Genomic DNA, 144,179 nt, shown 5'->3' on the forward strand with positions numbered 1-144,179 from the left:
TCTCACACCCTGACCATGGTCAGTCCTATCCCATGATTGTTCTACCTGACACTGCTCTTGGGGTGTGACTGCCTGCAACCCGAGGGTCAGGCCAGACCAAACCAGCTCCTCCCCACCCATGGTGTAATAATTATAGTTATTACCACATAGTCGCTTAGTGGGAGAGCCTGGAAATAATCCCAGTTCCCTGACCTGGCTCTGAAGGCCCCGTTGCCACCTCCTACAGCCCAGTATCCAGGCTCGACTAAATCCTCAGAGTCACTGTAACCCCAGCCTATACAGAGCCTAGAAACTGATTTGCTGAATAACCAAAGAAGAGGTCTCCATATGTATGAAGTAGCATTCCCTGGATTGGAGGGGAATCAGCCACTCCCTATCCAAAAACCATGCATTTCTCAGCATCTGAGCTTGTTTCACCATATTCCCCTGGCCACAAACTCTATCAATCCCCAGGGCCAGCTGTCCTTCCAGGATTTAATCCTACTCCCTCATACTTAGACTTTGAGCCCCATGTAGGACAGGGACTATGTCCAACCTGATAAACTTGTATCTGCTCTAGTACTTAGAATAGTGCTTGGAACATAGCAAGCACTTAACAAATACCATAAAAAAAGATGAGTCAAGGTTAATGCCAAGGTTATGAGTTCATAAAACAGGGAGGATGGTGGTGGTGCTTACAATAATGGGAAAGTAATGAGGGGGACAGGATTTGTGGGCAAGATGAATTCTGTTTCAGATAGGCTAAATTGGAGGTGTCAGCAGTACATCCAAGTAGAGATATCCTGAAGGCAGAAGGAAATTCGTTCAATTGTGTTTACTGAGCACTTACTGGGTGCAAAGCACTGTACTAAGCCCTTAGGAGAGTACCATACAACAATCAACAGACAGATTCCCTGTCCCCAATGAGCTTACAGTCCAGAGGAGGAGACAGTCATTAATATAAATAAATTACAGATAAAGACATAAGTGCCATGGGGCTGAGAGGGAGTGAAAAAAGGGAGCAAGTCAGGGCAATGAAGAAGAGAGTGGGAGAAGAGGAAAGGAGGGCTTCATCAGGGAAGATGTGTCTTCAATAAGGCTTTGAAAGAGGGGGAAAGTAATTGTTCGATTTGAGGAGGGAGAGTGTTCCAGGCTCTGCACACAGTAAGCATGGAATGGAGTGGGGAGAGACAGGAGGCTGGGAGGTCAACAAGGAGGCCCATATGGTAATCAAGGCGGAAGAGTGAGACTGCAGATGAGGACAGAAGTCGGGGCTGGAGAGGTAGACTTGAAAATCAACCAGAAATATGATTGAAGCTGTGGGAGTGAAATGAATGATCTAATCAATCATTCACTTGTAGTCACTGAGGCTTATTATGTGCAGAGTACTGCATTAGAGAAGCAGCGTGGCTCAGTGGAAAGAGCACGGGCTTTGGAGTCAGAGGTCATGAGTTCGAATCCCAGCTCTACCACTTGTCAGCTGTGTGACTGTGGGCAAATGGGGATTAAGACTGTGAGCCCCACGTGGGACAACCTGATTCCCCTGTGTCTACCCCAGTGCTTAGAACAGTGCTCTGCATATAGTAAGCGCTTAACAAATACCAACATTATTATTATTATTAAATGCTTGGGAGAGTACAACACTACAACATAAGAGATACATTCCCTGCCCACAATAAGCTTACAGTCTAGAAGGGAAGACTAAATCTAAGGGAGTAGGTGTAGATAGGGAGGCAGAAGAGGAGCCTGCGAAAGAGACTGGAAGGACTGCCCAGAGAGATGGGGGAGAACCAGGAGAGTAGTGTCAGTGAAGCCAAGTTCAGATGTTTCCAGGAGAAAGGGGTGGTTCTCAGTGTCAAAGACAGCTGAGAGGTTGAGGAGGATTAGGATGGAGTAGAGGCCACTTAATCTGGCAAAATGGAGGTCTTTGGAAACCTTAGAGGGGGCAGTTTTCATGGAATGGAGGGGTCAACAAGAGAATTGGAGGAGAGGAAGAGGAAAGAGCAGGTGTAAACAATTTGTTTGAGTCATTTGGAAAGGAATGGTAGGAAGGAGATGGGGTGATAACTAAACTAGATAGTTCCATGGGATCAAGGGAGAATTTTTTCCGGATAAATGGGCATTTTTGAAAGCCGTGGGAAAGACCTTTGGAGAATGAGCAGTTTGTCATTGTACAGTGAGGGCCCCAAGAGTTGTGGTGCGGTCTCTGCCCTTTGTGCCCACAGCCACTTTGGGACCTTTCAGTGGTACTCAAGCTGGACAGGGTATCAAAAGGTCACGGAGTCTAATCCCCTGCTTCTGGCCAGGCCTGCCCTAAAACCACCATGGAAAGAAAACAGATCCACGTCTTCTGAACAGTTGGTTATGGGTTAGGCCAGGAGCAAGGTGGGGCCAGACTCACTTCCAACATTTCACATAAAGGGAAACTGAAGCCCATTGACAGTCAGGATCTTGAACCTGGGACCAAAACCCAGACTTTCTGGCTCCCAGTCTAGCATACCCCCCAGTGCTTTTTTAAGATGACCAGAGCAGGCATACCCAACCCCTGGACATGGGAGCTGGGTTTCCCAGATCCATTCCCTGATTCTCACTCTTTCTCCCATTCTGGCCAATTATCCAAGAGATCAACCCAAAGGGAATGGGGAGGAGGTAAGGAGGGATGAAAGCAACTTTTTTGATGCACTCTAGGGTCAAAAACTGCTGCCCCACCCCCAACAACCCACACTTCAATGGGTTCCACACACCCAGGCTTCTCCTTGGGAAAGGTCACCTTTTGAACCCCAGTTTTCTCCTCCTTCCTCCACACCCCTCTTTGTGACACCCCAGATCCTAGCAGGGAAGCTGCTGTCTGAGAAACGTTCCCATCATGGTTGGTCATTTCCACTAGTCTAACAAGATTCTTTAGGCCAAAGCTAATATTTATGTTTCATAACCAAATAAAAAAAAAAGGCTTAATTTGGCCACTTTGTTCTGACCTCATCCCCGCCTTCCTCTTTGCATTAAACAACATTCTTCTTGGAAATCCATTAAGTGTTCATTGGTGGGCTGGGAAAGGAAAATTATAAATGTGTAAATGGTTAACTGGAAGGCATATATTACCATTAATACACTACAGTTAACATTTCAAGCCAGCCGCCACCTGCTCTGTTACTCTTTGTTGGAAGCAGGAAGCAGAATCACCCTGTCCAGTCCTCAACATGCCACTCCACTCCCACCTCTGACATCTCAATGGGCCAACCAGGTACCCCACAGGGTGATTTTGCTTCCTGCTTCCAACAAACAATAAAGGAGGTGGAAAGAGGTTATTTGTGAACTTAACAGCTAAACATTACCCAATATTTTAGGAGTTTAAATGGGGTCTTTCAAAGGCTATTTACAGCACCAGTCCTGATCTGGAATCCATATCACTTCCTCCAGTCACCCTACCATTCCTCTTCCAAAATTGTTTTTCCCACCATCTTTTGCTGTACCTCATTTCTGCTGCTGCATTTATAGTTTAGATCCAGGAGGGTTCATGCAACTTCTACCCACATTGCAGATAAATAAAAACCAAGATATGGAGCCTGAAATATGTGTATTCTTTATTCATTCCCCATTTTTCCTCTGAACCTTCAAGCTCAGTAGGCCTGGGCCCAGGAAACCACCTTGATAAGAAAGGAAATGGGACAGGTGATCCCATGAATGATTATTGGCTATTCCTACTGCTGACTTGGTGTTCAGCCTCCACAAGTTCCAGAGAGGTTTGCGCTGTCCAGGCAACCACCAGGTAACTGATCCTTAATGGGCTGAGAAGAGAGCAGTCAAGTAAGGGTCAGCAAGGGGATTTTGTGATCAATGAGCCAGGACCTCAATGGGGCCCTCACCCAGAGGGCAGAAGTTACACCAGACTCTTCCTTTTGCATGAGCCAGTCTCATCAAAGTTTCTATATCAGTACCATCCAAAAGGCTGTGGGGATATGAAAAATAATCTACCGTGTTGATGGGAAGTTGACTGTTGATTCCTCTACCAATGTGCCATTCAGTATCTGCCACAAACCCACAGCTTTTTAATAATCAAGCATCTATGTCTATACATATCTAAAGGCCCAATCATCTACATGGTCTGTGTCTGTAAGGGCCAAGCCTACCAGCAGGTTGAAAAACCCACCTGCATCTTAGTGTCAGAAAGGCTGAATAGCAGTAGCTGAGGTCATGCATCCTTGCATCCTTGAGAACTTCCTTTATTTGGCCAGGGAATCAACCTAATGGGCAGCTCCTGCCTGGGCTTACTTTAACTCTAAATTAGCCATCCATCGGGTCTCTGGAGACAGACCTGCGATGAAAGTGAAGGGGGCTGGATAAACCTCTAATACTCTTTCAATTAGGGAGATCCACCCAAGAGTTCTTGGAGTAGGCATAGTAGCTCTAGAAACAGTGCTCTCACCCACTAACAATAGGGTGAGACAATAGTTTTGCCGTGGGCAGATTCGGGCCCCAAAGTGTCTAACAGTGCAGATATGGCCCATTCTGGAAACCAATTTAGGATACAATGGTGGGGAAGTGGAGTTACAGTAGGAGTGGGGCTGTAAGAAAAAAATCAAAACTGACAAGATATTTAGCACATTGACAAGGCTGATTGACATTATTACATTCTTAGAGATCATCAGAATGGAGAGAGATCCATTTTTCTGGGTGGGGTTTCACTGCCAACCCCAAAGCAAAACCATATAATCCTAGCTAGGGATTCTGTAGCCAAGGAGAAACCTCTGGGCCAAGAACACATGGAGAAAAACACATAGGCATAGACTTCCACACCTTTTTATTTAAAAAAATTACAAAAAAAGTAACAGATTAGAATACTTATGTACAATCAAAAATCCCACCTTTGCTTGATAATTTTTTTTATGTTTCAAAAGTGTTTCAGTGTTTCATTGCATTTCAGAGTTCAGAACTTTACCTCTAAGGCCCTAAACCCCAGCTCTGGTTACCCTGTATCAACCAGAGAGCCTTACAGGTGAGAAAAAGATGTACTAACATCAATGGTTACATGTTGGCTTAGCCAACTCACAGCTACACTTGGCATCCACTTACCTAACTGGAGCTATAAGATCCCAATTGAATAATGAAGACAAGAGGAAGGTAAGAGGTCATGGTTTCTTAAATTGATGTAAATACCATCATTATTATAAGGAGAAAAGACTATACATTAATTAGCCCACCTGCTTTGCCCCTGCACAGCACTTTGATCCAGCCACTTCTGAGACAGCTGCTGGTTCCCAGTGCTTCAGATCGGTTTAGAAAATGGAAAAATTAGGAAACTGGGGGAGAAACATAATTTTTTTTAAATCTTTCTTGACCATCCCCCTCCCAACACCCCCAGCCATTTCTCCTTCCAAAAGGAACCTCAGACTTTACTCCTAAACATATTAGGTGTCTGTATTCCCTGGGGGGAGTGGTGATGTTGGAATAAGGAACACACCAGAGGTCCAATGGCTGACAAGCTGCCACTATCTGGATTTTCCACGCACCTTCTGATTGGCATAAGCCAATTTCTGAGGTGTACAAATTACCAGTTTCCATACCTTGAACTTAAGTCAAAGAGACAGCTGCCCTTCCAATGCTACTGCTTGGAAAAGGAGTCGGTGGTTATTTCTTGCTGCTTTAGTCTGAGCTCTTACTGAGCGGAAGCCAGAGGATCAAGGATGCAATGTGACATGGAACACTGAAAATCGTTTCACTGCCTATTCTTTTGACCTACTGATTTCTAATCAAGAACATCTCTATGAAAACTGAAATCTATACCTTTTTTAAAAGTTTCTTTCAGGAGAGTTGCCAGGAAGAAAACCGGGCAGCAGAAGTGAAAGGTCCCTTGGCTGTAACCATATCTCTAGTCAATTCACTGAAAATTTGTTTTAAATGTGTATGCTTTGTTGTCTACTTTAATTCTATTCAACTTGGCTAGATACCAAATGGGGGGTTGGGGGGAGGAGGGACAAGAAAGAAAGAGAGAGAGAGAGAGACAGGGAGGGACAAAGAGAGGGAAGAAGAGAGAAAGGGAAGGGGGAGAGCGGAGGGAGATAATGCGTGCACACCAGAGCCACTATCCAATTCCAGCTGGAGAGTGATGTTTAGCTATAGGCCCAGCACCCTCCATTCTGGAAGCTGGGCTCAGTCACAGTTGTGGGTGAAAAAATGGCAGGACCAGCAGTCAGTGATGCTGTGGCAAGCTTCTAGAGAGTAAGACTGCCTTATCAGTGGTAGCACTGACTACAACAGGTTTCAGTCCCACAGCTCTCAGCCACACTACAAAGTACCAGAGCAAACCACTGAACATTTATTAAATCCCCTCAGTTTTTCATACCACATTCCACCCATTTTAAACAGATGCACAAGAAGCCTTCTCTGTACTCAGAACCAAGACTACTTGAAGGGCAGAGAGAGCATGATTATTAGAAAAGCTTGATCAAGAGTTACAAACCCACCAGTGTAGGGTCAGAGACTTCCTTGTCAATCCCCTGACATTAGCAAGGGCAGAGCTGCAAAGCCCTTTGTGGAAGAACAGGCAACGGTTTCCCTGATGTCCCAGGCATGTAAGACACTGTCGGTTCCTTCAATTTTTGCTGCTGCAACCTCTCCCCACTCTGACAGCAGGGTTCTCAAAAGACTCCAAGACCCCATAGGAATCTCCTGGAACTGTGGGTCCAGTGGCCCCCATGATACCAGGCTAAGGAACAGGCAGTCTGGCAGCACCTCTCTAACTCCTGTCCCATATCATCTGTGGCTAAGAAGTCATTGCAATTTTAGGGATCAAAAGGTCATCCATTCCTCTGGAAAAATTTCATGAGGCTTAGCTCTTGTTTATGCTCTGGGATGCTGGAAGTCAACCTCTTACAATTTGCCTTGGGCCAAAATGTACTCCAATTATTTCCCAGTCCTTAGGCAAGGTGGCAGAGGATGCTTTCCAGAAAGCAGGTGCTGTGCAATTTTTCAAGTTTAAATTTAAAAAATTATTAAAAAATTAAAAAACAAAACAAAACAACACACCTCAACCAATCAGTCACATCAAAAGGATTGATACTTTGGGAACTACTCAAAGTGCCTCTTGGGCTCCTCATAGACAACAAAAAACTGATTGTGCCACTCAAAACCACTTTGCCAGAAATGCAGGTACCAGGACTGGACATCTGACTGGACAAGAGGCTTTTGAGTGCTACAATCTTCTCGCTGAGCCAACTGAATTCCATCAATATCTGGAAAGTGCATAGGAAACCTGGGGTATGCATGCTGCTTTGCTAGGTTTATTTTTTGCAAGTTTCAGAACAGTGTTAAATCTCAGTATTTATTGCACTGTTTTTAGGAAGATGAGGGAAGGGGGAGAGGGAAAGGAACGGGAGGCCCAAGTCATCGCTTGACTTTTGCATCTTCTTTGATCTTCCAGATCATCAGTTCCATGCAGGCGCTGGCGTCTTCACTGGAGTCATGTCCTTCCACTGGTGAGAAAGAGATGGGGGGGGGGGGGAATCCAGTTAGATTCTATGAGCTGCAAATTAACTGGCCTAAGAATTCTTCCCTTACAGTAACAAGGCCCTTGTTTCCCAGTGATTCAAAGGGCAAGCATTTTGACCCTCACTATTCCACTAGGGGAAAGTAAACCATAAGAATGTTTAAAAACTTGCTCAAGATTATGGCAAAATAAGCAGCTTGAGGCAAAATCAAAACTCATCAATTCACCTTTTTTTTTTTTTTTTAACCCAGTCCAAACTGCTCCCTTTGGCAGCCTCTTACCATTATCTTGGATGATGCGTTTGAGGTAGTCTGCCATCAGCGTCCGTAATGCCCGCTTATAGGGAAAACCCAGTCGGTGTGGAAAGACAACTGAAGTGTCCACCACGGTGGTATGGATAAGCTGGTGAAGGGAGAAAAACAGAGTCATGGTCTGTTTCCCCATTCCTTCATTTGCCTTGAAAAAATCAGTGAAGTAGACTAGGTCTTAAAAAGGTGCAGCCCATGACACCTAGTGGAATAACAAGTCACCCAAAATTTCCTCCCCTACCAGTCCCCAAAGGAGTCTCTGTCTGGCAGAGGACAAAGGCCCAAATCAGGACACGGATACCTGATAAATTGCCACCATGCCTGAAAGTGGACTGTTTAATTCTCTGAACATTCAGAACGCCTTAACTTTGACATCTAGATCTAATCAACCAAACTTCAACAACGGGAGGGGATAATCTCTTTAATGAGGACTGAGAACCCAAGAAAACCACACCTCAGTTCTTTCCAAGGGGGCAGATTAAACTAAAGCAAACTGGACAACATGCCAAGTTCCACTAGAGTTAACTGGAGCTTCGAGAAGATCTATTGTTCCCCAATTTGCATGCTTCGCTCCTCTCATTCCAATCTAATCACTGTGCCTCTCTTCCTCATCTCTCTCACAACCAACCTCCTGCTCACCCATTCCCCCAGTCCTGCCTGGAACTCACTCCCCCTTCACATCTGGCAGACCGCTACCTCGCCATTTTTAAAGCACTTCAGAAATCATGTCTCCTCCAGAAGGCCTTCTCCGATTAATCTCTCATCTCTTTCTCTAACCCTAGTTCCCCACCTATTGCCATTTAGTCACTTTTACATCACCTAAGCAGTTGGAGCTCCTCCTCTAGACTGTCAGCTACCTTTTTCAAAAATTATTTATGGTATTTGTTATGTGCTTACTATATGCCAGGCACTGTACTAAGTGCTTGGGTAGATACAATCAGGTTGGTCACAGTCCATGTCCCACATGGGGCTCATAGTCTTAGTCCCCATTTTACAGATGAGGTAACTGAGGCACAGAGAGGTTAGGCCACATAGCAGACAAGTGAAGGAGCTGGGATTAGCTCCTTGTGAGCAGGAAATGTGTCCACCAATTCAGTTATATCCACCAACTCTGTTATATTGTACTCTCCCAAATGCTTAGTACAGTGCTCTGCACACAGTAGGTGTCTGATAAATACAACTGATTGATTAGCCCCTTAGATGTTCAACCTCTATGTAGGTGGAGAGATGGGGACTTTCAGAACAGTGCTAGGCACATAGTAAGTGCTTAACAAATACCATTTAAAAAAAAAGAAAAAAAAAAAAGAAATAGGCATCTGATCCCCCTCTAGACAGAAAGCTCCTTGAGTGCAGGGAACATGTCTACCAACTCTGTCATACTGTACTCTCCCAAGTATTTAGTACAGTGCTCTACACACAGTAAGCACTGAATATATACCATTAATTGACTGATCTGGCTTTCCACAGCCTGGCTGGGGCATCCTGCAGGAGAGATGGGTCAATGGCAGCAGAAGAGTGGGGACAGAAACTATGAACTACACATAACCTGAGTGGAAGAGATAGTCTAGGATGGAATTATTCAGCCACATTCATGCACACAAGGAAGGAGCATGTTAAAATTTAAGGACATAAATACAAACACAGTGTGCAACACATGAAAATTTCTATTTCATATTTATCTGCACTTAACCATGTCACACCCACCCTCTACACTTGTTCCAAAAAACCCTTTAACTTGTATGAACTATACAATGAATATAATGAATACAATGAGAAGCAGCGTGGCTCAGTGGAAAGAGCATGGGCTTTGGAGTCAGGGCTCATGAGTTCGAATCCCAGCTCTGCCACTTGTCGGCTGTGTGACTGTGGGCAAGTCACTTAACTTCTCTGTGCCTCAGTTCCCTCATCTGTAAAATGGGGATTAAGACTGTGAGCCCCACGTGGGACAACCTGATTCCCCTGTGTCTACCCCAGCGCTTAGAACAGTGCTCGGCACACAGTAAGCGCTTAACAAATACCAACATTATTAACATTATTAGTCCTGTTTACAGACACAGAACTCCAAATCTGCTTTTCCTCAAATAAAGTGTACAAAATTAGGATAAATAGAAGGACCCCAGATCCCATCCAGGCTTGGTCTGAAGGAAAAGATGAAAGGCCAGATCCCTTTGTGATAACAGAGTTCTTGCAACTGACCACTTGTTGTGGAAATACCCTTTTTACAAAATGTATTAATTTTCTTATATTTAAGTGCTTACTATGTGTCACACACTGTTCTAAGCATTCTGTAGATACAGGATAATCAGGTTGGACACAGTACCTGTCCCACACAGGACTCACAGTCTAAGTTGTAGGGAGGAAGATTTAGTCTCCATTTTACAGATGAGTTAACAGGCACAGAGAAGTTAATAATAATAATAATAACAATGTTGGTATTTGTTAAGCGCTTACTGTGTGCAGAGCACTGTTCTAAGCGCTGGGGTAGATACAGGGGAATCAGGTTGTCCCACGTGGGGCTCACAGCCTTAATCCCCATTTTACAGATGAGGGAACTGAGGCACAGAGAAGTTAAGTGACTTGCCCAAAGTCACACAGCAAACTGGAAGGGTTTGGATTAATTCAATTATGAAAGGTCTATTATGGGTTGGAGTCCTTCCCTAAACACTGCAGATAAGGCCCAGAAGGGCAACCATTATAAGGCCCCCACCAAGCAACTTGGTGCCAGTGCTGAAGAAGACTGAAGTGGCCTGATAATGGCAAGTGGTCTTAAGAATCTAATATGGAAAAGCAGAGTTAAAAGCTGACAGAATTCTGTTACCTAGGCAGGACACTAATTAACAATGCAATTACAGACAAGGAGATAGAGAAATGAATCAAGACTCAATCACTCAATGGTATTTATTGAGCACTTACTCTGTGCAGAACACTGTACTAAGCGTTTGGGAGAGTACAAAACAACCAAAGTAGCAGACACTTTCCCTGCCCATAATGAAATGAAGCACAGAGAAGTCAAGAGACTTGCCCAAGGTCACACAGCGAGTAAGCAGCAGAGGAACCATTAGAATCCAGGTCCTCTGACTCCCGGGCCCAGTCTCTTTCCACTAGGCCACACTGCTTCTGTAATGGCTCAGTTATTCTTTTGGCACTAACAGATATGTGTGCAGGTGGAGTGAAGTAAGGGAGGTGATCTGGGTAACTGTCTTCAAACATTTCCATCATCAGGCCCCCTAGTATAACCCCCCCCAAAAAGCAAGACTGCCTAGAAAGAATTGCCAAGGTCACAGGACCTCCTTACTACGTCTACTTGGGGTCTCTGAAAGGCAGGAGAAAAAAAGGGAAGTCTTTATGCACAAAATGAAGTGGAGGGACCCGTTTGATAGACGTCAATTTACAGCACATCCTTTGGGAGATTGTTGAACAGAGTGTAGCAACAGCATAGTATCAGGTGCCAGGCCAAACTAAGGGTCTACAAAGCTGTGAAGTTTTTTTGTTTTATTGGTTGTTGTTTTTTAAATAGTACTTTTTAAGCATTTGCCTGGCACTTCTGAAAACGTTTCCTCCAGAAGGCCTTTCCTGACTAATCTCTCCCACCCTTTATCCCCACCTCCTGCCATTTAGTCACTTTCACATCACCTAAACAGTTGGAGCGCCTCCTCTAAACTGCTAGTTCGCTTTTTTTTTTAATGATTTATGGTATTTGTTAAGCACTTACTATATGCCAGGCACTGCACTAAGCCCTGGGGTAGATTCAAGATAATCAGGTTGGACCAAGTCCCTGTCCCACATAGGGCTCACATTAATCCCCATTTTACATATCAGGTAACTGAGGTACAGAGAAGTTAAGTGAGTTGCTCAAGGTCACAGAGCAGACAAGTGGCAGAGTCAGGATTAGAACCCAGGTCCTCTGACTCTCAGGCCCAAGCTCTTTCCATTAGACCACACTGCTTCTCCAACCTCCTTGTGCTTTCCAACAGCTGGGAGTTCTGGACCCCAAAACACATACATGCAAGCATGCATCACCTACTCAAGCAGTTCCATCAGTGTCATTTATGGGCCAAACTCAAAATCAAATGACAAGATCAGATCACAAACAACGAAGTTGTAGAACATAGCCAGTCTCCTAAGCATAGAGGCCAGGTTCACCATAACCCAGCTACCCTGGATGGGACATGTGAGGAGAATGAGCAACAGCATGATAACCAAACAAGCTGCTGTTAGGGAGAGCTGAAGGTGGGACACCAAATGCAAGGAAGCCAGAAGAAACATTTTAAGGATCTGGTAAAACAAAGTCTTGGGAAAATGCTGCAACCCAGCTGAAAACTGGGAATAAACTGCTGAGGATCAACCAGCACGGCACACTATCAAAAGAGAAGTGGCTCAATTTGAGCAGAACCTTCATAAGAAACACGAGGCAAGGAGGCAAAACAGAAAACTACACCAGGTTATTGCAAACACAAGAGACTGCCTTTTTCCTTTTTGTGTGCAAAATATAATAATGATGGTATATGTTAAGCACTTATTTGCCAGGCACTGTACTAAGCACTGGCTAAAATATGTAGCCAAGACTATGGGCTCTGCATGGGCCTTTTTGGCCCCATACTCACTCAGGGGTGAACCTCACTGTTAGTGGTGTCTTCTTTGAACAAGGACAATTATATAGAGAAGCAGCATGGCTCAGTGGAAAGAGCACGGGCTTTGGAGTCAGAGGTCATGAGTTCGAATCCCAGCTCTGTCACTTGTCAGCTGTGTGACTGTGGGCAAGTCACTTCACATCTCTGTGCCTCAGTTCCCTCATCTGTAAAATGGGGATTAAGACTGTGAGCCCCACGTGGGACAACCTGATTCCCCTGTGTCTACCCCAGCGCTTAGAACAGTGCTCTGCACATAGTAAGCGCTTAACAAATACTAACATTATTAATTATATGCATAATGGTCTTATTAAACTTACTTTCTTCCTATTTAACCTACAAGCTACAAATAGCCAAACCTGAAAAAATTTTCAAACAACTGAAATTTAATATAAACAGCCAGTGGGTCGTTGGGAGAGTCAAGAGTCAGGAATGTCGTCCCCGTACCATATTCTCAAAATTTCCATCCCCTTTAGAAGATAGCGAAACCATCATCTTCCTGCTCCCTGCTTTGGCTCCGTACATGTGCTCTGAATATAGTTCCAAAACAAGGTCCACTCTAAGATGACCTGAAAAGATGGGTCCTGGCTACCACATTCCCCTTTTCTGGGCTCAAAGTGAGGTATGCAAGGAAGTATTTTATAGGGAACTTTACAGGGAAGGTGCCTCCTTCAGGCAAACATCCAACTGACAAAGACCCAGATTTTTACATATCGACAGAGGTTTTATAAGGAATGAGACATATGGAGGCACAAGAGAAAACTGCCATCCTTCACATCAACCCTGCCTCTGGGTTTACTCCTAAACTCTCATCTCTTCACTCTTAAGGACCTGCATACAATTCAACAATTTACTAAGGAAACCACCAGGTTAAGCAGTCACTGCTGTTGATAACCTCACCAATTTACTAAGGAAACCACCAGGTTAAGCAGTCACTGCTGTTGACAACCTCACCCAGAACCCTTAAATTTCCCTAAAACTCACGATGATCCCTCAAACCCCACCCTCCAATCAACCCATCCCAGCTCCCCCTTCCCAGCATACCGTCTCCACCCAGTCCCTCCCCATCCCTTGCACTGTCCCCTCCTCCCTTGCCCCACCTTAGAATCCCACTTTACCAGCACCACTCCTCCCCCCAGATGCTCTTCCTCACCAATCCCCCTCCTCCCACCCCCTTCTCTTCCCTGCCCACGCCCCATCCCAGTCCTCCTGTCCCATCGCCACCCCTCATTCCCCTCTCTCCACCCAAGTCCCCACCATCTCATTCCCATCCAAACCCTCCCCTCCCCCTGCTCACTCCCCCCTCCTCCCCCACAGCTGCTGCCAAGCTTGGCCTTTGGAATCCCCGCTCCATTATAGGTAAACCACCTTTCATCCTTGACCTTTTCCTTTCCTGCTCTCTCCTCCTCCTCACCCTTATGGAAACCTGGCTCACCCCTGAAGACACGGTCTCTTCTGCTGCTCTCTCCAGCGGAGACCTCTCCTTCTCCCACTTCCCCAGACTCACCGGGAAAGGAGGGTCCTTCCTTCTCACACCCCAATGCTGCTTCCGCACTATCCCTCCCCCCCTTTCTCCTCCTTTGAAGTCCATATTATTTGCCTCTACCACCCCCTCCAGATTCTTGTAGCTGTCATCTACCGTCCCCCTGGTCCCACCTCCAACTTCTTTAACCACCTTGACCCCTTTCTCACCTTCCTTCTCTCCTTCTCTGCCCACTCTGATCGTCAGAGACTTCAACATCCACATGGATATACACAATGACCCCTCTACCGCCCGCCTGCTATCACTCCTTGACTCTGCCAACCTCCTGCTCCATCACACCTCGCCCACTCAGAAACGAGATCAGGGGTGTGACCAAATCATCTCTCACTGCTGCACTATCTCCACCCTCACCAATTCTGAAATCCCTCTCTGACTATAACCTTCTTACCTGCCTCCTCTCTCACACTCCCTCCCCCTGCAAACCTGTATTACTCCCTCACAGAGACCTCCGCTCTCTTGACTCCATCCATCTCTCCCAAAGCATCTCACCCCACCTTGCCTCCCTATCCTCTCTTCCCACTCTTGATGATCAGGTTACCGCTCTCAACTCCACCCTCTCTACTCATCTCAACTAGCTTGCTCCCCTTTCCCTCCGCCGCTCTCGCTCCATTAACCCGCAGCCCTGGATTTCTGCCTCTCTGCCTCCTTCGCTCTTATGCTCGAGCTGCTGAGCGCTACTGGTGAAGGTCTAAGCACCAAGCCAACCTCATTCACTTCAAATTTATCCTTTCCTGACTTAACTCTGCCTTCACCTCTGCCAGGCAAAACTACTTTTCTTCCCTCATTGATGCCCATGCCCGTCACCCCCGCCAATTGTCCTGGACTTTTAACTCCCTCCTCAGGTCCGCTGTTCCTCCCCCTCCCCCATCCCTCACCCCAACGATCTGGCCATCTACTTCATTACGAAAATTAACACTATCAGGTCTAAACTCCTCAAAGTCACCCCTCCCCCTTCTCCATCCCCCCCGCTTCCAACCCTCTCCCCTACTTTCCCATCCTTCCCTGCAGTATCCTCAGAGGAGATCTCCCTCTTCACAAGTGCCACCCTTTCCACCTGTGCTTCAGACCCCATTCCCTCTCGCCTTATAAAAACTATCGCCCCTTCCCTCCTTAACTTCCATCTTTAAGCACTCGCTCTCCAATGGCTTCTTCCCCTCTGCCTTCAAACATGCCCATGTCTCCCCCATCTAAAAAAACCCTCTCTCGACCCCACTTCCCTATCCTTCCTTTCCAAACTCCTAGAACGAGTCATCTACTACACTCGCTGCCTTGAATTCCTCAACTCCAACTTTCTCTTCGACCCCCTCCAACCTGGCTTCCGACCCCTCCACTCCACCACATTAGCTTCTTACTGCTGCTCCTCGTAGATGTCATTCTTGCATTTCATTTCTTCAAAGTCAAACTCTGACCTCATCATCCTTTTATAGATGTCCTTAATGTCATCACAGGTTGTCTCAAAGTGAGTTGTCTCAAAGTGAGTTGCCCTCCTTCTTGCCAAATCCAAAGGCTCCTACTCTATCCTAAACCTTCTCGACCTCTCAGCTGCCTTTGACATTCTTGACCATCCCCTTTTCCTCCACACTTTATCTCACCCTGGCTTCAGGGACTCTATCCTCTCCTGGTTCTCCTATCTTTCTGGCCATTCATACTCTGTCTCCTTCATAGGCTCCCCCTCCCCCTCCCATCCACTAACTGTAGGGGTTCCTCAAGGGTTAGTTCCTGGCCCTCTTCTGTTCTCCATCTATACTCACTCCCTTGGTGAACTCATTCGCTCCCATAGCTTCAACTATCATCTCTATGCAGATGACGCACAAATCTACATCTCCTCCCCTATTATCTCCCTCTCCCTTCAGGCTCATACCTTCTCCTGCCTCCAGGATGTCTCCACCTGGATGTCTGCCCTCCACCTAAAACTCAACATGTCCAAAACTGAACTCCTTATCATCCCTCCCAAACCCTGTCCTCTCTCTGTCACTGTGGACAGCACAACCATCCTTCCCGTCTCACAGGCCTGCAAACTTAGTGTCATCCATGACTCAGCTCTCTCTTTCACCCCACACATCCAATCTGTCACCAATGCCTGCCAGTCTCACCTTCACAATATCGCCAAGATCCGCCATTTCCTCTCCATCCAAATGGCTATCATGCCGGTACAAGTTCTCACAATATCCCGACTGGATTATTGTGTCAGCCTTCTCTCTCATCTCCCTTCCCCCTGTCTCTCCCCACTCCAGTCTATTCTTCATTCCGCTGCCCAGATCATCTTCCTACAGAAATGCTCTGGGCATGTCACTCTCCTCCTTAAAAAACCTCCAGTGGTTGCCTATCAACCTCCGCACGAAACAAAAACTCACTCTTGGCTTCAAAGCTCTCCATCACCTTGCCCCCTCCGACCTCACCTCCCTTCTCTCTTTCTACTGCCCACCCCGTACACTCCGCTCCTCTGCCGCTCACCTCCTCACTGTCTCCCATTCATGCCTATCCCACCATCGACCCATGGCCCACATCCTACCGCGGTCCTGGAATGCCCTCTCTCCTCACATCCCCCAAACTAACTCTCTTCCCCTTTTCAAAGCCCTACAACTCACCTCCTCCAAGAGGCCTTTCCAGACTGAGCCCCCCTTTCCCTATGCTCCCCCTCCCCTCCCCCCTGCTTCTCCCCCTTCCCCTCCTCTCAGCACTATGCTCATTTGTATATATTACCTTATTTATTTTGTTAATGAGGTGTACACCCCCTTGATTCTATTTATCTTGATGATGTTGTCTTGTTTTTGTTTTGTTCTGTTTTGCTTTGCTGTGTCTCCCCGGTTTAGACTGTGAGCCCGTCACTGGGCAGGGATTGTCTCTATCTGTTGCTGAATTGTACATTCCAAGTACTTAGTTCAGTGCTCTGTACATAGTAAGCGGTCAATAAATAATACTGAATGAATGAACCCACCCTCAGCCAAGTGCAGCCTGTAGACCCCTGCTCCATCATTGGAAAGCTTCCTTTCGTCCTTGACCTGTTCCTGACCCAATCATTCCTCCTCCTCCTCACCATTGCTGAAGCCTGGTTCTCCTCATGCTACACGGTCTCCCCCGCTCATCTCTCCAGAGGGGGTCTGGAGATCTTCACCCACTCAGCAAGACTCACTGGGAAAGGAGGAGGAGTTGGGTTCCTTCTGTCTCCAATGCCGTTTTTTACTCATTCATTCAATTGTCTTTACTGAGCGCTTACTGTGTGCAAAGCACTATTACAAAGTGCTTAAGAGAGTACCATACAACCATAAAACAGACATGTTCACATTCCCTGCACCCAGGGAGCTTACAGTCAGGGGGCAGGGGGACTGACACTAATATAAACTACAGGTGTGTACATAAGTGCTGCATTTGCAACATTCAACTGCCCCTATCCCTCTCTTTCCCTTCCTGCCATCCACTCCAGATACTAGTCACGATCACCTACCAACTCCCAGGCCCCACCTCCAACTCTGTGAACCATTCTGATCCCTTTCTCATATTCCTTCTCTCACTCTCAATGCCTACATTGATCCTTGGGGACTTCAATATCCACATAGATGCTCCTGACAACCCTTTTACTACCTGCTTTCTATCAATCCTCAACTCCACTGATCTCCTGCTCCACCTCAGCTCTCCCACTCACCAACTTGGATACACGCTTGATCTCACCACCTCCAGTCACTGTACAATCTCTACCCTCACCAACTCTGGAATCCCTCTACCCGACTGTACCTTCCTCCCCTGCCTTCTCTCCCACACACCTCTTCTCCACAAATCTGTCCTGTTCCTCAAGACCTCCAATCTTTTGATGCTATCCAATTTTCTCAAGTCATCATGCCCCATTTAGCCTCCATACCCAAAGTACCTTCCCTTGTTTACCAAATTGATGCCCTCATCACCACCGTCTCTAATGAACTCAATGCACACGCTCCCCTATCCTTTCACTCTTGTACCACTAACCCACAGTCCTGGATAAACTCCACAATCTGCTTCCTTCTCTCCTGTGCACGAGTTGCAGAGAGCTGCTCATGGAAAACCAGATATCAGGCCGTGTCCATCTCCAGTTCATCCTTGTGTGCTTTAACTCCGCCCACAATTATTTCTCCATCCTTACTGACCCTCGTGCCCATTGTTCTCACCAGTTGTTCCAGATGTTCAACTCCCTCCTCAAGCCCCCTACCGCCTGCCTTCCCATCCCTCACCCCTAATGACCTGGCTACCTACTTTATTGAGAAAACTGAAATTAAAGGCATCATCTCCCTAAAATCCCCTCTGCCTTTCCAGTCCCTCCCTCCTTCTTCAACTCTCCCATCCTTCCCAGCATAATCTCAAGAGGATATCTTCTGCCATCTCTCAAAATCCACCCCCTCTACCTGCACATCTGACCCCATCCCCTTGCACCTTATCAAAACACTTGACTGACCATTGGCTCAATTACTTTGTCCCCTCTTTCCTCACTTTGCTACTCTCCTACTGCAACCCAGACCACACACTTCACTCCTCTAATGCTAATCTTCTCACTGTACCTCCATCTTGGATAGCTCGCTGCCGACCTATCACCCACATTCTGCCTCTGCCCTGGAATATGACAATTACTCTTCCCATCTCCAAAGCCTTATTGAAGGCACATCTCCTCCAAGAGGTCTTCCCTGACTAAATCCTCCTTTGCTGTCCTCCCACTCCCTTCTGCATCACCCTGACTTGATTGCTTTATTCATCCTCCCTCCCAGCTCCGCAGACTTATGTATATATCTGTAATTTATTTATATTAACGTCTCTTTTCCCCCCAGCCTGTAAGCTCACTGTGGGCAGGGAATGTGTTTACTGTACTCTCCCAAGAATTTAGTAGAGTGCTCTGCACACAGTGAGTGCTCAATAAATATGACTGATTGACTGACTGACCCCTTTCTTCTTCCCTCCCTAACCATCTTCAACTGTTCACTCTCCGATGACTTCTTCACCACTGCTTTCAAACATGCTCATGTCACCCCATCCTAAAAAAAACCCCTCCTTTTGGATCCCACAGCTCCCTCCAGCTATCACCCTATCTCCCTCCTTATCTTCCCTCCCAAACCCTGTCCTCTTCCTGACTTCCCTGTCACTGTGGATGGTACAACCATCCTTCCCATCTCTCAAGCCCACAACCTTGGTGTCATCCTTGACTCCGCTCTCTCATTCACCTCACACATCCAATCCGTCATCAATGCCTGCCGGTCTCACCCTCACAATATCGCCAAGATCCGCCCTTTCTCTCCATCCAAACTGCTATTGTGCTGGTACAAGCTCTCATAATATCCTGACTAGATTATTGTGTCAGCCTTCTCTCTGACCTCCCTTCCTCCTGTCTCTCCCCACTCCAGTCTATTCTTCATTCCGCTGCCTGGATCATCTTCCTGCAGAAACACTCTGAGCATGTCACTCCCCTCCTTAAAAACCTCCAGTGGTTGCCTATCAACCTCTGCACAAAACAAAAACTTCTCACTCTGGGCTTCAAGGCTCTCCATCACCTTGCCCCCTCCTACCTCACCTCCCTTCTCTCTTTCTACTGCCCACCCCACACACTCCACTCCTCTGCCACTCACTTCCTCAATGTCCCCCATTCACGCCTAAAGTCGACCCCTGGCCTACGTCCTACCGCTGTCCTGGAATGCCCTCCCTCCTCACATCCCCCAAACTCTCTTCCCCTCTTCAAAGCCCTACTGAGAGCTCACCTCCTCCAAGAGGCCTTCCCAGACTGAGCTTCCCCTTTTCCCTCTGCTCCCTCCCCTTTCCCCCTTTTCCTCCCCTCATCTAAGCCCTTTCCCTCTGCTCCTCCCCCTCTCCCTTCCCCTCCCCTCAGCACTGTGCTCATTTGTATATATTTTTATTACCCTATTTATTTTGTTAATGAGGTGTACATCTCCATCCTATTTATCATGATTAGGTTGTCTTGGTTTTGTCCGTCTGTTTCCCCCGACTAGACTGTAAGCCTGTCACTGGGCAGGGACTGTCTCTATCTGTTGCTGAATTGTATATTCCAAGTGCTTAGTACAGTGCTCGGCACATAGTAGGCACTCAATAAATACTACTGAATGAATGAATCCCTCTCCAAACTCCTTAAGTTGCCTATACCTACTGTCTCAAGTTCCTCTCCTCCAATTCTCTCCTTGATCCCCTCCAATCTGGTTTCTGTCCTGTTCACTCCACAGGAACTGCCCTCTCAAAGGTCACAAATGATCTCCTTCTCACCAAACCCAATGGCCTCTACCCCATCTTAATCCTCCTCCACCTCTCAGCTGCCTCCAACACTATCGACCACCCCCTTCTCCTAGAAACATTACCTGATCTTTGTTTCGCTGATTCTGTCCTCTCTGGTCATCCTCTTATCTCTCTGACCACTCATCCTCAATCTGCTTTGCAGATTCCTCCTCTGTCTCCTACCCCCAACTGTAGGTGTCCCTCAAGGTTCAGTTCAGGGTCCCCTTCTATTCTTCTCTGGAGCACTCATTTGCTCACATGGCTTCAACTACCATCTCGATGCAGATGATTCCCAACTATATATCTCCAGCACTGATCTCTCTCGCTCTCTGCAGTCTCACATTTCCTCCTACCTTCAAGACATCTCTACTTGGATGTCCTACCATTGCCTCCAACTTAACATGTCCGAAATAGAACTCTTTTATCTTCCCACCTAAACCCTGTACTCCCCCTGAATTTTCCATCTCTGTAGACAGCACCACCATCCTTCCTGTCTCACAAGCCTGTAACCTTGGTGTTATTCTTAACTCCTCTCTCTCATTCAACTCACATTTAATCCATCACTAAAGCCTGTCAGTTCACCCTTAACTTTATCACTAAAATCCATCCTTTCCTCTCCATCCAAACTGCTACCATGTTAATCCAAGCACTTATCCTATCGCAGCTTGATTATTTTATCGGCCTCCTTGCTGATCTCCCTTCCTCCTGTCTCTTCCCACTCTTGTCTCTGCTTTCCAGATCGTATTTCTACAAAAACGTTCAGTCCATGTTTCCCCACTCCTCAAGAACTTCCAGTGGTTGCCCATCCAACTCCACATCCAACAGAAACTCCTTACCATTGGCTTTAAAGCACTCAATTACCTTGTCCCCTCCTACGTCACCTTGCTACTCTCCTACTACAACCCAGCCCGCACACTTCACTCCTCTAATTCCAACCTACTAAATCTGGTCTATCTCGTTGCCAACCTCTTGCCCACATCCTACCTCTGGCCTAGAACGCTCTTCCTTTTCATATCCGACAGACAATTACTCTCCTCACCTCCAAAGCCTTACTGAAGGTACAACTCCTCCAAGAAGCCTTCCCTGACTAAGCCCTCATTTCCTCTTTTCCTACCTCCTCTGTGTCACCCTGACTTGCTCCCTTTATTCACCAGCCACCCTTCCCCAGCCCCACAGCACTTAGAATAATTATGGTACTTGTTCAGTGCTTACAATGTGCCAAGCACCATTCTAAGTGCTGGGTTAAATTCATGTTAGGCTAGACATAGTCCCCGTCCTAACACTCTTAATCTCACATTCTTAATCTCCATTTTACAGAGGAAGTAACTGAGGCCCAGAGAAGTGAAGTGACTTGCCCAAGGCCACATAGCAGACATGAGCTGGAACTGTGATTAGAACCTATGACCTTCTGACTCCCAGGCCTCTGGTCTATCCACTACGCCACGCTGCTTTTCCTTATGAATTTATGTAAATAAGTACATATAAGTACATAGGTAAATTTATGTGCATATCCATAATTTATGTATATTACTGTGTGTCTCCCATCTTGACTATAAACTTGGTGTGGGCAGGGAATGTGTCTGTTATATTGTTGTGTTGTACTCTCCCAAGCAGTTAGTACAGTGCTTTGCACACAGTAACTGCTCAATAAATATAACTGAATGAATGAATGCAGTGCCTTGGTCACAAGAAAGGCCAGTTAGGAGACAGGCCACAAATGTAATACTGAAGGAAAGGATTAAACCACCGAACAAAGAATAAGAGTACCTTTAGTGCAAATAAGTCACTTTCCAAACTGTGTCCAATCAAGATGGTGTCAGCACTGAACATATTTAATAAAACTGCTTGGACATCCCGAAGAGTTATACAAGTGTTCCTCAGATCTTCTTCTGTCACACCAGAAAACCTGTGGAATGGGAGAAGGACCAAAATCCTGAAATAAGTTGGATCTACTCCTTCAGACAATAAGCAACCTAGAGGTAGGTAAGTTTCTGATTTGCATAAGCACTCCATCCTCAATCCACAAGCAATTAATCCCGGATCTGAGTACTGTAACAGCTATACTTTGAAAGATCCCAAAGTGGTAAACTTTTTTTTTTTAGCTACTTCAACTTTGTGTCTCTTAATGAGTTTTGTTCTAAGTGTTGTCCTAGGAGCACTATGATTTACCAAGAGTATCAATAAACAGGTAGGGTGAATGAATCAAAAGTTGAAACTCTGGGATTGAGTTTTTAGTTGAATGGTATTAAAGTTGTTCAGCTTTAATAGCTCAAGGATGGATGTGGGTGGAATGAGTGGCATACCTAGTGCAATTAATGCGAGCACAGAGCTGTGACATCTTCAAAAGGAGAGATTACGATAGCTATGAAACAAGCCAGAAACTGGTGAGAAGAAAAGGAGAAAAAGCCCCAAGCCTCCAAGAAAAAGAATGAGCCTCAAATGGAAATTCCAGTAGTGAATTAAGCCAATACAACATTCTCTAAGTGCAAAAGCCATTGGCATGGCCTCAGAGGGCTACACACCATTAATAATAAAGGACCTTGTCCTTTGGGGAAAAGATTGTTCTTACCTGGTGTTGTAATCCACCACTTTGTTGTCAGGTTTGACAAAGGTGTCATAGACTACTTTCAGGTCTGAGTTTATCACGGTTATACGTGTCAACTCTAACCCTTGTTTGGTGTAACACTGAAAAGAGCACCCAAAAAAAAAAAAGTTTTAAACTTGACCACATGACAGACTGCATTTATTCGTCTTGATACCACTGTTAGATGCACACAACTTCAGATTTGGATTCTCACCACATTAACTCTTCCAAGAAGAAAAAAGCTGCATTACAAAAAGTTTCAAATCAAGTCTTTGACTCTCGGTTTCTTTCCCCCATTGGAACCCCTTTTCTATCTTCAGAAGTGCCACTGAAACAGGTGCTTAAAATTAGAATTTCAACACAAAACTTCACAAAAATAAATCTGACCCTGTGTAATTGGTTTTTTTTTGTTAGTTAATAAACCACGTTTTGCAGTTTGCAGTTTTGAGAATTTATATGCAGGTGAACAGATGAGCTTCTCCGCGTAGGCAGGGGTGAGGAGTTCTTAATGTAAAAAGGAAACCAAAATTGTCTATGGTCTGTGTAGTTTGGGGAAAATAAGGAAAATGGAGAGAACTGCAGACAGTGTGCTTAGAAATAACCTGCTATTTTGCATTTTCTCCTGTAAATCAAATGGCCTTCCTAAAGACCTACCATTTCACAATCCAGAGCATATATTCCTGGATACCCAGCAGTGGAAGGTAATTTCTCAAAAGTCTTCACAAAACCTCCAAGGTTCTCTTTCCGACCATCCTGGACGTGTTGCTGCAGAGGGGAGAGAAGGAAGCCAAAGCACATTTACGAAGAAAAAACCCACCAGGAATGAGAACAATTTCTGGGAGGTTAGGGGGTTTCCTGCTCCATCCAATCTCTATTCAGAAGCAGTCACTAAAATATCCCATTCCTGCAAGCTCAAAGGAGGAACAATTTTTGCTAATAAGCATTTTTGCCAACCAGGTGTCCTGCAGAAGTGGCCAGTGCAAATTGCTTTATTCACTGGAGATTGTAACAATCACTAATTCCTTTCAAATGGAGAAGAAGTCCTAGGGCCTGGATTTTCAGGCTGCAGAGGAAACCTGGCCTTCAGACACCTCCTACCCAAATATATTCCAAATAACGTAGGTAACACTGTAACCAAACACTCAGCTGCTTACCTATAATTCTTTCTTAGGGATGAACGAACAATGGGAGTCCTTGTTAGAAATAAACACAATTTGATATCCCTGTTTAACTCCTATTCTCACAAACATAAACAATGTTATATATAGAGGTGTTCCACCTGAGTGATATGTATTCAGCTGGAAAAAGAAAGCTTTTTAAACAAACAAAAAACATTCTTCCCTCTCCCCCAAAAAACTACACAAATATAAAGGAAGATAATTGCAGGTTCAATCAGCATTTCCCCCTTCTTTTAAAGTTCTGCCCAGCATCTGGGAGTTCATCATGGCGGCGTCAACCTGCCTGATTCACTTGCCTAAGGAATATCCTTCTCAGAACACTTTGGGATAAATGCAGTTTACCAAGGCCCCCTTAAGACAGAAGCGAAGGGTTTTCTTTGATGCTTTTGAAGATAAGGAAGGGCTTCTCCTTTGTGCCATTTGGTTGTGAATAAAGTATACCCCACTGAGCTCCAACCTGATAGTTGAAGGGAGAGATCAAGATGTAGAGTTGCAGGTGCTCAGCCACGGCAGAACCCGTCACTGGATTCCAGTTTGCCAACCTTGAGATCTGGAGAGGAGCTAGGAAATAGCTGTAAGTAGTTTTCTGCCTCAAGCGCTGTTTCAAATGGTGCCTAAAGCGCTGTTTCAAATGGCCTCAGAGGCTTTAAAGCACTCAATCACCTTGTCCCCTCCTAACTCATCTCGCTAGTCCACTAGAACCCAGACTGCACACTTTGTTCCTCTAATGCCAACCTTCTCACTGTACCTTCATTTTATCTATCACACCACCAAACTCTCGCCCATGTCTGGCCTTTGGCCTGGAAGGCCCTCCCGCCTCTTAACCAGCAAATAATTACTCTCCCCATGCCTTCAAAGCCTTATTGAAGGCACATCTCCTCCAAGAGGCAGTCCCTGACTAAGCCTTCTTTTCCTTTTCTTCAACTCCCTTCTGCAACGCCTTGGCTAGCTCCCTTTATTCACCCCTCCTCCCGGCCCCACAGCACTTATGTACTGTACACAAGTCTGTCTCTCTAGAATCTAAGATCGTTATGGGCAGGGAATGTGTTTTCTGCTATACTGTACTCTCCCAAAGGCTAAGTATAGTGCTCTGCACACAGTAAGTGCTCAATAAATATGATTGACTGATTGACTCTACCTCAGCAAAGAGAAAAATGAAAGAAACATGCAAATCCCACAGTCTGAATTGCAAAGTTCAGGTTTCCAAAGGAGTCAAAGCACCAAGCTAAACAATAATTATCTTTACAGTTTTATGGCTGGCCTTTGAGCGCAAAAGAGGAGGAAAGCTTCACAATACAGAAACCACACAAAAGCAATTGTGATGGAAACTAAAGCTCACTGCATCTTGCCCAGAAGGTGCCGCAGACATGTCATCAGATCTCACTCCATTATTTTCAAAAACTACAGAGTGGAAGCAAGAAGTTTCTTGGGTCCAAAAGAAAAAAACAACAAAAAAAAAACCACCGATGGGAAACACAAAATTTCTAGGGACTAAAGGAGTTACAGCAACTATATTACCTGGCACCACTAAATATGCTGATTTCAGGTTCCCCTTTCATCACTCCACTGCCTCTTGCCTATGGCTGGACTATTTTAAGGCCCAGCTGTGAATAGTTCAGGTGAGAACAACATTTCCGACATGCCTGAGAAGCAGCATGGCCTGGTAGAAACAGCACGGGAGTCAGAAGGACCTGGGTTTTAATCCCGGCTCCGTCATTTGTCTGCTGTGTGGCCTTGACTTCTCTGTGCTTAAGTTACCTCATCTGTAAAATGGGGATAAGACTGTCAGCCCCATGTGGGTCAGGGACTGAGTCCAATCTGATTCTCTTGTATCTACCCCAGCACTTAGTAGAGAAGCAGCGTGGCTTAGCGGAAAGAGATAATAATAATAATAATAATGTTGGTATTTGTTAAGGGCTTACTATGTGCAGAGCACTGTTCTAAGCGCTGGGGTAGACACAGGGGAATCAGGTTGTCCCACGGGAGGCTCACAGTTAATCCCCATTTGACAGATGAGGGAACTGAGGCACAGAGAAGTGAAGTGACTTGCCCACAGTCACACAGCTGACAAGTGGCAGAGCCGGGAGTCGAACTCATGACCTCTGACTCCGAAGCCCAAGCTCTTTTCCACCGAGCCACAATGAAAGAGCCCAGACTTGAGAGTCAGAGGTGGGTTCTAATCCCGACTCTACCGCTTGTCAGCTGTGTGACCATGGGCAAGTCATTTAACTTCTCTGTGCCTCAGTTACCTCATCTGGAAAATGGGGATTAAGACTGTGAGCCCCATGTGGGACAACCTGATTACCTTGTACCTACCCCAGTGCTTAGAACATTCATTCAAAAGTATTTATTGAGCGCTTACTATGTGCAGAGCACTGTACTAAGCGCTTGGAATGTACAAATCGGTAACAGATAGAGACAGTCCTTGTCCTTTGACGGGCTTACAGTCTAATCGGGGGAGACAGACTGACAAGAACAATGGCAGTAAATAGAATCAAGGGGAAGAACATCTCATTAAAACAGTAGCAAATAAATAGAATCAGGGTGATGTACATCTCATTAACAAAATAAATAGGGTAATGAAGATATATACAATTGAGCGGACGAGTACAGTGCTGAGGGTATGCAACGGGAGAGGGGGAGGAGCAGAGGGAAAGGGGGGAGAAGAGGGTTTAGCTGCAGAGAGGTGAAGGGGGGGGGGCGGGTAGAGGGAGCAGGTGGAAAAGGGGAGCTCAGTCTGGAAAGGCCTCTTGGAGGAGGTGAGCTTTAAGTAGGGTTTTGAAGAGGGGAAGAGAATTAGTTTGGCGGAGGTGAGGAGGGAGGGCATTCCAGGACCGTGGGAGGACGTGGTGCAGGGGACGACAGCGGGATAGGCGAGAACAGGGGACGGTGAGGAAGTAGGCAGCAGAGGAGCGGAGCGTGCAGGGTGGGCAGTAGAAAGAGAGAAGGGAGGAGAGGTAGGAAGGGGCAAGGTGATGGAAAGCCTTGAAGCCTAGAGTGAGAAGGTTTTGTTTTGTGCTGAGGTTGATAGGCAACCACTGGAGGTTTTTAAAAAGGGGAGTGACATGCCCAGGGTGTTTCTGCAGGAAGATGAGCCGGGCAGCGGAGTGAAGAATAGACTGAAGCAGGGAGAGAGAGGAGGAAGGGAGATCAGAGAGAAGGCTGACACAGTAGTCTAGCCGGGATATTACTAGAGCCTGTAGCAGTAAGGTAGCCGTTTGGGTGGAGAGGAAAGGGCGGATCTTGGCGATATTATAAAGGTGAGACCGGCAGGTTTTGGTGACGGATTGGATGTGTGGGGTGAATGAGAGAGCCGAGTCAAAGATGACACCGAGGTTGCGGGCCTGAGAGACGGGAAGGATGGTCGTACCATCCACGGTGATAGGGAAGCCAGGGAGAGGATCGGGCTTGGGAGGGAAGATGAGGAGCTCAGTTTTGGTCATGTTGAGTTTTAGGTGGCGGACAGACATCCAGGTAGAGACTTCTTGGAGGCAGGAAGAGATGTGAGCCTGAAGGGAGGGGGAAAGGACAGGGGCAGAGATGTAGATCTGTGTGTCATCTTCATAGAGATGATAGTTGAAGCCGTGAGAGCGGATGAGTTCACCGAGGGAGTAAGTGTATATGGAAAACAGAAGAGGACCAAGAACAGATCCTTGTGGAACTCCAACAGTTAGAGGATGGGGTGGGGGGAGGAGGAGCCTGCGAAGGAGACCGAGAATGACCGGCCAGAGAGATAAGAGGAGAACCAGGAGAGGACGGAGTCCGTGAAGCCAAGGTGAGATAAGGTGTGGAGGAGAAGGGGATGATCGACAGTGTCAAAGGCAGCTGAGAGGTCAAGGAGGATTAGAATAGAGTAGGAGCATTGGAACAGTACTTGGCACATAGCGCTTAACAAATACCAACATTATTATTATTATTACAGCGCATGGCACAGAGTAAGTGCTTAACAAGTATCATAAAAAAAGGCTCACAAGTCACAAGGCTCACTCTGCCCTCTGCTGCTAAACTTAGAAACTACAATTCAGGTTTCAGCACTTGAAAACACAAGATGAATTCGCCACTCAGGCTTGGGTTGTTAATCCATCTGGAGGAGAACTAGCAGACCCAGATTTCACCCCTCCACTTCCTGCCCTGCAGCTGAGCAAAGCATCTGCTGTAACTGCCACCTTCCCTCCCACTCCCAAGGGTCCCTGCTCTGGACATGCTCCTTGAGCACCAAGCCACAGGGATAAAAGTGGCCGCCACACTCCCTCAGTGTCCCCCTCCCCGACCAGGCAGCCAGCCCCACTGCCACCTCAGGAACCGGCATCGTTTCTCCTCTGAGACACCAAGGAGACTCCATCCCTTCCTGCTTCCATCACACTGGGGGTAAAGGGAAAAATCACCCACAGCACAAGGCCTTCACAAAACCTCAGACTGGTGACTGCTGTAGCAAATTCTGTGGCTACAGATATGCCTGTGACACTTAAGCCAGGGGGAGCCTGAAATTCTGCTCTCCTAGCCACAGCACTCTACTAATTTTATTTTTATTTTGTATATTTGTCTGTGTTGTGTTTTACTCCTTCATAGTTCCTGATGTGCCTGTCACCAGTTCCCTCTCCCACTGATATTTTTAGATCGTTAGCCTGCTGACGGACAGGGACCATGTTTAATTCCTACCTGGGTATTTTCTCCCAGTGCTCAGTATAATGCTCTGCACACAGCCAAGTGCCTAATAAATACTATTACTATCTAGTCAAAAGTGCCTGGGAAAACTCATCCTTTCCTCCAAAACATCCCTAGGTCTAGCTGACCCTTCAGAGAAAGGCTCTTTAAAGTTCTAACCACATATTTCTCTTCCTATTTCCCTCAGAATGAATTCAACAGTTAATAGACTCCAAAAATGGAGAGGGGGGAAAAGTCAAAAGAACGAGGTTAACCTGTAAGAGTGGGGAAAGACATTACTTGTATGAAGGGTTGAATCCTGGGATGGAAAAACTTGAGAACTTACTTTAGCAACTTGGCAACCAGTTGATCCAACAGCTCCAGAGCAGCAGGAGTATTGGGTTTCCCATCCACCAGCAACTAAAATCCCAAAACATGAAAAATATAATCAGTCATCCATGATTATGGGATAATCTATTTACAGGGAGATAATTCTACAGCTTCTCCACAATCTTCATTACAATATCTGCATTCATTCTCCAAGAATGAGAGTGGTGATATGGAAGTAAAGACTTACAACTTAGGATGTTTCCTTAACAAGGAAGGTTGTTAATCAGCAACCACGCACTGGAAGCAGGTGGGAAAAAACAACAACACAAGCTTCTGATAAAAAGCTTTGTTTTTTGTTCAACTTTCTGCCTCATTAGTAAAGCCTCCCTAAAATCATTATCCTCCAAGGCCCTTAAGTGAACAGGGCACCTGGCTAATGCTCCAGCTTTTAAAAGCAAACGGCTACTCCACAACATATCCAACTACAGCTTCACGTTTCAGCTTCAAGAACCAACAATACAGCTACAGTGTTTTCCTTTTGGGATGTATTGACACCATCTTGTGGTCAATTCGCGCACCTGTTACGAGGTTATTTTCCTGCACAAGCTGAATCAGCCCGGTGAAGGAAAGGGGAAAGAATAACTGACTCCTAAGAAGTCACAGTGGTGAGAAGAGAGGAAGAAGTATCCTTCCCACCCCTCCACCCTCAATTTCTTGGGGGGCAGGGTCACAACCTCGCTGTCTGCGGAGCCTTCCCCAATGATAAATACATTCTTCACTCCGAATGCAATTGCCTGTCGCAGAGACGAAGTATTCTGTACCGCAACGACAGCATATCCGGCAGGAAGCTGCAAATCAATAACAGACAGGGCAATGATAACCTGTACCTCAGCCATTTCAAATATCACCACTTAAAACTCAACTTTTAATTTATAACACCGGGGAAAATCCCCTATATCCCTCTTGCCACATAATTATATCTCAAATTAAGTTGAAAAATTGCCATGGCAAAGACTCTGCTGCCATGAGGGAGAAAAATAATAATAATAAGGATGGTATTTGTTAAGCGCTTACTATGTGCCAAGCACTGTTCTAAACACTGGGGTAAATACAAGGTCATCACGTTGTCCCATGTGGGGCTCACAGTCTTAATCCCCATTTTACAGATGAGGTAACTGAGGGACACAAAGTTAAGTGACTTGCCCAAGGTCACACAGCTGACAAGTGGCAGAGCCAGGATTAGAACCCATGACCTCTGACTTCCAAGCCTGTGCTCTTTCCACCAGGCCATGCTGGGTCTCAAAATGAGAAGGGAAAGTGGAAGATGCTGAAAGGAAAGAAGCAAACCAGTCTGTTGGGTGCCCAATTTGTACAAAGCACTGAGCTAGGTATGGAGTTTCAAAGTAAGAACAAAGGAGTCCTTGGTTCATAGATTTTACAAATCTAACAGCCAAATAAACAAGGAAGTAAAAGTTAGAGAGGCACAGAACAAAAAAGATTCAAGTCCCAAAGATAGACACCTATACAATAACGTAGAACATATAAACTAAAAGGGACCTGAAGTGCTTGGAATGACCAAAAAACTGCAATGACCTGGGAAAGCATTCATTCATTCATTCAATAGTATTTATTGAGCGCTTACTATGTGCAGAGCACTGTACTAAGCGCTTGGAATGAACAAGTCGGCAACAGATAGAGACAGTCCCTGCCGTTTGACGGGCTTACAGTCTAATCGGGGGAGATGGACAGACGAGAACAATGGCAATAAATAGAGTCAAGGGGAAGAACATCTCATAAAAACAATGGCAACTAAATAGAATCAAGGCAATGTACAATTCATTAACAAAATAAATAGGGTAATGGAAATATATACAGTTGAGCGGACGAGTACGGTGCTGTGGGGATGGAAAGGGAGAGGTGGAGGAGTAGAGGGAAAGGGGGAAAAGAGGGTTTAGCTGCGGAGAGGTAAAGGGGGGGTGGTAGAGGCAGTAGAGGGAGAAGAGGAGCTCAGTCTGGGAAGGCCTCTTGGAGGAGGTGAGTTTTAAGTAGGGTTTTGAAGAGGGGAAGAGAATCAGTTTGGCGGAGGTGAGGAGGGAGGGTGTTCCAGGACCGCGGGAGGACGTGGCCCAGGGGTCGACGGCGGGATAGGCGAGACCGAGGGACGGTGAGGAGGTGGGCAGCAGAGGAGCGGAGCGTGCGGGGTGGGTGGTAGAAAGAGAGAAGGGAGGAGAGGTAGGAAGGGGCCAGGTGATGTAGAGCCTTGAAACCTAGAGTGAGGAGTTTTTGTTTGGAGCGGAGGTTGATAGGCAACCACTGGAGTTGTTTAAGAAGGGGAGTGACATGCCCAGATCGTTTCTGCAGGAAGATGAGCCGGGCAGCGGAGTGAAGAATAGACTGGAGCGGGGCGAGAGAGGAGGAAGGGAGGTCAGAGAGAAGGCTGACACAGTAGTCTAGCCGGGCTATAATGAGAGCCTGTAGCAGTAAGGTAGCCGTTTGGGTGGAGAGGAAAGGGCGGATCTTGGCGATATTGTAAAGGTGAAACCGGCAGGTCTCGGTAACGGATAGGATGTGTGGGGTGAACGAGAGAGACAAGTCAAGGATGACACCGAGATTGCGGGCCTGAGAGACGGGAAGGATGGTCGTGCCATCCACGGTGATAGAGAAGTCTGGGAGAGGACCGGGTTTGGGAGGGAAGATGAGGAGTTCAGTCTTGCTCATGTTGAGTTTTAGGTGGCAGGCCGACATCCAGGTGGAGACATCCTGGAGGCAGGAGGAGATGCGAGCTTGAAGGGAGGGGGAGAGGACGGGGCGGAGATGTAGATCTGCGTGTCATCTGTGTAGAGATGGTAGTCAAAGCCGTGAGAGCGAATGAGTTCACCGAGGGAGTGAGTGTAAATGGAGAACAGAAGAGGGCCAAGAACTGACCCTTGAGGAACTCCAACAGTTAAAGGATGGGAGGGGGAGGAGGCACCAGCGAAGGAGACCGAGAATGACCGGCCAGAGAGGTAAGAGGAGAACCAGGAAAGGACGGAGTCCGTGAAGCCAAGGTGAGATGAGGTATGGAGGAGGAGGGGATGGTCGACAGTGTCAAAGGCAGCAGAGAGGTCAAGGAGGATTAGAATGGAGTAGGAGCCATTGGATTTGGCAAGAAGGAGGTCATGGGTGACATTAGAGAGAGCAGTCTTGGTAGAGTGGAGGGGACGGAAACCAGATTAGCATTGAAGAGGTGGAGTTTTTAGTTAAGGAGGGTAGAGCTTATTTAATGAGAACAGGGAGACAGAGAAGGCCTGAAAATTAAGGGCAAAAAGAAAAAATAATCAGGGAGAATTTTTTTTTCCAGGAAAGAATGAGAAGGGGGCAAGTGAAATAAGTCTGATGTTCAGCAGAGTGACCACTTTAATTCCAGACCCAAAGAGTTCTTGGATCTAGAGTGACAAGATGTAAACAGCCATCCACTCTCCCTGCCTAAACTAGAGTTTTGGGTCTCAAAGGAAATCACCTTTTCAACACTGCCCCTCGATGCGAAAAACAAGGCAATGCTTTTGAATAGTTTCATAATCAATATGACTAACATCATTAGGGTTTGCTCGCTACACATCAAAGGCATTTGAAACAGAAAAGACTCTAGAAGTTAATATTGGATCAATTCCACATAGTGTAGTGTAGTGTTGGATAAGGGCTCTACATAACATCCAGGTTACCTTGATGTTCTAAATTCAACTGTTCCTTAAAATTGATTATCTATTTAATTTTTAAATCTGTTCCTTTGTGCACACAATCTAAGAGAAAGAATAAGTATAAAGTGGTTATGGATATTTAGCACAAGCCCAAATCTAGAAGGAAGCTAGGCCAAAGCATCAAAAGTAAACTATGTGAAGGAAAATCAAGCTTTGGGCAAATAAGAACCAAAAAGCCAACCCACATTATTAATGCTGTACTTCTTCAAGCTACTAGGACACCTTGCAGTCATCACTAGAAGATCAGAATGCATAAAATTTTGCATATCAGGAAAACCGGTGGGGTTTCTGATAATTAATTTGAAGTCATATCTATAAATATGGTTTAAAATATTAATAAAACAATTGCAGCCAAGGACCAAAGGCCAAACTAACCATGAAGGGGGCCAGACCTCAGGCACGGCCAGGTTCTGAAAGCTACAAGACCTTTCACACAACGAAAACTTTCCAGGAAACTCAAAAATCTCCACGACACTGTAAAGGCAAAAAGGGGCTACCTCAGTTTGCCTCTATTTTTGAAGTGGGGAGCCTGAAGAGAAAGAGCCCGTGATTTAGTCAAATTCATAAGAGAGGTCGGTAGTGAAGCTTAGAAAACAATTTGGACTGCACGCTAGCTTATAGGTATGGGTGCAACTTGGGTTAGGGTCAACCCATAATATGCACAACCTGGAGATATGCATGAACGGCTGACAGTCCCCACGATCCCTAAGCCGGCCCTCAAAACTGCATCTAATAAGTACTAGCAAATAATTCCTTCCCCACCCACTCCTCCCTGCACCCCATTCTCCCATATTCCGAGCAATTTCCACCCAATCCTGAACTCAGAGCCCACCTCCCTGGTTCACTGTAGATATTTTATTAAAGCAGTGATGCACACATTGCCTTACTGAAGTCATGCACTGCCTTCACCAGCAGGAGGGTGACAGGAAAAAGTTACCAGGGACCCGACCCCTCTTTGCCGCCCATATGAGGGCTCCACATTTCCTGCAGCTGGAGTCCCACCCAAGCTGCTGTGCCTGCCCCAGATCCCCATGGAGCTCCAACCCTGGGGCATCGGGATCAACATCCCTGTGCCCTTCCCTTTCCCCTGGCCACCTCACTCCCTACTGCCTCGTGGAGGAGCTCCATCGGTGGAGGTGAATGGCTCTCTGCTTGTTGGCTCCTTGTGATAGGGGCTGCTGCCATTCTCCAGAGTGATGGGGCTGACTGCTCTGCTAGAACAAAGAAAGGAGGAGCATGAAGGGAAAGAGAAGGAGAGAGCGTGCCAAAGAGTGGTCCAGGAAACCAAAAAGCCCGGAGCCCTAACAGAGCCCAGAGGGGTAGGTCTGAGACAGACACAGAGCAGTGAGAGAAAGGTAGCTGTGTCAAGTTAAGCTGGCTCCCAGCTGCCTGGGGCAAGAAGCAGGAGGGCCTAGGGCACTGGCCTGGGAATCAGAAGGACCTGGGTTCTACTCCCTGCTCTGCAACTTGTCTGCTGTGTGACCTTGGGCTTAACTTCTCTAGGCTTTGGTTACCTCATCTGTAAAATGGGGACTAAGACTGTGGGCCCCATATGGGACATGGACTGTGTCCAACCTGATTAGCGTGTATCTTACCCAGTGCTGCTTAGTATTAAAAAAAAAAGGAGGCAGGGCTAGGATCTAGATAACCAGTGATTAGGAGGGCCCCAGCTGGGACCCTGGTACTAATTTCCACCCCTCTCTTGCTGGCAGCAGCATGCGGCTTGAAAGGGGCATCCCATGCATCACTGATTTAAAATTTACAAAAATCAGAAGTGGGGTGGTTTGGGGAAGCAGAGGAAGAGGGACTGAGCCTGGATGCTGGGAGGTCAGGATAATCTCTAGAAATAGGAAAGGGTCAAAAGGGATGGGGGTGGGGAGAACTTTATACTGTAATTTTTTACTTATCTTAAAGCTCAGCCAACAAATCAGGCCTGTCCCTGAACAGAACCTACTTAATTGTTTATAAGTCTATGGGAAAACATACCCTACAAAACAGCCCCATTTTTAGTGGACTAAGACCCAGCAGTATCATGGGGCATGCCTGTAAAATTATCTTCCTTATGGTAGACAATGTTCTCATTTTTCTAATTGAGCAAGGTATCTTTAGGAGAGGATGCATGCATATGAGAGAATAAAGGGAAGAAGGAGACAAGGGAAAAAAGTTTTATTTAGTGACTGTTCACGTACAGAGATGTGAGATGACCATAAATCTACAATACTTTAATGTCAAAACTGTAACATCTCCTTAACACTGCCTAGCTTTTTATCATCATGACACTGGGAGGGCAGGTGGGTCTACTGTGATTTTACTGTCACTTGATAATATTTCCATTTCTGAGCTTTCCATATTTTTGTGCCCATTCTAGCCAAATTTTGTGGTCCCTCATTTTTTTTTTTTACCCTCACACCATTTCTTCTTCTTTTCCCTCAAATGGTTAGCCTTAGTACCTTTTTCCCTCATAATATTCCATTTCCTTAGCTCTCTAAGGCCTTGATCCCAATTCCAAGAATTAGCAACCGAATGCCATCCCTAACACAAGGCACCCTGAAACCTAATCCAAAATTCCACTTTAATTCCTCTCTTTATAAAAGTATATAAGCATTTAACATTAATAATTGACTGCAGTTATTCCTTGTAGTTCACACTAAATCTTTTCTTATGCTGTTGAGTCATCTCTGACTCATAGCAATTCCATAGACATCTCTCTCCACCTCCATCTGCAAACGTTCTGGTAGTGGATCCATATAATTTTCTTGGTAAAAATGCAGAAGTGGTTTACCACTGCCTCCTTCCGCGCAGTAAACAGCGTGGCTCGGTGGAACGAGCCCGGGCTTGGGAGTCAGAGGTCGTGGGTTCTAATCTTTGCTCTGCCACTTAGCTGTGTGACCTTGGGCAAGTCACTTAACTTCTCTGTGTCTCAGTTACTTCACCTGGAAAATGGGGATTGAGACTGTGAGCCCCATGTGGGACAACCTGATTACCTCGTATCTACTCCAGGGCTTAGAACAGTGCTTGGCACATAGTAAGCGCTTAACAAATACCAAAATTATTATTATTATTAAACCTGAGTCTCTGCCCTTGACTCTTTCCCAAGCCGCTGCTGCCCAGCACAGGTGAGTTTTGACTTGTAGCAAATTGCCTTCCACTTGCTAGCCACTGCCCAAGCTAGGAATGGAATGGATATGCCTCCCATAGTCAAGACTGGTAGAGTACTGGAAACTCTCCAGGTTGTAACCCTGAGAGGGGTCCACACTAAGAATTAGCATAAAAAGTAGAAAATGGACAGTTTCTGGCCACGAGCACCGTGCATCATCAATAGTGTAGCTGCAATACAGTACATGGGCAAGTAAAACTATCATCAGTGAATTTTGGTTCACAGACGAAGCTAGTGATAGGTCTGACAGGGGTTCTAACTTCCCGTAATGCATCAAAATTTGCAAGAACAGCAGTGAAATTATGAACTCAACCCAATTTGCAGATGATGTTGCATCTTTGGAATAGATGCTCTCTAATGTGGTAAAAATGTGACGTTTCACAAACAATACTGGAAACAAGTTTAGAGGAGGGTTATTCTAGCAGCATATGTAACATTTGACAAATAATATTAGAAATGGGTTTGGAGTTACTGACAGTTACTCTGTCAGTTGAGTGCAAACGTTGCCATTAATAGGTGGAGAATATAAAGCAAGTGGATTCCCAGGCCTCTCTATTGTTCAAAGAAATTAACGCAACTAAATTGACCACTCCCCTCTCAGGGTTGCACCTGGAGAGTTTCCAGTACTCTACCAGTCTTGGCCATGGGAGGGAGAGTCAAGCAGAGGCCTATCCATTCCATTCCTAGCTTGGGCAGTGGCTAGCAAGTAGAAGGCAATCTGCTACAAGTCAAAACTCTACTGTGCTGGACAGCAGCGGCACAGGAGAGAGTCGAGGATGGAGACTCAAGTTTACTGTGCGGAAGGAGGCAATGGTAAACCACTTCTGTAATTTTACCAAGAAAACTCTATGGATACACTACCAGAACAACTGCAGATGGAGAGCAGGGCGTTCTGGGAGAGATGTGTCTGTGGTATCACTACAGCTCGGAAATGACTCGACGGCATAAGACAAGACAAATTGACCATTCACTAGTTTTAAAAAGTCTTGAGAGTGGGTTTTTTTTTCCTTGATCTTTTCAACCTTCCAGGCATTGGTTGCACTGGTTGCACCTAGACCAGTAATCTCAGAAAAAAATCCCTTCACACTATTAGCCAACTTTCAGTTACTGCCTCTCTGATGCCAGGAAATGTAGTCAGTAGGGAGCAGGATGCAGGAGTGGTAGTCAGGCAAGGGATGCTCCATCTTGAAATGATAATGGTACATTACAGAAATTCCCTACCCCTATAGTCCCGCCTTGCAGTTCTCTCAAATTATAATCTCGATTACAAAGATTTGAACTATTTTCAGTGCACTTAGATAATCACTACAAAGGTTTGTCTGCTCACTGTAGGGATGACTGTGAGCTCGTTGTGGGCAGGAATGTGTCTGTTGTCATATTGTTCTCTCCCAAGCGCTTAGTACAGTGCTTTGCACACAGTAAGTGCTCAAATACGACTGAATGACTGAATATTTTAATAACAAATAGCCAAGATCTACCAGTCCTCAATTTCCAAGCACTGGGTTAAGAAATTTGGTGAATTTGGTGAAGTTCAAGGAGCTGAATGTAGCTCTCATGAAATAAAGGGTATATGGCCAATGGAGAAATGGTTTATGGTAACCTCCAAGGGAGACAATGTACTGCTTTCCTAGGAAGAATTTTCAGAAAGCAGGAGTAATCTTCTTCAAAGGGATTTTGTCAGGAATTCTTAAAAATCACTATCAAATTAAAAACACACTAAGACAACATTCTATTCCATTGAATCTCAGTCTCCTGCTAGCTTGTAAACTGCACGAAGGCAAGAATCAGATCTATTAATCCAAGCTTGGAAATCTATAATTCTACTTGAAAATCGGATAATGCACAAACTTCATGCAAGGACTCAATGAGTTCAGCCCCAAACTCCACTATTTCTGACTGTGCCTGATCCATGATGTAACTTATCTTATAATAAGGTTTAGAGAAGCAGTATGGTTCAGTTGGCTAAATCAAAATTTAGGGTTCAGGAACTCTGCCATTCTAATCCTGCCCTCAGAACCTAAATTCTGTGACTTTGGGCACACGGCTCAAATAGCATGCAAGGCTTAATCTTCCGGTTTAGTTAAAAGCACCAATAAAAGAGGAAATATAACGCTGTCCACCCTGCTGGGAATGATACTTGGATTAGCCTTTGTCTTCATGTAGTGAATCAACCATTACTCTGGCCTGGAAATAGAGGGGACTAAATACAATGTCAAGTGCTGTGACGGGCAAGATGAAAATCATGCATGTCATTACAGACTGTTGATTTCAATTACTTAACTATATCCTAGAGGCTCAAATACCATTTTCCATCAGGCACTTGCTAAGGATGGCAACTATAGAGAACTTACAGTCCATAACTTTTTTCTCTTCTGCTGTAAAAAGAAGGGCTCGGCCTGGCTTCTCAGGGTGTGGAAGAGGGTAACCATTTTCTTTCAGCTGCTCCTCTGTGAGCAGATATTCCTTTAGTCTTCTGAACAGTGCGGCTCCTAGATAAGACACAGTAGTCATTTAAATGTATGACCCAGCATTAGAAACTGTTGCCTGCAGCAAAAAGTGCAGCATTCAAAAGGGATATCCAAAAAAAAGGGCAAATGATAATACTAATAGTGGTATTTGTAAAGCTCTTACTAAGTGCCAAACACTGTACTAAGCATTGGGGTGGATACAAGCAAATAGGGTTGCACACAGTCCCTTTCCCACATGGGGCTCACAATCTCAATCCCCATTTTATAAGTGAGGTAACTAAGGCATAGAAAAGTGAAGTGACTTGCCCAACAGAAAGATGGTGGAGCGAGCATTAGAACCCATGACCTTCTGACTCCCAGGCACGTGCTCTATCCATAACACCACGCTGCTTCTTCTACAAAGCCTTAACACATTCCAAACTGAAATTCATTTTTACATGAAGTATTTTATTAGTAGTTAAAAGGGCATTTATTTACCTGGTGCAGTGCAATGTATTAAGTGCTTGGAAAAGTACAACAGAAGGGGGAGACACGTTCCCTGCCCACAAGGAGTTTATGCTTAATGAACTTAACAAATGACACTGCTATACACAGCCTCAATCTTGAACTGAGGAGGGGTTGGGAGGAGTGGAAGAAGCGGGGAGCGGGAAGAGGAGTGAGAAGAACTTTGAAATTTGCTTGAAATTCCTGGGATTTGCTCTCTACTTAGAACGTCTCCTAATCCCTTATAGCCCATGCAAAGACTGACTATAGACAGGGAGCTAGAGAAACCAGGCACTTGCCTGTTAAGTCTTCTGCTCGCAGGCTGCCCGAACGATTCAGTGTAAAGCTGGTTTTAGCTGCTAGTTTCCCTCCAAGGACTGCTTCATGGGACACCACTTTACGATTACTGTTTCCTGAAATAAAGCAGAGGTAGAAATGAACACACATCCAATTACCCCCTCCTCCCTATTACACACTTTAAGCACATGCAGCAGGGCTCAACTGTCTTGGACACTGTGAACTTAAGCCGATATCTCCCCCCCCCCGGCCCCAACTTACCCATTCTCCCCTCTGTGTCAACTAGGCACTTGCCCATGTATCCCTTAAGCACTTTGATGCTCACCCCAGCCCCACAGCACATACGTAAATATTCTTATATTCTACCATTTCCCCTATCTGCAACTGATTTTAATGTCTCTCTCCTCTGTAGACCATAAGCTCCTTGTGGGCATGGATAGCATTTACCAACTCTATTGTATTGTACTTTCCCAAGCGCTTCGTACAGGGCACTGTACACAGTAAGCACTCCAAAAATATGATCAACTCTTTGCCTGATTGACTGACTACTGCCTTCTCCCGGAAGCTTGACCTAACTTTGGTTTGGCTCTCCTGGCTCTCCTATTATCTCTGGCCAATCATTTTTAATCTCTTTGGCTAGTTTTTCTTCTGGCCCACTCTATAACCATGGGTGCCCCTGATGGCTCTGTTGTGGGTCCCCTTTTCTTCTCAATTTACACTCCCTTGGGCAGCACATCAGCCCCTAAGGCAGGAACGACCATCTCTCATAAATGATTCCTGCAGCAGCAGCATGGGGCTCTGAGCAAGTTACCTTAGGCTGGGCTGTCAGTTGTCTGCTGCGCAGGAGAGGGGCCATACACACCCTCCCACCTACTGACTCTCTGGGACTCTCATTGGACCCTTCTCTACTAGCCAGGAGGGTGAGTAAGCAGCAGCAGCATGTCTTTTCTACTTTCAAAATGTTGGGAAGGCTGTGGCCACTGCTGCATCTGGGACTAATTTTTCAAATCTGCTCTTCTAGCCAGTGCCCTATCCTTCTTCTTATATTTACCATTCTCCTAGTCTTCCATGGCTTTTGTTTTCTTATAATTTCCTCTTTCCTCATGTGTTTGTCACCTGGTCCTCTAACCCCCACCTGATTCTTAGATTGTGAGTCACTTGGGGACCAGGGACCGTATCTTTCACCTTGATATCATTCATTCATTCAATAGTATTTATTGAGCACTTACTATGTGCAGAGCACTGTACTAATCGCTTGGAATGTACAAGTCGGCAACAGATACAGACCCTGCCCTCTGACGGGCTTACAGTCCAATCGGGGGAGACAGGCAGACAAGAACAATGGCAATAAATAGAGTCAAGGGGAAGAACATCTCATAAAAACAATGGCAACTAAATAGAATCAGGGTGATGTACATCTCATTAAACAAAATAAACAAAATGAATAGGGTGATAAAGATATATACAGTTGAGCGGACGAGTACAGTGCTGTGGGGATGGGAAGGGAGAGGGAAAGGGGGGAGAAGAGGGTTTAGCTGTGGAGAGGTGAAGGGGGGGTAGAGGGAGCAGAGGAAAAAAGGGGGGAGCTCAGTCTGGGAAGGCCTCTTGGAGGAGGTGAGCTTTAAGTAGGGATTTGAAGAGGGAAAGAGAATTAGATTGTCGGAAGTGAGGAGGGAGGGCATTCCAGGACCGCGGGAGGACGTGGCCCAGGGGTCGATGGCAGGATAGGCGAGACTGAGGGACGGCGAGGAGGTGGGCAGCAGAGGAGCGGAGCGTGCGGGGTGGGCAATAGAAAGAGAGAAGGGAGGAGAGGTAGGAAGGGGCAAGGTGATGGAGAGCCTTGAAGCCTAGAGTGAGGAGTTTTTGTTTGGAGCGGAGGTTGATAGGCAACCACTGGAGGTGTTTAAGAAGGGGAGTGACATGCCCAGATCGTTTCTGCAGGAAGATGAGCCGGGCAGCGGAGTGAAGAATAGACTGGAGCGGGGCGAGAGAGGAGGAAGGGAGATCAGAGAGAAGGTTGACACAGTAGTCTAGCTGGGATATAACAAGAGCCTGTAGCAGTAAGGTAGCCGTTTGGGTGGAGAGGAAAGGGCAGATCTTGGCGATATTGTAAAGGTGAGACCGGCAGGTCTCGGTAACGGATCGGATGTGTGGGATGAACGAGAGAGCCGAATCAAAGATGACACCGAGGTTGCGGGCCTGAGAGAGGGGAAGGATGGTCGTACCATCCATGGTGATAGGGAAGTCTGGGAGAGGACCGGGTTCGGGAGGGAAGATGAGGAGCTCAGTCTTGCTCATGTTGAGTTTTAGGTGGCGGGCAGACATCCAGGTGGAGACATCCTGGAGGCAGGAGGAGATGCGAGCCTGAAGGGACGGGGAGAGGACAGGGGCAGAGATGTAGATCTGCGTGTCATCTGCGTAGAGATGGTAGTCAAAGCCGTGAGAGCGGATGAGTTCACCAAGGGAGTGAGTGTAAATGGAGAACAGAAGAGGGCCAAGAACTGACCCTTGAGGAACTCCAACAGTTAAAGGATGGGAGGGGGAGGAGGCGCCTGCGAAAGAGACCGAGAATGACCGGCCAGAGAGATAAGAGGAGAACCAGAAGAGGACAGAGTCCGTGAAGCCAAGGTGAGATAAGGTTTGGAGGAGGAGGGAATGGTCGACAGTGTCAAAGGCAGCTGAGAGGTCAAGGAGGATTAGAATGAAGTAGGAGCCATTGGATTTGGCAAGAAGGAGGTCATCGGTGACCTTAGAGAGCGCAGTCTCGGTAGAGTGGAGGGGACAGAAGCCAGATTGGAGGGGGTCCAGGAGAGAAGGGGAGTGAAGGAATTCTAAGCAGCTAGTGTAGATGACTCATTCTAAGATTTTGGAAAGGAAGGGTAGTAGGGAGATAGGGCGATAAATGGAAGGGGAAGTGGGGTCGAGAGCGGGTTTGTTTAGGATGGGGGAGACATGGGCATGCTTGAAGGCAGAGGGGAAGAAGCCATTGGAGATTGAGTGGTTAAAAATAGAAGTTAAGGAAGGGAGGAGGGCAGGGGCGATGGTTTTTATAAGGTGAGCGGGAATGGGGTCCGAGGCGCAGGTGGAGGGGTTGGCACTTGCAAGGAGGGAGGAGATCTCCTCTGAGGATACTGCAGGGAAGGATGGGAAAGTAGGGGAGAGGGTTGGTGGGGGAGGGGAGAGGGGGAGGGGTGACTTTGGGGAGCTCAGACCTGATTGTGTTGATTTTTGTGACGAAGTAGGTGGCCAGATCATTGGGGGTGAGAGATGGGGGAGGGGGAGGAACAGGGGGCCTAAGGAGAGAGTTAAAGGTCCAGAACAATTGGCGGGGGTGACGGGCATGGGTGTCGACGAGGGAGGAGAAGTTGTTTTGCCTGGCGGAGGAGAGGGCAGAGTTAAGGCAGGAAAGGATAAATTTGAAATGTATGCGGTCGGCTTGGTGCTTGGACTTTCACGAGCAGCGCTCGGCAGCTCGAGCATAGGAGCGTAGGAGGTGGGCAGAGGAGGTGATCCAGGGCTGTGGGTTAGTGGAGTCAGAGCGGTGGAAGGAAAGGGGGGCAAGAGAGTTGAGATGAGTAGAGAGGGTGGAGTTGAGAGCGGAGACCTGATCGTCGAGAGTGGGAAGTGAGGACAGGGCGGCAAGGTGGGGAGAGATGCTTTTGGAAAGATGGATGGGATCAAGAGAGTGGAGGTCCCTGTAGGGGAGTAGCAAAGATTTGCAGGGGGAGGGAGTGTGAGAGATGAGGCAGGTGAGAAGGTTATGGTCAGAGAGAGGGATTTCAGAGTTGGTGAGGGAGGAGATAGTGCAGCGGTAGGAGATGACGAGATTGAGGGTGTGACCGAGTCGATGAGTGGGCACGGTATGGTGGAGCAGGAGGTCGGCAGAGTCAAGGAGGGATAGCCAGCACTTAGCTGAAACATCTGCACAAAGTAAGCACTTAATTAATACCATTACTCTACTACTCCTGATCAATCAAAGGTATTTATTGAGTGCTTACTGTGTACAGACCACTGTACTAAGCACTTAGGAGAATACGATACAACAAAGTTGGTAGACCTGTTTGCTGCTAACGACAAGCTTACAGTCCAGAGGGGGAGACAGACATCAATACAATAGTAATAAATAAATAAATAACGGATCAATCTCCTCCTCTGCAACCTCGTACTTGCTCCTCTGCAACCTCGTACTTCCTACCTCCATGACATCAGCACCTGAATAACCCAGTGCTACCTCAAATTCGACATGTCCGAAACTGAACGTCTCACCTTCCCGCCCAAACTCTCTCCTCTACTTAACTTTCCCATCACAGTTGACAACATCACCCTTCTCTCTAACTCCCAAGCTGGAAACTTTGGCATTATTTTGACTCCTCCCTTTGTTTCAACCCCCTATATCCAGTCTGTCACCCAAATCCTGTCGGTTCTTTCTTCGCGATATTTCCAGCATCCATCTGGCCTATCTCGCCACTGACCTCTCGTCCACATCCAACCTCTGGCCTGGAATGCCTCCCTCGTCATGTGACAATCAGTCTCCCCACCTTCAAAGCCTTTTATTAAAAGCATGTCTCCTCCAAGAGGCCCTCCCTAAGCGCTCATTTCCTCTTCTCCCATCCCCTTTTGTGTCACCTTTGCTCTTGCACCCTTTATTTACCACTCCCTCAGTCCCACAGCACTTATATACCTATCCGTAACTTTTTTATATTAATGTCTGCATCCCCCTCTAAACTGTAAGCTTATTGTGGTCAGGGAAAATGTCAGTTAAATCGTATGTTGCACCCTCCCAAGTGCTTGGTACAGTGCTCTGCACAAAGTAAGCACTCATTAGGTAGATTGATTGATCCATCCCTACGGCCACTACTCTGGTCCAAGCACTTATCATATTCTGACTTGACTACTGCATCAGCCTTCCCTCAGACCTCCCAGCCTCCAGCCTCTCTCTTCCCCAGTCCATATTTCATTCTGCTGCCTGGATCATTTTTCTAAAAACATATTTCTGCATAAGTCTCCCACTTCTCAAAAACCTCCAGTGGCTGCCCACTCCTCTCTACATAGTTATAATAGTGGCATTTATTAAACTTTGGGATAGAAACAAGGTTATGAGATTGGATACTGTCTCACAGTGGACGAACACCCCATTTTATCCCAATTACTTGCCTAAGGTCACAGAGCAGGCCAGATGGCAGAACTGGGACTAGAACCAGGATCTCGACTCCCCACCCTGTGTTCTTCCCAATAGACCATGGCATAGTGAAGCAGCATGGCATAGCAGATAGAGCACGGGCCTGGGAGTCAAAAGGTCATGGGTTCTAATCCCAGCTCTGCCACTTGTCTGCTTGCTGTGTTGTCCTGGACAAGTCACTTGACTTCTCTGTGCATCAGTTATCTCATCTGTAAAATGGGGATTGAGACTGTGAGCCCCATTTGGGACAGGGGCTGTGACCAACTTGATTTGCTTGTATCCACCCCAGTGCTTAGTACAGTGTCTGGCACGTAGTAAGTGCTTAACAAATACCATCATCATCATTACGCATGCTGAGCAGGAATTCCTGACCATTAGCCTCCAATCTGGCTTCCATCCCCTCCACTCTACCGAGACTGCTCTCTCTAAGGTCACCCATGACCTCCTTCTTGCCAAATCCAATGGCTCCTACTCCATTCTAATCCTCCTTGACCTCTCTGCTGCCTTTGACACTGTCGACCATCCCCTCCTCCTCCATACCTCATCTCACCTTGGCTTCACAGACTCTGTCCTCGCCTGGTTCTCCTCTTACCTCTCTGGCCGGTCATTCTCGGTCTCCTTCGCTGGAGCCTCCTCCCCCTCCCATCCTTTAACTGTTGGAGTTCCTCAAGGGTCAGTTCTTGGCCCTCTTCTGTTCTCCATTTACACTCACTCCCTCGGTGAACTCATTCGCTCTCACGGCTTTGACTACCATCTCTACGCAGATGACACGCAGATCTACATCTCTGCCCCTGTCCTCTCCCCCTCCTTTCAGGCTCGCATCTCCTCCTGCCTCCAGGACGTCTCCACCTGGATGTCTGCCCGCCACCTAAAACTCAACATGAGCAAGACTGAGCTCCTCATCTTCCCTCCCGAACCCGGTCCTCTCCCAGACTTCTCTATCACCATGGATGGCACGACCATCCTTCCCGTCTCTCAGGCCCGCAATCTCGGTGTCATCCTTGACTCGTCTCTCTCGTTCACCCCACACATCCTATCCGTTACCAAGACCTGCCGGTTTCACCTCTACAATATCGCCAAGATCCGCCCTTTCCTCTCCACCCAAACGGCTACCTTACTGTTACGGGCTCTCGTTATATCCCGGCTAGACTACTGTGTCAGCCTTCTCTCTGACCTCCCTTCCTCCTCTCTCGCTCCGCTCCAGTCTATTCTTCACTCCGCTGCCCGGCTCATCTTCCTGCAGAAACGATCTGGGCATGTCACTCCCCTTCTTAAACAACTCCAGTGGTTGCCTATCAACCTCCGCTCCAAACAAAAACTCCTCACTCTAGGCTTCAAGGCTCTACATCACCTGGCCCCTTCCTACCTCTCCTCCCTTCTCTCTTTCTACCACCCACCCCGCACGCTCCGCTCCTCTGCTGCCCACCTCCTCACCGTCCCTCGGTCTCGCCTATCCCGCCGTCGACCCCTGGGCCACGTCCTCCCGCGGTCCTGGAACACCCTCCCTCCTCACCTCCGCCAAACTGATTCTCTTCCCCTCTTCAAAACCCTACTTAAAACTCACCTCCTCCAAGAGGCCTTCCCAGACTGAGCTCCTCTTCTCCCTCTACTCCCTCTGCCACCCCCCCTTTACCTCTCCGCAGCTAAACCCCCTTTTTCCCCTTTTCCCTCTGCTCCTCCACCTCACCCTTCCCATCCCCACAGCACTGTACTCGTCCACTCAACTGTATATATTTTCATTACCCTATTTATTTTGTTAATGAATTTTACATCGCCTCGATTCTATTTAGTTGCCATTGTTTTTACGAGATGTTCTTCCCCTTGACTCTATTTATTGCCATTGTTCTTGTCTGTCCTTCTCCCCCGATTAGACTGTAAGCCCGTCAAACGGCAGGGACTGTCTCTATCTGTTGCCGACTTGTTCATTCCAAGCGCTTAGTACAGTGCTCTGCACATAGTAAGTGCTCAATAAATACTATTGAATGAAAGGCACCAACCAGCTTTATCCCTCCCACTTGTCCAGTTTCTCCCTCCAATTACACTTCATCTCACCCTCTCCATTACTCTCAAGTAAACCTATTCACTGTGCTTCATTCTTTCCTCTTGCTCATGCCTTCCTGAAACTGTCTGGAATCCCCTTCTTCCTTCACACCCAATACACTATTGCTCTATGTACCCACCCCTTCTGAAATCACATCTTCTCCAGGAGACCTTCCTTGATTAATATCTCATAGACTATGAGCCCGTTGTTGGGCAGGGATTGTCTCTATCTGTTGCCGAATTGTACATTTCAAGTGCTTAGTACAGTGCTTGTTCTGCACATAGTCAGTGCTCAATAAATACGATTGAATGAATGAATGAATCTCCAAACCTTACTTTCCCACAAACTGCTACTTCTGCATCACCTTGGCTATTCATAACTCCCCTCCCCTGGGCCCCATTAATGTGTATTTGCACTTCTTCCTCCTACCTGTAATTCATTTTAATGTCTTCTCCCCACCATTAGATTGTATACTCCTGGAGGGCAGGGATTGTGTTTCCTACTGCTCTTGTACTCTCCCAAGACCTCAGTACAATGCTCAGCTCAATACAATGCTCTTTGCAAAGAATAAATGTTCAAATTCTATTGATTGAATGAGGCTTTCCCCAATTATTTTCTTATCTCCCTACCTTATATTTCCCAACTCTCACATTAACACCTTGTATCACCTAAGCATTTAAGTACTCACAACACCTGTCCCCCAACAGATATCAATTACATCCATGTCTTATGTGTTCTATTGCTTCCTCCTATCTGTAACTTATTTTAGGGTATAAAATAAATTAGGAGACCCCCAACTAAATCTTAAGCTCCTTGAAGGGCAGGGATGTCTTCTAATTTTATTGTACTATCCCAAGTGCTTAGTACAGTGCTCTGACCACAGAATGTGCTCAGTAGTACTGATGGATGGGGAGTGAAAACCAAATAAGAGCTAATTACTCTCTCTGAACCCACTTGATGCTTCTGGGCTAATCCACAAACATGTCTTTTAAAAGTTTTACCCAAGTACATAAACCTATTTCCTCTAACCTGAATTAGTTCAGCCAAGAAAATCAAATATTCCTGAATTTCAACTTTAGGGCTTTTTTGGGGGGGTGGGGGGGATGGTTATGGCATTTGTTAAGCACCTACCCCCTCTAAGGGTCGCACCTGAAGAGCTTCCAGTACTCTACCAGTCTCGACTACAGAAGGGAGAGTCAAGCAGAGGCATATCCATTCCATTCCTAGCTTGGGCAGTGGCTAGCGAGTGGAAGGCAATCTGCTACAAGTCAAGATACATCTGTGCTGGGCAGCAGCAGCATGGGCGGAGACTCAAGTTTATTGTGCGGAAGAAGGCAATGGTAAACCACTTTTGTATTTTTACCAAGTAAACTCTATGGATCTACTACCAGAACGATTGCAGATGGAGTTGGGGCTTTCTGGGAGAGATGCATCCATGCGTCACTATGGGTCGGAGACGAGACTTACAGCATAAGACAAGACAAGCACTTACTATGCACTGGGGTAGATAAAAGCTAATCAGGTTGGACACAGTTCATGTCCCACATGAGCTCATAAGTCTTAATCCTCATTTTGCAGATGAGGTAACTGGGGTTCAAGAAATTAGTGACTTACCCAAAGTCACAGAGCAGACAAGTGGCAGAGCAGGGATTAGAACCCAGGTCTTTCTGACTCCCAGACCCGAAATCTATTTACTAGATACAGTGGTGTGATATGGCTTCTCTAGAGCTATACAATCAAGGGAAGCCATCAGGAACAGAGCACCTACTTCCTTGCTCTCCACCCTTTTATTCCACCTATCATCATCACCCCCACAGTGCAGCATCCTCATTTGCAGGCCACGATGGGGGAATGTAAGGGATAGAGTTAGGTCAGTCAACAAAAATTAGATGGAGCCTTTCAGATTGAATACTGTGTGGTGCTCCTAAACACTTTCAAAACCAGCAAACAAGGCAGCTTCCATTCTGCAAATACACTGCTCTGCCAATAAATCCCTACAGATCGATTTCTACACTGGAGTTTTCAGAGTAAAAAAAAAAAAAAGTCAGAGGAGCTTGTCTCTAGGGAATTCATTTAACAAACTACCTACTGTTTACTAATCATTAACTGACAGCCATCCTAAAGCCAACCTCCCCAAGTTCTCTCTGAGTAATGGCTGTGATCATAATGGAGATGGGGGGAAGGGGAAGGGAGTGGAATGAAGAGATCAAGAAAATTAGGAGCAAGCACAAATTGACAGCTTAATGAACCCTCTTGAGAGCCAATAATGAAATGTTTAAACTCTGTTAGGGTTTTTTTTCCTTCAAACTTAAAATGTGAAACAGAAGTCTGCCTTGAAGCCCAAGTCTAATCACTTTGAAGACATGTCAAAGTTACTCCACTAGTAGAACTTTCCAATTAAACAACTTCGGCTTTTAAAATAAGATGAAGGGGAAAAAAAACCCTGTATTTCAGTAGTAGTAGTAAATAGGCACTCAATAAATACCATTGATAATAGTATTTACAGAGCACCTGAATACAATGAATTGTACTTAAATCAATGTGCATATTCCCTGCCCCAAAGGATCTTATACTCTAACTAGGGATGCAAACATTAGAAATAATGAATATATACATGTGCTAAGGACAGTCAAATACAAAAGATCAAGAGGTGGCCAAAGAGTCAGTAATAATCAGGATAATCATAATTAGTTGGGGAAGTCTTGTTGGAGCTGCGATCTTAAGGAGGGCTATGAGGGTGATATGGGCTGAGGACTGGTGGATTTGTGGAGGATGGGTGTTCCAGGCTCTGTGGACAATGTGAGCAAGGGGTCGGAGGCTGGCAAGGCAACAACAAGGTACAGTCAGGAGGTGGACTTGGGAGGGGCAAAGAGTGCAAGCAGGAGAGGAGGGAGGGCTGATAAATATGATGGAAAGCCTGGAAGCCAATGGTAAAGAGAATTTCCTTGATAGGAAGGGTGACGGGCAACTAACTATTGGAGGATTTTGACAAGAGGGGAGATACACAGTGAGTGATATTTCAGGGAGTTACTCTGGGCAGCCATTTGGGGTATAGACTGAAGGGGGAAGATCAGCAAGGTGATCAATACTATGGCCAACTGTGACATGATGAGTGCTTAAACCTGGGTAGTGACTACATGGATGGAGAGGAAGGGGCAGATATATAAAATGTTTTTTAGGAGTAAAATTGGCAGGTTTTAGCAGTAGATTGGGTGAGAGAGTAAAATGACAGTGAGGAGTTGGACCATATCAAGAAGGTTGCAGGCTTCAAGAATAGGGAGGATAGTGTTCAAAATGGAGATGGGAAAACTGGGAGAAGAGAAGGGTTTAGGAGAGAATATAAGAAGTTTAGTTTTGAACATAATGAGTTTGAGGTACCAGCAGGCCACCCAGGTGGAGATATCATCAAGACAAAAGGAGATGCAGGATTTGATAACAGGGCTAGAAAGTAGATTTGATCTAATTACCCTGCATTTCCCACAGTGCTTAGTACAGTGCTTGGCTCATAGTAAGCACTTAAATACCATAAGCAGTATCATTATTACTGAGCAACAGGAGAGTAGAGTCAGCATAACCAAGATCAGGTACCACTCTAAGGAGAATGGGGTGGTTCACAGTGTCAAAAGTTGTCAAGGATCAAGGAATACAGTATTATTTTAATTACACAGAAGTCTAAAAAAGCAAGAATAGGCACCTCTTGAAGAAACCAATTCAAGATTGCCAAGTATGCCAAAAACATCTGTTTTGCATTTCTCTGGGCCTCTGATGGGCCTTCATTTTCAGATTTTGAAGCTAAAAAAATTTAGGCCAGAGAAAATGTAGCTAATTATAACTGTGGCATTTGTTAAGCACTTCTTATGTGCCGGGCATGTATTAAGCACTGGGGTGGATACAAGCAAATCGAGTTGGACACAGTCCCTATCCTGCATGGAGCTCACAGTCTTAATGCCCATTTTACAGATGAGGGAACTGAGGGACAGAAGTGAAGTGACTTGCCCAAGGCCTCACAGCAGACAAGTGGCAAAGCCAGGATTAGAACCCATAACTTTCTGACTCCCAGGCCCATGCTCTATCCACTATGCCATACTGTTTCCCTGAATTTGTAGGTCAACCTGTAAACACTTCATCCACTACCAATCTTATAATACTGTGATAGAAGTAAATAGAATGGTTTTCCCAATTTCTAGATTTCAAAAGTCCTTAACCCATACCTTCTCTCACCCCACCTTCCAGTGCTGTCTTGTGGCTGTGCCATTAAAGGCTCAGTTGGAAGAGTTTCCTATTCCAAATCATGACAATACAAATAAAGTGCTGTTTCCCTCACCTACTACGCAGAGTGTTGGCAAGTGTCAGGCAGCATTTGCAGCAGCTAGTCTCTGAACCCTACATTCTCCTTATCCACAATCCCAGTCCCTGCTTTTGCACAGTTTTTACAACAGATCAATAAAAAACAGAAAAAAGCTGATTGCCGCTTCAGTACTTACTGCTCATGGGTGAAGTGGAGGTAGGCGCTAAGCTTCTTAGCTTCTTCAGCGTATTCACTGCCACATTCAAGTAGATATTCCGACTGGTACTGCGTTCATAAGCCACCTTCTCCTCTGAGAGAGCCTGACAATAAACACATGCCTTGTTAAGATGCAGATCCAAAGAAAAAATAGGCAAGTTATTATCATGAATGACCAAACAGAAGGAACAAGAAGATCATCTAAATCCTACAGAAATTAAAGGACACTTCAGTTTTCCCATTTCCTTGAGCTGAAGGGGTCCATGAGGTTCCAGAAATCAACTATTTGTGCACTTCGGGACAAGCAAATTTCTTTCTGTTCCCGTAAAATCACTTCTGTCTAGGCAGACTGGAGGAGAAGGTCTGAGGGTCTCAGGTCCAAGAACACTGCCAAATAGATGTTCCCTTGAATCAATCAATCAATCAATAGTATTTTAGTTCCAACTGTGTATGGAACACCATAGGAAGTATTTGGGAAGAGTTACAATAGTGGTAAGAGACATAATTCCTGCCCTCAAGTGGCTTACAAACTAACAGTGGGGGGACAGGCACAGAGAGGGGGAGAGACTAGAAGGATGGATAAGTGAAAAAGCACTTAAATATTAAGTATATAAATTGATAAGTACAAAAGGGTTCCAAATGGCTGTGGGTATAAAATTGCAGAAGTGGCAGTTGAGAAGATATAAGTTGATATCCAGGGAGAAGAAAATGTATTAGGGAACACCTCCTGGAGGAGCTGGAATTTCCAAAGTCAAGAGGCCCAAGCAGGATAAAGCAAGAGAATCGAGAACAAGGAACAGTGAAAAGGTCATCTTGGGAGGAAGGAAGACTGTAAGCTTGGGTGTGGTGGGAAAAGCAAGCTGAGAAGTAAAAGAGGGAGTGATAGTGATACTGACAGTATTTATGAGGCACTTACTGAGTGTGATTAATAAAATGCAAGGTTTAAAACAGACAATGTTATTGGCCCAAAAGGGGCTGACAGTTTAAGTATGGGGCGAGGGGGAGAACAAGGTAGGTAAAACAGAAGGAAGGTAAAACAAAGAACAGGAAACAATGGAAAAAGACAAAATAAGTATAAGAGTTAGTTTCATGTTCCTCACTATCCAGGTAGCACCGTTTAGAATCTAAGTCACAAAAGTAATTGCCACAAGAACCCAAATTCCACCATTCTAAGAGACTGGAAAACATGCTGCCGTTTCTTCCTTTTCCCATCATGATAGAATTAGCAGGATGGGCAGATGTCGAGGGGAATGGACGCTGCAGGGCATCTTCTGGGTGACGGGGCTTGAACTCCAGTATCAGGGGAGTGGGAAGACCTTGGGCTAACTGCTTTTTCTTATCTCGCTGTGATGAAGAGAGCAGGATGGGGCCCCAGTGTGAGAGCTGATGGAATGTCTTAAAATCAACAAACAGGAGTTTCAGGAGATGTGTGCAGAATGGCATTTCAGAAAAATGATCTTTGCAATAGAAGTATGGACTGGACAAGGAGACCAATCATCAGTTAACCAATGCTATTTATTGAGTGCTTACTGGGTGCAGAACACTGTACTAAGCACTTGGGAGAGTACAATGGAATAAGTAGACATGGTCTCTACCCTTAAGGAACTTATGATCTAACAGTGGAGACAGACATTAAAATAGATTACAGGTAGGGAAAGCAACCTAGCAAAAACCATGTACGTAAATGCTGAGGAGTGTCAGGTGGGGTGAGTACGTAAATGTTTAAAAGGTACATGGGTGAAGCGTTAGGGAGGTAAAATAGGGTAGGAAGTTGAAAGATTAGACGAGGAAGAGGGTGGGAGGCATAGGAAGAGCCAGAAAGAGACAGAGAAGGAATGGCCAGAGAAGTAGGAGGGGTACCAGGAAAGGACAATGTCAAAGAAACCAAGGATGATAATGTTTCCAAGAGAAGGGAATGGCTGCAGTGTCAAAGCAACTGCCTGAAAGGTCAAGGGAAATTAGGATGGAGTAACGTTCATAAAATTTGGCAAAGAGGAAGTCATTGGTGACCTTGGAGAGGGTACTTGGAGAAGGAGTGGAGCAGGAGGAAGCCAGATTGCAAGGAGATAAAGAGGGAGTGGAAGCAACAGGAATAAACTGTTCAAGGAGTTTGGACAGGAATGGTACAAGGGATAAAAGCTGGAGAGTGCAGTGGGTTTGAGGAAGGGTTTTTTTTCTTTTTCCTTAGGACAGGAAATGCGTGGGTATGTTTGAAAGTAGAGGGGAAGGAGCCATAGAATAGTGGCAGTCAGGATGGGAAGAAGGGTGGGTCCAAGTTCAAAGGGGCACAGGCAGAGGGAATCAATTTAGAAGGGAACCAGGAAATCTCCCATTAAGAGACTGATGGAATTGATAAATTGTATATATTGAGCATTTTACTGTGTTGGGTAGAGAGCACTGTATCGCTTGGGGGAGTACAATATAGCAGAGTTGGTAGACATGTTCCCACAGCACATATGTATATATCTGTAATTTATTTATTTAATCTATGTATTTATATTGTCTGTTTCCCCCCTAGACTGTGAGCTCATTGTCAGCAGGAATGTGTCTGTTGTTGCACTGTACTTTCCCACGTGCTTACTGTAGTGCTTTGCACACAGTAAGGGCTCAATAAATATGATGAAATGAATGAAGGGGAGACAGACATTAAAATAAATTACAGATATATTCATAAGTGCTGCAGGGCTAAGGGTAGAGTGAATACAAATTCAAGGGCAAGGGTGATGCAAAAGGGAGAGGGAGAAGGGGAATTGAGAGCTTAGAGTAGGCCTCTTGGAGTAGATGTGATTATAAGGCTTTGAAGGTGGGAACAGTGGTAGCTGTCGGATATGAATTGGGAGGGTGATCCAGAGCAGACAGGACATGGACAAGGGGTTAGTGGCGCGAGAGACAAGATCAAGGTACAGTGAGTAGGTTGGCATTAGAAGAGAAGTGAGTGCACTGGGCTGTAGTAATCAGGTAAGATAGGAGGGGGCAAGGTGATTGAGTGCTTTAAAGTTAATGGTAAGGAGTGTCTGACGCAGAGGTGGATACACCTTCCCATCTCTCAGGCCCGCAACCTCGGTGTCATCTTTGATTCGGCTCTCTCGTTCACCCCACACATCCAATCCGTTACCAAAACCTGCCGGTCTCACCTTTATAATATCGCCAAGATCTGCCCTTTCCTCTCCACCCAAACGGCTACCTTACTGCTACAGGCTCTCGTAATATCCCGGCTAGATTACTGTGTCAGCCTTCTCTCTGATCTCCCTTCCTCCTCTCTCGCCCCACTCCAGTCTATTCTTCACTCCGCTGCCCGGCTCATCTTCCTGCAGAAATGCTCTGGGCATGTCACTCCCCTTCTTAAAAACCTCCAGTGGTTGCCTATCAACCTCCGCTCCAAACAAAAACTCCTCACTCTAGGCTTCAAGGCTCTCCATCACCTTGCCCCTTCCTACCTCTCCTCCCTTCTCTCTTTCTACTGCCCACCCCGCACGCTCCACTCCTCTGCCACCTACCTCCTCACCATCCCCTGTTCTCGCCTATCCCGCCGTCGTCCCCTGGGCCATGTCCTCCCGCGGTCCTGGAATGCCCTCCCTCCTCACCTCCGCCAAACTAATTCTCTTCCCTGCTTCAAAACCCTACTTAAAGCTCACCTCCTCCAAGAGGCCTTCCCAGACTGAGCTCCCCTTCTCCCTCTGCTCCCTCTACCCCCCTCTTCACCTCTCCGCAGCTAAACCCTCTTCTCCCCCCCTTTCCCTCTGCTCCTCCCCCTCTCCCGTCCCATCCCCTCAGCACTGTACTCAACTGCTCAACTGTATATATCTTCATTACCCTATTTATTTTGTTAATGAGATGTACATCACCCTGATTCTATTTATTTGCTATTGTTTTAATGAGATGTTCTTCCCTTTGATTCTATTTATTGCCACTGTTCTTGTCTGTCTCCCCCGATTAGACTGTAAGCCCGTCAAAGGGCAGGGACTGTATCTGTTACCAATTTGTACACTCCAAGCGCTTAGTACAGTGCTCTGCACATAGTAAGTGCTCAATAAATACTATTGAATGAATGAATGAATGGAAGTTCTTGAGGAATGTTCAGTTATGGATCTCCTTCTATTCTCCATCTCCACCCACTCCCTTGGAGAACTCATTTGCTCACATGGCTTCAGGTACCACCACTACGTGGATGATACCCAAATCGACACCTCCAGCCCTGATCTCTCTCCCTCTCTGCAGTCTCACATTTCCTCCTCCCTTCAGGACACCTCTTCCTCCTGTCATCTTGAACTTAATGTCTAAAACATAACTATCTTCCCACCCAATCTCTGTCCTCTCCCTGACTTTTCCATCAATGTAGATGGCACCACCATCCTTCCTGTCTCACAAGCCTGTAACTTTGGTATTATCTCTCTCATTTAAACCACACGTTCAATCCATCACTAAATCCTGTCAGGTTCATCTTCAAATTCCTAAAATTCGATCTTTCCTCTCCATCAAAACTTCTACCACATTAATCCAGTCACTCCTCCTATGCCACCCATCAGCCTCTTTTCTGACATCCCTGCTTCCTGTCTCCCCCCACTCCTGGCCATACATCATCTGCTGCTGGGATCATTATTCTACAGAAACGTTCAGGCCATGTATCCCCACTCTTCAAGAAACTCCAGTGGTTGCCCATCCCCCTCTGCATCAAAAAGAATCTCCTCACACTTGGCTTTAAAGCACTCAATCACCTTGCCTACTCCTACCTCACCACGCTATTCTCCTACTACAACCCAGCCTGCACCCTTCCCTACTCTAATGCAAACCTTCTCCCTGTACCTCGATTTTGTCTCACAGCCGACCTCTCACCCACATCCTGCCTCTGGCCTGGAAGAGCCTCCCTCCCCATATATGACAATTACTCTCCCTTGTTTCAAAACCTCACTGAAGGCACATCTCCAAGGCTCCTTCCCTAAGTTCTCCTTTCCTCTTCCACTCTCTTCTGCATCGCCCTTGCTTGCTACTTTTATTCATCCCCCCTCCCAGTCGCATAGCACTTATGTACATATTGCTGCATTGTACTTTGCAAGAGCTTAGTACAGTGCTCTACACACAGTAAGGGCTCAATAAATACAACTGAATGAATATCTGTAATTTATTTATATTAATTTCTGTTTCCCCCTCTAGGCCATAAGCTCGTTGTGTGCAAGGAATGTTATATTGTACTCTCCCAAATGCTTAGTAGAGTGCTCTGCACAAAGTAAGCACTCAAATACAACTGACATGAACTGAATGATTTTGTAGAAAAATGATCTGGGCAGCAGAGTGAAGTATGGACTAGAGTGGGGAGAGACAGGAGGCAGGGAGGTCAGCAATGAAGGTGGTAGTCAAGGAGGAAGAGGAAAAGTGCTTGGATCAAGGTGGTAGCAGTTTGGAAGAAGAGGAAAGGGTGGATTTTTGTGATGTGAAGGTAGAACTGATAGGATTTGGTGACATTGAATATGTGGGTTGAATGAGAGATGTGTTTAGGATAATGCCAAGGTTATGGGCTTGTATGACAGTGAGGATAGTGTTGTTTACAGTAATGGGAAAGTCACGGGAGGACACGGTTTGTGTGGGAAGATAAGAACTCCTTATGTTTTGGACATGTTAAATTTGAGGTATTGGTGGGACATGCAAGTAGAGATGTCCTGAAGACAGGAGGAAATAAGAGACTGCAGAGAATAAAAAACAGAGGAGCAGTGTGGTCTATCTGGTAGAGCATGGGCCTGGGAGTCAGAAGGACCTGGGTTCTAATCCCAGCTCCATCATTTGTCTGCTGGGTGACCATAGGCAGGTCACTTCACTTCTCTGTGCCTCTATTACCTTATCTGTAAAATGGGGATTAATACTGTGAGCCCCATGAGAGACATAGACTCTGACCAACCTGAGTTGCTTGTATTTACCCCAGCATTTAGTGCAGTGCCTGGCACATAGTAAGCACTTAACAAATATCTCCAAAAAAAAAAATATCACGGCTGGGGATGTAGATTTAGGAATCACCTGCATAGGGATGGTAGTTGAAGCCATTTGAGCAAATAAGTTCTCCAAAGGAGCGGGTGTAGATGGAGACTAGAAGTGGGCCCAGAACTGAGCGTTGAGGGACTCCCACAGTTAGGAGGTGGGAGCCAGAGGAAGAGCCCATAGAAGAGACTGAGAATGAGCAGCCAGAGAGATAGGAGGAAAACCAGGAAAGGACAGTGCCAGTGAAGCCAAGGTAACATTTCCAGGAGAAGGGGGTGGTCCACAATGTGAGCCGAGTGGTGGAGGATTAGGATGGAGTAGACTCCACCAGATTTGGCAAGAAGGGGATCATTGGTGACCATTGAGAGGGTAGTTTCCATGGAGTGAAGGGGGCAGAAGCCAGACTGGAGGTCGAGGAAATAACTGGAGGAGAGGAAGTGAAGGCAGCAGATACAGACAACTCTTTCAAGGAATTTGGAGAGGAATAGTAGGAAGGAAATGGGGAGATACCTGGAGGAGCCTATGGGGGCCAAGGGAGAGTTTTTTTAGGGTGGAGTATACACTAGCATGTTTGAAAGCAGTGGGGCAGAGCCATTGAAGAGTGAACAGTTGACAATGGCAGGCAAGGAGAGAAGAAGTGAGGAGGCAAGTGTTTTGTTAAAATGCGAAGGGACTGGGTCGGAGGCCCAGCTGGATGGGGTAGGTTTTGAGAGGAGGTAGATCTCTTTGAGACACTGCTGGGAAAGATGGGAGAATCAAAGAAGGGGTAGGAGGAAGGGAGGGAGGGACTGGAGAGAAGCAGGGAAGACTTCAGGGAGATCACACTTGCTCATTTCAATTTTCTCAAAAGTACATGGCCAGGTTATTAGGGGCAAGAGATGGGGGAGTGGGAGGACGGGGGCATTGAGGAGGGAGTTAAACTTTGGAAACAACGGGTGAGGGATGGGAGTCAATAAGGAGAGAGAAATGATATTGCCAGGAGGAGGGGAGGGCAGGGTTAAAGTAGGTGAAGATGAATTTAAGAAAGGATGAAAGAGTGCATGAAGAGGTAGGAGCAGGGTCTGGAGGAGTGAGGGAGATTTGGAAGAGTTTATGGCTGATGGTTTCAATTTTACGGTGCGGGGGAAGGAATGGTATGAGAGCAGTATTGGGGACAAGTAGCAGGCCAACTCTTCCCCCTTTCCCGGTGAGTCTTGGAAAATAGGAGACAAAACCCCTTCAGGAGAACAGCAGCAGAGTCATCTGAGAACAACCAGGTTTCAGGGATGGTGAGGAGCAGTGACTGGATCAGAAACAGGTTGAGGATGTAAGGCAATTTGCCCACAAAGCAGCAGGGGTTCCACAAGGCTGCATCTGGCATTTGGCTGGAGCTGTATGGCAGAGGAAGGGAGAAAGGGATGGCATGAGAGGTGGAGTGCAGTTGGATGGGAATGAACTGCCAGGGGCCAGGATAGAGTGATTATATGGAGGTGTTCAAGGGGACACGGTGAGATCAGAGAGTCTTCGGGGAGCAAGACTCTAGATCATGACACGAAGTGACAATCCAGAGAGAGCACGGCAAATTCTTGATCTGGAGTCTCTGTGGTGTCTAACTGAGGGACCCTTCTGATGGTTGTAAAGGTGACTCGCTCCCAGCAGGAGGGGGAGGTGGGAAAGGGACTCTGATGTACACTGAAGCAGGGCTGTGCTGGGCCGTTAGTTGTGTCTCAGAAGGTGATTGATGCTTAGGGGGAGGGCGGCAATGAGTGGATGAAGAGGGGCAGTCAGGTTCTCAGAAGTGTACCTGGCCCAGGTCAATCGGGTTCACCGGTGGGGATTCGGACAAGATGAGTACAGTTCTCGGATGTCAATTCAGGTCACCTCAGTCAGACTCTCTAGTGTGGATTTGGCTGGGCCACACAGAGAGAGACCCCATGGTGGGGTTCAGTCCCCGGTTTCGGAGGTGCCATTTTGATGACAGATGGTAGTGTTTCTGTGGAGTTTCCAATAACCTAAGAGTCTTAGACTTGAAGGGGCAAGCAAGCAGAGTGGTTTTCAGAGCAGATTCGAGCTGATCAGCAATGGGGGAGCAGACTAAGGTGGTCTCAGAGACTCAGTTCAGTCCCAATAGACAAAGTAGTAGTCGCAACAGTATTTATTAAGGGCATACGGTGTGCAGAGCATACTAAGCGCCAGGAAAGAGTACACAGAGGGGAACTAGACACAGACCGTCTCTCAAGGGGCTTACAACCTACAGTGGTGGAGTTTCCAATGTCAATATCACCTTGGGCACAACAGAGCAATTAGAAGGAGCGGTCTTAGTGAGGACTGGGATCAAGTAGTGAGGTGGGGAGAGGCAGAATGAGGACTTCGGATTTGTGGTCCCTGCTGTAGTCACTGCAAGCTGTTCCTTTAGCGGTTTCCAGTTGGGCTGCCCACCATCCAATTCTGGCTGGGCTAAGCAGCCTGAAACCGGTGAGGAGGCTAATAGAGTGAAAGGAAGTTGGAACTGCCTGGAATGGAGCACCGGTAAAAAAGATAATGCCAGGGCTGCTCATCTATTTCAGAATGGCCTTTTTTCCCTTCCTTCAATGCTGAGTCTCCCTGGTTCTCCAATGAAGAAGCAGCTGTCTGTCCCTGGTTATAGCCTTTTGAAGTTTTACAGCAAACAGAGTTGTTAATGGGGAGACAAATATGGGAAAAGAGTAATTGGTTAGAACCCAAAGGGATGATTAGCACTTTGGCACTTAACACACAGGACAAAAGAAATGTTCAGGGTAGCTGCACCAGTGGTTACTTGTCTCCTGATATTTGCAAAGTGTCTCATAAACTCCTAGTCCCAAACTGCAAGTCCCATTTGGGAGAGGGCTTTCCATCTTTTATCATACCATATCTAGGTGGGGAAGGGCTTTCTCCAGAGATTAAGGAATCAATCTGTTTAGGATGGCTGGAGATCCTGCCTCGGCGACCAGGAACCTTCTTTCATCTTTGGGATTCCAGTCTTGAGTGATAGGACCATCTTGGGGCTGGTCTAACGATGGGGTCTCCGGACCACACACTCCACGGCAACACCGAAGTTACAATGGGATGGGTATGTGGGGAAAAGCCAACCCATGCTGTAGCATGAGGAAGCCCCCCATCAGCCTAGTCAGTGCACCTGTGGGGCTCCCACTGTCCTCACCTGGATGAACGGAGAGCTGGAGCAGCTCTCACTTCTCCACCAGGGGCCTCTACCCCCTAACCACCCATCACCTCCAGCCCCCTGGCACCATCCACTTACCATTCAGGAGCCTTTGCTGATAAGCACAATCTAGCTAAGATTATGACAAATGTCTGGACCAGAGTGATGGCTATTTGGATAAAGAAAAGGTCCAAGAAATGATGTGGAGGAAAAACCAGCAGGATTTAGTGCCAGACTGAAAAATGAATACTAAAGGACTGTAACCAGTCAAGGAAAGTGCCATGTTTTTAGACTTCTGGCACAGTGATGATGGAAATGGCTTCCTTGGGATTAGATGGGCCTGAAGAGTACTGTACAGGAGAAATACAAAGAGATAAAGGAATTGGTGCAGTATCATCAGAGCCTAGATGCCCCAACTCTTTGTATAGATGAGTATTTCACTCCCCAAAACTTCACAGTACAACATTTCATGGGGGGGGGATGAGCAGGAAAATACCCCCCAACCCCGTGTCAAGGATACTAACCTTGTTAAAAGCTTCCTGGGATGATGAGCAGAATTTAAGGCACTCATCAATAAAGAGATTGAGATACCTTTGACGGATATTGGTGGGAACTTTGGCACCAAATTCCGTCGGGATAACTGGCCTCTTTAAGCTTGCACTCTGGCAGGACACAAAAAAAATATGAAAGATGTCAGAGAAAGATAAAATTGTAGATTGCCTTTTGCATTCCTCAAGATCCCTCTATCCAAAGTAATCCCCAGACTTCTCCTTACTGAAAAACTGCCCGTAGTTCCCACTTTATGTATCACGTTCAGTCCTAAATTAACAGTTTCCTATTGCTCTTTTATTATTCTAGCAGCAGTGAATTTGGGGTGAGATTTCTGTTGGGTAATTTTTCAGCAGTTGTTGAGGGATAAAATGAAGAGTATTAGAACGATAAAACCTGCTTTTCCTGTGACATTTAGAAAGTACTTGAACGACAAAGGAATCACCTAAATTTACAACCTGCAATTTTACTGCTGTTATAGATCTGACTCGGGAATGTCTTGTCAAGGGAAGGTGTCCTTTCCCAAAGATATTTTTATCTTTTACTTAGGTCTTTACAAACAGCTAAAGGGGAAGTATCCCTGCTATATCTTCCAAGATCTTCCAGATTTAGCCCAACTTCCATGGTACTTAAGGATGATAATAATAATAATAGTGTTTGTTAAGCACTTACTATGTGCCACGCACTGTACTAAGTGCTGGGGTAGATACAAAATAATAAGGTCCCACATGGAACTCACAGTTTAAGTAGGAAGGAGAACAGGTATTTAACCCTCTTTTTGCAGATGAGGCAACCGAGGACAGAGAAGTTAAGTGACTTGCCCAAGGTCACACAGCAAACAAGTGGCAGACCCAGGATCAAGTCTTCTGATTCTCAGGCCAGTGCTCCTTCCACTAGGCCCATGCTGCTTGATTATCCTTATTAGGACAATCTAATGCTGAATTATAAAAGAAGAGTCTATATCATTTTAGGTTCAATAACCATAGTAGCAGTTCCTTAGCACCTACGGCTAATAAAAAATGCTTTTTATTAGATGGTTAGAGAGCTAAAAGTTAAGCTCAGACTGGCCATAAAAGGGGAGATATGGAGCTGATCATGTTTTAAAAATTACATTTCAACATTATCTACAACTCTCAAGATGTCTCACCGCTATAGGTACCATGGCAAAAGGTTGCTAGGTACTTCCAATCTACAGTTACGATCCAATATTCCTACCTGAAAGACAGGAATCAACCTTAACTATGAATAATAATAATAATAATAATTATGGTACTTGTTACGTGCTTACTGTGTGCCAGCACTATTCTAAGCGCTGGGGTAGATATAAGTTAATCTGGTTGGACACAGTCCCTTGTCCAACATGGGGCTGACACTTTTAATCACCGTTTTACAGATGAGGGAACTGAGGCTCAACGAAGTTAACTGACGTGCCCAAGGTCACACAGCAGACATGTGGCAGAGCTGGGATTAGAACCCAGGTCCTTTGGACTCCCAGGCCTGTGCTCCAGCGGAGCTTTTAAAATCAAGAAAGAAGCTTTCAACTCCTGAGAGGAGTAAAATTTCTGAACTTGCTTACTTGAAGGGTAGGCAGATGTGCTATCCTCTTCGATATGGATGTAGTGGTAGTCTTCGAAGCCATCCCAGCTAAAGTCCGGGCCTTCAAGGCATGATTGGTATTTGAGCCATTGACTCTTGGAATGCTACAAACTGAAACAGTCTTCTTGGCAACTTCTGAGACTAAAATAATTACGGGACACATGATGATACAGAGAAACAATGTTCACCATTTTGCACCACAGGATCAAGCGATAACAACCATTTAAAGTTACTAAAACATGTCTCTCCCTCTAGAAACACCTCCCTCTAAGCTCCTTGTGTGTAAGGATTCTGTCTACCTACTCTCTTTTTAATGGCATTTAAATGTCTAATGTGCCAGGCACTGTACTAAGCACTGATACACACAAGCTAATCAGGTTGGACAGTCCATGTCCCACATAGGGCTCATGGCCTTAATCCCCGTTTTACAGATGAGGTAACTGAGGTTCAGTAAAGTGTAGTGACTTGCCCAAGGTTGTAGTGTACTCTCCCAAGTTCTTCGTAGAGGGCCCTGCACATAGTAAAGGTTCAATAATTCATTCATTCATTCAATAGTATTTACTGAGCGCTTACTATGTGCAGAGCACTGTACTAAGCGCTTGGAATGAACAAGTCAGCAACAGATAGAGACAGTCCCTGCCCTTTGACAGGCTTACAGTCTAATCGGGGGAGACAGACAGACAAGAACAATGGCAATAAATAGAGTCAAGGGGAAGAACATCTCGTAAAAACAATGGCAACTAAATAGAATCAAGGCGATGTACATTTCATTAACAAAATAAATAGAGTAATGAAAATATATACAGTTGAGCAGACGAGTACAGTGCTGAGGGGATGGGAAGGTAGAGGGGGAGGAGCAGAGGGAAATGGGGGGAAAAGAGGGTTAAGCTGTGGAGAGGTGAAGGGGGGGCGGTAGAGGGAGTAGAGGGAGAAGGGGAGCTCAGTCTGGGAAGGCCTCTTGGAGGAGGTGAGTTTTAAGTAGGGTTTTGAAGAGGGGAAGAGAATTAGTTTGGCGGAGGTGAGGAGGGAGGACGTGGCCCAGGGGTCGACGGCGGCTGATTGAGTGATTCTGGGAGATTGGTCCAAATATGGTTTTAATCAACACTGTAAAAAGATGGCATAATCCATCCTTGGCAAGATCAGGGAAATAGCCAATACTCAGCAGCTAAATCACTAGCTGATGGGCTAAATGTAGGTTATGCCTCATGGTCAAGTCACTAACGCTGAAGCATTTAGTGTCTAAGTTAGCAGCGTGATGAGTAATCGTTCTCGGCCCTGTGTTCCACTTTCTGATGTCATGAATACAACAGTCCAGTAGACAGTGGACAAGGGACTACTTTATATTAAAGGTATAAAACCCAATCACCAGCAAACAATCCCTTCACTCCATGGTCACCAATCACCTCTTCTTGCCAAATCCAATGGCCTCTACTTCATCCTAATCACCCTCAACACAGTGGCCCACCCCCTTACTCTGGAGAGAAGCAGGCGGGATTTTAGGGGGATCATGTCTAATGGCTTCAATTTTATCAATATCGCCAGGTCATGAGGGGCAAGAGATGGGGAGGGGGACTGGGGTTTGAGGAGGGAGTTAAACATTTGAAACAACTAGAAAGAGCAACAGGCTTGGGAGTCGAGAAGGACAGAGAAATAATGGTGCCAAGCAGAGGAGAGGGCAGAGTTAAAACAGGTGAGGATGAATTTGAGATCAACGGGGTCAGCCTGATATCTGGATCTCCACCAGCAGCAGCATTCAACCAGCTAGCATATACAAGTAAAGAAAGCAGATTTATGGAGGTAATCCAGGGCTACGGGTTAGTTGTACGAGACCAGCGAAGGGAGAGAGGAGGGAGCGAGTGGAATTCAGTAGAGAGGGCAGTGTTGAGGGCATCAATTTGTGTGTCATGGGAAGATAGCTTGGGTATGGAGACTAAATGTAGCACGATGATTTGAGAAAACTGGTGTGGGTCAAAAGATTGCAAGTCTCTGTGAGAGTATAGGACAAATTTGTGGGAAGGGGCTTGGGGGGGGGGGGGGGGGGCGCGGGGAGAAAGCAAGTGAGGAGGCTGTGATCGATAAAGGGATTTCAGAGTTGGTGAGGGTAGATATTGTACAGTGATTAGAGATGAGGAGGTTGAGCATGTGTCCAGGTTGGTTAGCAGGTGAGATGGGGTGTAGCAGGAGAGGTCTTTGGAGTAGAGGAATTGGACAGTGGAAGCGTTGTCAAGGACATCCACATGGACACTGAAGTCCCCAAGGATCAAGGTAAGAATGGAGAAAAAAAGAAGGAATGTGAGAAAGGGATAAAAATGGTTCGGAAAGTTGCAGGAGGGACCTGGGGGGTAGTAAATGACTGTGACTAGTAACTGGAGTGGGTGGTAGAGGTAGATGATGTGGAGTTCAAAGGAAAGGAAACAGAGGAAGGGGGAGGTGGAATGATGCAAAAGCAGCACTGGTGAGTGAGAAGGGAGTCTACTCCTCCCCCTTTCCCAGTGAGTCTTAAAGGACTGGGAGAGAGTGAGGAACCCTCTAGAAAGAACAGCAGGGGAGACAGTGTCATCTGGGGAGATTCACGGTTCAATAAAGGTGAGGAGCAGCAGTGACTGGGTCAGAAATAGGTCATGGATGAAGGGAAATTTTCCCCTTGACAGAGCTGATTGGGGGGGTGTGGGGGAGGGGGCGTAATCCACAAACTGCATTTGGCTGAGGCTGTGGGGAAGGTGCTGGGGGAGGGGACAGTGAGAAAGGTAGGGAGTTGTTGGATGGGAATGAGTTGAATGGGGCTAGGGTGAAAGGAGGGGAATGAGCTGGGGAAAAAAGGACAGGGATGGGATGGGTGAGGGGCAAAGTTTAAGTGTTATAGGTGAGGTTGTCAGCAGTAATCGCTGCTTAATCCTGGGTTCCCTAGATTAACTGCTGAATTGAATGGGAATCCGTGGGTCCTTGGGAGTGGAGAAGCAAGTGTTTGGGAGTAACTAACTCCTCACCACTGGCTTTAAAAGCACTCCATCACCTTGTCCCCTCCTACTTCACCTAGCTTCTCTCCCACAACCCAGCCCACATACTTAGCTCCTCTGGTGCTAGCCTTCTCATTGTGCCTCGATATCGCCTGTCTTGCCACCGACCCCTGGCCTGTGTCCTGCCTCTGGCCTGGAACGCCCTCCCTCCTCAAATTCGCCAACTACTCTCCCCACCTCCAAAGCCTTATTGAAGGCACATCTCCTCCAATAGGCCTTCCCAGACTAAGCCCCACTTTTCCTCATCTCCCACTCCCTTCTGCATCACCCTGACTTGCTCCCTTTGTTCTTCCCCCTACCTCCAACCCCACAGCACTTACGTAATCTTATTTATTGTATTGATGCCTTTTTATTCATATTGATGTCTGTCTCCCCCCATCTAGACTGTGAGCTCATGGTGGGCAAGGATTATCACTGTTTATTGTTGTACTGTACTTTCCCAAGTGTTTAAGTACAGTGCTTAATAAATAGGATTGAATGAATGAGCAGAGAGAGAGGACTGTGTTGATCTGAAGGCAGGCAGCTGTTGTTATATACAAAGCCACATTCTTTTCCTCAGGGAGTCAGACAGCCACAGGCAGGCTGCAGGGAAAGGGAAAATGAAGGAATGGCCTTCCAGAAAATAAGCACTTTGTGAGCAGGGATCACATCTACTAACTCTAGTATACTGTACTCTCTCAAGCTCTGAGTGTATATATATATATATATATATATACACAGTAAATGTCCAATAAATACCATCAATTGATAAGCAACTGGAAAAACTCACTGAAATGTTAAAACACCATCTTCTTCCAACCTAGAGCCACTGCTCCTTGTTAGGAAGAGAAATTCAGGACAGAAGTTGCTATAAAGTTGGCCTCTGTAACTAGCAAAGAAAATACTCCCATCAAGGCTTTTTGAGACAACAGGTAGAAAGATGGAACACATCCAAGATTCAGATAAAAGAACATTTAGCTGATATAAAGCAAGTCCCCACTGACCACCCTGCATCTTGTCTCTCCTCTCTCCAGTTCACACTTCACTCTCCTGCCTGTATCATTTTTAAAAAAAAATTCAGATATCTCCCCACTCCTCAGGAATCTCCAGTGGTTGCCCAACCACCTCCACATCAAACAGAAACTCCTTATCATCTGTTTTAAAGCCCTCAATTAGCTCTCCCCCTACTACCATACCTCACTGATTTCCTACTACAACCCAGCCCACACTTCACTCCTCTAAGGCCAACCTACTTGTTACCCTTGCTCTCCTCAGGCTTGGGCTCCAGGGCCAAGAGGTGAGCTCCGTAGGGTTTCTAAGCCCCATGCATAGAGCCTTTGCTGCCCTGGGACATCCCCAAGCTGCTACTAACACGGATCCCCTCCTAAAGAGCTTCTGCTGCCTCAGTGGTTTACTCCCACCGTTCCTGACTGCATACCACCATCTGGGTTGAGGTCTGAGGTGTGGGGAGGGAGATTCAAGCCACACTGTTGCCCTCACGGTCCAAGATGGCCCTGTAGCACAGAGAGGGGGCTCCGACCCGCCAATGTCACCCCTCCTTCCCTGTTCCCTCTCACCTGCAGCACCCGCCACAAACACCCCTCAACACCAAAGGGGTTGCAGCGTGTGCCACAGCACACGGCAGTTCCTGAAGCCGCTGCCACTACAGGACACTTCCAAAGCGCAGCCTATCATAGTTTGGGATTGACCCTAGTGCGCTGTTTCCCCAACATATTGGTATTTTGAGGGTGCCCCCAACCCCCACCCAAGACCATGTGGCTCTAAGATGGCAGACTGGGCCACGAGGTGGAAATCAATAGACTGTCAGAGGAGGGACTAAGTGATAAACAGGGACCACTGGAGGCCAAGGGATGCCAACTTAATGCCCAACCACCATTGAGAAGTCATGGAACCCAACGGACAGCACGGGGACTAATGAGGGTTCGCTCCTATGGGAGCATCTTTGGGAGGCCCTAGCAGGCTTACGCAAATGAGAGGATGTGTTAAAACCCTGCCCCTGTAAGCGGCCTGTGCTCAGCATGTGGACCACTCAGTGCCTGGACCGGGGGTTGTGTGTGCTAAACCCTCCGGGGAGGGAATGGGATTAAAGGTGCCTAACAGCCAGCTCTGATTTCTGTGTTCTCTATGCTACACCTCATTGGGAGTAGTAAATACTAACTGTACCTTGATCTTATCTATTGCACTGCCAAACCCTTGCCCATGTCCTCCCTCTGGCCTGGAACTACCTCCCCCTTCCTATCTGACAGACCACCACTCTCCACACCTTCAAATCTTTAAAAATTCACACCTCCTCCAAGAGGCCTTCCCCTACTAAGCCCTCATTTCCCCTACTCCCTCTCCCTTCCGTGTTACCCATGCACTTGGATCTGTACCCTTTAAGCACTTGATATTCACCACAGCCTCAGCCCTACAGCACTTATGTACATAACTATGATTTAATATATGTCTCCTCCTCTAGACTGTAGGCTTCTTGTGGGCAGAGAACATGTCTACCAACTCTGCTGTATTATACTGTCCCAAGTGCTGAGTGCAGTGTCCTGTACTCAGTAAGCATTCAATAAATACCACTGACTGATGACAATATTGAAAGGAAGGAAAAATCACATGGCGCAGTAAGACAAACCAGTTTATCAAACTACACTTTCCACAGAAAATGAAGATTTATTTTTCAGATTTTAACAGCTCACACTTGTCTTGGGAATGAGATTTTAAGGTTTACCAAGATTTACTGGAGAATTTGTTCTGAAATGATTTTTTAACTTTCGTGTATTTAAACAAAAAGCCAATTAAATCAGTGATATTTATTAAGGACTTTACTGTGTGCAGAACACTGTATTAAGCACTTGGAAAAGTATAATATGACAGAGTTGGGAGGCAATATTCCCTTTATCGAGAATAACTAGAAAACTGAACTGCTTTTAAATGGCCCATTTTACCGTATTATATAAGTGATTTGCATAAATGTATTTCTCATTTTATAGCCATATTTTTACAATCCAATTTGTGTTCTTCCCCTTATTCATACTCACTACTTGGTTCTTAGTTTATTTAAACTTCCAAATAGGGAAAGATAAGAGGTTACAAACTCAAATAATTTCATTTTAATTCTATTTAGTATCTATTGCAAACATTTAGTACGAGACTGGACTGAAACTAAAGGCTAAGACTTTTGGAATACCTATGGAACTCATTTAGAGGCGCTACCCCTTATTCTTCACTTGCAGAGATGACTGAAGGATGGCTGTTCTGTACTTATGCTTACAAGTCTACCATCACCAATTTTCCACTTAAGAAACTGGCAGATTGTTTTAAAATTAGCAAATTCTACTAAATTTCCATTCTGAGATTTATTCTTCCACAATGCCTATTAGATTACAAGTGATTTTGATGCAAAGAATTGGGAAGATGGTCTAAAGGACAAAAACGTTTTCTAATTCTCAAAGAGAATGCAGAATTAAACTTTTAACTAAAAATGTGAAGCCCAGTATTACTGTTTTCTTCAGAGAGGTGGGAGAGGAGCTGGACACTCCTCTCCTGCCTAATTCTTAAGAGTTTCATTTAGCCTTCCTTTTTTCCCTCCAAAAAAAACAGGAAGGGAGAGTTCAAGATTTACGGTATTTTGTTTGACATAAGCAATCCACTGTAATATACTTATGGTATTTGTTAAGCACTTACTATGTGCCAGGCACTGTTCTAAGCACTGGGGTAGATACAGTATAATCAGATTGGACACAGTCCCTGTCCCACATGGGGCTCATAGTCTTAATCCCCATTTACAAGATGAGGGATATAAGGCACAGAGAAATGGCTTGCCCAAGCAAACAAGCAAACAAGTGGTGGAGCCGGGATTAGAACCCATTAGCTTCTGACTTTCAGGCCCGTGCTCCAACCACTAAGAATATTTTTAATCTCTTTAAAAAAATACAAAAAACTTTCATGTATTGTGATAAAATCTTTCAACACTGGTGCCTTTAGTTTCATTAGAGAAGCAGCGTGGCTCAGTAAAAAGAGCATGGGCTTGGGAGTCAGAGGTCATAGATTCGAATCCCAGCTCTGCCACTTGTCAGCTGTGTGACTGTGGGAAAGTCACTTAACTTCTCTGTGCCTCAGTTCCCTAATCTGTAAAATGGGGATTAAGACTGTGAGCCCCATGTGGGACAACCTGTATCTGTATCTGCCTGTACCCTGTATCTACCCCAGCGCTTAGAACAGTGCTCTGCACATAGTAAGCGCTTAACAAATACCAACATTATTATTACAAAGGAATTCTTCTGCATTAAGCCAAATAGCTAGAAATTAAAATAAACCACAATCCAAAATGGATTTAATCTCCTTTACTGGGACTCTTCAGATGTTTTTCTCAAATGTAAATGTTCATCTGCTAAAATGAATTTGTCACACACAATCTTTAGGCAATTCTCTCCACTTGCTAGTGAATATCCATTTGGTTCTAATAATACTAGAGATAAACATCAATCACATTCACTGAATGCTTACTGTAAGCAGTGCACTGTAATAAGCGTTTGGGAGAGTACAATATAACAGAGTTGGTTGCCCACAATGAGCTTACAGTCTACAGGGGGAAACAGACATTAATATAAATTAAAGATATGTGCAAAAGTGCTATGTAGCTGTGAGAGCAGTGAATAAAGAGGGCAAAACCAAGTGCAAAGGCAAGACAGAAGGGAGCGTGGAGAATGAGGAAATGAGGGCTTAGTCAGGGAAGGCCTCCAGGAGCAGATGTGCCTTCAATAAGGCTTTGAAGGTGGGGAAAATGATTGTCGGATATGAAGGGGGAAAGTTCCAGGCCAGAGGGAAGGCATGAAACTCCTTACCATCAGCTTTAAAGCACTCAAACACCTTACCCTCCTCCTACCTCACCTAACTACTCCCCTACTACAACCCAATCCATACACTGCACTCTTCCAGTGCCAACCTACACACTGACCTCAATCTTGTCTATCTCACCATCGACCTCCCACCCATGGGAGGCCTCTGGCCTGGAACACCTTCTCTCTTCATATCTGACAGACAACTACTCTCCCCACCTTCAAAGCTTCATTGAAAGCACATCTCCTCCAACAAGAGGCCTTCCCTGTCTAGGCCCTCATTTCCTCTTCTCCCACTCCCGTGTCACCCTTGCACTTGGATTTGGTCCCTTTATTTACCCCTCTCTCAGCCCCAGGGCACTTATGTAAATATCCATCATTTATTTATATTAATATCCATTTCCCCCTCTAAACTGTAAGCTCGCTATGGGCAGGGAACATGTCTACCAACTCTGTCATATTCTATTTTACTCTACCAAGTTTTTAGTACTGTGCTCTGCACACACTAAGCCCTCAATAAATACAATTGATTGACTGATGTGGGCAAGAGGTCAGCGGTGAGAGATACGAGATCAAGGTACAGTGAGTAGGTTGGCATTAGAGGCACAAAATGTGTGGGCTGGGTTGTAGTAGGAAATCAGAGCGGTAAAGTAGGAGGGGGAAAGGTGATTGAGCACTTGAAAGCACTTAAGGGGATTGTCTGATGGATGGCCAACCACTGGAGGTTCTTGAGGAGTGGGGAAATAATGACTGAACGGGTCTTTAGAAAAATGACTCAGGCAGCAGAGTGAAGTACGGACTGTAGTGGGTGAGACAGGAGGCAGGGAGGACAGCAAGGAGACTGAATCAGCAATAACAACAACAACAATAATAATAATAATGATGGTATTTGTTAAGCGCTTACTATGTGCCAGGCACTGTACTAAGAGTTGCATTGGGTACAAGCAAATTGGGCTGGATACAGTCCCTGTCCCACGTGGGGCTCAGAGTCTCAATCTGCATTTTACGGATGAAGGAACTGAGGCACAGAGAAGTGAAGTGACTTGCCTAAGGTCACACAGCAGACAAGTGGAGGAGTGGGGATTAGAACCCATGACCTTCTGACTCCCAGGCCCAGGCTCTATTAAGCCATGCTGCTTCTCTGTAATCAAGGTGCAGTAGGATAAATGCTTGGATTAATTTGGTAGCAGTTCAACTGGAGAGAAAAAGGCAGGTTTTTGCAATGTTGTGAAGGTTGAATGGACAGGATTTGGTGACAGACTGAATATGTGGGTGGAATGAGTGGGATGAGTTGAGGATAACACCAAGGTTACAGGCTTGTGAGACAGGAAGGTTGGTGGTACTCTCCCCAATAATAGGAGAGTCAGGAAAAGGAAAGGGAGTGGGTTGGAAAATAAGGAGTTCTGTTTTGGACATGTTAAAGTTTGAGGGGTTGGCGGGACATCCAAGTAGAGATGTTCTGAAGGCAGGAGGAAATATGAGACTGCAGAGAAGGAGAGATTAGGTCTGGAAATGGACTTAACTGTTACCACGTTAATACAATTACTTATTCTATCCCACCTCGATTACTGTATCAGCCTCCTCGCTGACTTCCCAGCCTGTCTCTTCCCACTCTAGTCCATACTTCACTCTGCGGCCCAGATCATTTTTCTACAAAAACCTTCAGGACACTTTTCCCCACTCCTCAAGAAACTCCATTAGTTGCCCATCCACCTCTGCATCAAACAAAAACTCCTCACCATAGGCTTCAAAGCACCCAATCACTTTGTCCCCTCATACCTCACTACTCTACTACAAACCAGACCGCACACGTTGCTCCTCTAATGCTAACCTTCTCACTGTTCCTCTATCCCATCTATCTCACCGCCGACCCCTCCCGCTGCCTCTGACCAGGAACGCCCTCTCTCTTCAAATGTGACAATTACTCTCTCCTCCTTTAAAGCCTTACTGAAGGCACATCTCCTACAGGAGGCCTTCCCTAAGCCCTCCTCCCCTCTTCTCCCACTCCCTTCTGCATCACCCTGACTTGCTCCCTTTATTCATCCCCCTTTCCAGCCCCACAGCACTATGTACATATCTGTATTTTCTACTAATGTCTGTCTCTCCCGCTAGACTCTAAGCTCGCTGGGGGCAGGGAACATGTCCAATCATTGTTATATTGTACTCTTCCAAGCACTTAGTACAGTGCTCAGCACACAGTAAGCACTCAATAAATATTATTGAATAAATGGATTGGGGAATAATAATATTAATGGAATTTAAGCGCTTTGTATGTGCCAGGCACTGTACTAAGTGCTGGGGTGGACTGCAAATCGGGTTGGACACAGTCCCCGTCCCACATGGGGCTCACAGGCTCAATCCCCATTTTACAGATGAGTTAACTGAAGCACAGAGGAGTGAAATGACTTGCCCAAGATCACACTGCAGAAAAGCTGCAAAGCCAGCGTTAGAAACCACAACCTCGACTCCCAGGCTTGTGTTCTATCCACTACGTCATGGGGAATCATCCGCATAGAAGACAGTTAAAGCCATGGGAGCAAATGCATTCTCCAAGGAAGAGGGTGCAAATGGAGACTAGAAGGGGACCCAGAAGTAAGCCTTGAGGAACTTCCACAGTTAGGGAGAGTGGGAGGCAGAGAAGGGGCCCACGAAGAGACCGAGAATGAGCGGCCAGAGAGAGAGTAGAACCAGGAGAGGATAGTGTCAGCGAACCCAACGGTGGATAATGTTTCCAAGAGAAGGGGGTGGTGGACAGTAACAAAGACAGCTGAGAGGTTGAGGAGGATTAGGATGGAGCTGAGGCCGTTGGATTTGGCAAGCAGGAGATCACTGGTGACCTCTGCGAGGGCGGTTTCTGTGGAGTGAAGGGGATAGAAGCCAGATTGGAGGGGGTCAAGGAGAGAATTGGAGGACAGGAATTTGAGACAGCAGGTGCAGACAACTCGCTCAAGGAGTCTGGAGAGGAATGGTAGGAGGGAGATGGGGTGAATACTGGAAGGAGACATGAGCATGTTTGAAAGCTGTGGGGAAGAAGCCACTGGAGAGTGAACAGTTGGAGATGGCATTTAGGGAGAGAAGAAGGGAAGGGGCGAGGGGGTAAACATGATATTCACAGCTCTTGGAATAAATTAACACCCTAGAATAGATCCAAGATTAAAAATACAGTGCACTGTGGCTGCTTCCCAGAAATTACCAACTCACTTGGCCGCTATGAATTCTGTACATTTAAGAAAATAAGTAAATCAATAGACTATCATTAGAACACTAAAGAGTTCTTTAACACTAGGCTTTAGAGTCTTTAAACAGAATTTGAAGACGTAAAGACAGTATAAAGTTTATTGTGAGCAGGCAATGTGTCTACTCTCCCCAGTATTTATTATATTGCTCACAGTAAGCAGCGTGGCCTAGTGGACAGAGGACAGGCCTAGATTCTAATACCAGCTCCTCCACTTGTCTGCTGTGTGACCTTGGACAAATCTCTTCATTTCTCTGGGCCTCAGTTACCTCACTGTAAAATGGAGATTGAGACTGTGAGCCTCATGTGGGACATGGACTGTGTCCAATCTGATTATCTTGAACCTACCCAATGCCTGCCGCATAGTGAGTGTTTAACAATTACTATTTGGGGGTGGGGGGGCTTAATAAATACTATTGATTAATTGATTATAAAGTGTCTTGATGAGTTCACCAGGTAGACCAGCTTTCACAGATACAGTTTGCATTATGCCTCAAAGAAAGTTCAATCATTTGGTTAGTTCCACGATAAGCTGCTTTCATCTCTCCTGCCTGTCCGGAACTCCCTCCCCCTTTCTCCCCACAGGCCACTGCTCTCCTCATCTTCAAGGCCTCTGGCAAATCACATCTCCACGAGACCTTCGCTGATTAATTGTTAATTCCCCAGCTCCTATGTTAGCATTTTTGCACCACCTAAGCATTTTAAGTACTCAGAGTCACTCTCTGGACCATTTATATACATGTCTTATGCATGTTATTGATGATGATGATGATGATATCTGCTAACCACTTACTATGTGACTAGCACTGTTCTAAGCACTGGAGTAGGTACAAGATAATCATGAGAGACACAGTCCCTGTCCTATATGGACTCACAGTCTTAATCCCCATCTTATAAATGAGGTAACTGAGGCACAGGGAAGTTAAGCAACCTGCCCAAGGTCACACGGCAGACAAGTGGCAGAAGTGAGATTAGAACCCATGACTTTCTGACTCCCAGGTCTGTGTTCCACCCACTAGGCCATGCTGCTTCCCCATATTGCTTCCTCCTAACTGTAATTTACTTTGGAGTCTGTCTCTCCTGCTAGACTGTAAACTCCACAAAGGCAGGGAGCCTGTATACTCAGTCTATTGTATCAGTGCTCTGCATTTAGCAGGCACTCAATTCTGACAGGGGTCCAATCCAATTAAGTCATACACTGTACTTCCCCATCATTCATTCAAACGCATTTATTTACTGAGCCCTTACTGTACGCAGAGCACTGTACTAAACATTTGGAAAGTACAATACAGCAATAAACCACCACTCTAAACACCACTCTTCTTGACCTACAAAACTGTGTCTATTCAGACAGGGGAAATTTGCACTCTCTAGATCAGGCTGGGTTTCAGAACCACCTTGGGTTTTAGGAAAAAGAAAATACTACTTATTTCCCCTTTGGGCATATTACTATTTGCTACCCTGAGGAGTCAAAGCACCAGGTTTTGGTAGGCTAAACTAGAGAAAAATCCATAAAGACACAGCCTCAGTAATTACCTTGTTGGGCTGCTGAGACCACCAATGCATTGGGCACATGGGCAATCCTCTTCTTTTCTCCTGGCAGGGAGAGCTTGGTAGAATGCTTCTGGGATGCCAACTGAGCTGCCTGAAGCATTTCTGATGCCTGCTGTTGAGCCAGTTGAGTCCTCCGATAGCATATCTCCTGAGCAGTTGGAGGTTGGTATGGCCGGATTACTGATTTGTTTGGGACATCTGCCTGCAGGAGCACAAAAAAGGGTGACCTACTCCTAAATCTGGACATCTGCTTCCAGCATTTGTGATGCCTCTTGTTCTGGCAGCTGAGTACCATGAGACTTGGGTCTCACGATCTAAGAGGGAGGGAAAGACAGTCATTTAATTGCCATTTTTTGTAAGAGGAAATGATGACAGAGAAATCAAGTGACTTGCCCAAGTTCACAGAGCAGGCAAGTAGTGGAAGCAGGAGTAGAACCTGGGGCCTTCCGATCCTAGGGCCGGGCTGGGCACTTTACACTAAGCTGGCCTTCCCCAACTAAGCCCTCCTTTCTATGTTGCCTATATACTTGGGTCTGCTCCCCTTAAGCACTTTGATAGTCACCCCTCTTCCCAGCCCCACAGACCATATGTACATATCCATCTATAATTTATTTTACCATCTAGCTTCCTCTTTAGTCTGTAAACTCCTTGTGGGAAAGCATCGTCTATATGTACTCTTTTGTACTCCCCCAAAGCGTCTAGTACAGTGATTACTTAATAAATACTATTGACTGATTTATTGATGTCGGGTCAGCCAAGAATTTTGGCAGCAGAATCCATCAATGGTACTTACTGAGCACTTTTTCGGGGAAGGCCTCCTGGAGTAGATGTGAGCAGAGAATGACTTTGCCAACGTCTGATTCCCTTGCCTGTTCTGATGCCTACTGAAGGCACCCAAGAGAGGAGATCTTCCTGCTTTTCTAGCAAACGGCACTTCCAAACGGCAATTGAAAAAGCAACTGAACACTTCCTAACATTTCGATTTTCAAGAGCACTGATGGAAGTAAACAGATCCCCATAAGTCCGGATGCCTCCTCCCTTTCTAATCTTCAGTCCACGTTGAAAAAGATTCAAAGCCACAGAGTTTAAAAGCCTCTGGGGGGAAGAAAAGCGGGTACAGCAAAAGTAGCAAGTACCACCTCAACTTCACTGTCAGATGACACAATGAGGTACTGGCAAAAATGTCAACTTTTGAAGGCAAAGAAGGTATGTAGTGATCACGTGAGAGTTTGATACAATGATTATGTATGAACCACCAACATGGGACAGGTAAAAGTCATCCAGGCTGGCTGAGTTTTTTGGGTTTTTTTGGTGGGCTTTTTAATGGTATTTGTCAAGTACTTACTATGTGCCAGACACTGTATTAAGCACTGGGGTAGGTACAAGATAATCAGGTTGGACATGGTCCCTGTCCCACTGGGGGCTCAGTCTTAATCCCCATTTTACAGATTAAGTAACTGAGGCACAGAGAAGTTAAGTGACTTGTCCAAGTTCACGCAGCAGACAAATGGCGGAGCTGGGATTAGAACCCAGATCCTTCTGACTCCCAAACCAATACTTTATACACTAGGCCACACTACTTCTCAGGAAGGGTGGGACTGTTATCCCCATACTGTCATCTAGACTGTAAGATCGTTGTGGGCAGGTAACATGTCTGCTATATTGTTATAAAATAATGGATAAGGTATTGGCCTCCTAAGCCAGGGATTGTGGGTTTGTGTCCCACCTGGGGTGGATTGGATTTTTACCCCACCCCTCCCCACCCCTCCCTCTGCTCCTACCCCTTCCCACTCCCCTCAGCACTGTGCTCATTTGTATATTTTATTTATTAGCCTATTAATTTTGTTAATGAGGTATACATCCCCTTGATTCTATTTATCGTGATAATGTTGTCTTGTTTTTGTTTCGTTCTGTTTTGCTCTGCTGTCTCCCCCGATTAGACTGTGAGCCCGTCATTGGGCAGGGATTGTCTCTGTTACTGAACTGTACATTCTAAGCGCTTAGTATAATGTTCTGCACATAGTAAGCACTCAATAAATGCTATTTAATGAATAGTCAGTGGACTTGAATAGTTGAAAGCTGAACTGCGTGGCTAAGATTGTCTTACTTTTTTTACTCTCCCAAGCACATAATACAGTGTTCTGCGCATAGTAAGTGCTCAATCAATACAACTGATCGATTCTCTCACAAAACGGGATTTTCACTTAAAAAGGTCTTCTCCCTTCTTTTAGAGGCTTAGAAGTGCAACCGTAGGTCCAGAATCACTTGTGGCTTATCGACAACGTTTTCTCATTTCCTTCTGAGAGAAAAGGCCCAAATATTAAGATGCTTTTGGCCTCACGGCAACAAAGATAAATTAATGCATTCTGACAATTATAAAATAAAATATAGACCACTCATGTTTAAAAGCAGAAACTAGGCTTGGAGGCTGAAAGGAGCTAGATTAAGCCTAAGAGCAAACAAGCTTGCGGGCAAGTAGTAATAAACCAAAAAGGTGTCCTTTTGCACTACTACTCAGATTTTCTGCCTTCAGATGGCTCAACCTCCATAACATATTATAAAAGGGAAGAGACTTAAAAAGGTCCCACAGAGTACAATCCTCTCCATAACCTATGAAATTAGTGGGAAGAGGTGTTGCTGCTCAGAAATCATCGCTCCACTACGGGCAGTCTTTTTTGGCCTTTTTTTCCCCTGTCATGCTTCTCCTCTACATATACACCTCTCCCACTGAGACTTTGAAAAATGAGGAATTGTGCAAAGAGGGAAGTGAGGGGGTGGTTGGGGAGGTGAGGGTAAGAAGAGGAGAATAGACAAGCCTACTGCCATACATTCTTGCTGCTTTTATGGTGCTAAAAACGAGAACCCTTCTCAATATTACACCTGGAGAGAATCTAGTACTCTACTGGTCTTGACTATGGGAGTGAGAGTCAAGCAGAGGCATACCTATTCCATTCCTAGCTTGGACAGTAGTTAGTGAGTGGAAGGCAATCTGCTACAAGTCAAAACTCACCTGTGCTGGGCAGCAGCAGCATGGGAGAGTCGAAGGCAGACTCGGTTTTATTGCACAGAAAAAGGTAATGGTAAACCACTTCCATATTTTTACCAAGAAAGCTCTACGGATACACTACCAGAAAGACTGCAGATGGAGGTGGGGCATTCTAAGAGAGATGTGTCCATGGAGTCCCTATGGGTCGGAGATCCCTATGGGTCGGAGACAACTCGACAGCCTAAGACAAAAATGGGCACTTACATTTTCTTGCTTAGAAAGATGAGAAATTCTCCTTTTTTGTCCTGGAAACAGGGTGGTCAGGTTGTCCTCAGTCTTTTCATCATTGTTCTCTTCCCTGGATGGCTGAAACACAAAGAGGAAGAGGAAACTTCTCCAACAGGTTGCTCACATGCTTCTTTTCTCTGGGGGTGCTGGAAAACTTCCTCTTTGCCATCTTAGAGAAAAAGTGTTACCAGATGACAGGGAAAAACAAATCACTGAATCACTGAAAGGCTCGATCGCAGAGTGAAAAGTTCCGTGACAATACACACAAAGGTTCTCGTTTCACAAATCTCTTTTATCAGCCGTTGAAGGAAAAAAAGCTTCCCACATCATCAGGATGTTTTGTTAGCTCTGCAGTTTTCATCTTTTACCAATACAGACGCTTCATGAAAAAAAATTAAGACTCAAAACCTTAGTCAGGCAGTTCACCTTCCCACTACTCAAATCCAGAGAAGCATTTTAAAAATAAGAAATTTTTAAGAGTATGAGAGAGACTAATTTCTTCCCCATGGTAATGGTGTCCTAAAGATAAGATCCTTAAAAGCAACAAGCAACGTAATGTCAACACTTACAAAATAAGAACCATCACACACTTGGCTGAAAAAACATTAGTTCCATTCATTCTCTGGAGCAAAGTTCACCACACAAAACCGCCAATATCGCAAAATATTACAATACTGTAATATTATAATATTACAAATCCCTCATTACAAAGTCCCTTTCAGCAGAAAAAGCTTCCTAAAACCCCTTCCCCACTCTTTATGTCAAGGATTGCCTGAGTTCTTGCCAGAGTCCTTTATGATGAGGACAATGCCACTGATGGTGAAATTCAACTATGAGAGTAGCTGAAAAGGCCAATGTGGGACTGTCTCACCTACACTATGCACACCCAAAAACTGCACAATGTCCTTTTGTTGGGCTTCCAGGGCCTGGCACTGTTATTGCTTTGGCTTCCTTTTCTCATGATCCATACAAACCTTCTGGTCTTTTCTGGATTGTAGTGTGCCATGCTAGTCCTTTTGTGTTTACTAACTCCCAGTTTTCAGCTCAGATGCATCTCTGTTGGAAGCTGCAACATAGTGTCTGTGCAATATCCAGCTGTTGGTCCAATGGAGAGAACACGGCTCTGAGAATCCAGAGACCTGGGTTCTAGTCCCAGCTCTGCGAGTTGGGGAAAATACGTGCAGGGCCTCTGCCAACAGTGGTAAAGGTTTCTGACCAAAGAACCACCTCGTGTGCTCCACAAGGTGGGCAGGCCCAGAAAGAATCCTGAAAAATAGCTAGTATGTATAGGCAGCAGAGGCTATAGTGGCTTTGAGACAGTGCCAAGTCATGTCACTACAGCACAACACTGGCAATGTGTGACAAAGTGAGTCCCATGCATTAAACACAAAACACAACTGCATGCACTTCACAATATGCTGCACCCTTTCCAGCCTACTGGCTTGGGGCACTCTGCACCGCCGGGAAGAGAAACTGCAAGTGGTGTCAAGCAACCACGAGCACTATAATCAATTCTTCAATGCACTTTTCAGCCCCCAAATCTCAGGATGAAATTCTGTCTGCCTTAAGACAGAAGACTCCATCATCTTGAAAATATTTGGTCTAACTGGCTTTTAGTTTCAACTCAGTCTCTGAGTATCTTACTGGCAACCATTCTCCTCACATGTCCCACTCAGTGTCGCTGTGTTAAGGAAGGCAGAGTTGGAATGACAGGAGACTGGCTTCTTTCTAGGACTCTGCTGCTTGTAATCTTGCCCTACCTTTTGATGTTGAGTAAACCTTTAAGTGCCACTGATGGAACAGCTGAAAGTCAGATGTGGCGGCTGCAGCAGTGCGGGTCTCCGAGTCGGAAAAAATGCTGGACCGCACTCCAGCCCCGTAGACCTTTAGTTCGGTCTAGGTGCTGGTCTTCCGAAGGTTGTGTCAGCTTTGTTCATTCTATTCTCTACTTCCTTATCTGGCTACTTCCCCTTCATTAAAGTGCAAGGCCAAGGGCCCAGACGACACGCTGTAGCCACCACTCACTGTCACTGGACCCCATCTCGCGTTGTGCCGAGGTAAAAGAATGAATGCAAGTGGCAGCATGATTCAACTGGCATGAACTCTGGCCGGTCCTGCCTGAGCAGGGAGGAGCATGAAACAGCCATCATGTTTGCAAGTTCTTTACCATATTCATTGTTCCCCTTGCCTTTCATGATGCTGTCTCTTTTTACTGTTTCAACTTTCCTTTGGTGTCTTTTGCGAACCCTCCCTTGCTTATTCTCAGGTTGAGAGCCAGTTGGGGCACAGAGATGGCATCTAATTCTCATCTGCATTTTTCCTCCTAGGCACTCAGTACAGTACTTTGCACACAGTAGGCATTCAAAAAAATACTACTAACTGCATCACTATGTGCTCCTGTCTAGGTAGTAATAACTGTAATGTCTCTTATTAGGCAATTAAGATGCAGAATAAGCACTTGTACTAAGCACTGGGAAAGTACACAGAGGTGAAATCAGACACGGTCTCTAGCCCTCAAGGAGCTCACTATCACAGAATATAAGGGGGAAGAGAGGACTGACAACATACACATAAAGGACAATAAAACACTAAAGTGGCATACAACGACAAATACACAAAATCAAAACAAAAAGAATCGGTAAGGTGCTGTGGCTACAGAGGCAGAACCTTGGGCTCCTCGTGGCTCAGAATCTAAGGCACATCTGTAGCCCCGACTCTTCACGAGGTTTTGTAGAGGCCTCTTGCTATGGGTGGTTTTCTCTTTCCCACTGGGATGGCGGGAGGTAGGAAGGAATGGAGTCTCCCCAACAGCACAGAGGAGAGCTGGTACAGGTTCCCAGGGATGCAGCATGGATGTTCGGTGAGGGGTGGGAAGGAGGGGACGCCGAGGGCATTCAGCTGCAGCTGAAATCCCTGTGGCCTGGCACAAACCGTGAGTTTTCGGGAGCTGGAACACTGGGTGGCGTAGAAGGAAGGCAGCAGAGTTCACGATGAATTCTCTCAGCTGCAGTGAAGCGGGGCTGAGGAGGCTCCAATGCAGCTTAAATGCCCGTGGCTCGATGTGCACAGATCATCTGGGGAGCAGGGGCCTTAGGTGATACAGAGGGAAGGCAGCAGTGGCCCCAGAGGATTCGTTCACCCGCAGTGGAGAGGTCGCATGAATGACAGACTTCTGTGACCGCATACAGCTCTGGGCTACTGTGAACATTTCGGGAACACATGGCTGATTCGGTGAAGCAGTTCAAAATTATCTGCACGTCTTCTTGAGTGGTGCCCACCCACATTTTTAGCAATTCTTGAATAACTGTCTCTACGACTTCGGGTGATGGGCAAAGCCTGTGGAGTTGGAAGTATTTCCCAGGGGAGCATAAGAGTATTCTAACACCCAAATACCATCAAGGAGTATTCTGGAGAGGATCTTGTGGCAATAGAGAGTAATGAGATGCCACAACAACTTATCTATCATTTTTTCATCTTAACACAGTTATGCTGGGTGGGAAAGGTAAGGAGAATCAAAACGACAGGATACCTAATACAGCTACTGGATGGAAAACTGAAATTGAGAAACTCAAGGCAAGGAGTGCAGAAGAAGCATTTTAAGGATCCAGTAAAACAAAGCTTCAGAAAATACTGAATCCCAGCTAAAAACCTGGAGGGGGAGGAGTGCCGGGGGGTCAGTTGCTGAGGACAGACCTGCATGGCACACTGCCATCATCAGGAAAGGAGAGCAAGAGCTTCAGATGGAACGTGAGACATGGAGAGAAGTGAGAAAACAGCACTAAGCCCTGGGAACATTACGCATATCCACGTCGAGGGATTACCTTTTAGTGTGGCCAATGTGACCAGGACTGCCAATCCCACATTGGCCTTCTTCAGCCACACACACACACTCATATGCAAACTTCACCTTCAGTGGTGTCTTCTTTGAATTTGGAGAACTCTACTTATTCTTCTTCAAGATGGTAATCCTATGGCATCTCCTCAGTGTTGAGGAAGAGTCTGTATATGTTTGAGTAGGGTGCACCCTCCATGCTTGTAAATCTCAGCAGGTATGCCAACAGGTCCAAGTGCTTTACCATTTTCCATGGCTCTGACTGCTGCAGTGACTTCCTGGGTCTCTCGTGTTGTTCCTGACAGAAGACTCCATCATCACTTACTTTCCTACAAATTTCGGCATCTTGTAGCTATTTTCATCAAACCAATCTTGACTGATTCATTCATTCAATAGTATTTATTGAGCACTTACTATGTGCAGAGCACTGTACTAAGCGCTTGGAATGTACAATTCAGCAACAGAACTGTTGACTTCATCTGATGATTTCATCTGGCTATGTGGTGTCTTAACATGTCTGAAGCGAGGCAACGTTCAATCCAAGAAGTGGCAACAGGTGTGAGAGGACACACTTAACTCTATTGGGTGCACCGCCCCAATTCTATTTTTTTTATGGCATTTGTTCAATGCTTACTATGTGCCAGGCACTGTACTAAACACCAGGATAGATACAAGCTAATCAGGTTGGACACAGTCCATGTCCCACATGGGACTCACAGTCGTAATCCCCATTTTACAGATGAGGTAACTAAGGCACAGAAGTTAAGTGACTTGTCCAAGGTTACACAGCAGACAAATGGTAGAATCTGGACTGACTCCCAGGGCTGTGCTCTTTCCACTAGGTCATGTTGCTTCTCTGATCTAATTAGAGATATGACCTGATCTCTGATCTTCACATCTCTGGACTCACCCCCTTCCTCTCCACCCAAACTGCCATCACACAGGTCCAAGCACTTATCATATCTTCCAATTATTACATCACCCTCCTCACTGACCTCCCTGCCTTCAGTTTCTCTCCACTCCAGGCCTTACTTCACTCTGCTGCCCAGACTGTTAAAAAAAAAAATTCAGTCCATGTCTCCCCACTCTCAAAAAACCTCCAATGGTTGCCCATCCACCTCTGCATCAAACAGAAACTCCTCACCAATGGCTTTAAGGCACGACCCTAAGCTGCACTCTAAGCTGTTCCTCTAGCCTCTGCACCCAGCTGATTTTTGTGTGCCTGTGTTTCTATTACTTATTTTGTCTGTATTGTGTTTTAATGCATGCCTTCAATCCTTTCTCCTCATTTACACGATTAGATCGTTCACCCTCATCAAGGGACGGGCAGCATGACTAATTCCCAACTATGTAATTCTCTCCCAGAACTTAATACAGTGCTCTGCACACAGCAATCACTTAATAAAAGCTATTACTACCACCACCAATCAGCTCTCTCCCTCCTAACTTCACTCCTCTTCCATTTCCATTTCACTCCTCTAACCCCAACCTATATACTGTGCCTTGATCTCGTCTCTCTCACCGTCAATCCTTTGCTCATGTCCTCCTCACTGCGTGGAACTCCCTCTCCCCTTTCCTAGCCAACCCACCACCACTCTGTTCCCATCTTCAAAGCCCTACTAAAATCTCACCTCCTCCAAGAAGTCTTCCCTGACTAACCTCGCAATTCCACACCCTGTTCTTAATAATAACAGTAATAGTAACTGTGGCATTTGTTAAGTGCTTCCTATGTGCCAGGCACTACAAGTGCTTGGGTTGGACATGGTCCCTATCCCATACAGCATTCACATTAATCCCCATTTTACAGTTGAGGTAACCAAGGCATAGAGAAGTTGACTGAGTGGTCTTAGGTCACCCAGCAGAGAAGTGGCGGAGCCAGTATTCAAATCCAGGTCCTCTGACTCCCTCTTTCCACTAGGCCACACTGCTTCCTCTCTTCTGCACTTCCTGCACTTGGGTCTGTACTCTAAGATTTAAGATTTTTGATACTCACCACTCCCCCAATAGATTATAAACTTCTTGAGGACAGGGATCGTGTCTACCAATTCTACTGCCTACCAATTCTCGGCTCTGATTACAGTGCTTGGTCCACAGTAAGTGCTCAGTACATACCATAGATAGATTGATTTTTTTTTCCTACAAAAACTGGTCCCAAAACAGTCAACTTTCAGGCCCAAACCCGACAGTAAGTCCCAGAGTGTGCATGTAAGGACTCCTTAGTAACGTTGGGCCTCAAGACCAGAGCTAGGAGGAACTGAATAGTTATATGGGGGTGATAGGGGAGCTGCTCCCCCACCTCCCCGATGATCCCTTCCTTGGTGTTTGCACACCTGCTGTGGCATTTATTGAGCAACAGGGTTCTTTTCATCTTCCCCAACTCGAGTTTTTCAAAATAAAGAAGTCCAATGGAAAATTGTCTCAAAATACATATTTTCATCATTCCATACTGCCCATTCACTCTCTATCCTTTTTTCTCAATTCCTCCCTTCTTCAATGTTCCTATCTCCTCTCAATGTTCGGTTGCTTCTTTCTCCCTCTGACTCTCTCCCCTCAATCATCCATAAAGCAGCTAAGAAATACTCAATATAACCACACAAAAATGATTTAACTATCATGCTCTGCATGGGATGATATTTTACCATCCCATAGCAAGGGCCATGCATCTTTGGATACACCTTGGTACAACACTTTGCAATTCACAAATATTTTTTAAACTGTTAATAGTAAGTTCTTAGAAAGCAGCAGAAAGTACCAAATACACTCTCAATTCATTAGACCCACTCGCACAACTGCTGGTGAATTTCACCGTCAGTGGAGTTCTCATCCATTACAAAAGTCGGCAATAAACTCTCAATATGAACTAGCTGTAACATCTAATAGAACAGTCATATCAACAACTGGTATTTCAGCATTTACTAACACTCTAGACTGTTATATTATCTACCTGAAATCACATGAAACTCTCTCGCCCTGATTAATTCACTTTTGGAGACATTTTTCAGCAAACTGTCCACTTCCAAAACACCTCAGAAAAAAAGAGACAAAAATAGTAGTTGCCAGCCAAATCAGAGCCTTCATAACTAGCAATCTTTAGGACCAAAATTGCTTTTAATGGACAAAAAATAACCTTATCTAGCTGGTGGACAATTAAGTCAGGTGGGCCTCTTTTAGTCTTCCACATCAAAATTCGGTTCAGGGGCTGGAGAAAAGGAAAGGCAGGAGGAATTCGTCATTACACATTTACATGATCCTTAAAAAGTGTGAATCTTCCCAAATCTCTGCTACCCGTAGCTCTCTTACCCAGTATGTCAGGCTCTGGAGTCAACAAGTCACTTACCCTTTAGTGCTGGACTTCATGCACCATGTGAAAGCAAAAATGGGTGTGATGCTCTATATTAAGCACTTGGGAAAGTAAAACAAAAGCAAGAAAAATGATACCTGCCCACAGGGAGCTTACACTCTTAAAAAGAGAGACAGATATTAAACTATTTACCGATAGGATAATCAGAATATTGACTGTGCAATCAATTATACATATGTACGTTAAGTGCTGGATGAAAAAAATTGATAGATGCAAAGGGTTCGAGGTGGATGATGGGCTGATGTGACTTGGGGTGTTGAGAGTAAACCTGGGAGCTAAGTGAGCTTTTAAGACATGAGATCTAGTGGACCATTTCTTCCAGCACAGCGGCTGACTGTTAAAATGAGCTCTTCAGTGACGACTGTGGCCACACGACAAAACGTAGAACTCTGAAGGGCACCAAAACCCAGCGGCGATCCCTCACGCTCCAATTCGGCAGGCAGTGGTTATAGTTGGGGTCCGGTAAAATTCGGAGAGCTGCAGATCTCGGAGCTAGTGAGGCCACTGAGCTGCCTGAGACGCAAGCTCTCCTCTGTCTCACACACACCAACATTTAAACCTCTGCCTTGCTCAATAACCTCATGACTCCAAGAACCCAGACGTGTGCCCTTCGCACCTCTTAATCAGTACAGATGGTCCTTGGGCTCCTGGCATTCGTACCCTGCATCTTCACCCAGTGCACAAGGTACTGGGCCTTTCTCCTGTGGGTTGAACTCTGGTGAGTACAAACACCCTATCGGTCACACCTTATATAGCTGCAAAAATGGTACTTACTGATTGCCCACTAGGTGCAACGCACCGTCTCCTATAGGGAATGCCAGATGAGCTGCAGTCCTGAGAATTAAGGACCGAAAACCAGTGTGAAGGAATTGATGAGAATATCAGCGGTTTATGTGGCACCACCGGCACCCTCTCTTCCCTGTCAAACACATTCCCTTTGAGGCATGTGAGTAGGCAAGAACAGATGCAGCACACTGTGAAGTTCACAGAGGAGTTGGGTTTTTTTATATATACTCAGGACCCATTCCCAGCACAGTATCGTGTTGATGCTGTGCCATAGTGCCATGACTCAAAAGGCAGTTGCCTTGGTAGCCACTGAGATCTCTGCTGCCCACATCAGCCAACTTTTTTTTAGGAGTCCTCTGAACCTGTCAATCTTGTGCAGTGCCCTTGGTGGTCCTCGAAGGCAGAAAGCCTCACCACCCAGAGCACTGACCAACAGGCAGAACTGGGAGTAGAGCCTAGAACGCAGCTCTCCTCTCACCAGCCTCTAGACAGTAAGCTCGTTGTGAGGAGGGAACATGTCTACCAACTCTGTTATACTGTGGTCTCCCAAGTGTTTGGTACAGTGCTCTGCACACAGTAAGCACTCATATACCATTGACTGACCTACCTCCTACCTTTTTCCACTGGACCAACAGTATGGTACAGGGCTGCACTGTACTAAGCAATTTGGGAAAGTACCAAAGAAACAAACACCCTGACCCTCTAAAAATCCTCGAGTCCCCTCTTCTCTCCCTGACTGCCATCTTCAACAACTCACTCTCTAGTAACTCCTTCCCTTCCGCCTTCAAATACAGTCATGACTCCACTGTGCTTAAAAATTAAAAAAAACAAAAACAACCTCTTCAGCAGACCACAGTGCCCTCAGCTCTCTCCTCCCATTCCTGTCCAATGGCTGTACATACTCGTGGCCTCCCTCCCCTCACCCTCAAAAGTCTGGGTTCTGACCTTTCACTCCACCAAGCCTGCTCTCCATAATGTCACCAATGGCCTTCTTGCCAAATCTAATGTACTCTACTCTTTCCCAATCTTCCTCCAACTTCTCCTGATTTTACCAACTCTTGCTCTGTACCCCCTCAACTGCTTGTGTACAGTGCTCTGCACACAATAAGCACTCCAATGGCCTCAATCATCATATGCAGATAGATGAATGACTCCCAAATTTACTTTTCTAGCCCTGACCTCTCACCTTCTCTGCAACTTCACATTTTGTCCTGCCTTCAGAACATCCCTGCCAGGATATCCTGACAGCATCTCAAACTCAAAATTCTAAACATTCCCACCTACTCCTCCAAGTCCTCTCCTCCACCTAGCATTCCCATCACAGTTGACAACTCTGCCATCCTCTCCACCTCTCAAGCACTCAACCTTGGCATTATCCTTGACTCCTCCCGCTCTTTCAGCCCCTATATTCAGTTTGCTACTAAAACCTGTTGGTTCTTCCTCCACAGCATTTCCAGAATCCCTTCCCTCTACCAAGCAGCTATGACACTGGCCCAGGCACTTGTCATATTCCCGACTGACCACTGCATCAGCCTCCTCACTGATCTCCCAGCTCCAAACCTCTCCACTCTCCAAGTAAGAGTTCACTCTACTACCCCGATTATTTCTCTAAAAACATTCTGCACACTTCTCCCCACTCCTCAAAAACTACCAATGATCTGCCTGTCCTCTCCATATCAAACTCCCAGCCACTGACTGGATTTAAGGCATTCAATCAGCTCTGATCTCCATATCCACTCTTTTCCCACTATACTCCAGTTCTCACAATCCGTTCCTCTCAAGCTAACCCACTCACCGTGTCTCGTTCTCATTTCTCCCATTATGGACCTCTTGCTCATGTCTTCCCTACTGCCTGGAACTTCCTTCCCTCCTTCATATCTTCAGCTCTCCCCATCTTTAAAGCTCTTCTGAAATCACAACTCCTCCAGGAGGCCTTCTCCCTATTTTATACCCCCAAACTACTACCTTAGCATTTCTTTCAGCCACCTTAACACTTAAGTACTCATAAACCCCTGCAGAACTTATGCACATATCTTTGTGACTTCCTCCTATCTTCAATATATTTTTAGTGCCTGCTTCCCCTGCTACATGGTAAGCTCCTTGAGGGCAGAGATCATGTCTACCAATTCTCCTATACTCTCCTAAGCATTTAGTGCACTCTACACACAGCGGGTGCTCAATAAGTACTACAAATTGAAGGAATTTACATTGTAATGGGGCTGGGGGGGAGAGACACACATAAAGATATAAACAGAGCAGTTAGAATATAAATAATTGATTGTGCAATTGATTATACACATTTACGGGTGCTGAGGAAGGGTATAAATAATGTACCTCGTGTTAACAGGGGGCTTTGGGGAAGGCTTTGTGCTGAGTTTCATGGTCGTTAGCTGGCCAGGGTAAAACTCATCACAGTCTATTACTTACCCTTAGTATAAAAAGAAGGAGAATTTGCTTCCTCTGAGCATGCGCGCACACACACACACACACACACACACGCAGTTTGTGTAAAGAGTTACAAACTCTTCAAAGTATTTTTTGTTGTTTCAACTGTCCTCTCAGCCTCTTCCAGTTGCAAAATAGTTTATCACCCAGGCCTCTCAGTTCCAATCAAGTCCTGTTTACAAGTTACTCCAAAATTTTTCTGCCCTTCTAAGATGCTTTCCTCTTTTACTAAATACCAAAGAGTACAGAGAAAGGGTCAACTAACCCACTTTACCATCCTTAGGCACCAGGATGGTAAGAGACTAGTGCCCATGACTAGTAAGAGATACCAACTCTAAATACAAATATACTACACATTCCAGAACACCCCGGGGCCAAAACAAAACAAAAAAATCATTAAAAAATCCCCTAGTTATTATACCAGCATATAAATGGGAGATTATCTGAGAAATCAAAAAGGAAATGGACAGATACCTGCTTAAAGTAGAAAAGATGAAAGGAGAGAAAAGTGACCAGATCTAACTGGAAAAGCATTATTACCTGCTTGCCTAGTCTCCCCTTGTCCTCAGTCTTTACATCTGTAGATTCATTAAAAATCCGGAGACATTCTTCCATTGGGTCAGAATCATAGTCTAAGTCTTTCTCCAAAATGGAATAGTCAATATCATCTGAGGTCATGGAGGACGAAGAGGACGCAGAGGGCCAGGAACGTTTGGGGTGCTTTATCCCCTCATCACTCTGAGAGCTCCAATCACCCTCGTCTCCACCCGAATCTGACCTGGTGTTTGCAAGAACAGCAGGCATAGACTGGGATGTCCTTTCGTCCTCGTCTCCACTCTCATCACCAAAGAGATCAACATGACTCAATGGCCATTTCTTTCGGCTAGATTTGCCCCTGGAACTTTCTTTTAAGGAATTTGCTTTCCCCTCTTCCGGCCTGCCATATCCAGGGGCCTTTCCCCCTTTATCACCTACAAATTTACTACTAGATGCGCTTTTCCTGCTTTTTGTACCAGCTGCCTTTAATGAAGAGACTTTTTTGCTAATCACTCTTTTCTCTGTGTTGAGATTATCATTCTTGCTTTTTTCTGAGTTTAGCTTTGGTTTCTCCACTTTAGTCATATCTACCGTTTCAGATTTGTGCTTGGCAGGTTTGGTAATATTCCCAACTGTCCTGGCATTTGTACTTTTTTCATGTTTTGTTTTCGTCTTCTCTTTGCTTGCTTTGTCTTTTTCTAGGATTTTACATTTTTCTTTCCTGTTCATCCTATTCTTATGGCTAGAGGTCCTACTGTAATCTGGCTTTTTAATTTTCATTTTGTTGCCCTTATTGCCATTACCCTCCTTTTCATTTGTCCTAGAAGGCATCTTGGTGGCTTTCACGGTTCTCTCAGGAGGATCTTGGCCTAGATTTTTGCATGTACGCTGGAGATCCTCCATATCATATTGCACTGCCATTTCCTTCTTTCCACAGGAGTTTGCAGCCTCAGGTTTGGAGTGCTTTCCTTTGGTGGACAATCCATCATTGGTCACGCTCTCTAAACCAATTCTAGATTTCAATTGGCTAACAGGGCTTGGTTCTTCTTCAGAGTCAGAAAACTTGGCATCTGTCTCATAACCACTGAGGTCATCACAATGCTTCTTGAGTGCAAGAGGGTCACACTCATCTTGACTTGATCCCCTTCTCCGTTTGGTCCCCTTCCGATCTTTTGTGTTGGTTTTGCTTAAAAGTCTGGCAGAGTAATTTGAAAGAGGGTCATATTCTAAATCCGTCAAAGGTTTAGAGTTATCAATTACATACTTGCTGTTGGGAACAGTTTGGCTATATTTTCTGGGTTGGGCCACAGCTTTGGGAACGTATTCCAGAGCACTGCCTTTGGACTTTGATTTGTCAGAAGAATCCAAGGTATATTTGTTTGAATTATTAACAGCAGCAAGAGGAGTTGGGTGGTAGTCTGTGTTATTTAAGCAATAACTACCTGGATTATATTCTAAAGAACCAGCTAAGGAGTCAATTATTGGGCCAGCAGTGCCAGTGGGACTTTTGGAAATGCTAGGTGAGGCCTCAGAAGTGTTGTACTCCTTGGTGTTCTCCAAAAGCTCTTCATATTTCTTCTGTTCACGCTCAACCTCATTTCTGACTACTTCGATGGCTTTATTAACCAATTCCAGCTCCAGAATCCCAGCACTTGGCTTGGCAATTTCCCCCAAGGATCCATTTTCTATTCTAGATGAAGGTTTAGGAAGTTCTGGATTGTATGGATCATAACCAAGCTCTGAAATGGAAGGGGGGAGGGGGGAAAAAAAACACAAAATATACTGAGTTCTTAGGAGGACAGGTACTATCAAGAGTATCTATTGAGTGTCTACTGTATTAAAATAGAGGGCTGATGTATAATGCTACTCTTTCAAAGGAGAGCCTGCTTTAATAGTCTGAAGAATCCAAGTTCAGAGTTCACAGTTCAGAGTTAGGAAAAATCATTCTAGCCTTAACTCGCTCTCAGAGCTCTCTTTAAAAATTGGGGAAACTACTACACACTTGAGGGTGACTGTTGGCTAATAATAAGCTTCCCACAGTTGATGGTCAAGATCGAATTATTTTGGAAATATTTTACAATCATAGTAAATGAGACAAGATCAACATAAGAGATACTGAAATTGTGCACTGGCTACTGCATGTAGGCCCACTGTTTTATAATGATGGGGTTCTTAAACCTCGCAATAAGAAAAAGACACATTCTAGTAGTACACTCACCTCAGTCTGACCATGCACACATGCGCACAACCATCTTTTCCAGCATTACATCATGTTCTAAAAGATACGGCTACTCTTTAAAGTAGATATCAACTGCACTCCCTTACACTTCTTCCCTAGCCTCCTCTCTCTCTCGTCCCCCTTCCCACTCCAATGAACAGACATAAACTGTTGGAACTTTCCCAATTCTCTGAGAATTCTCTCCAAAACATATACTGAAAACTCATTCTAGAAGAGCTGAAGTGGACTTATTTCATCTACCTGCTTTTATCCACTTAACTGTCTAACAAAGTGTTTGCCAGGAAGTACAAAAGACAGAGCTGGATTTCATTCTACAATAGCTAGTTAATTTGTTTGTCAAAGCTAAAGCTGACTCCAGAATCTTTACTGTGGTGTTTGCAACAAAATAAACCATTTCCTCTTTTACTCAACTGAATTTACAGTAGCAACGGGAAAACAAGGGAATACAAAGAAAGTAGCAGAGCCTAGTGGAAAGAGCACAGACCTACAGGTCAGAGAACCTGGGTCCTAATCACAGCTCCACTTCTTGCATGTGTGTGACCTTGGGCAAGGCACCTAACTTTTCTGTGCCTTGGTTTCCTCATCCATAGAATGGGGATTCAACAACTGTTCCCTCTTACCTAGACTGTGAGCCCAAAGAAGGACGGGGGCTGTGTCCAACCTGATTGTCTTGTATCTACCCCAGTATTTAATATGGTGCTTTAATCAATCAATGGTATGTATTGAGCACTTATTATGTACAAAGCACTCATTGGACTAAGTCCTTGGGAGAGTACAGGTTCCCGCCCTCACAAGCTTGTAGTTCAGAGTATGTGCGCTGGGCACACAGTAAGCACTTAAGTATCACCCTTATTATAGCTTTTCATCCAAAAGGTATGCTTTGAATTACGGGGGATGTCTAATATTTCCCATCAAAGAATATTAACCTAACAGAAATGGACAGAAATAATCTCTGTCTCAGGGTGAACCTTTTGCCTCATCAGGACAATTCTCTTTCATCACATCACTTTTCTAAAGCTACCAGATCCTAAGACCGGACCTCATCCTAAGGATGACTGTATCCTAAGACCAGATCCTCAAAAGCTGGCAAATTTCTATTTGGTATCTTAGGATATTGTTCTTGGTTCAATTTCCTAGTGCTATACATCCTGTGGGCATCCAATAAATAACTATTAATGGTGAGCATCTGAATTTTTTTAAATTCTAAAATATCTGGGAACTTCTTGACGTGGACATCAACATCCCTCTTCCCTCAGCTTCTTTCCTAGCTTCAACTCTCACGCTCTTCCCATTCCACTTCAGCAGGGTCGGCTTCAGACATTTGGCCATCTGAAGGAGGGAGCACAAGGGCCACCCCCATATTCCATACTGACATTATGGGCAACTTTTTGCAGAAGAGTTCTTCTCTGTTGCTGCTATCCACAAATCTGCTCCTCAACTGAGTACTCTGGACAGTTTGGTGCTGAGACTCCAACCTACCCCTAAGAGAGCACTTCCTTCTAGTCACCATCTTTGTAACATTCCACACAGTCACCACCTTTGCCAAGTCCCACAGGCCTTTCCATTTTCCCCATGCCTTCCTGCCCACTACCTCGAGACAATGGCTTACTATGCTTATCATCTGAAGCCATACTTGTAATAGAACAGCAGCTACCTAGGGCAGGATGGAAAAGGAAAAGTGGTAGCTGTGTCCCCAGGAGGGTCCCTGGGGATCTGCCCGACCTCGAGGCTTCTTGTCAAACAGAGACAGTGTCACGTTAAGAATAAATAGGCTGCAAAACAGTTCCATCATCTTCTGGCTATTCCAGAAGATGGAGCACCTAGAGCCACCTTTCGAACTTCTGGAAGCTAAGACACTGACACTCACGAGTGGACGTTTCAATTGGGGTGAACCCAGAGTCCCTGCTCTAGAACACAGTCATTTTAAAGTCTACTTTAAGTTTACTCTTGGCTAGACTCAATCAATACTTCTTGTTGAGCACCAACCCCAAAAAACTACTCAGAGCTTCAGGGCAGAATGAACAACTGCAGCTAAGCCACCTCTCCTTTTGGAGCTGGAAAGCACCCAGAGTTGAAGCCCTAATGTCAGTTACACCTAATTTCCCCTACTTGCAGGACACAGCCCTCAGCCCTGGGACCTGTGGGGTTCTGATCAAACCTCTCAGTGCTGTGAGGCCCCGCCAGAGGTTCTTCTCAACCCTGGCACTAGTGAGAAGAAGCTGTTGCATTCCTTCCCAGCCCAGTGTCGTCAGAGCTATCTGTCAGTAGCAGTGGTGCCGAGGATAATCCAGCTGAGTTCAGATGGGGGGCAGCACTGGGCAGGGAAGGGGTATGACATCTCTGGACTGTTTGCCCTTGCAAGAGCCATGGGGACAGACTAACCCCACAACCTGGGGGCAGACTGGCTACATGGCAACAGTGCCCAAGGAGGAAGGTGAAATGGAGATGAACCAGTGAGAAGGATAAGTTCTTTCACTGAGCAGCTATGTACAAAGCACTATACTAGTATTTGGGAGAGTAGAACAGACGGAAAAGAAACACAATCAAGGGCCCTCTTACATTCCTCTCCTCTTTCTCCCTCATTCCACAATTCATTCAATCGTATTTGAGCGCTTACTGTGTGCAGAGGACTGTACTAAGTGCTTGGGAACGTACGATACAACAATAAACAGTGGCATTCCCTGCCCACAACAAGATCACAATCTAGAAGTGGGGGAGACAGACATCAAAACAAGTAAATAAAATTACAGATAAATACATCAGTGCTCTGGGGCTGGGAGGGGGAAAGAGCAAAGGGAGCAAGTCAGAGTGACGCAGAAGGGAGTGGGAGATGAGGAAAAGTGGGGCTTAGTCTGGGAAGGCCTCTTGGAGATGTGCGTTCAGTAAGGCTTTGAAGCAGGGGAAAGTGGTAGTCCGTCGGATTAGAAGAGAGAGGGTTTTCCAGGCCAGAGGCAGGACATGGGCTAGGGGTCAGCAGCGAGACAGGTAAGATCAAGCCACAGTGAGAAAGTTAGCACTAGAGAAGCGAAGTGTGCAAGCTGGGCTGTAGGAGAGAAATGAGGTGAGGTAGGAGGGGGCAAGGTGATGGAGTGCTTTAAAGCCAATAGAGAGGAGTTTTTGTTTGATGCAGAGGAGGATGGGGAACCACTGGAGTTTTCTGCGAAGCAGGGTGACGTGCCCAGAACGCTTTTGTAGAAAAATGATCCAGGTAGTAAAGTATGGACTGGAGTGGGAAGAGACAGGAGGCTGGGAGGTCAGCAAGGAGGCTGATGCAGTAATCCAGGTAGGAGAGGACGAGTGGTTGCATTAACATGGTAGCAGTTTGGATGGAGAGGAAAGGATGGATTTTAGTGATGTCATTAATGGTGAACTGACAGGATTTAGTGATGAACTGAATATGTGGGTTGAATGAAAGAGATGAGTCAAGGGTAACACCAAAGTTATGGGCTTGGGAGTCAGGAAGGATACTGATGCCATCTACAGTGATGACAAAGTCAGGAGGAGGGCAGGATTTGGGTGGGAAGTCAAGAAGTTCTGTTTTGGACATGTTAAGTTTGAGGTGATGGAAGGACATCCAAGTAGAGATTAGAGAGAAGAGGGAGGAGGAGATGGAAGACTGGAGAGGGGGAGAGAGATCAGGGCTGGACATGTAGATTTGGGTGTCATCTGCATAGAAGTGGTAGTTGAAAACATGGGATCAAATCTCCCCCCTTCTAGACTGAGAGCCCATTGTGGGCAGGGATTGTCTCTATTTGTTGTTGAACTGTACTTTCCAAGCACTTAATCCAGTGCTCTGCACACAGTAAGTGCTCAATAAATACAACTGAATGAGTTCTCCAAGGGAATGAGTGTAGATAGAGACTTAGAAGGGGACTCAGAACTCAACCTTGAGGGACACTCACTGTTAGGGGGTGGGAGGCAGAGGAGGAGCCCGTGAAGGAGGCTGAGAATGAATAACCAGAGACATAAGAGGAGAACCAGGAGAGGACAGTCAGTGAAGTCATGGTTGGATAACATTTCCAGGAGAAGAGGGCGGTCCAGTGTCCAAGGCAGCTGAGAGGTCAAGGAGGCTGGAGTAGAGGTCTTTGGATTTGGCAAGATCATTGGTGAACTTTGAGAGGGCAGTTTCTATGGAGTGAAGGGGACAGACTGGAGTCAAGGAGAGAATTCGAGGAGAGGAATTTGGGAAAACAGATGTAGACAATCAAGGATTTTGGAGAGGAATGGTAGGAGGGAGATGGGATGATAACTGGAGGGAGCCGTGGGGTCAAGGGAGGGTGTTTTTAAGATAGGGGAGACGTGGGCATGTTTGAAAGCAGTGGGGAAGAAGTCAACAGTGAGTGAATGGCTGAAGAGGGCTGTTAGGGAGGGAAGAAGGGAAGGAGCGAGAGTTTTGATAAAGGTGTGAAGACATGGGGTCCGATGCGTATGCGGATAGTTTGAGAGGAGGCAGGAGTTGTCCTCTAGAGAAACTGCTGTGAAGGATGGGAAAGTTGAAGAAGGGGCCAGAAAGGGGAGGAACTGAGGAGGGGTTAGGAGGATGTCCCACCCACCTTAAAAAGAAATGTTGGAATGCTTGGAGCCTATTGTATACAAAGCACTGTATGCAGAGTGAAGGAGATGTTTTAGGAAGATGATTTCGTTTGGGCAGGAGAGGTTTTGGAAAGATTAACTAGACTTCAGGACTGAAGAGAGGAGTGGCTGGAAGCGGGAAACACAGGGAGGCAGCTGATACAACAATCTACCCATGAGATAATTAGAGCTTGAACCAGTGTGGTGATAATTTGGGAGAAAAGGCAGCAGATCTGAAAAATACTGTGAAGATAGAGCCAGCATGATATTGCAACAAAATGTTCGTGAGAGTTAAAAGATAGTGAGGAATCAAAGCTGGAACAGAGGTTGTGGGTTTCTGAAACAAAGAGGACAGTGGTGGTGTTGAGATGGGAACCTTAGGAGAATGGCGGGGTTTATGAGGAAAGGTTCGTGCATTCAATCGTATTTATTGGGCGTTTACTGTGTGCAGAGCACTGTATTAAGCACTTGGGAGGGAACAATACAACAATAGGCAGACATTCCCTGACCACAATGAGTTTACAAGTCTAGAGGGGTAGATGGACATTAATATAAATTATAGATATGAACATAAGTGCTGTGCGACTGGGAGGGGGGAATGAATAAAGGGAGCAAGTCAGGGCAATGCAGAGGGACTGGGAGAAAAGGAAAGGACTTAGTAAGGGAAGGCCATTTGGAGATGTGCTTTCAATAAGGCTTTAAAGGTGGGGAAAGTAACTGACTGTCAGATTTGAGGAGGGAGGGAGGGAGGGCGCTCCACAAAAGGGAGGATGCGGGCCAGAAGTCGGCAGTGAAATAGATGAGAACCAGGTACGGTGAGAAGGTTGGCATTAGAGGAGCAAAGTGTGTGGGCTGGGTTGTAGTAGGAGAGAAGTAAGGTGAGGTAGGAGGGGGGCTTTGATTGAGTGCTTTGAAGCCAATGGTGAGGAGTTTTTGTGTGATGCAGAGGTAGATGGGCAACCACCGGAGTTTCTTGAGGAGTGGGGAAGCATGGCCTGAACGTTTTTGTAGAAAAATAATCCGGGAAGCAGAGTGAAGTATGGACTGGCGTGGGGAGAGACAGGAGGCTGGGATATCAGCAAGGAGGCAAGGTGGAGTAGGATAAGTGACTGTATTAACATCGTAGTTAATGGTTTGGATGGTTGATCCAAACATGGTTTGGATGGAGAGGAAAGGGCAGATTTTAGCAATGTTGTGAAGGTGGAACTGACAGGATTTAGTGATGGATTAAATATGTGGGTTGAATGAGAGAGGGGAGTCAAGGAAAACCCCAAGGTTACAGGCTTGTGAAAGAGGAAGGATGATGGATGACACTCTCAACACTACTCTCTCCACTGAACTCAAGTCACTCATTCCCCTACCCCTTCGATCTCGTACCACTAACCCACAGCCCTATATCACCTCCACAGTCCGCCTCCTTCACTCTTGTGTACGAGCCACAGAGTATTACTGGTGGAAATCTAGATATCAGGCTGACTTCGTCCACTTCAAGTGTATCCTTGCATGCTTTAACTCGGCCCTCTCCTCTGCCCGGCAAGATTATTTCTCCTCCCTTACTGACAGCCATGCCCATCGCCGTGCCAGATGTTCCAGGCATTTAATTCCCTCCTCAAACTCCCTGTTCTCCCTGCCTCCCCCATCCCTTGCCCCCAGTAACCTGGTCACCTACTTTATTGAGAGAATTGACACTATCAGGTGTCATCTCCCTAAAATCTCCCCTGCCCCTTCTTCAACTCTCCCATCTCTCCCAGTACTACCTCTAGAGGAGATCTCCTGCATTCTCTCAAAATCCGCCCCCTCCACCTGTGCATCCAACCCCATCCCTTTGCACCCTATCAAAACACATGTCCCCTCCCTTCTTCCCTCCCTAGCAGCCATCTTCAACTGTTCTGAAGAGTTCGATTTAAGGTATGTTCACCTTAAGGTGCTGGTGGGACATACACATGGAGATGATCTCAAGGCAAGAAGAATGGTGATATCTTAAAAGAGAAGGGTTAGGGCTGGTGAGGTTGACTTGGGTAGCTGAAACCATGTGAATGGATGAGCTGCCTACAAGAACAGAGCTTTGTGGGACACTCATAGTTGGGATATTGAGATAGAAGAATCAGTTAAAAGAGACAGAAAGGGAGGCATCAGAGAGGTAGCAGAACCAGAAATATCTAGGTGGTGAAACCAAGGAGATATAGCACTTTTGGGAATAGGGGATAATAATTATGGTATTTTTAATAGCTATGTGCCAAGCACTGTTCTAAGCGCTGGGGTAGATACAGGGTAATCATGTTGTCCCTCATGGGGCTCACAGTTTTAATCCTCATTTTACAGATGAGGTAACTGAGGCAGAGAAAAGTTAAGTGACTTGCCCAAGGTGACACAGCAGACAAGTGGCAGAGCTGGGATTAGAACCCACGTCCTCTGGCTCCCAACCCCGTGCTTTTTCAACTAAACCACACTGTTTCTCTCAATCACCAGTGTCAAAGGCAGCCAAGAGGTTGTGGAGGATTAGGACAGAGCTAGGAAGGAATAGAAAGGATATGGGAGTAGGAGGGCAGTAAAAAGGTGAGGGTGAAATTTAGGGACGTTCAGGTATGATGGTGTGTATTTTGCCAATAAAGTAGTTGAGGGAGTCATCAGAGGTGCTGTGGGGAGGGGCCCTGATAGCTTCAGGAAGGAGCTAAAGGGCTGAAATATTTGGTGGGGGTAGTGTGCATGAACCTCAATGGAAAAGGAAAAGTTCTGTTGCTGAGCAGAAGAGATGGGTGAGTTATAGCAGGTCAGGGTACATTTGAGGAGCAGCATGGCCTAGTGATAAGTGCACGGGCTTGGGATTCAGAGGTCATGAGGTCTAATCCTGGTTCCGCCACTTATCTGCTGCATGACAAGTCACTTAACTTCTCTGTGCGTCAATTACCTCATCTGTAAAATGGTGATTGAGACTGTGAGCCCCACATGGGAAAATCTGATTACACTGTATTTATCCCAGTGCTTAGAACAGTGCTTGGCACATAGTAAGCACTTAAATACCACAATTACTATTTGAAACAGCGTGGTCTAGTGGAGAGAGCACAGACATGGGAGTCAAGAGGACCTGAATTCTAATCCCAGCTCTGCTACTTGTCTGCTGTGTGACCTGGGGCAAATTACTTAAATTCTCTGTGCCTCGGTTACCTCATCTGTAAAATAGGGATTAAGACTGTCAACCCCACATGGGAGAGGAACTGTGTCCAGCCCAATTTGTTAGTCTCCACCCCAGCACTTACTGGAGTGCCTAGCACACAGTAAGCACGTAACAAATACCACAATTATTATTATTATTTGAAGTGGTGGAAGTCAGGCTGGATTGTGGATTTATGTCATGGAATGACAGCCTAAGGTTTGGTACCAGGCTGGGAACTTCCAAAGGTAAGCAGACTGGGGGTTGGTGGGCAGGTGTGAATTCAAAACCACTTCACCCTAACTAGAATTTTGGGCTCAGCATGAAACTCTGGGGTTGGTCAACAAGTGACAGAATGGTCTGGGATGCCACACTCTGGCAAGGGGAGTGAGAAGCAGCATGGCCTAGTGATAAGGATACGGGCTTGAGAGTCAAAGAATGTTGGTTCTAAACCCAGCTCCTCCACTTGTCTGCTGGGTTATCACAAGTCACTTAATTTCTCTGTGCCTCAATTACCTCATCTGTAAAATGGGGATTAAGACTGTGAATCCCATGTGGGACAGGGACTGTATCCAACCTGATTACCTTGTATCTATCCCAGAGCCTAGGACAGTGCTTGGCACATAGTAAGTGCTTAACAAATACCATAATTATTAATTACTATTATTAAGGGGGTCCAGGTTCTTGATTTAGCACCACTGGTGGGAGGATATCTCACTAAAACAAAAATTTGTGTTTGATATACTTGCCCCATCTTCCCCCAATACACTCTTCAATGGCCTTGCACTTACTTTCCTTCCTTAACTACAATAAACTGTTGGGCTTTGATTATCAGTTAATGACTAGTAAAATAACCAATTCTGTTAATCGACCTTCCAAATTCAAAGAGCATTCCCTCTGCGTCCCTCCCCTTAAGAAAAGGGGGGTGGTGAGAGGAAGGATCAAAACGATTCAGAAAATTGGAGGTGGGGGGCTAGGGAGCCAGTAGATGACTGCAACTCTTAGGTTGAAGTGGGTGGTAGAGGCGGATGACATAGGATAAGATTGGGCGGTTGGGGGGGGGGGGGAGGAGAAAGGGAAAGAGAGAAAAGACGGAGAGAGGAGGGGGAGAGAGAGAGAGAGAGAGAGAGAGAGGGCGAGCAAGCACGCAAGCAAAAAAAACAGACAAGGAGAGCCAGGTTTCAGAGATGGCAAGGAGGAGTAGTGATTGGGTCAGGAACAGGTCAAGGACGGAACAAACTAAAGTTGTCCACCAAAGTCTTTTTGGACACTTTACACTCTCTTAATGGGTAAAACACACACCAAAATTATCCAAATTGAGGTTATTCAGAATTAGGGCAGCCAGGTCCAGTTCTGTGAGTGGTGGGAGAAGAGTTGGGTTATCAAATATTCTTGAGTGCTACCAGTGGCCACCATATTCACAAGGCTAATGGCACCACAAGGTTTGAAGCATAAACTACTAAAGGGAATAAAACACCCCCAATACTAGCACCTCCACATCTCTAACATTCTTTTTTGTTTCCCCCCAAAAAAACTCCTTGCCCCACTGCCAGAGAAATCATTGGTAAAACATACTTAAAAGAAGCAGCAATCTTAGTGTAAAGAGCCCAGGCCTGGGAGTCAGAAGTATCTGGATTCTAACCCTGGCTCCGCCACTTGTCTGCTGAGTGATCTTGGGCAAGTTGCTTAACTTCTTTGTGCCTCATCTGTAAAATTAGGATTAATACTGTGACCGCCATGTGGGACATGGACTGTGTCTAACTTTGTACCCATCCCAATGCTCAGTACAGTGCCCGGCACATAGTAAAGCACTTAAACACTAAAAAAAAAAAAAAAAAGGCTGACCATTTCCACCCTGTTTTGGTTATTTTCTAATTGGTGTTAAAAAAATCAAATGAATACACAATGTAAAATAATAAAATAGTGCCTACCAAACTTAAGACATATTCAAGGGGAAATAAGCAATAGTAACCTATGCAGAGTGTTTGTTTTTTGCATTTTTCTGGATTTTATCTCCACCTTTCAACAGTAAAATGTTCTCTAGTTTAAATACTTCTGTTCACCTTTTCTTACAGATCTTTTGGCATACCTATAGTTTCTCAGGCACTACTAGCAAAGTCTGAACTATGGGTTTCCTCAATTGTAAAACTTAAAGTAGTTCCCGAACTGTGTTAACAATGGGATGGGGCGAAGATATGGTTAAGGCAGGGGGTGGGGGGGGAACGGGACACAATATTTTCTAAATGAGACCTGGAGGGAAAAACGTTTTCCAAAATCAAAGACAAAAAGATGAGAAAAGATCAAGCCAACATTTTAAACTTCCTAGTCAAAGGACAATATGCTTGTATGGATAAAAAGTCAAATAAAATATATTTAAATTGGATCACTCGGTTATTCAAGAGTTGGTTCAGCCAGTTTGGGGATTATCCAAACTTCACACTCCTCCCTCTCTCCTTCTCTAAATATTTCACATTTGAAGAAAGCAAAGCAGGCATGAACCCAAGTCCAGAATAAATCTGGGTGAGAGAAGATAAAACAAGTAGGTAAAATGAGGATTTGAACTGTTCTGATTTTCCTTCATCAGTGTTATTAATCAGTGGTACTTACTGAGAGTTTACTGTGTGCAGAGCGCTTGTACTAAGCATTATCTTTAACCTCTTCTTCCCCCTCCCCATCCTCAACAGATTTTGGAAAATTCTTTCCATTTCTGAGAAATTTGGATCATCTAATTTCAAGGAACACATAGTTTGATACAATAGTAGAAATAAGAAAAATATTTGAGAAATGTTTTTGTCAGGGACTCTCTAATCTCTGGGAAGAGTGAATCCTAGTGGTTGGAAAGATAAGTGTGCCTTCAAGAACTACTGTCTGGCCCAATACCTTGATCACAAACTGAAAATAATTTACACTTTACCTCTCAAAAATGGGAATTCTGAATACTGAATGGCCAAATTTCAAGGTACGTAACTCCTGTTCGGAAGCACAGACTTGAAATGCCCTAACACCACTAACCTACTCTAGCATGGGCATGAAATGTATATGCTATGTTGTTGTGTTGTACCCTCCCAAGCACTTAGTACAGTGCTCTGCACAGTCAGTGCCCAATAAATATGATTGATTGAAGGGGAGAAACAGACTTAGGAGTATAGTTGTCTTTAAGGAAAAAGCCAAAACAAATTTTAGCCCAGGAAAAAAAAAAGGCACTGGCATTTTTTTTGTTTTAAAGACAGAGTAAGAACTCTACAGCAGGTAATAAAAACAAAGGGTATGGGGCTGTAAAAAGACGCATTCAAACAGCTGAACTACTATTAACAACTGAAGCTGAACTATAAAAGCCTTCCATAATTACCCAGCTCATTTCAGTCCACAAAGTCCTTTTCAGTAAACAACTAGAAGCCAGCCTCTTTCCAGGGTTAAAGTTTTAGGTCTTCAGAAACAATGCAAATGCCTAGATATTTGAAACCACAAAAAACAGGAACTAAGATGGGATCTGCTCAAAAGTAGAGATTAAAGAACTGAAATAAACCTGACTGCAATTGCTAACCCATTAAAAGCAGGAGCTGATCATATACAATTCAATCAACACACTTGTCTTCAAAAATTTACCTGACACCTCCTCGGTTAATAAGTGATGAAGATATTTGTTCATGTCTTCATTTCATTTAGTAACATCTGCTTTTTGCTAGGATAATCCAGAGAAAACACGTCTATGCTGCTGACCTGTAAACCCAGCTCTTTCTGGCCTCAAAGATAATTTTGCTAGGAGTGTAGTTAGAATCCCTCCTCCCCTAATTAACTCTTTAAGCACTTTACATTGAGTAAGGAGTCAGTCATGTGAGTGGTGAAGGATGTGTCACAGCTGGGTCAGAAGACATTTAGAAAAACCAGTTTTGCATATACTGTATGTTATACCAAATGGCAGATAGCTCAAATGAACACCTGCAAAGGAAGTCATAGAGTTTTAGAGCATTTGAAACCACTCAGTACAGGACGTGAAGGGCTTCTAATTATTTGATGTTCTCCAAGGTATACTCGAGGTCAATTTATTTAAGGATTAAATTATACCATATAAAACTTTCGGTAGAAAATATCTAGTATTGTAGGTCCCCTAAATCCTACAATAATGGAGCTTCAAAAACTGTTCCTGCATTCATCGGGTCAATTTCCCCAACCTTCCTTAACTGGTCTTTATCATTAATACTAACATTGTCAGCATGGGTACGAAAGGCCAACTCAGTGAGCCCCTGTTAAACATTTCAGAACAGTCTAAAATACAGAGAAAACCCCTCTCAAGTGAAAAGTCTGTTATTTCACTGTTTCCTGTTTTTATTTTGCACATCTGCCTGTGCTGTGCTTTAATTCATTTGTTCAATCATTTATTGAGCGTTTACTGTGCGCAGAGCACTGCACTAAGCACTTGGGAGAATACAAGAGTCACATTCCCTCCCTACAACAAGCTTACAGCCTAGAGAGGGGGAGACAGACAATACAAATAAATAAAATTACAGATATGTACATAGTGCTGTGGGGGTGGAGGGTAGGGGGAAGAGCAAAGGGAGTAAGTCGGAGCCACACAGAAGGGGGTGAAAGATGAGGAAAGGTGGGGCTTAATCTGGGAAGGACTCCTGGAGGAGATGTGTCCTCAATAAGGCTCTGAAGGGGAGGAGAGTAAGAGCATTCCAGACCAGAGGCAGGATATGGGCTAGGGGTCGGCAGCAGGACAGGCGAGATGGAGCCACAGTGAGAAGGTTGGGATTAGAGGAGCGAAGTGTGCAAATTGGGCTGTAGGAGAGAAGCAAGGTGGTGGAGTGCTTTAAAGCCAATGGAGAGGAATTTTTTTTCGATGCAGAGGTGGATGGGCAACCACTGGAATTTTTTGAGGATTGAGATAACGTCCTGAATGTTTTTGTACAAAAATGATCCAGGCAGCAGAGTGAAGTATGGACTGAAATGGGGAGAGAATGGAAGCTGGGAGGTCAGCAAGGAGGCTGATGCAATAATCCAGGCAGGATAGGATGAGTGACTGCATTAACGTGGTAGCAGTTTGGAAGGAGAGGAAAGGGCAGATTTTAGCAATGTTGCAAAGGTGGAACCGACAAGATTTAGTGATGGATTATGTGGGTTGAATGACAGAAAGGAGTCGAGGATAACACCAAGGTGATGGGCTTGTGAGACAGGAAAGATGGTGGTGCCGTTTACAGTGATGGGAAAGTCAGGGGGACGACAGGGTTTGGGTGGGAAGATAAGGAGCTCTGTTTTGGACATGTTAAGTTGGAGGTGATAGGAGGACAACCAAGAAGACCTGTCTTGAAGGCAGGAGGAGATGTGAGACTGGACAGAGGGAGAGAGATTAGGGCTGGAGATGTAGATTTGGATATCAACCTGTCCTTTCTTGAACTTTCCCATCACTGTAGATAGCACAACCATCCTTCCCATCTTGCAAGCCCATAACCTTGGTGTCATCGCTCTCCCATTCACCCACATATCCAATTTGTCACCAAATCCTGTCGGTCTCACCTTCACAATGTCGCAAAGATCCACCCTCTCCTCTCCAACCAAACCGCTACCACGATAATACAATCACTTGCCCTATCTGGACTGGATTACTGCATTAGCCTCCTTTCTGACCTCCCAACCTCCTGTCTCTCCCCACTCCAGTCCATACTTCACTCCGCTACCCAGATTATCTTTGTACAGAAACATTCAGGGCATGTCACCCCCCTCCTCAAAAATCTCCAGTGGTTGCCTATCAACCTCCGTATCAAACAAAAACTCCTATTAGCTTTGAAGCTCTCCATCACCTTGCCCCTTCCTACCTCACCTCCCTTCTCTCCTACATCCCAGTGCGCACACTCTGCTCCTCTAGTACTAACCTTCTCACTGTGCCTCAATCTCACTTATCTTGCCGCCAACCCCTGGCCCACGTCTTACATCTGGCCTGGAATGCCCTCCCTCCTCAAATCCACCAATCACTTCGCCCCACTTCAAAGTGCTATTGAAAGATTCACCTCCTCCAAGGGACCTTCCCAGACTAAGCCCCACTTTTCTTCAGCTCCCACTCCCTTCTGTGTCACCCTGACTCGCTCCCTTTGCTCTCCCCACCCCGGCCCCACAGCACTTATGTATATATGCATATATCTATAATTCTATTTATTTATATTGATGCCTGTTTACTTGAATTAACGTCTGTCTTCCCCTTCTAGACTGAAAACCTGTTGTGGGCAGGGAATGTCTCTCTTCATTGCTGTACTGTACTTTCCAAGCGCTTAGTACAGTGCTCTGCACAGAGTAAGCGCTCAATAAATATGACTGAATGAATATGACCACATAGAAGTGGTAGTTAAAGCCATAGGAGCGAATGAGTTCTCCAAGGGAGTGGGTGGAGATGGAGAATAGAAGGGAACCCAGAACTGAACCTTGAGGGATCCCCACAGTTAGGAGGTGGGAGGCAGAGAAAGAACCCACGAAAGAAACTGAGAATACAGAGATAAGAAGAGAACTGGGGAGGACAGAGTCAGTGAAGCCAAGCTTGAATAAAGTCTCCAGGCGAAGGAGGGATAAACAATGTCCAAGGCGGCTGAGCGATCGAGGAGGATTAGGATGGAGTAGAGGCCATTGGATCTGGCAAAAAGGAGATCACTGACCTTTGAGGGGGCGGCTTCTGTGGAGTGAAGGAAACAGAAGACAGATTGGAGGGGGTCAAGGACAGTATTCGAAGAGAGGAACTTGAGACAGTGGGTGTAGACAACTTGTTCAAGGATTTGGAGAGGAATGGTTGGAGGGAGATGGAGTGATAACTGGAGGGAGCCATGGGGTCAAGGCAGGGTTTTTTAGGATAGGGGAGATATGGGCATGTCTCTATCATTCCTGTTGCATCTGTTTCCAGTCCCTTCTCCCTACTTATAATTCTTGCAATGTGAGCCCCAAGGACAGGAACTGTGTCTTATTCCCACTTGGGTATTCTCTTCTAGTGCTCAGTACAATGGTCTGCACACAATAAGCCCTTAATAATATTACTCTTACTAAATGAAAAATATAACCTAATAAACTTTTCTATTTACCCTGAAACCCATGCAAAGGCTTTCTGAAGGCTTTCCACAAAAGGATACCATCAAGGCAGACTGGAATTTGGGTGCCAATAACAACACTAATTGTATTTGTTAAGCATTTACTGTGTGTCAAGCTCAGAACTAAGCATCTAAGGTTTTTCTGCTTATAGTCAGTTTCACAGCTCTTCCCAAATACTTCCAAAGAAAAAGATAAGGTAATCAAAAATTAAATCCCTGTTTTCAGAAAAAAAATGCTAGGCAAAATTATGAAAAGCACTCTGAGCATAGGGTTTTTGGAGGTTTTTTTTTTTTTTGCCTTTAAACACTTTCATTTTGAATTACAATTTTACTTAGAAAATTATTGGTTTACTACGTGCAGAGCACTGTACTCAGCCCTTGGGAGAGTACAATACAACAATTAGCAGATACATTCCCTGACCAAAACAAGATTACAGTCTAGAGGGGGAGACAGACATTAATATGAATAACTTGTAATATATAATTTAAGGATATGTACACAAGTGCTGTGGGGGTGGGGTGGATATCAAGTGTCCAAAGGTCACAGATCCAACTGCATAGACAGAGAAGGGAGAACAAGCCAGGGAAAATTGGGCTTATTCGGGGATGACCTCTTGAAGTGTCCTCAACAGTGCTCTGAAGGTGGAGAGAGTGGTGGTGTGGCATATATGGAAAAGGAGGAAGGAGTTCCAGGCTAGGGGGAGATCGTGGGAAAGGGGTCAGTGGCAAGATAGTCGAGATCAGGGCAGTGATTGTGTCGACTGGGCTGCAGTAGATTGGTGTGGTAGGAGAGGGCAAGCTGACTGAGTGCTTTAAAAGACAATGGTACGGTGTTTCTGTTTGATGTGGAGGTGGGTGAGGAGACACTGGAAGACCTTGAGGAATGGGGAGATATGGACTGAATGTTTTTATTGATAAATAATCCATCCAGCAGAGCCAATTATGGATTGGAATGGGGAGAGACAGGAGGCCACGAGGTCAGCGAGGATGCAGAAGCAGTAGTTAAGGCAGGTTAGGGTAAGTGCTTGAATCAGCATGGTAGCAGTTTGGATGGAGAGGGAAGGGGAGATTTTAGCAATGTTGTGAAGGTAGAATCGACAGGATTTGGTGACAGACTATGTGGGTGGAATGAGATGAGGTGAGGACAATGCCAAGGCTATGGGCTTGTAAAACAGGGTGAATAGGGTGTTGTCTAGAGTGATGGGAAGGACAGCAGGGAGGACAGGGTTTGGGTGGGAAGATATGTAGTTCAGTTTGGAAATGTTTAATTTGAGGTTTCAGCAGGACATCCAAGTAGATATGTCTTGAAGGTAGGAGGAAATGCGAGATTACAGAGAAGGAGAAAGGTCAGGGATGGAGACATAAATCTGGGAATCATCTGCACAGAGATTGTAATTGAAGCTATGGGAGCGAATGAGTTCTCCAAGAGAGTGGATGTAGAGAGAGAATAGAAGGGTACCTAGAACTGAGCCTTGAGCAACTCCTACTGTCATAGGGTGGGAGGCAGAGGAGGAGCCACCAAAAAAAGACTGAGAACGAGGGGTCAGAGAGATGGGAGGAGAACCAAGAGAGGACAGTGCTAGTGAATCCAAGGCTAGATAAAGCTTCAAAGAGAAGGGGCTTCAGTCAAAGGTGGCTGAGAGATCTAGGAGGATTAGGATGGAATAGAGGAGATCAGATTTGGTGAGAAGGTCATTGGTTACCTTTAAGGGGGCTGTTTCTGAGGAGGGAAGGGGGCAGAAGCCAGATTGGAGGGGATTTAGGAGAGAACTGGAGAATAGGAAGTGGAGAAAGAGGGTGTAAACAACTTTCTCAAAAAGTTTGGAGAGAAATGGTAAGAGGAAGATGGGGCGATAACTGGAGGAAGCCATAGGGTGTTTTTAGGATAGGGGAGACATGGGCATATTTGAAAGCAGTGGGAATGAAGCCGCTGGAAAAATGAACTGTTGAAGATGGCAGTCAAGGAGGGAAGAAGAGAGGGGGCGAGTTTTAAAAAAGTATGAATGGTTGGGGTCAGAAGTACAGGTAGAGGGAGTGGATTTAGAGAGGAGGCGAGAGATTTCATCTTGAGTTACTGCAGGCAATATAAGGAGAATTAAAGAGGGTGGGGGGTGCGGATTGGAGAGGAACTAGGGAGATTTTAGGGAGATCATGCTTGATGGTTTCCATTTTTTTTTTGATGGAGCATGTGGCCAGGTCATGAGGGGAAAAAGATGGTGTGGGTGGGGAGACAGGAGGTTTGAGAAGGTAGTTAAAATGGCTGGAACAGCTGGCAGTGGGTATCGAGTGAATCAGAAGGATATGTATTGTTGTGTGGCAGTGGAGAGGGCCAAATTGCAAAAATACAAAATGTCAGTGTTGGCAGAAGAATTGACACGTCTTTGAAAATTAAACAAAATTTCTGGATGTCTGCACCTACGTAAAAACTTGTAAGCCTGTGAACCTAGGTTTTAATCATTCTGTTATTCAATCAGAAGTCCAAATCCAGATAAAGTGTCAGTTACATTATTTCAAGTCACTACTGCCTACTGCTTTTAAGATGCCTGGCTTTAGGAGAGAGATCAGAGTATTCTGCAGTTTTTTAAGGTTTCACTAGATTCAGGTCCAGAAAATCTAACACGTAAAAGTTAAAATGTTTCTAGCTCTTTAGCAAGTCACCTTACCTCACAGTATCCTATTTCCAGTGCAGCAAAATGGATATTCTCTGCACTCCATTTGTCATGGAAGCAACATGGTCTAGTGGAAACAACATGAGCCTGTGAGTCAGAGGACCTGGGTTCTAATCCAGACTCTGCCACTTGTCTGCTGTGTGACCTTTGGCAAGTCACTTAACTTCTCTGTGCCTCAGTTACCTCATCTGTAAAATGAGGATTAATATTTGTTCTCCCTCCCCCTAGATTGTGAGCCTGAGCAATTATGTCAGGCCCAATTACCTTGTACCTACCCCAGTACTTAGAACAATGCCTGGCACTTAGCTAGTGCTTAATAAATACTATTATTATTATTATAACATGGGTACTACATGGGAAACAACACAGAGTGGTAGAGCTCAAGCCTGGAAGTCAGAAGGTCATGGGTTCTAATCCTGGCTCTGCCACTTGTCTGTGTGACCTTGGGCAAGTCACTTCACTTCTCTGGGCCTCACCTGGAAAATGGCAATTGAAACTGTGAGCCCATGTGGGACAGGGACTATGTCCAACCTGATTTGCTTGTACCCACCCCAGAGTTTAGTACAGTGCCTGGCACAGAGTAAGTGCTTAACAAATACCATCAACATTATTATTTCATTTCCAAATAGAGGTGGTCCAAAAGACTTATGCTTCTTGTTCTTGTGAACTGTCAGATTTAGGCAAAACTCCCCATGGATGCACCTGAGTATCCCTGAGGTCTATAGGTGTGACTGACCCTGTGAGGTTGTCCCTGAGCTTGTGAAGCCATTAGCTTCACTCCTCTAGTTTTTCGGGTAGGGTGGGGGCAGCCAGAGTTAGTCCAACCTGCTCTTCGGAGCCAAAAAGGGACCAAGAAGTTGACCTGTGATGCTGACGTCACCTCTTGCCTCCTCTGGGCAGAGGGAGGAGGCTAAGAAAGATCTCAAAGAGGCTTTCCTGGTCCTTGCTAGGAACCATTCACATTAAATACCTCTAGCCCTGTGGCCCAAAGTACTGGGAGGAGGAGCCATCTGCTGTCTCACTATGCCCCACTTGATCCACCCCAAACATCTGGGGGATTCACTGGGAAAGGGAAAGGAGTTGGAGCTCCAGAGCTTGCCATGGGAAGCAGCACGGCATAGTGGATAGAGCAGAGGCCTGGTAATCTGAAGGTCATGGGTACTAATTCCAGCTCTGCCACTTGGCTGCTGGGTAACCTTGGGCAAGTCTATCTCCCTACTACCCTTCCTTTCCAAAATCTTAGAACGAGTCGTCTACAATAGATGCCTAGAATTCCTTAACTCCCATTCTCTCCTAGACCCCCTCCAATCTGGCTTCCGTCCCCTCCACTCTACCGAGACTGCTCTCTCCAAGGTCACCCATGACCTCCTTCTTGCCAAATCCAATGGCTCCTACTCCATTCTGATCCTCCTTGACCTCTCTGCTGCCTTTGACACTGTCGACCATCCCCTCCTCCTCCATACCTTATCTCACCTTGGCTTCACGGACTCTGTCCTCTCCTAGTTCTCCTCTTACCTCTCTGGCCGATCATTCTCGGTCTCCTACGCTGGAGCCTCCTCCCCCTCCCATCCTTTAACTGTTGGAGTTCCTCAAGGGTCAGTTCTTGGCCCTCTTCTGTTCTCCATTTACACTCACTCCCTCGGTGAACTCATCCGCTCTCACGGCTTTGACTACCATCTCGACGCAGATGACACGCAGATCTACATCTCCGCCCCTGTCCTCTCCCCCTCCCTTCAGGCTCGCATCTCCTCCTGCCTCCGGGACGTCTCCACCTGGATGTCGGCCCACCACCTAAAACTCAACATGAGCAAGACTGAGCTCCTCATCTTCCCTCCCAAGCCAGGTCCGCTCCCAGACTTCTCCATCACCGTGGATGGCACGACCATCCTTCCCGTCCCGCAGGCCCGCAATCTCGGTGTCATCCTTGACTCGTCCCTCTCGTTCACCCCACACATCCTATCCGTTACCAAGACCTGCCGGTTTCACCTCTACAATATCGCCAAGATCCGCCCTTTCCTCTCCACCCAAACGGCTACCTTACTATTACGGGCTCTCGTTATATCCCGGCTTGACTACTGTGTCAGCCTTCTCTCTGACCTCCCTTCCTCCTCTCTCGCCCCGCTCCGGTCTATTCTTCACTCCGCTGCCCGGCTCATCTTCCTGCAGAAACGATCTGGGCATGTCACTCCCCTTCTTAAACAACTCCAGTGGTTACCTATCGACCTCCGCTCCAAACAAAAACTCCTCACTCTAGGCTTCAAGGCTCTCCATCACCTTGCCCCTTCCTACCTCTCCTCCCTTCTCTCTTTCTACCGCCCACCCCGCACGCTCCGCTCCTCTGCCGCCCACCTCCTCGCCGTCCCTCGGTCTCGCCTATCCCGCCGTCGACCCCTGGGTCACGTCCTCCCGCGGTCCTGGAACGCCCTCCCTCCTCACCTCCGCCAAACTGATTCTCTTTCCCTCTTCAAAACCTTACTTAAAAATCACCTCCTCCAAGAGGCCTTCCCAGACTGAGCTCCTCTTCCCCCTCTACTCCCTCTGCCATCCCCCCTTCACCTCTCCGCAGCTAAAGCCTCATTTTCCCCTTTCCCTCTGCTCCTCCACCTCTCCCTTCCCATCCCCACAGCACTGTACTCGTCCGCTCAACTGTATATATTTTCGTTACCCTATTTATTTTGTTAATGAATTGTACATCGCCTTGATTCTATTTAGTTGCCATTGTTTTTACGAGATGTTCTTCCCCTTGACGCTGTTTAGTGCCATTGTTCTTGTCTGTCCGTCTCCCCCGATTAGACTGTAAGCCCGTCAAACGGCAGGGACCGTCTCTATCTGTTGCCGACTTGTTCATCCCAAGCGCTTAGTACAGTGCTCTGCACATAGTAAGCGCTCAATAAATACTATTGAATGAATGAATGAATGAATGAACTTCCCCTCTCTGTGCCTCAGTTACCTCATCTGTAAAATAGGGATTGAGACTGTGAGCCCTGTGTGGGACAGGGTCTGTGTACAACTCTTTTTGCCATATCCGCCCCAGTCCTTAGTACAGTGTCTGGCACATAGTAAGCACTTAAATACATACCGTCATTATTATGGGACACAAGCACAATCAGGATATGCTAAAGATGCTTTCTGCATGAGCTGTCATTCATGAATGACAATACATCTTTAGTTCACTGCAGTAATCTTTTCAAGGAGATTTTCAGCACCCAATCTGCAAGTCTGTTGCTCTCTTACATGTTTGATCCCAATACAACAATTTGGGCAGGGAACATATCTACCAACTCTGCTATACTGTACTCTCCCAAGTGCCCCTTCAAGGCCTCACGCATCTGTAATTTATTTGTATTGATGCCTGCCTTCCCCCTCTAAGCTGTAAACTCATTGTGGGCAGGGGATGTGTCTGTTTATTGTTGTATTGTCTTCTCCCAATTGCCTAGTACAATGCTTTGCACACAGTAAGTGCTCAATAAATATGATAATGAATTTAATGAATGAATTAGTACAGTGCTCTGCACACAGTAAGCACTCAATACCATTGACATGGAAAAAATTTTGTGAAGCACTTGAAAATCTCCCATGTGCTCCTGCTGGCCAACTGGGCAAATAAAAAGTTAGGAGGCCTAACTTTGTCACCAAACCTAGCAAACTGGGTGTATCAAATAACATTTTTATTCTAGTCTAGGGCCTTAAGACCCACTATATGATATCTGCCCTTCTGACTGTTAATCTTTTAATACTTTTAATCGTTTAGACTGTGAGCCCGTTGTTGGGCAGGGAATGTCTCTGTGGCCAGATTGTACCTTCCATGTGCTTAGTACAGTGCTCTGCACATAGTAAGCGCTTGATAAATACAATTGAATGAATGAATGAATGAATAATACAAATTCTTGAAAATAGGCCATTTTTATACTGGAATAGTATGATTTAACTGCTTATTAATTACACAAAAGATCAAAGATGTCTATAATGAATTCATCTGCAAAACAACTTCAAAACCCTGAAGATTACCTCACCCCTAAATATGTCTACTAACTGTGTGATGCCACGTTTGTCATACCCAAAGTGGAAACCACAGGAGGCATGCAGACCAATACAAATATTATTTTTATTAGTAATAATAATAATCACCTCAGCTGAAAATTTGGCACTGCAGTGGGGTTAACACTTTGGCCTGGCATGAGAAGCAGCATGGCTTGGTGGAAAGAGCCCGGGCTTGGGAGTCGGAGGTCATGGGTTCTAATCCCAGCTCCGCCACTTAGCCGTGTGACTTTGGGCAAGTCACTTCACTTCTCTGTGCCTCAGTTCCTCATCTGCAAAATGGGGATTAAGTCTGTGAGCCCCACGCAGGTCAACCTTAGAACAGTGCTTGGCACATAGTAAGCACTAAATAAATACCATCATTATTATCTTTAATCCAATAATCAATAGCATTTACTGAGTACCTACGGTGTGCAGGTGATGTAAAAGCACTGTTTCACATTTCTCATTTGTACCAAATGTACAATTACACTTTCTGTTGAGCCTGAAATGTCCTCCCAGGTTTCATTTCAATTACTGAGGAAAATCTAGGTAACTGTGTAGAAAAAAAGATCCAGCAAAACCAGGCTACACTCAATTCTTCCAGAATGCATATTTTCACATGTTTTGTCCAGATTGGAACAGCAAATTTAGGGAGCACTCCCAGCTATGACACCATTTCCTTGCTCTGATTCCTGCCCAAACGTCATAAATGGATGATAAATACCTGTTCCTCTACTTCCTCTCCTGCAATTCCCTTCTTAATCCCCTACAATCTGGTTCATCCTCCTTCACTCCACAGAGGCCACTCTCTCCACGGTCACTAATGATGTCCTTCTTACCAAACCCCAAATCCCCCTCAACATCCTGGCCGACTGACGTTATGGACCACTTCCTCTTCCTGAAAAAAAATCTATCTAACCTTAGTTTTACAGACCATTCTCTCCTGGCCTTTCTGACCACCCCTTCTCAGTCTCTTTCACTGGCACTTACTCTGCCTCTCTTCCCTTGGGGCTCTGTTCCTGGGTCCGCTTCTCTTTTCACTTTACACACTCACCCTAGATAAGCTCATCCTCTCTCAAGGCCTCAACTACAACATGCATTGCTGGCCACTACTTCTCACTTCCTCTTCAATTAAGCATCTCCTCTTGCCTCCAGAACATCTACACATGGATGTCATACAGGCTCCTCAAGATCAATATGCCCAAAACTGAACTACTCAGCTTCCTTCACAAATTCTCTCTTCCACCTTACTTTCACCACCAACCTCCCTGTCCCTCAAACCCTCACCCTTGGGATTATCCTGGATTCCTGCCTTTTAAAAAAAACAAAAAACCAGTATTTGTTACGCACTATGTGCCAGATACCGTATTCAGTGCTGAAGTAGTTATAAGCTAATTAGGTTGGACACAGTCCATGTCCCACATGGGCTCACAATTTTATTCCCATTTTTCAAATAAGGTAACTGAGGACAAGAGAAGTGAGGTGACGTGCCCAAGGTCCCACACAGCAGAGAAGTGGTAGAGCCGGAATTAGAACCCAGGTCCTATAGAGAAGCAGTGTGGCTCAGTGGAAAGAGCATGGGTTTGGGAGTCAGAGGTCATGGGTTCTAATCCCGGCTCCTCTGCTTGCCAGCTGTGTGACTTTGGGCAAGTCACTTAACTTCTCTGTGCCTCATCTGTAAAATGGGGATTAAAACTGTGAGCCCACGTGGGACAAGATGATCACCTTGTATCCCCCAGCGCTTAGAACAGTGCTTTGCACATAGTAAGCGCTTAAATGCCACCATTTATTCTTTTTTATTCTGATTCCCCAGGCCTGTGTTCTATCCACTAGGCTATGCTGCTTCTCAACCCCTCTTTCAACCCCCATATTTGGTCTGTCACCAATCCTGCTGGTTCTTCCTCCATAACATTTTCAGATTCCACCACTTCCACTCCATCCAAACCACCACCACACTGGTCCAGCTCCTTGTCGCATTCTGTCTTCATTATTGCATCAGTCAGTCAATCATATTTATTGAGCTTTTACTGTGAGCAGAGCTTGGAAGAGTACAAAATAACAGACACATTCCCTGCCCGAGATGAGCTTATAGTCTAGAGGGGGAGAAAGACATTAATATTAAAAAAAATTACAGACATGTACATAAATGCTGTGGGGCTGGGAGGGGGAATGACTAAAGGGAGCAAGTCACGGTGACATAGAAGGCAGTGGGAGAAGATGAAGGGAGGGCTCAGTCAGGGAAGGCCTCTTGGAGGAGATGTGCCTTCAATAAGGCTTTCAAGGAGGGGAGAGTAATTGTGGGACAGGAAGAGGGAGGACATTCCAGGCCAGAGACAGGGCACGGGCGAGAGGTTGGCAGCAAGATAGATGAGATTGAGGTACAGTGAGAAGGAAAACATGAGAGGAGAGAAGTGTGCGGACTGGGTTGTAGTAGGTGAGGTAGTTGCCGGCAAGGTGCTCGCTGATCTCCCTGCTCCAGTTTCTTCCCTTTCCACTCCATACTTCTCTCTGCTGTTTTCTAAAATGTTACTCTGCCCGTACCTTTTCACTCCTGATGACCCATTCCTCTCCACGTCAAGCAGAAACTCATCAATGGCTTCAAGATACTCCATAAGCACTCTCCCCCTTATGTATCCACTCCCTTCTTCTGCTATTCCTCAGCTTGCACTCTTCATTCCTCTCAAGCTAACCTACTCACTGTGCCTCATTCTCATCTCTCCCATGCCACCCTCTTCCCAAGTGAACCAGGGCACCCACCACCTCAAGGTCAAAAGCTATCTCATGACTGGCCGAGCTAGAAAAGCAGAACTTGGAAACAAGGGCAAAACACCACCCCCAAAGTCACTAGACATCCCAAGCCAAGAATACAGAAAATGTCCCTGTATTCCTCTCGAGAGGGAAGCTTTCGTGGGAGGAAGCTAGTTATTTCACCATGTGCAAGTAATGCATTAATGCATTCTTCCCGAGGGGGACATTCAATTCGCCGTGAGTGAATAACTAAAAATAAATGTATACCTCCCCAAAGGGAAGTTCAATTCGCCATGTAGAAAAAATCTGGCATGGCTCAGTGTGACTATCACAGCCATATTTCCAAGGACTACAACTTGGCTGTATCACGGGAAATGACTATATTTCTAATGAACTGTACCCAAGAGCTCAGTACAGCACTCTGCACACAGTAGTTACTCAAACATTAGAGAATGACTAACATGACTGCCACTCTCAACAATAGCTATGAAATAGGTGAGGGCATAAGAGTGTCTGATGAGCGACCACTCAGGGTGCAGACGTTTCTATTTTGCAAGTGTATCAGAGGAGTGAAATTGGGACTGGGATGCCAGGAAGGAGGGTGGGGGGAAGAATCAGACACCCATGTGGGACCACACTCATAAGGTGGGGAGGGCCCAGAACCCCTACTGCCTGAGATCAGGGACAGGACAGAGTCATGGTCCTGAGCCCTGTGGTGGCTCCAATTTTGGGCCAGCCCCCATTTTATATCAAGGAGGAAGGCACACAGTCCAAAGGGTTGTGGACCCAAAGTTCATGACTGCCACATAGTCCTAATCCCAGGAGAGCAAAGGTCCTCACTGAAATTGCCAGCCCCAGTAACCGGAGTCCACACCCTTCTCAGTTGTCACCTTGCAGTGTTTGCTGCTGGCCACATGGGTCTGAGAGTGAGAGGATGGCTCTGCATAACCCATCACTACATCAAGGGGACACCCTGCCTATTGAAAAATTCTACCCCACCATCATTCACCTACTTTGATTCCTGAAATGGCAGCACTTAAAATCAAAGCAACCCTATTTAGGAATGTGCTACTCAGCCCAGTTGGCCAAGTGGCTGGAAAAAGGTGCCCAGCTATCTATATTTATGCTTATTGGGTGGGCCACACATCACAGTGGGGATGAACTCTCATCAGAGACATTGTGGCAGCCATGAATAACCAACCATACCCTGCATGGGGAGGGGTGGGGTCAGAGAAGTTAGATAGAGGAAGGAATTTTTGTCCAAAGTCCAGCCAAACACTGAAGGAGCCGAGCCTCACCACATGTAAGAATGGCAAGTGGGCAGAAGCAAAAAGCCGCATGGCCCAGAAATTCTGCTCCTCTAGCCATGGTACCCTCCTGATCGTTGCTTTTTTCTTTATGCTGTCCATGTTTTGTTTCACCTCTCCTTATGTATCTGTCACCAGACCCTTTCCCCCTCTAAGAGCCAACTGAGGGCCAGAGGGCTTACAAGGGACACCTGCCTCCCAACTTTTAAAATGTTGGGCAGATGGCAGCAGTTTCTATCAGTTGGCCTGGGGCAGTGAGAGAATCCAAAGTCTGCCCCCATTTGAGTAGTGTTTAGCTGACATTTTACACTGTGGATAAAATTATTGCAGAATTTTAACAGGTTTTTCATTATGTTCGCATTGCAACCTTTTGTTCTATCTGCCCTCCCCCACTTGGACTGACAGCCCCATGTGGAGGGCCTGAGTGCGAAACTGATTTGCTTGCAATTACCTTAGCATTTGGGACATTGCTTAGCCATCTAAATGCTTAATAAATTTTAGTAATGAAAAACTAATGCTATCACTTTCCAAAACAAAATGACTGCTATACATAGATGTGCTACTGTTCTTTAATGAAAATTCAAGCACATTTTCTGGTCTCTCATAGATTAACTTTAAATGGTTCTAGTAATTTGGAAGAATTAGCTTCAAGAATTATCCCAAAAGAGATCTCAGCAGTAATAAAAGTCATACGGCCTGACACAGCTACAGAATAACCAAGTGGCAGGAGGGAGGAAAGTGAGCTTTTTTCCAAAACAATTTTAATCTTTGTAAATATATGTTTGGTACCTAATTCATCAGGCAATAAGTAATATGAATCTTATAAAATGTCATTAGCAATAATAATAATAATGTTGGTATTTGTTAAGCGCTTACTATGTGCCGAGCACTGTTCTAAGCGCTGGGGTAGACACGGGGGAATCAGGTTGTCCCACGTGGGGCTCACAGTCTTAATCCCCATTTTACAGATGAGGGAACTGAGGCACAGAGAAGTTAAGTGACTTGCCCACAGTCACACAGCTGGCAAGTGGCAGAGCCGGGGTTCGAACCCATGACCTCTCACTCCACGAGTAGTATATGTAGAGATTTTGGATGGCACCAAGCACTTTAATGCTATTTATTCCATTACACAATGATGTAAAGTCTCACTATATGTTCAGAAGATTATCTCATCATTGGATGGATTCTAGAGATGTGTATACATATGGAGGTCATCCACCACTGTATTCTAAAACTAGCATCTTTTGTAGGGAGAGATTTTTGACTTATCTAATTTATAATCTAGTGTCACAGGTTTTTCATAACTGGCTTCAGTAATAAGTGCTATATAAAGGGTCCTTAAAATACAATATTAATTCCTCAAAATGTTCTTGAAATAAAATAAGTGTTCCCAAAAGAATCACATAAAAAGAATAACTTGCTACTAATCTTCTGAAACCCCCAGGCTCTATTTATTGTTCAGCTTCTTACAATTCTTTCCTTTGAAATTCTCTGGGGATTTCTTTTTCCACTTTATGGGGCAAGTTCTTTCACTGAAAGGAACATGTTCCACAATTCACCTCTAATTAGAAAATGTAGGAGATCTGGCAAGCACTACCTGGTCCTAGAAGAAATCATAATACAACTGTGGAAAGATATTCCCTGGTGTGAATTTAATTGCATCATACCAATTAGGTGCACAAGACAAAAAAGATGTTATTTTATCCATTCACATTCAAAAGCACTGCTAGCAGCTTCTTATTAAATCAAAGAGCTCCGAGGTTTATCATTATTGACTCTCCCTTTCTCATCCTTAATCAGTTTATGAAAAAAAATCAAACAGCCTCTCCAATAGGAAAGCTGTACTTTACATGTTGTATACATTTTACTTTTGTCCTTTCTATCCTGAAGAATTTCTAAGACAGCCAGAAGGAAAAAACAAAAGACTAGATCCTTCTCCAATACCTTGCATTTCCCAATTCCCCATCCTGCAGACCTATGATTACCTACAATCTTGCCCTATTTAAAAATCTGTGAGAAAAGAATAAATTCATGATTTTAGACTCTAAATTCAAAATAGTTGTCATATTAAGAATCATTTTTGGTCTGGGTAGTTATCTTCCACTGTTGTCCTAGTCTAAAACAATACATTTTATACTTTGAATAATGGCATTCTGTTCTATCCCTTCCTTGGGTCTTTTAGGCTAAGTTTTCATCATCATTTTACATATGCTGCTACCTGAAAACAAGAGCCACCTTTTCCCCATTTCTCACTGTTAAAGCTAGAAATCTAGTTTTCTGGGACATGACAAAATTGGCAATCAACTTCGAGCAACTGCAGGCTGTTCCTCATCATGAATGAGTCAGGATAACAGCAGCCATGCTTGCACAAGTAACCAAATCACCACTCAAGACTATCACATCTGCTTATGAATACATTTGCAATACACTGCATGGTTTGGCCACGTGACAACGGCACAGTGAACACAACCAAATATTATTCCAAGTGCAAATTACAATCTTGTGCTGCACAACCATCACTTGGGGAGACTATCTAAAGAAGAAGAATAGTTAACATGTAAGAAGTATTTTTTACACTTCAAATCCAACTATTTACAAATCCTTCCTGTGCCCCTAAAAGGTAGAAAGAAATGAATGTTTACTAAAAGCCATCTGGAATTCAATTGGCCTATTTTAAAAGTGGCTACGTATTAGTCACATTTAAGACAGGGATACTGATTTAGAAAAAGTACCAAAGTAACCCTGAGACAGACAACATGCATTTACCCTGGAAATAAAGCCATGTAATTACGATGACTGCTACAACACTATGAATCAGAATGCTACTGATAAAAGATTTCATTTTTCACAGTTCAATAGCTAAATCTAAATGTGTTGCTTCAAATTTGAAATATCCACATCCCTTAAATATGCAGGATGAGGCAAAAGGTAGAGTTGCACATATAGTTTTGTGGGTTTTGGGGTTTTACATCCAGAGAAAGGTTTTGATACTCAATTTTGCTTTGTCTTGTCTGTTCTCTTCTCAACTTTTAATAAAGTGAAAATCAGTAGTCAGCTGCACTCAAGAACTCAACATTCTTCACAACTTCTTCCCTAAGCAGACCCCACGAATAGACGGACAGGTGAACACAAAAATAAGTGGACCGTTTACCTCTCTGCTACAAAGCCAAAAATATGGAATTTTTTCCACACACTGAAAATGGGACATGAGGTGAGCACTGATCTCCAAATCAAGCTACAGTCAGTGGGGTAGGAAAATCCAAAAAAAAAGTTCAGAATGCAGCCATTTTGTTTTGAGGCAGCGAGAGGGTCCTCCTTGTGGACTTCATGCCAAAGGACACGATGATTAACTCTGATATAATAATCGTGTCGTTTTAATATGTTTTAAGAGCTAGTTCTCACTGAAGCATGAGCTTTCCCTGCCTAACGGAACACGGCCTCACAATAGTCCTACTCAACCAGGAGACTGCAGTTTTAGGATGAACCTGTCCTCCCTCTTCCTTCCCCCTCCCCCCAACCAGGCCTGTCGATCAATGGTATTTCTTGAGCGCTATGTGCAGAGCACTGTTCAAAGCACTTGAGATACTACAGGAGAACCAGGCCCGTTCCCTGCCCATAATGAGCTTACAGCACTAAGGGAAAATGAATTAATTACGCTACAGACAGGTTTAATGACGTGAGACTACAGGAGTGCTTGCAACTGAAGTTGCGGGAAATCAAGCACAAGAGCACGAAGGAGGGAGATGAAGAAGTCGACGGGGGCACGGGGGATGGGGCTCTCTAACAGAGACACAGTTCTGTCCCAGAAGAAGAAAAGGTGGGCAATCCAAAAGAGATCAACCGAATCTCCAGGGAGGGCAGAATACTGCCTCAGGTTAGATGGCGCGGAGATGTGCTGAGGGAAGGGGGGCGGAAGGGAGAGAGGAAATAACGAAGCTGGGCTCCTGTGGAAATTAACGCAGTCACCAGGGTTCGATGCAATGACGGTCCAAGGAAAGAATAACGTCTTGCCACGAGACGAGAAGGGCAAGGGGATGCCGATCTAAAGTAGGGGAAGGGAAGAGGAAATCGTGTTGAGAAAGGAAGCGGTAATGCTCCTAACAGTCCCACACTCCTTTGCGCCCGCCGTGGAGGACGAAGGGTGGTAGAAACGGGGCTTTGACTCAGGGGTGGGCGATTAGGGCGTTAACACGGCCTGAGCTGGAGCTGTTGGGGGGTGGGGGTGAAAATCAAAAGAGGGGGAAAATTGGGCTGTGGGAATGACAAGAGCAAGCTTGCTGGTTGGAATCATCGAAAGGATGGCGGAAGGCGGCCCGCCAAAGGGGTTGAGGGAAGGAGGAATGACGCCAACCCTGGAAAAATGAGCCGGAAAGGGAGACGGGGAAGAGGAAAGACGGCGAAGGAGCGAGGCGCCGCGGGAAGGGTGGGGTGGCGAGGAGCAGGAAGAACGGAAAAAGCAGGTTCCCTACAATATAGGGTCGGGGGGCCTCCGTGGGAGCTGGAAGACAATGAGAGGCGTCTCCGGCGTTACCTGCTACAGGATTGAGCGTGGCGCCCTCAGTGATGCTACTCCCTCCACCAAGTCCCCGGGATCCGCGGTGCCGAAAGTGGCAGTAGGGACGCCTGCAGGCGCCCCCGGCCGAGTATGGACAGTCGATGGCCCGAAAAAATCCGGTGGAGCGCAACATCTTCGTCTTTGTTCGGCCGCCTGGGGAGGGAAGGAGGGAGAGCGGGGGTGGCGGGGCCGCTGCGGGGCTCCTGGCCGAGATGGAGGCCTGACTCCCCCAGGACTCCGCCTCCCACACTCACAGGAACAAGGACTGCTTCCAAACCCTCGCCGCCGCCATCTTTACTGCGGGGGCGGGGGGGGGGAGGGAGGAGGGAGGGCGCTTCAGGACCCGTCGCTAGGGAGACGCGCTAGGCTGCCCGCGACGCGCCTGACAAGAACGCCATCTTCCCGCCTTGGACTGCGGTGCTTTAGCTTCGCCTCGCCGGCCTCCTCAGGTGACCGCCGTCAGTTGGAAGTACTGGGGGAGAAGGGAATGGAGATGAGCAAGTGGTGCCTCGGCTCCCTTGCCAGGGTTGCGGTCTCGTAAATAAATACACATGCACATAAAGCCCGGGCTCTCGGCACGAGTTAAATAGCGTTTTTGTTCGTCTAGACCGACCGGGGGGAGAAAGCAGTAGTGCAACCTGGATTCCAAGTCGTCACTCCACACACAAACCAAGCCAGGGATTTGAACTTCACAGACGGAGGGTCCTAGATTTCTCGGGCAGACTTCGGGGGAGAGAGAATCGGAGCCCGAGATAGGAAAAAGCAAAGATGCCCTGGTTGGAAGGATTTCTGCCCGGTTTCGCTTTCCGCAGCAGTTGTGACCCCTCCCCGCATCTTTACCAAAACGAGCAGAAGAACCTTCGGCCTGTACTTAGGAAAGGATTCGGTGGGATGTCGTTACCACAGCTGGGGAAATGCTACTGATAATCCCTGCGTTGCCTCTAGGGCTCGCATAAATAGCTTCCAATATACAGTCCTTACCTCCCAGTTCCCCAGCTCCCCACTGATTAGAAGGCCCTTTAACTGCCCTGGAATTTATTAGAAGGCCCTTGAAGTGACCTACAGTAGTAATCGGTTTGTTGTTGTTCTTTAACATGTCAAGTCCCCAAGCCATTTTTCCAGTGCACAAAACTTACCCCTCTCCCGAGGCCTTCTGCCGGTAAAACAGTCCAGCAGCAGACGTCAGAATGAATACAATAAGTTCTGGGTTGTGTTGTCTCTTTTTAACATTCAATTCAGATTATTTCCAGTCCAGGCAAATATTGTGAGTTTCCTATTGACCCACAAAAGTTAGAATACCTTCCCAAGTCTGTGATAGGAGCAGTTGGTAGTATTTATTGAATATCTATAGTGCAAGAAGATTGTACTAAGCCCTTGGGAGGGTACAATAGAATTAGAAGACACAATCGCTGACTAAACAACATACAGTCTAATGGGGAAGACAGACAGACACATACTAACTTAAAGGTAGGAGGAAGAAGAGACTAAAAGGATGGAGAAGCAGCGTGGCTTAGTGGAAAGAGCCCGGCCTTGGGAGTCAGAGGATGTGGGTTCTAATCCCGGCTCTGCCACTTGTCTGCTGCGTGACCTTGGGCAAGCCACTTAACTTCTCTGTGCCTCAGTTACCTCATCTGGCATGTAACCCCCCTCCTCAAAAATCTCCAGTGGTTGCCTATCAACCTTCGTATCAAGCAAAAACTCCTCACTATTGGCTTCAAAGCTGTCCATCACCTTGCCCCCTCCTACCTCACCTCCCTTCTCTCCTTCTGCAGCCCAATCCCCACACTCCGCTCCTCTGCCACTAACCTCCTCGCTGGGCCTCGTTCTCGCCTGTCTCTCTGTCGACCCCTGGCCTACGTCCTACCTCTGCGTGGCTCAGTGGAAAGAGCCCAGACTTGGGAGTCCGAGGTCATTGGTTCGAATCGAGGCTCCGCCACTTGGCAGCTGTGTGACTGTGGGCAAGTCACTTAACTTCTCTGTGCCTCAATTACCAGATCTGTAATCTGGGGATTAAGACTGTGAGCCTCATGGAGGACCAACTGATTACCCTGTTTCTACCCCAGCGCTTAGAACAGTGCTCTGCACATAGTAAGCGCTTAACAAATACCAACATTATTACCTCTGGCCTGGAATGTCCTCCCTCCTCACATCTGCCAAACTAGCTCTCTTTCCCCTTCACAGCCCTACTGAGAGCTCACCTCTTCCAGTAGGTCTTCTCAGGCTGAGCCCCCCTTTTCCTCCGCTCCTCCTCCCCTCCCCATCACCGCTACTCCCTCTGCTCTATCACCTTCCCTGCCCCACAGCACTTGTACATATTTATTATTCTATTTATTTTATTAATGATGTGTATACATCTATAATTCTATTTATTTTGATGCTACTGATGCCTGTCTACTTGTTTTGTTTTGTTGTGTCTCCCCCTTCTAGACCATGAGCCCATTTTTGGGTAGGGATTGTCTCTGTTGCCGAATCTTACTTTCCAAGCGCTTAGTACAGTGCTCTGCACAAAGCCGCTCAATAAATATGATTGAATGAATGAATAAATGAGCCCCACGTGGGACAACCTGATTACCCTGTATCTACCCCAGCGCTTAGAACAGTGCTAGGCACATCGTAAGCACTTAAATATCATAATAATAAAAAGTACTTAAATAGCAGAGTACAGTATATAGGTCAATATTTACAGTAGAGCTACAGGTGGTTGTAAACACGTAAGTGTGGAGGTGGTGCAAAAGTATTGAGGTGATGGTAATTGGGAAAATATGACCTTGGGAGAAGAAAAATAAAATGGCAAAAGCCACCTCAAAAGCTTTGAAGGTGGGAGCTGTGGTCTGGCAACTGCATTCTGAGCCACAGTGGGAGAAAAGAGTGGATAAGTAATAGGAAGAGAGTTGATGAAGTGCCAGGAGACCAATGAGGAGTCTGTTAACAATATTTGAAAACTGAACTCCCCATCTTCCCTCCTAAATTCACCCTTCCACCTAACTTTCCCATCACAGTTGATAGCACCAACATCCATCCTATGTCCAAAGCCTGCCTGCAACCTTGGAATTATTCTTGACTCCTTGGTCTCCTTCACCACTCACATTCAGTCTGTTCTTAAATCATTTGGGACTTTCCTCCACATTTTCTGGACCCACTCTTTCCTCTCAATCCAAATGGCCACCACCCTGGTTCAGGTGCTTGGCATATCCTGGCTAAACTAGGCCTCTTCACTGCCCTCCCTACCTCCGGCCTCTCTCCATCCAGTCCATACTTCACTCTGTTGTCCAGATCATTTTCTAAAAAATATTCTGTTCATGTCTCTCCACTTTTCAAAAGCCTCCATCAATTGCCCATCCATCTCCACATCAAACAGAAACTCTTCACCATTAGCTTCAGGTTACGCAACCAACTCTCCCCCTCCTACCTTGTTCCTCTCCTACTACAATCCAGCCTGCCCACTGTACCACTGAAGCACCAACCTACTTACTGTATCTTGATAATAATAATAATAATTATGGTATTTGTTAAGTGCTTACTATATGCCAAGCATTGTTCTAACCATTAGGATAGATACAAGGTAATCAGGTTGTCCCACGTGGGGCTCACAGTCTTAATCCCCATTTTACAGATGAGATAACTGAGGCACAGAGAAGTCAAGTGTCTTATCCATGTTCACACAGCAGACACATGGCGGTGCTGGGATTAAAACCCACATCCTCTGACTCCCAAGCCTGTGCTCTTTCCACTAAGCCAAGCTGTTTCTAATCTCTTGCTGTCAATCCCTTGCTCACATCCCTCCTACAGCCTCAACTACCAGGAATGATTCTCAAATCTACCTCTCCAGCCCTGACCTCTCTCCTGCTTTGCAGTCTCACATTTCCTCCTGCCTTCAGGACATCTCTACTTGGATGTCCTGCAGGCACCTCAAACTGAACATGTCCAAAACAGATTCCTTATCCTCCCCCCAAACCCTGCCTTCCCCAAGACTTTCCCATCACTGTAGACATCATCATCTTTCACATCTCACAAGCCTGTAAACTTGACATTTTTATGGCAATTGTTAATTGTTTTCTATATGCCAGGCACTGTACTGAGTGCTGGGGTAGACACAAGCTAATTCAATAGTATTTATTTATTTATTTATTGAGCGCTTACTATGTGCAGAGCACTGTACTAAGCGCTTGGGATGAACAAGTCGGCAACAGATAGAGACAGTCCCTGCCGTTTGACAGGCTTACAGTCTAATCGGGGGAGACGGACAGACAAGAACAATGGCAATAAACAGAGTCAAGGGGAAGAACATCTCGTAAAAACAATGGCAACTAAATAGAATCAAGGCGATGTACAATTCATTAACAAAATAAATAGGGTAACGAAAATATATACAGTTGAGCGGACGAGTACAGTGCTGTGGGGATGGGAAGGGAGAGGTGGAGGAGCAGAGGGAAAAGGGGAAAATGAGGGTTTAGCTGCGGAGAGGTAAAGGGGGGATGGCAGAGGGAGTAGAGGGAGAAGAGGAGCTCAGTCTGGGAACGCCTCTTGGAGGAGGTGAGTTTTAAGTAGGGTTTTGAAGAGGGGAAGAGAATCAGTTTGGCGGAGGTGAGGAGGGAGGGCGTTCCAGGACCGCGGGAGGACGTGACCCGGGGGTCGACGGCGGGATAGGCGAGACCGAGGGACGGTGAGGAGGTGGGCGGCAGAGGAGCGGAGCGTGCGGGGTGGGCGGTAGAAAGAGAGAAGGGAGGAGAGGTAGGAAGGGGCCAGGTGATGGAGAGCCTTGAAGCCTAGAGTGAGGAGTTTTTGTTTGGAGCGGAGGTTGATAGGCAACCACTGGAGTTGTTTAAGAAGGGGAGTGACATGCCCAGATCGTTTCTGCAGGAAGATGAGCCGGGCAGCGGAGTGAAGAATAGACTAGAGCGGGGCGAGAGAGGAGGAAGGGAGGTCAGAGAGAAGGCTGACACAGTAGTCTAGCCGGGATATAACGAGAGCCCGTAACAGTAAGGTAGCCGTTTGGGTGGAGAGGAAAGGGCGGATCTTGGCGATATTGTAGAGGTGAAACCGGCAGGTCTCGGTAACGGATAGGATGTGTGGGGTGAACGAGAGAGACGAGTCAAAGATGACACCGAGATTGCGGGCCCGAGAGACGGGAAGGATGGTCGTGCCATCCACGGTGATAGAGAAGTCTGGGAGAGGACCGGGTTTGGGAGGGAAGATGAGGAGCTCAGTCTCACTCATGTTGAGTTTTAGGTGGCGGGCCGACATCCAGGTGGAGACGTCCTGGAGGCAGGAGGAGATGCGAGCCTGAAGGGAGGGGGAGAGGACAGGGGCGGAGATGTAGATCTGCGTGTCATCTGTGTAGAGATGGTAGTCAAAGCCGTGAGAGCGAATGAGTTCACCGAGGGAGTGAGTGTAAATGGAGAACAGAAGAGGGCCAAGAACTGACCCTTGAGGAACTCCAACAGCTAAAGGATGGGAGGGGGAGGAGGCTCCAGCGAAAGAGACCGAGAATGACCGGCCAGAGAGGTAAGAGGAGAACCAGGAGAGGACAGAGTCCGTGAAGCCAAGGTGAGATAAGGTATGGAGGAGGAGGGGATGGTCGACAGTGTCAAAGGCAGCAGAGAGGTCAAGGAGGATTAGAATGGAGTAGGAGCCATTGGATTTGGCAAGAAGGAGGTCATGGGTGACCTTAGAGAGAGCAGTCTCGGTAGAGTGGAGGGGACGGAAGCCAGATTGGAGGGGGTCTAGGAGAGAATGGGAGTTAAGGAATTCTAAGCATCGATTGTAGGCGACTCGTTCTAGGATTTTGGAAAGGAAGGGTAGTAGGGAGATAGGGCGATAACTGGAGGGGGAAGTGGGGTCAAGAGCGGGTTTTTTTAGGATGGGGGAGACGTGGGCATGTTTGAAGGCAGAGGGGAAGGAGCCCTTGGAGATTGAGTGGTTAAAAATAGAAGTTAAGGAAGGTAGGAGGGCAGGGGCGATGGTTTTAATAAGGTGAGAGGGAATGGGGTCCGAAGCGCAGGTGGAGGGGGTGGCACTTGCGAGGAGGGAGGAGATCTCCTCTGAGGATACTGCAGGGAAGGATGGGAAAGTAGGGGAGGGGGTTGGTGGGGGGGAGGGGAGAGGCGGAGGGGTGACTTTGGGGAGCTCAGACCTGATCATGTTGATTTTCGTGAGGAAATAGGTGGCCAGATCACTGGGGGTGAGAGATGGGGGAGGGGGAGGAACAGGGGGCCTAAGGAGAGAGTTAAAGGTCCGGAACAATCGGCGGGGGTGACGGGCATGGGTGTCGATGAGGGAGGAGAAGAAGCTTTGCCTGGCGGAGGAGAGGGCAGAGTTAAGGCAGGAAAGGATAAATTTAAAGTGTGTGAGGTTGGCTTGGTGCTTGGACTTTCGCCAGCAGCGCTCAGCAGCTCGAGCATAGGAGCGTAGGAGGTGGACGGAGGAGGTGATCCAGGGCTGTGGGTTAGTGGAGCGAGAGCGGAGGAGGGAAAGGGGGGCGAGAGAGTCGAGATGAGTAGAGAGGGTGGAGTTGAGAGCGGAGACCTGATCGTCAAGAGTGGGAAGAGAGGACAGGGCGGCAAGGTGAGGAGAGATGCTATTGGAAAGACGGATGGGATCGAGAGAGCGGAGGTCTCTGTGGGGCAGTAGCTAAGGTTTGCAGGGGGAGGGAGTGTGAGAGATGAGGCAGGTGAGAAGGTTATGGTCAGAGAGAGGGATTTCAGAGTTGGTGAGGGAGGAGATAGTGCAGCGGTAGGAGATGACGAGATCGAGGGTGTGACCGAGTCGGTGAGTGGGCGCGGTATGGTGGAGGAGGAGGTCGGCAGAGTCGAGGAGGGATAGCAGGCGGGCGGCAGAGGAGTCGTCGGGTACATCCATATGGATGTTGAAGTCTCCGAGGATCAGAGTGGGCAGAGAGGAGAGAAGGAAGGTGAGAAAGGGGTCAAGGTGGTTGAAGAAGTCGGAGGTGGGACCGGGAGGGCGGTAGATGACAGCGACAAGTAACTGGAGGGGGTGGTAGAGGCGAATGATATGGGCTTCGAAGGAGGGGAAGGAGAGGGAGGAGGGAGGAGGGATAGTGCGGAAGCGGCAACGGGGCGAGAGGAGGAAGCCGACGCCTCCTCCCTTATCGGTGAGTCTGGGGGAGTGGGAGAAGGAGAGGCCTCCGCTGGAGAGAGCGGCGGCGGAGACCGTGTCTTCGGGAGAGAGCCACGTTTCCGAAAGGGCGAGGAGGAGGAGAGAGCGAGAGAGGAAAAGGTCATGGATGAAAGGTAGCTTACCTGTAATAGAGCGGGGGTTCCAGAGGCCACACTTGAAAGTAGCTGTGGGTGCAAGGGGGGGAGGGGGGGAAGGGCGGGGGGAGGGGAGGGTTTGGATGGGAAGGAGGTGGCGGGGCCCTGGACGGGAAGAGGGGGACTCAGTCCATGTCTCTCATGAGGCTCACAGTCTTAATCCCCATTTTACAGATGAGGTAACTGAGGCACAGAGAAGTTAAATGACTTGCCCAAGATCACACAGCAGACAAGTGGTGGTGGCAGGATTAGACCACAGGTCCTCCAAGCTTTATCCACTAGGCTACTCTGCTACTCACACCTTGACTCATCTCTCTCATTCAACCCACATATTAAATCTGTCTCCAAATCCTGTCAGTTCTACCTTCACAACATCTCTAAAATCCACCCTTTCCTCTCCATCCAAACGGCTACCAGGCTGATTCAAGCATTTATCATGTCCCGCCTTGATTACTGCATCAGCCTCCTCACTGACCTCCATGCCACCTGTCTCTTCCCACTGCAGTCCATTCTTCACTCTGCTGCCTGGGTCATTTTTCTAAAAAAAAACAACATTATGTACACATCACCCCTCTTCAAAAACCTCTGCTCGTTACCCATCCACCTCTGTATCAAAAGAAAATCCTTACCATTGGCTTTAAAGCACTCAATCAGCTCTCCCCCTCCTACCTTGCCTTGCTAATCTCCTACTATAACCTAGCCCACACATTTCACCCCTCTATCACCAACCTACACTGTAACTCCATCTCACCTGTTTCTCCACCAACCCCTTACTCGTGTCCTCTCTCTTGTCTGGAACTCCCTCTCCTTTCATATTCAACAGACCACCACCTCTCCCCATCTTCAAAGCCCTACTAAAATCATATCTCCTCCAAGAGGCCTTTCTTGACTAATCTCTCATCCCCCTCACCTTTCCCTGTGTTGTCTGTGGACTTAGGTCTGTACACCTTAAGATATTCCACCCCCAGCCCCACATCACTTATGCACATATCTTTATACTCTGCTGCTTCCCCACTCTTCAATTTATTTTCATGCCTGTCTTCCCAACTAGATCATAAGCTCCTTTAGGGCAGGGATCATGTCTATAACTGTTGTATTGTACTTACCCAAGTGCTTAGTATAATGCTCAATACATGCCATTGATTGAACTCCCTCAGCAGGGAATGCATCTCATGCTACTGAGAAGCAGCATCACCTAGTGGAACGAGCTCAGGAGGCGGGGGACCTGGGTTCTACTCTGGGTTCAGCCACTTGTCTGTTGTGTGACCTTGGACAAGTCACTTCACTTCTCTGGGTTTCAATTTCCCCATCTGTAAAATGGGAAAAATGCCTGCTTTCCCTTCGCCTTAGACTGAGAGCCCCATGGGAGGCAGGGACTGTGTCTGACCTAATTCTCTTATATCTCTCCCAGTGCTAAGTACAGCGTGGCTCAGTGGAAAGAGCACGGGCTTGGGAGTCAGAGGTCATGGGTTCTAATCCCGGCTCTGCCACTTGTCGTCTGTGCGATTTAGGGAAGTCACTTAACTTCTCTGGGCCTCAGTTCCCTCAACTGTAAAATGGGGGTTAAGACTGTGAGCCCCACGTGGGACAACCTGATTACCTTGTATCCCCCCCTCAGCGCTTAGAACAGTGCTTGGCACAGAGTAAGTGCTTAACAAATATCATCATCATCATTATTATTATTATTACAGTGCCTGGCACATAGTAAGCACTTAAGAACCACAGTTATCGTAATTACTTAGTACAGTGCATTATAGCCAGTGGGTACTCAATAAGTATCTTTACTACTATTACTACTACTGATAGAAGGAAGGTGAAAAGTGGATATTTAGGTGAGTGCTAAAGCAACAGGGCATGAACCAAAGTGCTACAGGTGGTTCATTCATTCATTGAGTCAGTCATATTTATTGAGCACTTGCTATGTGCAGAGCACTATATTAAGTGCTTGGGAGAGTGCAATACAACAATAAACAGACAATTTCTCTGCCCACATCTAGCTTACAGTCTAGAGGGGGGAGACAGACATCAATATAAATAAAATTACATATTAACAAAAAATGAAATAAAATTAAGTGCTGGGGGATTGAGAGGGGAAAGGGAGCAAGTCAGGGCAATGCAGAAGGGAGTGGGCGATGAAGAAAGGTGGGGCTTAGTCTGGGAAGGCCTCTTGGAGGAGAAGTGCCTTCAATCAGGCTTTGAAGGGGGAGAGAGTAATTGTCCAATTTGAGGAGGGAGGACTTTCCAGGCCAGAGGCAGGACATGGGCTAGGGTTGGCGGCGAGACAGGAAAGATCGAGCCACAGTGAGAAGGTTAGCACTAGAGGAGCAAAGTGTGAGGGCTGGGTGGTAGGAGAGATGAGGAGAGGTGAGGTAGAAGGGGACAAGGTGGTGGAGTGCTTTAAAGCCAATGGCGAGGAGTTTTTGTCTGATGCGGAGGTGGATGGGCAACCACTGGAGGTTTTTGAGGAGCAGGATGACGTGCTGAACGTTTTAATAGAAAAATGATCCAGGCAGCAGAGTAAAGTATGGACTGGAGTGGGGAGTGACTACATAAGTGTGTGGTTCATCCAAAGCCTTTTGAAAAATGGGGAGACATTCTGAATGATGTTTTAGGAAATGATCCAGGCAGCAGAGTGATGTATGCATCTATCTGTCAGTAAGTCTGCTTACCTGCCTGCCTGCCCTCTTCTCTCACAGCCACCACCAACACTACCGCCAGGTGTTGATGGGTGAGGAGCAGGGCCGTGGGCTTAGGCTCCGTGTCCGGGTAGGTGTCCAGCATGGCCCGCTTGGCCTGGAGGGCAAAAAAGGCCAAACCCATCTGGCCCTGGGGACCAGACATGGAGTGAGTCGGGCGAAGGCCTATGTTCCCAGGTTGAGGGTGCAGGTGGGGCCGAGTCTCGCTGGGCAGCCAATTCTGCTGGGGTCAGGGGTACAGCCATTTTGCTGGGAGTCCAGCCATCCTTCCAGAGTCTGGCCATCTTGTTCGGGGCTGGACACCCTGCTGGGGTCCGGTCATCCTGCCAGCATCTGGACAACCTGCCAGGGCCCAACTGCCCTCTAAACTGTAAACTCGTTGTGGGCAAGGAATGTGTCTGTTATATTATTATATTTTACTCTCTCAAGTGCTTAGTACAGTACTCTGAACACAATAAGTGCTCAATAAATACCATTGAGGGCAGAAATCAGAGGCATGGAGATCTGTGAGGAGACTGCCAAACTTGGATATGACTAGTGCCAGGAAGCAGCATGGTGTAGTAGATAGAGCCCGGGCCTGGGAGTCAGTTCATGGATTCTAATCCCGGTTCTGCCACTTGTCTGCTGTGTGACCTTGGGCAAGTCACTTCACTTCTCTCGGCCTCTGTAAAATGAAGATTGAAACTGTGAGCCCCATGTGATTTGCTTGTATCCACCCCAGTGCTTAATACAGTGCCTGGCACATTAGTAAGAACTTAACAAATACCATAATTATTATTATTATTTGGATGGAGAGGAAAGGGAAAAATCTGAGATATGTTGTGGAGGAAAAACCAACAGGATTTAGGGACAATTTGAATATGGGAGTTGAAAAAGAGGGAAGAGTTAAGGATAGTGCCAAGGTTACAGAAATGGAGGAGAATGGTGATGATGTTAATGGTGGGGGGAAAGTTAGGTAAAGGAGAGGATTTGGGAAGGAAAATGAGAAGTTCAGTTTTGGACATGTTGAGCTTGTGCTGCTGGCAGGACATCCATGTGGAGATGGACTGGAGGCAGAAGGTAATGTGAGATTGCCTAGAAGACAAGAGGTCAAGGCCAGCAAGGGAGTTCCGAGAATCATCTGCAAAGAAGTGGTAATTGAAGCCATGGGAGCAAATCAGTTCACCAAGGGAGTGAGTGTAAAGTGAGAAGAGAAGAGGATCAAGAACAGAGTCTGGAGGGACAGCCATAGTTAGTGGGTAGGAGGCAGAAGAAAGCTTGTGAAGAGGCTGAGAAGGATTGGCCAGAGTGGGAGGAAGAGACCAGGAGAGATTCATTCATTCATTCATTCATTCATTCATTCATTCATTCATTCGTATTTATTGAGCATTTAACTGTGTGCAGAGATCTGTCAGTAAAACCAAGTCTAGATAGTGTTTCCTGGAGTAGGTACTTGTCTCCCATTATCTATAGCATCTGGAGAAGTAGTGGAGGAATAAGGTAGATAGTTTGATTTGGCAAGCAGAAGGTCATTGGTAATCTTGACAAGAGCAGTCTCACTGATGTAAAGAGGGTAGAAGAAACAAGATTGTAGAGGGCCAAGAAGGGAACTGGAAGAGAGAAAGTGGAAGCAGCAGGGGTACACAACCTGATTGAGGACTTCGGACAGGAATGCAAAGAGGGATATAGAGCAATAGCTGGAGGGTGCAGTGTGATGTAGAGAGCAACTTTTTTTGGCTACTAGACACATGAGCACATTTTAAGATAAAGGGGAAGGAATCAGAGAGTCAGTGGTTGGTGATGGTGGTCAAGGAAGGAAGAAGGGTGGGCTCAAGTACTTTTAGAAGGTGAGACGGGGTAAGGTCAGAGGAATAGGTAGAGGGGGGAGGTTTTGAAAGCAGCTGAGAGATCTCAAGACACATCTGGGAAGGAAGATAGAATGGATATGGGGGTAAAAGGGAGTTGAGGAGGGGAGGGAGAGGCTTTGTGGAGTTCAGAGTTTGTGAAGAAGGAAGGGAGAGGGAGTAAGCTTAGTTTTGTGCCTTCCACATTTACCCCACACATCCAATCCATCACCAACACCTGCCGGTCTCACTTTCACAATATCGCCAAGATCCACACTTTCCTCTCCATCCGAACTGCTACTGTGCTGGTACAAGCTCTCATAATATCCCGACTGGATTATTGTGTTAGCCTCCTCTCTGATCTCCCTTCCTCCTCTCTCGCCCCGCTCCGGTCTATTCTTCACTCCGCTGCCCGGCTCATCTTCCTGCAGAAACGATCTGGGCATTTACCAAGACCTGCCGGTTTCACCTCTACAATATCGCCAAGATCCGCCCTTTCCTCTCCACCCAAACGGCTACCTTACTATTACGGGCTCTCGTTATATCCCGGCTAGACTACTGTGTCAGCCTTCTCTCTGACCTCCCTTCCTCCTCTCTCGCCCCGCTCCGGTCTATTCTTCACTCCGCTGCCCGGCTCATCTTCCTGCAGAAACGATCTGGGCATGTCACTCCCCTTCTTAAACAACTCCAGTGGTTGCCTATCGACCTCCGCTCCAAACAAAAACTCCTCACTCTAGGCTTCAAGGCTCTCCATCACCTTGCCCCTTCCTACCTCTCCTCCCTTCTCTCTTTCTACCGCCCACCCCGCACGCTCCGCTCCTCTGCCGCCCACCTCCTCGCCGTCCCTCGTTCTCGCCTATCCCGCCGTCGACCCCTGGGTCACGTCCTCCCGCGGTCCTGGAACGCCCTCCCTCCTCACCTCCGCCAAACTGATTCTCTTTCCCTCTTCAAAACCTTACTTAAAAATCACCTCCTCCAAGAGGCCTTCCCAGACTGAGCTCCTCTTCCCCCTCTACTCCCTCTGCCATCCCCCCTTTACCTCTCCGCAGCTAAACCCTCTTTTTCCCCTTTTCCCTCTGCTCCTCCACCTCTCCCTTCCCATCCCCACAGCACTGTACTCATCCGCTCAACTGTATATATTTCCATTACCCTATTTATTTTGTTAATGAATTGTACATCGCCTTGATTCTATTTAGTTGCCATTGTTTTTACGAGATGTTCTTCCCCTTGACGCTGTTTAGTGCCATTGTTCTTGTCTGTCCGTCTCCCCCGATTAGACTGTAAGCCCGTCAAAGGGCAGGGACTGTCTCTATCTGTTGCCGACTTGTTCATCCCAAGCGCTTAGTACAGTGCTCTGCACATAGTAAGCGCTCAATAAATACTATTGAATGAATCTCCCTTCCTCCTGTCTCTCCCCACTCCAGTCTATTCTTCTTTTCACTGCCCGAATCATCTTCCTACAGAAACGCTCTGGGTATGTCACTCACCTCCTCAAAAACCTCCAGTGGTTGCCTATCAACCTTCACACAAAACAAAACTCCTAAGCGTGGCTCAGTGGAAAGAGCTCAGGCTTGGGAGTCAGAGGTCATGGGTTCTAATCCTGCCTCCGCTGCTTGCCAGCTGTGTGATTTTGGGCAAGTCATTTAACTTCTCTGGGCCTCAGTTACCTCATCTGGAAAATGGAGATTAAAACTATGAGCCCCACGTGGGACATCCCGATCACCTTGTATCCCCCAGCGCTTAGAACAGTGCTTTGCACATAATAAGCGCTTAACAAATACCACCATTACTATTATTGGCTTTAAAGCTGTCCACCACCTTGCCCCCTCCTACCTCACCTCCCTTCTCTCTTTCTACTGCCCACCTCGTATACTCCGCTCCTCTGCCACTAACTTCCTCACGGCCCCCCGTTGGCGCCTGTCCCGCCGTCGACCCCTGGCCCACGTCCTACCGCTGTCCTGGAATGCCCTCCCTTCTCACATCTGCCAAACTCTCTTCCCCTCTTCAAAGCCCTACTGAGAGCTCACCTCCTCCAGGAGGCCTTCCCAGACTGAGCCCCCCTTTCCCTCTGCTCTTCTTCCCCTCCCCATTCCCCCTTCTCCCACCCTCTGCTCTTCCCCCTTCCCCTCCCCTCAGCACTCTGCATATTTGTATATATTATTTATTACCCTATTTATTTTGTTAATGATGTGTACATCTCTATGATTCTATAGAGAAGCACCGTGGCTCAGTGGCAAGAGCCCGGGCTTGGGAGTCAGAGCTCATGTGTTGGAATCCCGGCTCCGCCACTTGTCAGCTGGGTGACTGTGGGCAAGTCACCTCACTTCTCTGTGCCTCAGTTACCTCATCTGTAAAATGAGGACCAAGTGTGAGCCTCACGTGGGACAACCTGATTACCCTGTATCTCCCCCAGTGCTTAGAACAGTGCTCGGCACATAGTAAGCGCTTAACAAATACCAACATTATTATTATTATTTATTTATCTTGATGATGTCTGCGCTAAACTGCTTGTTTTGCTTTGTTCTGTTTTGCTTTTCTGTCTGTCTCCCCCATTTAGACTGTGAGCCCGTTATTGGGCAGGGATTGTCTCTATCTGTTGCCGAATTGTATACTCCAAGTGCTTAGTACAGTGCTCTGCACATAGTAAGCACTCAATAAATACTACTGAATGAATGAATTCCAAGATACATTCTGACCAGAGGAGCACTATTAAAGCCAATCCCAAAACACGCATCAGGAAGCATGTACAGTGCTTCTACCAACAATGATGTTAGTGGAATAGGATGTTAAATTGAGGATAAGACAGTTGCCTGCTGTGGAAAGAGGAGAAGATTCAACAGAGCTTTAAGCTCCCACTACCAGAGGCTCTCAAAGAACATTAAAGTCAAGTGTCATCATCTTCATCTTTATCTTCTGTTGATGGCAATACTATTCCACTAGGTTGGAGGGGGAAAAAAACAAGTTTATTCCCATCCATAGAGTCCATGAAGGAGGTCAGTGAAGGAAAGGTTCTGGTCAATGTATGTTCCTTATGGCTCCCTCTTTTTTTTTTTTAAGGATCACAGAACCCCAAGGCTTAATTTTTTATGAAATTTATTAAGTGCTTACTATGTGCCAAGCACTGTACTAAGCACTGGGGTAGATACAAGCATATCAGGTTGGACATGGTCCATGTCCCACATGGGGCTCACAGTCTTAATCCCCATTTTGCAGATGAGGTAACTAAGGCACCAAGAAGTTCAGTGAGTTGCCCAGGGTCACACAGCAGACAAACGGTGGAGCCAGGATTAGAAGCCAGGTCCTCTAACTCCCAGGCCCATGCCCTTTCTACTAGGCCATGCTGCTTCTCAGCATGCTTGGGATTGCAACTGCTGCTAAAGTGTGAATAACCAAGGTGGCCCCTCCTGCTGTGGAGGTTGTGGACAGGGAATATATCTATTATATAGTTATACTGTATTCTCCCAAGTGCTTAGTACAGTGCTCATCTTGCCCTCTCCTACCTTACCTTGCTGATTTTCTACTACAACTCAACCTGTGCACTGTGCTCCTCTAATGCCAACCTCCTACTTACTGTACCTTGATCTCATCTTTATCACCACTGACCCCTTGCCCATATCCTTTCTCTGACTGAAACTCCCTCCCTCTTCATATACGACAGACCATCACTCTCCCCACCTTATAAGCTATTTTAAAAATCACACTCCCCAAGAGGTCTGCCATGACTAAACCCTCTTTCCCCATACTCCCTCTCCATCTCCATTACCTATGCACTTGAATCCATACAGCCCTGCAGCACTTATGTACATATCCATAATTTATTTTAATGTTTGTCTCTCCCTTTAGTCTGTAAGCTCTTTGTTGGCAGGGAACATGTCTACCAACCTTGTTGTAGTGTACTCTCCCAAGTCAGTCAGTCATGTGCAGGACACTGTACTAAGCTCTTGAGAGAATACAGTATAACAATATAACCATATAACAGACATATCCCCTGCCCACAAAGAGCGTACAGTCTAGAGGGGGAGACAGACAATAATACAAATAAAATTAAAGATATGTACACAAGTGCTGTGGGACTGGGAGTCTGGGGAGACTGCAAGTCAGGGCAAAGCAGAGGAAGTGGAAGAAAATGAAAAGAGGAAAAGGAAAAGTCAGGGTAGGCCTCTTGGAGGAGATGCATCTTCAATAAGGCTTTCAAGTAGGGGAGAGTAATTGTCTGTCAGATATGAAGAGGGAGGGCGTTCCAGGACAGAGGCAGGACGTGGGCAAGAGGTTGGTGGCAGGATAGACAAGATCGAGGTACAATGAGAAGGCTAGCATTAGAAGAATGAAGTGTGCAGGCTGCGTTGTAGTAGGAGAGTAGGAGAAGTGAGGTGAGGCAGGAGTGGGTAAGATGATTGAGTCCTTTAAAGCAGATAGTAAGGAGTTTCTGTTGGATATGGAGGTGGATGGGCAACCACTGGCAATTCTTGAAAAGTGGGGAAATGTGGCCTGAACGTTTTCATAGAAAAATGATCTGGGCAGCAGAATGAAGTACGGACTGGAGTGGGGAGAGACAAGAGGCTGGTGGGTCAGCAAGGGGGCTGATACGGTAATCCAGGCAGGATGGGATAAGTGCTTGGATTAAGATGGTAGCAATTTGGATGGAGAGGAAAGGGCGGATTTTAAAGTGTTGTGAAGGTCAAACCAACAGGATTTAGTGATGAATTGAATATGTGGGTTGAATGAGAGAGAGGAGTCAAGGATAATGCCAAGGTTAGTACAGTGCTCTGCAGATAGTAAATAATAAATACCATTGATCTATTGATTGATTAATTGTCCAGGAAGCTGACTCTACAAAGGAGCCTCCATTGCAGCTGCTAATTGGAAAAGGGGGAGGATCAGAGCCTTCTCCCCGCACTTGAAGGTGGGATTATGGGAAATTTCCTTCAGTGGAGATTGAAAGAACTGGGAGGAGATAGTCAATGCTCTTTCTCGGCAACAGGGGCTTGGCTGGAGAAAACCCTGAATTTCCTTCCAGCCTCCCTACTGAGGCAGGCTCTAGACCAGTAGGAACCAAATTACTCCTTCCATTTCACTTCCTTCGCCTCCTGCTAGTGGAGGCCGATTAGATTCTTCCCATTTTCATATAATGAACCGGAAGCTCAGGAAGGCTAAGTAACTTGGCCAAGATCTACACAAGAACAAGATCTCCTACAGAGGACTAGGCTGCCTTCTTTAACAAAAACCCAGATCAGGGTCAACTTGATATTCTGGGCCCCAAATTGCCTTCTCACCACCCCTCATATGACCTGCTTGCTGTGTGATCCCGGGCAAGTCCTTCAATTTCTCTGTGATTCAGTTGCCTCATCTGTAAAATGGGGATTAAATTCTCCTCCCTCCACCTTAGACTGTGAGCCCCAAGTGGGACAGGGACTGTGTCTAAACTGATCAACTTGTATTTACCCCAGCACTTAGAAGAGTGCTGGAAACATAGTAAGCATTTAACAAATGCACTTTAAAAAAATGGGAAACTTTAAGACCTGTCAGCACTTAGACTGCCCCATGAGTGAGAGTAAACCCTACTTCTGGATGCTCTGGCCACCCTCCCTGACCCTGCCAGAACTTAGGTGGGAAACTGGAAGAAAGGTCCTGCCCACCTACCCAAGGGCATATATTGTGTCTATCAAGTCTATTGTACTCTCCCAAGTACTTAGTAATCTGCACACAGTTGGTGCTCAATAAATATCACTGATTGATTCATAAATATATTCAAGCTTGCCTCAGGCACTGGCTCCCTGGGTGTGGTGTCAGATATCACTAGGGGCTGCAGATTTTTCTCTGGGAAGAAGGCTGTCAAAAAATCCATGCTTCTTGCAGATGCATCACGCACCCAGATAGTTAAACAGGCAGATATAGATCTCCAAAAACACACATAAACACCTACACAGGTAAAACATGTCCCCCTCTACTATGGAGCAGCAAGCACAGAAAAGGAGATGGGATACATGGAAAAAAACCATTCTTGCAGGAAGTAGAGCTGAGGTTGTATCAGTAAGGTGGATGGTTGGGAACCAATTCCTCTAGGGCCATTCTTGCTACAGCCCCACTCTCCTAGGTGGTAGAGGAGTGGCCAGTGAAACATACAAAAGTGTGCATTTTGGTCATGTCTTTCCAAGCTCCAGCCCTCCCACCAATCATCACCTGGAAGCTATCTAATTCCTGCATTCACAGGGTCGAAAGTCAATCCAAACCAGGAGTTCCTCCTCATCTCCCTTCATGAGAAAAAAACTAGGATTCTTCCCCCATTTTACAGAGGGAAAATCAGAGGCCTAGAGAGGGGGAACAAATAGCCCTGAACAAACAACAGTTGAGAAATGAAACAAACAAACCAAAAAAAAAAATAGGCATTCTGACTTCTCATCTACACAGCTTGGGCAGACTGCTCTTAAACTAATGTTGCTACATCAGGCCAACAGGATGACCATTCTGATCCCCAACAACCTGCATTTTGTCTTCCTCCCACATCAATCAATTAGTGGTATTTATTGAATGCTTATTGTGTGCAGAACACTGTATTAAGCGCTTGAGAGAGGACAATAGAGTTGGTAGACACAATTCATTCATTCAATAGTATTTATTGAGCGCTTACTATGTGCAGAGCACTGTACTAAGCGCTTGGGATGAACAAGTCGGCAACAGATAGAGACAGTCCCTGCCGTTTGACGGGCTTACAGTCTAATCGGGGGAGACGGACAGACAAGAACAATGGCACTAAACAGCGTCAAGGGGAAGAACATCTCGTAAAAACAATGGCAACTAAATAGAATCAAGGCGATGTACAATTCATTAACAAAATAAATAGGGTAACGAAAATATATACAGTTGAGCGGACAATCCCTGCCCTCAAGGAATTTACAGTCTAGTGGTAAAGAGACACTAAAATAAATTATGGGTAGGAGAAGCGCAAATCGCCACAAATATCTATATCTGCAAATTTCCCCAGTGCTACCTCTTTTGGCCTAGGTCACCCCATCTGTAAAATGGGCACTGGGATGAACAACCCGAGGACTGTCTCCTTTGTCTTAACTAACCTCCTCATTCATTCATTCAATTGTATTTATTGAGCGCTTACTACGTGCAGAGCACTGTACTAAGCACTTGGAATGTACAATTCGGCAACAGATAGAGACAATCCCTGCCCAACAACAGACTCACAGTCTAAAAGGGGGGAAAGAAACAACAAAACAAAACAGAACAAAACAAAACAAGTAGTCTGGCATAAATATCATCAAGATAAATAGAATCATAGATATATACACATCATTAACAAAATAAATAGAGTAAATAATATATACAAATATGCACAGTGCTGTGGGGAGGGGAAGGGGGAAGAGCAGAGGGTGGGAGAAGGGGGCATGGGGAGCGGAGGAGGAGCAGAGGGAAAGGGAGGGCTCGGTCTGGAAAGGCCTCCTGGAGGAGGTGAGCTCTCAGTTGGGCTCTGAAGAGGGGAAGAGAGTTAGTTTGGCAGATGTGAGGAAGGAGGACATTCCAGGTCAGCGGTAGGACGTGGGCCAGGGGTCGACGGTGGGACAGGCACAAACGGGGGACCGTGAGGAGGTTAGCAGCAGAGGAGCGGAGTGTACTGGGTGGGCTGTAGGAGAAGAGAAAGGAGGTGACATAGGAGTGGGCCAGGTGATGGTGGTGAAGCCAAGGGTGAGGAGTTTTTGCTTCATTCGAAGGTTGATAGGCAAACACTGGAGGTTTTTGAGGAGAGGAGTGACATGCCCAGAGCGTTTCTGTAGGAAGATGATCCAGGCAGCAGAATGAAGAATAGACTGGAGCGGGGAGAGATAGGAGGAAGGGAGATCAGAGAGGGGGCTGACACAATAAATTCAGTTGGGATATTACGAGAGCTTGTACCAGCAAGGTATAATAATAATGTTGGTATTTATTAAGCGCTTACTATGTGCAGAGCATTGTTCTAAGTGCTGGGGTAGATACAGGGTAGTCAGGTTGTCCCATGTGAGGCTCACAGTTAATCCCCATTTTACAGATGAGGTAACTGAGGCACAGAGAAGTTAAGCGACTTGCCCACAGTCACACAGCTGACAAGTGGCAGAGCTGGGAGTCGAACCCATGACCTCTGTCAAGGTAGCTGTTTGGATGGAGAAGAAAGGGCGCATCTTGGCGATATTGTGAAGGTGGGACCGGCAGGTTTTGGTGACGGATTGGATGTGTGGGGTGAATGAGAGAGCAGAGTCAAAGATGACACCAAAGTTGCAGGCCTGTGAGACAGGAAGGATGGTAGTGCCGTCCACAGTGAGAGGGAAGTCAGAGGGAGGACGGGGTTTGGGAGGGAAGAAAAGGAGCTCAGTCTTAGACATGTTGAGTTTTAGGTGGCGGGCAGACATCCAGGTGGAGATGTCCTGAAGACAGGGAGAGATATGAGCCTTGGAGGGAAGGGGAGAGAACAGGGGAAGAGATGTAGATTTGGGTGTCTTCTGCGTAGAGATGATAGTTGAAACCCTGGGAGCGAATGAGTTCACTAAGGGACTGGTTGACAGTGTCAAAGGCAGCTGAGAGGTCGAGGAGGATTAGGATACAGTAGGAGCCACTGGATTTGGCAAGAGGGAGGTCACTGGTAACCTTTGAGATGGCAGTTTTGGTGGAGTGGAGGGGACGGAAGCCAGATTGGAGGGGGTCCAGGAAAGAGTTGGAGTTAAGGAATTCAAGGCAGCGAGTGTAGACGGCACGTTGTAGGAGTTTGGAAAGTAAGGGCAGGAGGGAGATAGGACGATAACTCCAAGGGGCAGCGGGGTCAAGAGAGGGTTATTTTAGGATGGGGGAGACATGGGCATGTTTGAAGGCAGAGGGGAAGAAGCCGTAGGAGAGTGAGTGGTTAAAGATGGAAGTTAAGGAGGGGAGGAGGGAGGAGGCAATAGGTGAGCAATTAGGTGAGGGGGAATGGGGTCCGAAGCACAGGTAGAGGGGGTGGCACTTGCGAGGAGGGATTACAAGGTCCAAGCCACCAGACTAGTGATCTCTTTGGACTTTTTTTTTAAAATGGTATTTGTTAAGTGCTTATTATGTACCAAGAACTCTGGGCTTAATCAGGTTGGAAACAGTCCCTATAATAATAATTGTGGTATTCGTTAAGCGCTTACTATGTGCCAGGCAATCTACTAAGCAGTAGGGTGGACACAAGCCAATCGGGTTGGACACAGTCCCTGTCTCACGTGGGGCTCCCAGTCTCCTTCCCCATTTTCCAGATGAGGGAACTGAGGCCCAGAGAAGTGAAGTGACTTGCCCAAGATCACACACAGCAGACAAGTGGCAGAGCCGGGATTAGAACCCATAAGCTTTTGACTCCCAGGCCCATGCTCTATCCACTATGCCATGCTGCTTCCTATCCCACACGATACTCACAGTCTTAATCCCCATTTTAAAGATGAGGTAACTGAGGCACAGAGAAGTGAAGTGGCTTGTCCAAGATCACACAGCAGGAAAGTGGCAGAGCTGGGATGAGAACACTGGTCCTTCTGACTCCCAGGCCTGGGCTGTATCCACTACTCCCCCATCTCATGGATGCCAATCAGGAGGTGTTTCTCTGCCACCCCACTGTTTGAGGACAACCAGAATATTTAGGGTGGCCCAGTCAGCTGGAATAAGAATCCTTCCTCGTTTTCTTCTTGACTTTTTTTCATCATTTCCCCCTTATACAACTCTCGGATAAGCGCTCTTTTTATTTTCATGGCATTTGTTAAGTGCTTACTTTGTGCCAGACCCTGTAGTAAGCGCTCAATAAGTACGATTGAATGAATGAATAATAATAATAATAATGTTGGGATTTGTTAAGCGCTTACTATGTGCAAAGCACTGTTCTAAGCACTGGGGTAGACACAGGGGAATCAGGTTGTCCCACATGAGGCTCACAGTCTTAATCCCCATTTTACAGATGAGGTAACTGAGGCACAGAGAAGTGAAGTGACTTGCCCACAGTCACACAGCTGACAAGTGGCAAAGCTGGGATTCAAACTCATGATCTCTGACTCCAAAGCCCGGGCTCTTTCCACTGAGCCACGCTGCTTCTCCTAATGAATATACTAAGCGCTGGGGTAGATACAAGCTAATCAGGTGGACACAGTCCATGTCCCAAATGGGCCTGGGAGTCTTCATCCCCATTTTACAAATGAAGGAACTGAAGCCTAGAAGAGTGAAGTGACTTGCCTGAAGTCACACAGCCGATAGGTGGAGGTGCCGGGATTAGAACCCAGGTCCTTCTGAGTCCTAGGGCTGGGTTCTACTAGGCCACACCGCTTCTCACACCTGGATTAGGAATGGAGAACCTTAGCAGAGCAATGACTTCAGTAGAAACTTTCCAGTTCCCAGAAGCAGCGGCGGAAGCTACCGCCCACTGCCCCAGGGGAGGCACCCACGGGCACTGTCCACTGCCATCGTGTGAACCCACCCACCCCTGCCCCACCCCCCAGGGACATGGCCACTCGGTGCACTGCCAATTCATTTCCTAGAATTACTCTCCTACTAAAATCCAGCCCGCACACTTCACTACTGTAACGCCGACCCACTCCTTGAATCTCGATCTTGTCTATCTCTCTGCCAACCTCTCGCCCACATCCTGCCTCTGGCCTGGAATGCCCTCCCTCTTCATATCCGACAGACGATGACTCTGCCCTCCTAATAGAAGATGCATCTCATCCCGGAAGCCTTCCCAGACTAAACCTTCCTTTTCTCGTCTCCCACTCCCTTCTGCGTTGCCCTGACTTGCTCCCTTTGTTCACCCCCATCTCTCAGTCCTACAGCACTCATGTCCACCCCCTCTAGAAATAACTGTCTGTCACCCCCTCTAGACCGTGATCTCGTTGTGGGCAGGAAACGTGTCTACCAACTCTGTTCTACGGTACTCTCCCAAGCGCTTATGCAATACTCTTCACACAGTAAGTGGATGCTAATACAATTGATTGATTGGTCTTTCGCTCAACACCAGATGCCAGAGTGGTTAAGGTTGTCTTTCCAGGCTATATATCTGTAGGTTCATCTGGCCCTGTTTAATGAGGCCGGTGGAAGCAGCTTTCTAGAGGTCAGCTCTGCTCGTCAGGTAAAATGAGACATCATGAGGCTCCTTTCGGGTTCCTTTGGAAA

General features: G+C 46.2%; 1 protein-coding gene and 2 non-coding genes across 3 annotated transcripts; 2 read left to right on the forward strand and 1 right to left on the reverse strand.

The window, feature by feature from the left end:
• Positions 1-4,760: 4,760 nt before the first annotated feature.
• REXO1 (RNA exonuclease 1 homolog) lies at positions 4,761-121,538 on the reverse strand. Its single transcript, XM_029052610.1, has 16 exons — positions 121,227-121,538; positions 88,926-90,661; positions 77,938-78,039; positions 74,670-74,889; positions 62,033-62,193; positions 60,432-60,569; positions 50,761-50,884; positions 39,059-39,172; positions 38,160-38,297; positions 29,649-29,762; positions 28,931-29,004; positions 23,417-23,527; positions 22,748-22,863; positions 21,946-22,084; positions 7,744-7,864; positions 4,761-7,448 (listed from the first exon to the last, which is right to left on the reverse strand). Exons 1-16 carry the CDS (start codon positions 121,381-121,383, stop codon positions 7,360-7,362), a joined length of 3,654 nt encoding a protein of 1,217 aa, XP_028908443.1. The 5' UTR covers positions 121,384-121,538; the 3' UTR covers positions 4,761-7,359.
• On the forward strand, positions 36,400-36,537 carry LOC114807527. Its single transcript, XR_003755587.1, has one exon. It is a non-coding gene; the product is annotated as a small nucleolar RNA SNORA7 (small nucleolar RNA).
• Positions 47,408-47,545, forward strand: LOC114807532. Its single transcript, XR_003755592.1, has one exon. It is a non-coding gene; the product is annotated as a small nucleolar RNA SNORA7 (small nucleolar RNA).
• Positions 121,539-144,179: the final 22,641 nt, after the last annotated feature.

This window comes from Ornithorhynchus anatinus, chromosome X2, assembly GCF_004115215.2.
Source record: "Ornithorhynchus anatinus isolate Pmale09 chromosome X2, mOrnAna1.pri.v4, whole genome shotgun sequence".
In the NCBI taxonomy this organism is placed as follows: domain Eukaryota; kingdom Metazoa; phylum Chordata; class Mammalia; order Monotremata; family Ornithorhynchidae; genus Ornithorhynchus; species Ornithorhynchus anatinus.

What these genes read in the sequence shown, in the direction of transcription:
- REXO1 (XM_029052610.1), bottom strand. Translation starts at nt 121,383, where the DNA reads ATGTTGCGCTCCACCGGATTTTTTCGGGCCATCGACTGTCCATACTCG. An exon ending in GCGAGCAGAAGACTTAACAG is followed by an intron (nt 38,298 to 39,058) that starts GCAAGTGCCTGG and finishes TGTCTTATCTAG; the next exon opens with GAGCCGCACTGTTCAGAAGA. An exon ending in ACGCATCATCCAAGATAATG is followed by an intron (nt 7,449 to 7,743) that starts GTAAGAGGCTGC and finishes CTTTCTCACCAG; the next exon opens with TGGAAGGACATGACTCCAGT.